This window comes from Myripristis murdjan, chromosome 3 (genome assembly GCF_902150065.1).
Source record: "Myripristis murdjan chromosome 3, fMyrMur1.1, whole genome shotgun sequence".
Classification (NCBI taxonomy): domain Eukaryota; kingdom Metazoa; phylum Chordata; class Actinopteri; order Holocentriformes; family Holocentridae; genus Myripristis; species Myripristis murdjan.
The window spans coordinates 5,922,564-6,033,207 of record NC_043982.1 but is presented as its reverse complement, the minus strand read 5'-3'; the positions used below and the strand labels follow the sequence as shown (position 1 = coordinate 6,033,207).

General features: G+C 40.9%; 6 protein-coding genes across 11 annotated transcripts; 5 read left to right on the top strand and 1 right to left on the bottom strand.

Annotated features, from left to right (window-relative positions):
- Window positions 1–24,271: 24,271 nt before the first annotated feature.
- LOC115354448 (calretinin) lies at window positions 24,272–39,665 on the top strand. Its single transcript, XM_030044845.1, has 11 exons — window positions 24,272–24,452; window positions 32,107–32,183; window positions 32,501–32,590; window positions 32,938–33,018; window positions 34,403–34,459; window positions 35,518–35,595; window positions 36,558–36,613; window positions 36,720–36,759; window positions 37,471–37,524; window positions 37,813–37,884; window positions 39,129–39,665. Exons 1-11 carry the CDS (start codon window positions 24,359–24,361, stop codon window positions 39,243–39,245), a joined length of 816 nt encoding a protein of 271 aa, XP_029900705.1. The 5' UTR covers window positions 24,272–24,358; the 3' UTR covers window positions 39,246–39,665.
- An 8,239-nt stretch (window positions 39,666–47,904) lies between these two features.
- On the top strand, window positions 47,905–60,749 carry got2b (glutamic-oxaloacetic transaminase 2b, mitochondrial). Its single transcript, XM_030081720.1, has 10 exons — window positions 47,905–48,098; window positions 52,534–52,690; window positions 53,855–53,983; window positions 54,071–54,130; window positions 54,216–54,377; window positions 55,727–55,831; window positions 56,056–56,206; window positions 57,168–57,333; window positions 57,518–57,668; window positions 59,292–60,749. The coding sequence occupies exons 1-10, from the start codon at window positions 48,016–48,018 to the stop codon at window positions 59,412–59,414; spliced, it is 1,287 nt and encodes a 428-aa protein (XP_029937580.1). The 5' UTR covers window positions 47,905–48,015; the 3' UTR covers window positions 59,415–60,749.
- Window positions 60,750–61,493: 744 nt separating this feature from the next.
- On the top strand, window positions 61,494–74,878 carry slc38a7 (solute carrier family 38 member 7). Of its 3 annotated transcripts, XM_030044551.1 has the most exons (14): window positions 61,563–61,603; window positions 61,897–61,988; window positions 62,142–62,214; window positions 64,339–64,816; window positions 65,703–65,756; window positions 68,553–68,697; window positions 69,841–69,982; window positions 70,123–70,221; window positions 70,926–70,983; window positions 71,119–71,233; window positions 71,714–71,861; window positions 72,793–72,992; window positions 73,096–73,147; window positions 73,481–74,878. In XM_030044551.1, the coding sequence occupies exons 4-14, from the start codon at window positions 64,562–64,564 to the stop codon at window positions 73,581–73,583; spliced, it is 1,371 nt and encodes a 456-aa protein (XP_029900411.1). In that variant the 5' UTR covers window positions 61,563–61,603; window positions 61,897–61,988; window positions 62,142–62,214; window positions 64,339–64,561; the 3' UTR covers window positions 73,584–74,878. The 3 variants fall into 3 exon arrangements, with proteins under 3 accessions (XP_029900402.1, XP_029900420.1, XP_029900411.1); XM_030044542.1 differs by lacking the exons at window positions 61,897–61,988; window positions 62,142–62,214 and having other exon boundaries at window positions 61,494–61,603; XM_030044560.1 differs by lacking the exons at window positions 61,897–61,988; window positions 62,142–62,214 and having other exon boundaries at window positions 61,533–61,603; window positions 64,463–64,816.
- A 738-nt stretch (window positions 74,879–75,616) lies between these two features.
- Window positions 75,617–85,736, bottom strand: LOC115354243 (lysosomal protective protein). The gene is made up of 11 exons (XM_030044530.1): window positions 85,443–85,736; window positions 80,467–80,578; window positions 80,239–80,376; window positions 79,370–79,528; window positions 78,542–78,633; window positions 77,773–77,857; window positions 77,524–77,676; window positions 77,261–77,400; window positions 76,366–76,528; window positions 76,164–76,253; window positions 75,617–75,994 (listed from the first exon to the last, which is right to left on the bottom strand). Exons 1-11 carry the CDS (start codon window positions 85,610–85,612, stop codon window positions 75,911–75,913), a joined length of 1,386 nt encoding a protein of 461 aa, XP_029900390.1. The 5' UTR covers window positions 85,613–85,736; the 3' UTR covers window positions 75,617–75,910.
- A 1,097-nt stretch (window positions 85,737–86,833) lies between these two features.
- Window positions 86,834–95,451, top strand: LOC115376605 (transcription factor E2F4-like). Of its 4 annotated transcripts, none has more exons than XM_030076316.1 (12): window positions 86,834–86,900; window positions 87,011–87,106; window positions 89,617–89,773; window positions 90,540–90,649; window positions 90,761–90,922; window positions 91,030–91,073; window positions 92,182–92,246; window positions 92,344–92,674; window positions 92,945–92,992; window positions 93,095–93,139; window positions 93,236–93,376; window positions 95,279–95,451. In XM_030076316.1, exons 3-11 carry the CDS (start codon window positions 89,621–89,623, stop codon window positions 93,349–93,351), a joined length of 1,074 nt encoding a protein of 357 aa, XP_029932176.1. In that variant the 5' UTR covers window positions 86,834–86,900; window positions 87,011–87,106; window positions 89,617–89,620; the 3' UTR covers window positions 93,352–93,376; window positions 95,279–95,451. The 4 variants fall into 4 exon arrangements, with proteins under 4 accessions (XP_029932176.1, XP_029932181.1, XP_029932168.1 ...); XM_030076330.1 differs by having other exon boundaries at window positions 86,884–86,900; window positions 89,620–89,773; XM_030076321.1 differs by having other exon boundaries at window positions 86,858–87,106; window positions 89,620–89,773.
- A 3,600-nt stretch (window positions 95,452–99,051) lies between these two features.
- LOC115380651 (homeodomain-interacting protein kinase 2-like) lies at window positions 99,052–102,785 on the top strand. Its single transcript, XM_030081779.1, has 11 exons — window positions 99,052–99,170; window positions 99,430–99,670; window positions 99,802–99,993; window positions 100,091–100,272; window positions 100,776–100,899; window positions 100,993–101,115; window positions 101,485–101,550; window positions 101,691–101,899; window positions 102,172–102,343; window positions 102,447–102,570; window positions 102,679–102,785. The coding sequence occupies exons 1-11, from the start codon at window positions 99,118–99,120 to the stop codon at window positions 102,783–102,785; spliced, it is 1,593 nt and encodes a 530-aa protein (XP_029937639.1). The 5' UTR covers window positions 99,052–99,117.
- Window positions 102,786–110,644: the final 7,859 nt, after the last annotated feature.

Sequence of the window (110,644 nt, the reverse complement as noted above, 5' to 3'; positions counted from 1 at the left end):
ATAATGCTGAATTGATGTGGTAACTTTAGAGGGATTGAAAAAACATTTAAAATCTCAATATCATAGATTTGTACAGGTTGCAGTGCCTCTTTAATTACATGTGAGTTGATTAGAGGATACCAGTTGGCTTTGAGCCGTGTAGCCTGTAGCCAACTTGCTATTGCCAATTAATAAATAATTATCTTGCCTCCTTGAATGTGGAACACCTTTTCTTTGCATATGAAAGTAGTGTCTTGATGCTCTAAAGTTTTTCATACTGCATTATCTGTACAGAAATGCCTCTATTTCTTGAACCTAGAACATACCATGTGTTTGTATACTTTTGTATTTTTCTGTTTTTATTTTTTTACATTTGTAATATGAATTTATTAAAACTGAGGTGTTTATTTTTATTGAAAAAATAAAATAAAATAAAATAAAAATGTCCACTGACAGATGTCTTAAAGCATTTAGTTTTTTATTCCCTGATGTAGGCAGGATTCCTGTTTGTTTTCTTTTCATTACTTACATATGCAGTCCAAAACAGAGGCTTGTGTGAAAGATAAAGTTCTCGTTAGTCAAAATTATTAAAGAAAACCTCCTAATCATAAAGATGTAAAGTCTTTGAGCTTTTAAACTTCAGGGTTTTGTGAAACTGCTGAAATCAAACTAAAAACTAATATGCAATGTTTCATTTTGGCTCCATACTGGACTGTGTGTGTGTAAGACCACCGAGTATCATCAGAAAACATGCACTATGCTGCAACTTGTTATACTGCTGATGTTTTTCATATATATATAATTTTATTTTTCATCATATATCAGCACTTTTTTTTCTTCCTCTGCTTGTGCCCATTTCAGAATGAGTGGAAACATCATAAACTCTTAGTGCATGTATGAATTATAGCAGAAAGGATTTGTGCAGCGATAAATTACATCAGCAGAGGTTTGACCAACAGGGGTCACTTGTTCATGGTGGAACATCACAGCCTTCTACTGGAAGAACTGTGATCCTAGGATTGCCATCATTTTTATTAAATGGTCCATCATTTATTAATTTGAAGGTATGCTTATTTAATGTGCGAGTGGGTGGACTAAAAGGCAAAATCTCTGGTGATGGAGATCACCAGATCAGGTTTTTGCTGTGGCTTGCAGCTACTTATATGTGCTAAAGTGAAATATGGCTGTAGGATGCAGCACTACAATCCACATCCTGCGTATGACCCTGTGTGTTAATGAAAAAGAGATGGTAGTAGATGGATTAGGATTAGGTGAAGGGAGATGATGTCCCTGTACGACTGTTACTTTTAGTCCAGCGATATTGCTTCCAACTAGACTGTGTGTGTGTGTGTGTGTGTGTGTGTGTGTGTGTGTGTGTGTGATTGAAAAAAAAGTATGCTTTAGTATATGTGTGGATACTGGGGATATGTTCATTTTGAGTAGGTCTGTGTGGGATTGTCTGTTAAGGGTAAAATAGTGAAGAGGTTTTATTTCACCCTCTGAATAAAATTCCACTCCTTTATTTTAATTTAGGTTTTTAGGTTTTTTGGGTGACATTTTTTGTTGTTGTACGTTTCCTGTAATTTAAATTTATAAAGAGTTTATTTTTGTTTTTACTTTTATTCTATCATCATTATTACTATTTTTCTAATATTCCAGTGTTTCACTTTTTTAAAAATTTATTATTATTTTTTAATGTTTTCACTCACATTTTGGTAATTGTTCAGGTCATTTGTTGCTAATTTGCTCATTACCTTTTCCCTCGTGTTTTTGAGAGAAACCCAGTGAATCAGCTCAGCTTCCAAAGGGCTTTAGATGACATTGCCCCTGCTTTCCCTCTCCTCTTTGTGCCATGATCTTCCAAACATTTGTTTTTCTGAACCTGTCTTCTGCCATCTCATCTGCTTTCCATACTTGTATAATACAGGCTTTTGTTGGGCCTGATTTAATGGATTGTTAGTGCTGAAAGATTTTGGGGAGAAGCCTGCAGACAGAGCTGAGGCTTTCACTTCGATTACCCAGAATTTCTCACTGTCTGGTTAAGGAGGGGGAGACAAAACTGTGGGCTTTGCTGAAGCATCACAATGGAGAAGTTGGTTGATTTATGTAATCTCTGTTCACATAGCATCTCCTGCGGCAAACCTTTGACTGTAACACCTATTAATGAAGAGGAAGAGCTCACCAGATGGCTGCATGGAAAAAGAATGAAACAATCTTGCCTGCAGCAGGTTCACTCAGATGTCACAGACAGCACTATCTGTAATTAACTATAATTACCATGAAATGATCACACTGTGAAATGAGAGAAATTACAATATTTATGAATATATATTCAATAAATAATAATAAAACAAAATCTCTAATCTAGCTCCAAAACTGATGTAAGGACTGCAGCACTTTGTGTTTAGGCTGTGACCATATTAAGTATGAGAGGTCGCGCATAGGACGATTGTGTTGAAATTAATATAATCTGTCAAAACATGAATAATTTTCCAACAATGTGCACTTAAGCCTTCCCTCTCCTCTCAGGTCAGAAATTAAGAGTAAAGAAAAATCAATTCAGATTTATTTGGAGGCCACGGGACACATCCATCAGCCTCCAAGAATGACCTTTTTTTTTTCTTCCTGTCTGACCTTTTCTCCTTCAACCTGTCTTGTAACACGAGGAAGTCTTGCTTTTCCTGTCATGACACAAACACCTCAAACTAAAAACTGGCAAACTTCTAAACTTCTAAAGACAGTTTATAAGATTTTCACTCTAGCAGTCTTCTCAGTAGGTCTAAAGATGTTGAGGGATGAACCTCTGATCTCTTCATTCCTCATTTGGTTCATTGTTATCCCGTGTTTAGCCCATTGTCAAGTTTTATGGGACAATCCTGATGTGCAACACTAAAACTGGGCTGGCCAGCACCTAAATAAAATGAAACTAAAATGGCAAAATGCAAACTGAATGTGGCAAACTTGGAAATTCAGTTCACAAAAATCCAAGCTGTGGGTGTGAGTTGCATTCAATGTCAGGAGGTCCAGTGAGACGTCTGACTCTGTGGTTAAGGTCAGTGATGTGGCTTCATACCACACTAACATTAACACACACGTGTCACACACACAACCTGCACAGGGTTACTCATCTCTCCCTGGGGGGAGTTTCTCTTCTTTTAATTTCATACATTAGCCTTCAAAATTTCACATCAACATTGTATTTTGAAACAAGACATGAAAGAGCTGATTTATTTACTGTAGATAAGTAATCACTTTCTCTCTCTCTCTCTCTCTCTTTCTCTCTCTCTCTCAGCATTGCTTGCACCCCCACCCACAACAACAATTTCTTTTTTTTTTTTTTTATCAGAGAGATTACCAGTGTGTGTGTGTGTGTGTGTGTGTGTGTGTGTGTGTGTGTGTGTGTGAGATTGGGTCAAATGATTGGGTTGTATAGTGTAGCCGGAATGTAATCCCTCTTCAGTGTAATCCATTCTACTGTCACCATTCTTATCTATTGTAAATCTGTTGTAACGCACTCACACTCACACACACACACACACACACACACACGCAAAGCTATGATTCAGTGCACGCACACAAGCAATATACGCAGCCTCTTCTTCTCTGCTATCTATTTTGTGCGCAGGGACTAGTGCAACCGATAACCGTGTTCCCATTTCTGTGGATGAACTGACTGTAAGATGCTCTGGGTGCACTATCAATATATTTAAAGGGGAACAAAGCCGCTTTTCCAAAATTAATGTAACGGCTGAAAACAGTCCCCAGGGAAGTGTTTGTTTTACACAGCCAGTTATCAGTTCTGTGGTTTATGAATGCTGACAACTTTGTCAGCCACAGAGGCAAGACATTATAAAGTGACTGTTTCAAATTCATATAGGAAAGTTTAGGGATTTTGATCATATGTTTCTTATATAATCACATATATATGTGATTGTATGTGAAATCTTTAGCATCCTTGCGTAATTTGTAAAACGGTAATGTTCATCGTTCAGTAACATTCTTACATCACTCACATCACTGGGATGATCCTGTAACTTTGCTGCTGTAGAATTCCTCATGTTATCACAGCATATGAGCAAACTAGAGGTTTCCAATCACTGATGCAACATGAACAGTGAATATGCAACAATGAAACCATGGCAAAAACCGATTGATTGATCATTGTTGATGCTGTTGTTCTGACTGACTGTTTGGAATAAAAATCAATAAATGATATGTATCCTACAATAGGTTGTGCAGATTTAATTTATGACATGCAGCTATTCCCAGCTAATTTGTGCTTGTTGCTTTCATAAATCCACACACATTTTGGCTCCACTGAAACAAACAGGTTCAGATGTTACTCATGAGGGGAACATAATAATGAAACAGAGGCATGTTTGCATTGACTAGCCCTCAGGGACACTGACACATTATAAAACTGAGAGCCTGTGTGTTTCCTGTAAGAGGCTCAGTGGTACTGTAGCAGCATCTTGGATGATATGAATGCCAAAATTAAGGAAGCTGAAAATCTGGATTTGATTAAAGCTGCCACCAGTAGAATGTGCAGCCTGATGACTGTGACCCTCTTAGTCCCTTAGTGGCAGTGTTTCTCGCCACTTTTGCAGAAAGAAGACAAAGACTGCAATGTGAAGCTGGCACAGTGCAAACTGAATCGTGCTCTGGAATCAACTTGGCTTAGGATGTTTCCCACACTGAAGGACATGTTCATCAGGAGCCAAATTCAGGTCAGCCAATCGATCAGCCAGTCAAGACTTAACAGCAGGCTTTGGCAGAGCTGCTCTGTGCTGCTTGACAGTACATCAGTGAATCATGTGGTTTTCCCTATTCCAGGACCGCAATTACTTCAACTACAGCAACATTTGATGCTAGCTATGCAATCAGGAGTAAATTCTGAAGTAAATAATACCCAGGGGCTTTAAAAATTTGCAAACCAGATCATGATGACACGATGGAGTGTGCAAAAGGCTGGCTCGTGTGCACACCTAACCCAAGTTGAGTAAAGATGCAGGACAAAATAATTCTGCAATGAGAAAAATGTCTGCAAGTTCGGGTCTGACCCTGGTCGTGGTCAAAAGTTGCGTTAATGTCGCATTTTGCAGCATAAATTTAGCATGCCTGCAATTTTTCCTTTTCTCATGATGGAGTGCGAAGCCTTTGTCGAGGATGAGGCTTGAGTTGCGTTTCAGCTCTGCTCCTCGGCCAGCTCGACAAGGAACATAATCAAGATGAACACACCACCGAGCAATCGCAGTGAACATCTGCTCCCCATCAGAGCGACACGGCAGCGCCATGTAAACGAGCCGCTCGCTCTCCTCCTGCAGCTGTTGTCTGACAGCGAGCCCTCTTTGTCCCTTCACAGAGATGAGAGGACAGCGAAGAAGAGACAGAAATATGTGGCTTGCTTCCTCCGCTCCGGCAGGGTAGACTGAAAAACAGCACTTTTATAGCATAATCAGGCAAAATCTATCTCGATATGAACCTTGTTTTTAATTGGTAATAATAGACATATAAAGGGTTGGTGAAATCAGGTTACTCATGCAGCCTGCAGAGGCTCGGGGCTATTATAATTTACTCTCCATATGCTAACAGCGAAGCCTTCTGAGCCCTGGAAGTGCATAAACTCCACTAGTTTCTGCAGTAATTATGGAGATCAGAAAATAGCAAAGACTAACTAGACTATGTATAGATAAGAAAAAAATACATCTAATTTAACCACACTGGGATGGGCTGCAGTGGAATGATAATGGAAGTCATTCTGGGGGATAATATCAGTCTTGTTGTTTGGTGGTGTGTGTTTTTTCCACATTAAGGCATCAGCTCATTCTAAAAGAATAAGCACAGCTGGAAATGCTGGTAGAAATGACTTGAAACAAGATTTCTCTGTATTGATGGGATTTCACTTCCCTGTTGGATAGAGTCTTAGCTGTAAACATGGAGAGGCTGCTATGAGGAAAACAGTTAAAAACTCACCAAAGGAGAAAAGAGGGATTGGAGGTCACAAATCTTCCTCCATGGCAGGTATTTTCCGTTCATGAACAACAACAACCAATTAACCTCTGACACCCACGGGGGTGAATTGGGGTGTCAGTCTTGTCACTTCTTGGAAATATTGCATTTTGTGTTCCTGATGGTTGGTTTTTATGGCTTGAGTATGTAAATCATGTTGGATAGTCTCAGATTTACTGAGGAATAATGATGGGTATATACTTCGGCTTTGTCTTCTTAAAATGCTAATCAGTTTTACTCCCTGCTCAGGCGTTCTTGCTTTTTCTGTTATCAGTGGAAAGAAGCAGAATAACAAGTGTGGCCTGTGTAACATTTGGAAAATCAGAAGCTTGGATGTAAGAATGTAAAAAAAAAAACCCTGTTTGCTGCTTAAATAAATAGGAAGCTGGGATTGATGGTCGTCTTTAATTTTCAGATTTTTGACAGAAATTTTACCTATACATGGCTAACATCTTATTATTCACATTATTACACGAGCAGCAGAAATTTGGAATATTTCAGGCTATCAGCCCATTCACTGAAATATTTCCCAGCATGCATTGCTTTGATAAAATTTAGAGCAAAGTAGAAGCTATCTTGTGCTATCTTGTGTTTTTGAGGATATAGCGTAGCAAACCAATATCCTCAAGCTTTCTAGACCAATGATCGGTCCCTTCATCTCTAGTTGGGGTTAAAAGAAAATGATGACCCCTGAAGTCAGCATTAAGCCGCACTTCCTTGAAACGTTAATCTGATGGAATTCAAAAAGGTGAAAAGAGAAACCGGATAATGAAAAATGATTACTTGACGTGATCTTTCCAGATAATACCGGCCTGCCCTGAAATTTAAGTTGACAGTTTGCTCTTTAAGCTCACATGCATTGTGCCATTTCTTGTCCCAAGTAACGAGATCACGGAGTCAGAAATTCATATTTGATCAGTAGTAATTGTATGAAGCTCAGTAAAAACAGACAAGCCCTGCTCAAGGTCCTCTTGACATTTATGATAGTTTAAGTTCACTTTAAATCATTTATTTCAAGAGTTGATCATTGGGATTGATTTCACCATCTGTTGTTCCTCACTTTAGCTACTGTTTTAACACATAAACACTGATAATCATTTGCCTGCAGCCTTTTCCTGCTGTCTCTCTCTCCTTGTTTCTCTCTCTCTCTCTGCGCGTGTCTCTTTGTCTTTGCTTGAAGGCACATCAATAGACCTCTGTTCACCCAGAGAACTGAATTGATTCAATATAATAAATTGCTTGGAGTCGGTGTTGAGGGGTTGGAGTCAGAGGTGGGAGCACAAATCAGACCACGGTGCAACTTGTAGGTTGAATATATATAAGCATGCACCACATACACATGTCTAAGAATATATTTGTTCAGACGTGTGTATTGCACTTTTATATGTGGATGTGGGAACGCTCGCTGTGCTTCACTGCATTTGTTTATGGGAGCTTGTCAGCCCATTATGATTCATCACAGCTGCACCAAGTTCCTGGGCTTAAAAAATCTTCTCCCTGCATCTGCGTTATCCACGATTGTCAATGCACATTCATATTTCTCTCCCAAAAGCGCTGTGGTGATGGTGAAGAATTGTTGTGGGTGTGTGTTGTGTCCAAGGCCAAACACTAAATCACCAAATCTGGAAAGAAAGTGCCAATTCAAGGACACCAGGGTCTCTTTGATGCCTCTTAACAGTTTCTCTCTCTCTCTCTCTCTCTCTCTCTCTCTCTCTCTCTCTCTCTCTCTCTCTCTCTGTGTGTGTGTTTGCATGAAGCAAGTATATCTGGTTTTGTTTTTGTTGCTGGGATATGTATAGGTTTGTAGTGCTTAGTCTCGTTCACCTGGGCCGGTGGCCACTCTCTGCTTTCTGAAATTGGAAAGATAAAACCTCAATGAGCCACAATTTAAAAATTTCAAACACAGAGTCCTGGTTGACCTATTTAGTACAGAAATGCTTTGTTTTTCCATAATGTTTTGATGAACCAGTGAGAAACCTAACTTGTTGGCTAAAGCAAGCCTTCTTGTCATTGTCTTATTAAGCTGTACGACTGTAAAACACTGCTTAAACACAGAAATGTCTGTTATACCCTGTGGTTGTGGTGCTTTTTTGTTGTTTTCTAGTTAATTTCATTACATCATAAGTTCCTGCCAGAATTACACTGGCGATGCTTTGTGGGGGATCTTGGGTCTTATACTGTTTCTATTGCTGAAATATTGTTTCCTCACTGTCGTCTTATTAAATGGTCAGATTATGCACTTTTCAAATTCTGTGGATGCTAACTGAAATCTCTCTCAAAATTGCTTTGCACATGAATTCAATGCTGTTTTTTCCACAAACCTGGAAGTGTGAGCTTCCAAATTATCCCATGAATCCAGTGAGGACATGAATGCAGCAGAGCCAAACTGTGCTCTGTACACCACAGCAGCCTCATCTGGACAGCTGAGCACAGCCACATTATGTGGGTCGCAGCACCACCAAAAGCTATGTTTGATGGAGGGCACTTTGAATGTAATTTTGGTCCTCAGCCCGACTTGAACATCAAACCCATGACCTAACCTGCATTATGTTACTATGACTGCCTTGTCTGATCCACTGGAGAAGACCCAGTACAAACAGTGCACCCAGAACGTTTCAACTCAGGAGAGATTTTTGTTGGAGATCCAGTAAGATATTGTTTTACGTCTCACTTCCAGTGCTTGAAGTGGGCTGGTACTCACTGGTACACAGCACTGGCACTTCTACATTTTACCCAGGGAAGCCTAATGCTTGCATGTAATTGTGACTAAGAGAGAGCAGTGGAAACAGCTTTCATCACATCTGTTTTGGTGAACATTTCAGCACCATGGACAGAGAGCGAAGGGCTAATTATCATTATCCATTTTTTAAAAACTTGAAATAAATAAAAACAAAGAAATTGAATTACAAGCTAATTTCGAGTTGTAACCAAGGGATGTTCAAAAAAACACAACACAATAGAAAGCAACTTTGGAAGCAACCATGCAGGCTGATTTCAGTCTTCAATAACATGTAACATGTTTCACTTCATTTGTTACTGGGAAAAAAAACAAACAAACTACAATTACAGACATTATTTGTATAGTGTGTTGGGCTCTTATCTAAAAATCTGGGAAAATAATTCTTCCATAGCACACTGTTGAAAATCATAGAGGAATAAACAAGTTCCCTCACATTCATATTTTCAATGACAGGCATATCATCAGAGGTCTAGTTTCTTCTCATAGACAAACCTGAATGAGTGCATATTTTGTGCATAAACCGGATTCCAAACCTAACTCTCCTTCTCAGAAGCTCCCGGTGCTCTTTATGCCACTAGGGAGGTCTGACATAGTAGCTGATCAAATTCTTTATTTAAGGCTCAGTTAAAAAAGAAGCCCAACATGACTGCTGAATCACCAGTGGAATTATGTAATGAAAGCCCTCTTAGAGGTTGGTCAGTCAGCCAATCAGGGGGCACCTCAAAATGTCAGTGGTCATGTCACCTGTCTGTCAAACATCGTTTCAAATCGGCAGCAAAATGTGTAGACAGATGTATCCATCTGGTGCGGATAAGGTTAAAAGAAAAAGAAAAAAGGCAAGGAGTTGGATCGGGCTAGAGATAAAAGAATTTTGTCAGCTGCGGCATGTGCTTTTTTGGGCTTTTCCTTGATGTTTTTTTTAGCATGGCCCTCACACACAGGATAATCTGGAGAACGCTAGCCAACTGGACCCATAGGTTGTGTGGTGGCATTTATTGACACTATTTCAATAAGGCAGAAAGATGCTCTGGTTCAACCTTGTCTAAGCCAAAGATTAAAGATTCCTTTATTTGTCATTGTGCAACAGGGCACAATGAAATTTAGACTAAGTTAGGGTAATGGGTAATGGGTTAATGTAAGCACAAATGAGGGGCCCCCTTCCTGACCCCTTGCTAACAAGTAAATCAGGGGAGTAGCTGCACTTCATGCTCTTCATGTTTTTCCACTTCAAGCTCTGCTCACCTCAGGACATGCTGTTGCATCATGAAGACAAATCATCGCTGCTTCTCTCAGGTGACATTATTACTCTGGGGGACAGGGGAGGGGTGGGGGTTGTTTTTGCATTCAGAACTGAGGTCTTAGAGGATTTTTAATTGTTCTCCAAGGAGAGTGAGAACTCGTCGTTCAGCAGGCATGCACTGAAAAGCCTATCTGCTGAGTGTTCATCAAAGCCGTAACACAGCTCTCTCATGTGAAAGTGGCTTTCAACCTGAACGTTCACGTCCTCTCTGAAATGCCTTGTGGTTACGTTTGAGTTATTGTGTGTGAGTTTGTTTTCATGCTCCATCTCTCTCTAGCAGTAGAAGGCATGTAAATGATAAGAAAACCAACTGCCTTGAAGAAATAAGAGCAATGATGCGCAATATTATTGTATGCAATTCTCTATATGGGACGCATTGCACATTTGTTACATATTTCTCGCTCTCTCAACAGAAGTGCAAATGACATAAATAACAATGATGCAGTTGTTTTCACCCTTGGTTATGGTGTTACTTATTCCAGCATTCTGCAAAATAAACATCACAGCATAATCTGGCATACAAGCCTGAAATTTTGACCCTGCTGTGTCTGCATGTAGCATAAGTTACCTCGCCTCTGGCCATCTGAATACTTAGTATCAGTGAAAATGGCCTTACAGTTAAGTCCACATTTGTGCTGCTGATAAGGTGGCTGATTACTGCGATGAGGCACCCTGTCACTCTAATTTACACAAATTGTACACTCCCACTCTGACTGCTGCTCAACCGCATTAACGAGAGGGCGAATATCTCCGGCAGCGAAGCCCATAGTGCCTAATTTAATCTACGTGCACACTCCCACACAAATAAACCCACACTGATATTCATTCATACTAACAATATGCACATATAGCACTTATTGTTCATTTGAGCATGTAATTATGCATTGTTAGATGCACGTTTTCTAAATGGCATCACATCAGCGAGATGGCATATGTGATATATTACTTAAATGATGTAAACTAGTTGAAGCGCCTGGTTGATATATGTGGCTGCTTTGGGGTTCAGCAGAGGATGGCAGGGAAACATGCCTGTCCTGACTGGCTGTATTGCTGCCTATAGAGCTAACAATGACAGGTAGGAGAAATTAATGCCATTCTGTTGGCTGCATTTAACCTATTTGATATGTTGTCCTATGATCTACTAGCCTTATTCCAAATGAAGGGTGGCAGTCTTACTGTGATTTTATACTAAAGACACTGTGATGTCCAAGGCAAATTTCCCGCTGGGACAATAAAGTCTATCGTATCTATCTTATCTTAACTTTATGAGATTTGTTCATTTAAAGATGGAGTAAAATGAAAAAGAAGGACTTCAGGAGTGAGATCTTTTATTTTGATTTAGGTGGGAGAGACAATCAACAAGAAGGGTCAGTGCACTGTTACAGAGAGGCCTATCTGGACAAATCCACTCGGGTCATTTTACGAATGACTCAAGGGATGGAGGGCTCCCACTGCAAGACCGTGGCAGAACGCACAGCGCCATCATGCTTAGGAAGTACTGACTCACATGCTGTCACTCATCTGCCGGGACCTGGCTCATCATAGAAAATTAACTGATCTACCAGCCCAACAAGTTCAAGTTCAACTTTATTGTGATCCTGGAGGGCGAGTAGTTGAAAAGCAGACATACTCACACTCACATCGCAATGGGCTCTAGTCTGGAGGCAAATGCATTACAGTTAAGCATTACTAGTGTGAGTGCCTCTCTCTTTAACAATCTAATAGCTGCTGGAACAAATGAGTGCCTGTGTCTGTTTGTTTTAACCTTCAGCACCTTGAAACGGGTACCAGAGGGGGAGAGTCTGTAACTCCGAGTGCAGTGGGTGGTCAGCATCAAGAAGGCTGGCATGGCCTTTCTGCAGGGCTTGTCTCTCGAATCATTCGGGCAGACCAGACTGTCCAACTTCTGTTATCTTGCTGCAGTGATTAACAATACAGCTACGAGCATTTCAGTTTTACACACTTTTCCCAACCAAAGAATCATGGGAAAATGAAATGACTGACTGAATGAAAGATTGTAAAACACGGTCTCGTCAAGATTGAAAGACCTCGGTCTCCTCAAACAAAACAAGCGTTGTTGACCCCTCTTGCATATGACAGTACTTGTGTCAAAGCACAAGCTAATCAGTGACAGTTCCCGGGCACCTCTATGTCATGATAGTCTCCCCCTGTGTGGCCCTTGACTGTGGGGTGTATAGGAGCCAGAGGTTTTCGTCTACAATCAGTGAACATGTCCTTGGTTTTGGTTACACGAAACTTTAAATTGTACATTTTTTCAAGGTACAGTTTTGAAATCCCCTTTAATTATATAAGGGAAATCAGGGGAAACAGACTGTAACCTGGGTGGATATACACCACTGTAATGCAGAGTTGGGGAGACTCTCAGGGCAGGCACTGGGGGCATAGTGACACAGGTAACAGTTCAATGTCCTCAGTGCAAAGCCTCTCCCTCGCACCATGGATCGCACCACTGACTGATTGGCACCAGAACTCCTATGTCCTGCACTAGTCCAGTAATTTTAGGCCAAAATTGGGGTCAACCTAGGACAAATTGCAAGAGAAGCAAACTCAACTGATTTTGTATCCTCAGTATGTCCTGAGTGAAGGAAAAAAGAAATCCCATTGGTGGAAAGTTTTGAAAATCACCTATTTATGACCACATATTACCAAAAAACACTGTTTTTAACACACAGGGGAAAGGGTTCAAAATTTTACTTTCAGATATCACTATAAAAAATCACAAGATGATTACACACACAAAGACAAGAAAAAAAGTCAATTACAAGTTCTTTGAATTATTCTGTTTACACATGCATATCACACATTATCTGATTTGATATGCGCTAATAAGGAATATAAGGAATAAATGCCAGAAGAGACATTTAAACAGTGAATTAAAAAGTTACTATATATAAAGTAACCTTGAATTAAAAGGTTACTATATAACAGTGAATTAAAAGGTTACTATATATATAGTAACCTTTTAATTCACTGTTTAAATATCTGTGATTATCTGTGATTTTCAAAACTTTCCACCAATGGGATTTCTTGGGACTTTTTTTTCCCTCACTCAGGACAAACTGAGGATACAAAATCAGTGGAGTTTGTTTCTCTTGCAATTTGTCCTAGGTTTTTTCATAAAATGACTGGACTACACACCAAAGCCATCAGTGGTAAAGTCACTGTCAGTGTCTCTGCCTGTCAGCCAAGTCTCCAACAGAGCCATAATACAGACGTCTCTCACACTGTAGGGTTTACACCATTGGAGAAAGGACCCTCTGCTGTTCTGGATTCTCATTGTTTGTCTGTATGGTGATTCTCAGAGACACACGGTGAAGTGAAATATAATCCACATAATGAAAAAGACTGACGCATCCATTGCACATTCATTCCCTCCGTTATTCCGTTGTGCTGTGAGATCAGTGGGATTAGTCGCAGATCACTCATAACAACATAAATCTTGCAAATATACACACAAACACGGAGGCAGCTAACTAAATTATGCTTACTTTTCCCTGTCTTGCAAAAAAAGTTTTCAGCTTTTAAGTCACCCTTGAAACTCAAATCCCTAGTTTTTAATTTTACATTTTTGTATCTTTTTTTTTTTTTTTTTTTTTTACTGTGCATTGGTGAAAATGACCAGAATGAAATGTAGAAACAGTTAGGAAAAAAATTGCTTTTATCCCCTTGGCTATGCAATCAGTCAAAAGAACCTAACACTCAGTTTTATTTTCCAATGACAGTAATAGTGCAGTTACTGGTAAATATTTGAAGTCAAATGTAGTGATCATTTTTTAGCATTTAGCCCCATTGACATCCATATATTCCTCTCTGTTTAGCATATGCTCAGCACTGCCCCCAATGAAAAAAAGGCTGTACTGCACTTTTTTCTTGTCTCACAGCAGTCAATGGCTGGGGTTTGGCTTCCTCTCTCGATAGGATTTGGTAAAGCGCTAAAACCAAATGAAACTGACCATACTCTGCTACAAGATGTGCCCAAACTATCAAACACCCCTGGTTGAAGTCTGTTCAAAGCAAAACTGTTACTATGAGCTAGATTAACCAACCCCATACGCTCCAGTTCCATTCTCAGATACACACAGATACAGACAGATCAGCTACATGCAAAATAATCTTTGGACAATCTGGGTGATGTACACAAGTTACTGTTAACCTACTGTCACCACCCATATCAGCATTTTACATCATCCCATGCTCGTTTGCCTTCAAATTTCAGCACTTCAGTAAATAATATATTTGTGTTTCTGATACCACTCTGCCATGGAACAACGTGTGGAAAATGAAGGGTTTCAGCTGTAAGAGGCTACAAATCTGAAATGTAATGTTATCTCTAACATAATACAACCAAGTGAAAAAAACAAGCCCAAGCCCAAGCTATAAAAAACAAATGAGCTACATCTCTATGCCAACAAATACGGTCAGCTGTGGGGGTCAAGGTTCATCTGGCACAATTGATCAATTGATCTGAGCAGTGAGTGGTGACCAATGAGGTTTTACAATAGTGGTGTCGATGACTATTTCGCGAAGATAAATGCCAAATAAGAGGCAGGTGTTTTATATTGAGCCCCTTTTCGTTGCATTTCTAATTTTCTGTTTGGTCACCACCTCCTCCTCCCGTTTCACCCACCCTCTCCTCTCTGATCTCCCTTTTGTACAATGTGTCGTCGTTGACTTTCCTACTCGCTCCATGCCATGTCAGGTGTAAGCACAGTGCCAGATGGTTCATTGCGCTGGCTTGCGTGCCGTTGGTTGATCTGCCACCAGAATGTGGTGCAGCCATGGCTGTGTGCTGGAGATAATTCAGTTTGCCCAAAATCTCCAGGGACTAATCAGGCTGCTCAGGCATCTGTTATGCTGTGGGTAGATTCAAACATATCCGCCTCACACACACACATACACACACACACACACACACACACACACACAGACGCACACGCACACACAGACACACACAGACACACACACACACACACACACACACACACACACACACAAACACACATGCTGTGATGTGCTGTGATTTGGTGAAGAGATAGTGGATTTATTTATTTATCAGAATCCCCATTAGTTATTACAACTATTCTTGTTGTGGTCCACAGAGAAAAACAACAGAAACATGAAAACATCACACTATTCTCATTATGCATTGCTTAAAAGATTACATTTGTAAGACATGCCAGATTAAACCCCACATATTTTTCGCTACTTATTCCAGTGATTCTGCTTGTTTTGTGTAATACCTGCAAAATGTATAAACTGACGGGACCGAGCAAAAACGTGAACCCAATTGCACGACTCCAGACAGAGGTTCTAAATGAAAACAGTCTTTATTGGGCAAAAGTAACAACACAAATACTCACTCGCAAGGAGGACAAAACAAAACCAAAATCACTCAACTAGGAGGAATAAAACACTCTACTAGGAGGAAATAAAATGCAAAAGTAACAACTAAAATACTATACAAAAGTAACAACTGAAATACTCACTTTAGCGTGGTCAAGGAGAACAAAGGAAACTAGCAAGACAAAGTATCAAATAAAACTGAGGCAATAAGGCAAAACAACAAGAGTGAACTGTGGCAAACGAGACAAGAATGGCGTGGTTTACTTGGCAAGACGGCACAAGACAAACTGGCACAGGACAAGTGAAAACGCTGACTATATATACACACACAAGGTAATGGGGAACAGGTGGAAACAATCAGGGCGGGGAAAGACAATCAACTGGGGAAACACAACAGGAAGGGCAAGTTACCTGACACAGAAGGGAAGTGGGACTTCAAAATAAAACAGGAAATCACGAGACAAGACATAACACTTAACATTTTTTCCTTTTCATGACAGTACCCCCCCCTTTAGGGACGGCTCCTGACGGACCAGGCAATTCAGGGTTACGTTCATAAAAGTCTTTGATGAGATCTGGACACACAATGAAGCTGGCAGGAACCCAAGACCGTTCCTCAGGGCCGTAGCCCTCCCAGTCGACCAGGAACTGCCTGCCCCGGCCCCTGTTGCGCACAGCAAGTAGGGACTTGACGGAGTAGACCGGGCCTCCGTCCACCATCTGGGGGGGTGGAGGGGGTTTGGTGGCAGGGACCATGGGACTCTCCTTGACGGGCTTCACCCGACTGACGTGGAATGTGGGATGGACTCTCAGGGACCGGGGCAGCCGTAAACGGATCGACGATGAGTTGATGACCTTGGTAACAGGAAACGGACCCACGAAGCGCGGAGCCAACTTCCTGGAGGAAACATGGAGAGGTAAGTCTTTGGTGGATAACCATACCTTTTGTCCAGGCTGGTAATCCGGAGCAGGACGGCGCCTCCTATCTGCAGCTCTTTTCATGTGAGCCGCGCTGCGAAGGAGGATCTTGCGGGCGGCCGCCCAGACGCGCCGACACCGACGAACCATGGCATGGGCTGAAGGAACCGTGACTTCCTTTTCCGTCTCCGAGAACACTGGAGGCTGATACCCAAAAACACACTGGAATGGAGTCAGGCCCGTAGCTGAAGTGGGAAGGGAGTTGCGGGCATATTCCACCCACACCAGATGCTTGCTCCAGGAGGATGGGTTCTGTGACACCAGGCACCGGAGGCATGTCTCTAACTCCTGGTTGAGACGTTCCGTCTGGCCATTGGACTCTGGGTGGTATCCTGAAGTGAGGCTGACAGTGGCTCCGATAAGCTTGCAAAACTCCTTCCAGAACCTAGAGACAAACTGGGGCCCTCTGTCTGAAACAATATCTTTAGGAAATCCATGAATGCGGAATACATGGTTCATCATAACCTCTGCTGTTTCTTTGGCAGAGGGAAGCTTAGGCAAGGCTATGAAATGTGCCATTTTAGAGAATCTGTCCACCACGGTTAGGACCGTGGTGTTACCTTCTGAAGGCGGGAGGCCTGTGACAAAGTCCATCGAGATGTCAGCCCAGGGGCGGGAGGGAATGGGGAGTGGCTGCAAGAGCCCCATTTTGGCTCTGGATGAGTTTTTGTTGCAGGCACAGACTGTGCAAGCCTCCACGTACTCCCGTACTTCCTTCTCCATGGAGGGCCACCAGAACCTCTGGGAGATGACGTACATGGTCCTCTTGATGCCAGGATGACAAGTGAGCAGCGAGGTGTGAGCCCAATGAATCACCTGTGGACGCATATTGACAGGGACAAACAAACGATTTTCTGGACAACCACTAGGTGTGGGGCTCTCACCGTTCGCTTGCTTCACCTCAGATTCTATTTGCCATGACACCGCTCCTACCACACGGTTCAGTGGTAGGATGGATTCTGGTTCCTTGGCATTAGGCTCAGGGTCGAACAGGCGTGACAAGGCGTCTGGCTTAGTATTCTGGGACCCCGGCCTGTAAGACAACACAAAATTAAAACGATTAAAGAACAGTGTCCATCTGGCCTGACGTGAGTTCAGTCTCTTGGCTTTTCTGATGTACTCAAGGTTTTTGTGGTCAGTCCACACAATGAAGGGATGCTGCGCGCCTTCCAGCCAGTGTCTCCACTCCTCCAGTGCAACTTTGACAGCCAGCAGCTCACGGTTTCCCACATCATAGTTGCGCTCCGCTGGCGACAACTTCCTGGAAAGGAAAGCACATGGGTGTAGTTTGTTGTCCTTCTCGGACCTTTGGGACAAAACCGCGCCCACTCCGTTATTGGAGGCATCCACCTCCACCACAAACTGCCGGCTCGGATCAGGAACCGTCAGAATGGGAGCAGAGGTGAATCGGGCTTTGAGCTGCTGGAATGCTTGCTCAGCCTGAGGAGACCACTGGAATGGGATCTGTGAGGAGGTCAGAGCATGGAGAGGGGCAGCAATGGCGCTGAAATTCCTGATGAATCTCCTGTAGAAGTTAGCAAAACCCAGGAATTGCTGTACCTTTTTGCGGCTGTCAGGCGTGGGCCACTGGGCTACAGCGCTCACTTTCTCTGGATCCATCTGAACCTTACCTGGGGCTATGATAAAACCCAGGAAAGAAACTGTGTCAGCATGGAACTCACTTTTTTCAGCTTTCACATATAAGTGATTCTCCAGCAGCCGCTGGAGCACTTGGCGAACATGGCCCACATGAGAGTCCATATCTGGGGAGAAGATCAGAATGTCATCCAGATATACATAAACAAAGTGGTTAAGGAAGTCTCTGAGAACATCATTGATCATGGCCTGAAAAACCGCAGGTGCATTAGTCAAACCAAAAGGCATGACCAGGTACTCATAGTGTCCCCTGGGTGTGTTGAATCCAGTTTTCCACTCATCTCCCTCACGGATGCGGACCAGATGATAAGCGTTCCTAAGATCAAGCTTAGTAAACACCTTTGCCTGTTGAAGCTGGTCAAAAGCAGAAGACATGAGTGGCAGAGGGTAACGATTCTTAACAGTTATTTCATTAAGGGGGCTATAGTCTATGCATGGTCTGAGAGTTCCATCTTTCTTGCCCACAAAAAAGAAACCTGCCCCCGCAGGGGATGAGGAAGGTCGAATAAGACCTGCTTTTAGAGATGTCTCTATGTATTCTGTCATGGCTTGACGTTCAGGGCCTGATAGAGAGTATAACCTGCCTTTAGGAATGGAAGACCCAGGAATCAAGTCTATGGGGCAGTCATAGGGTCTGTGCGGAGGAAGAGAAGTTGCTTTAGCCTTACTGAACACATTTCCCAGGTCATGATAACAGCTAGGCACAGAAGACAGATCAGGGGGTTCACAGTCTGTGGTAAGAGAGGCAGGATTATCATTAGCAACAGGGTTCCTTTTCAAACATTTATTTTGACAATATTCAGTCCAGTTAATCACTCTCCCCGTGGTCCAATTGATGTGGGGATTGTGTTCCTGCAACCAGGGAAATCCCAGAATGAGGGAGTGCTGGGAGGAGTGAAACAGGTAAAAGTTCATGATTTCATGATGATCACCCACTATTATCTCCACAGGTTCAGTCTGATGTGTAACTTTGAAAATCTGGCTCCCATCAAGAGCATTAGCCTTTAAAGGTTGGGATAGCATATCAGTTTTTAAGTTCAGTTTTTGTGCTAATCCCCAATCCATGAGGCTTTCATCAGCCCCAGAGTCAATGAGAACCTTGATGGGAACAGTGGTGTCATGGTGCTTTACCTGAATTTCTGTTAAGGTTCTGGGAGGGGGGTCGGAAGAAGAGAAACGGCTCACCAGTACCCTCCCGTTTACTGGCGCCTGCCCTTTTACTGGACACGCTGCGACGAGATGACCAGCCTGGCCACAGTAGAAGCATCTGCCTTCCTGTAGTCGCCGACGTCGCTCCTCTGTGCATAGTGTGGCTCGACCCAGCTGCATAGGTTCCTCCTTCTCCACAGGAGGGTTGCGGTGCTGTGGATTTAGTGAAACCGGACGGCCGGAGAAGACCCGCTCTCCGGGTCGGGAGACGACATTGCGGCTCCGCTGATGATCAGAGTTAAATCCGGTTTGGTTGTGGAGCCGTTTGCGCTCCTGCAAACGGTGCGCAGTCCTGATGGCTAAGTTTATTAGAGAGTCTAGGTCAGGTGGCAAGTCTATGGGGACCAGTAGGTCCTGAATCTGAGCAGACAGTCCCTTGAGAAAAACATCATATAATGCAGTGGAATTCCATCCACTGTCTGTGGCCAGAGTGCGAAAACGAATGGCGTAATCAATAACAGAGTCCCCACCTTGTTCAATATAGCTGAGCTCTCGTGCCTTTTCCCGGTCAGCTCCGAGTGGTTCGAATACCCTCTTCAGAGCCCGGGTGAAGTCGTCGACTGATCCGCAGATAGCAGTATCCTGGGACCACTCAGCCGTAGCCCACGCCTTCGCCCTCCCGGTGAGAAGGGATAGCATATACACCACTTTGGACCGTTCTGTGGGAAAGTCTGATGGCGAATGTTCAAATTGCAACTGACAATCCACAATAAACGAGCGGCATTCCCCAGACTCACCAGAAAACTTCTCAGGCGAGGCGAGGCGGCGAGCTACAGCATGCGGTGCGGGGACTGGTGAAGCGGCCACTACCGCCGGAGGGTGGGGTTCGCTGGGTGCCGGTGGTTCTGCCTTCAAGCACGAAACCACTTGCTGAACTTGATCGCCCAGGAGGTTGACTTGACTAGCCATGGTAGCTTTGAGGTTTTCCTGCGCCGTCACCAGCTCCTTTACACACTGGTGCAGTCCGACCAGGCTCTCCCCCTGTTGATTCAAACGGACGCCCTGGGAGTGCATGGCAGTCATTACTTGGTCTGAGTCGGCTGGGTTCATGCTGGCCAGTTTGTACTGACGGGACCGAGCAAAAACGTGAACCCAATTGCACGACTCCAGACAGAGGTTCTAAATGAAAACAGTCTTTATTGGGCAAAAGTAACAACACAAATACTCACTCGCAAGGAGGACAAAACAAAACCAAAATCACTCAACTAGGAGGAATAAAACACTCTACTAGGAGGAAATAAAATGCAAAAGTAACAACTAAAATACTATACAAAAGTAACAACTGAAATACTCACTTTAGCGTGGTCAAGGAGAACAAAGGAAACTAGCAAGACAAAGTATCAAATAAAACTGAGGCAATAAGGCAAAACAACAAGAGTGAACTGTGGCAAACGAGACAAGAATGGCGTGGTTTACTTGGCAAGACGGCACAAGACAAACTGGCACAGGACAAGTGAAAACGCTGACTATATATACACACACAAGGTAATGGGGAACAGGTGGAAACAATCAGGGCGGGGAAAGACAATCAACTGGGGAAACACAACAGGAAGGGCAAGTTACCTGACACAGAAGGGAAGTGGGACTTCAAAATAAAACAGGAAATCACGAGACAAGACATAACACTTAACATTTTTTCCTTTTCATGACATAAACTTCATGCCTCTGCTAATCTTCCCCAAAGCAAGCAGCTGCATTTTAGAACTCCGATATCATTTTTCCTCCCTTTTAGCAAGTTCCGGTCCAAGTTTAACTTTATTTAGAGACATTGATGTTTACAGTTCCTAAGGGTTTTACAGGCCCACAAGTTTACAGCCTTGGATTTCCAGCCATTGGTTTCCTTTCATCCCACTGCAATATGAAAATGAACTTTCACAGACTTCAAACTTTCTTCACACCAGTATTTCATCACTGTAATAAAGTCTTCCATATTAGTTTTCTTGAAAGCAGCAGCACTGTTGTGTTTTGATGACTTGAAATTGAACATTTGCCTTTTACGGACAATTATCAGTTCTTTGTTAGCTGCAGAAGAAGAAGATATGGCTGTTTCAACCAAAAATTCAAAAAAGTTTAAAAATTGAGGCATTTTTAAATTTATGTTGTGAAATCTTTGGTACCCCTGTATGATTTGCAAAGTGGTTTATTGGCTAAATTGTAGTGAATGGGCCAAACATTCGAAATCAGTGGTATGGTCCTTTAATTGAAAATAATCGGCTGGTCAGACACTGTCTCATCAAAATATGCTGCGGCTCGAACTGCTCGGGTTAATCAGCTGGCTTCAGTTGCGTACAGTGGAAAATGAGTAAGAGCCTGGTTAAAACAACTGGTGAGTCAGATTGAGCTGAGGTTAGGCAAAGAAATGATTTGTTTGGTTAGGTAATGAAAGAAAGAGCTAAATTTAGGCCACAACGACCAATTAATTGAACAACTGAGTCCTGTGTAGGCTTTGTATTCTTTGTTTTTCATGATGATGTGCACACCAGATGGTATCTTACGTGTACATTAATTATGCCTTTATTTGTTATTGTACTCATGTGGTGCAAAAGGAATCAATGAGCAATTTGTGGCTTTGGTTTTTTCAAAGGGATAGGAGAAACCACAGAGGTGACCAACCATCAGCTTTACTGGGACATAGATGATAACATTAATCTGCTGATGTGGGAAAGTTAGGCACTCGGCAAAATGGCCCAGTGTTGTGGCAGGTTTTTTTTTTAAATGGATAACAATGGTGTTGCTTTGTTCAAGTTGCTTTCTTTGATTTTACATCAGTCTATAGGAAAAGGAACAAGGGGCTCAACCTTGCAGATTGCATCACAGCAACATAACATTACCCTTTGCTCTATGGCAGTGTTCAGTCATTTCCAAATGGATATCTAAATGGATGCCTATGACCTTAATATTCATACAGGGCAGGCCAATCCATTATTTAAACTCTGGAGTATGAGACCTATGACTCATGTTACAACACAACCGGAAGAAGGAGTGAATAAATGAGAGATGTTAGACCAGTGGCGCTCATTGATTTCAGCAGCAGAGGTTGTAGTAAAACTACAGGGGAGAATGAAGATAATAATAATCAATAACAAGAATCATTAGCTCAAAGAGAGCTCAAAGATGCACCATGGAGCCCTGCTGTTTCAAATGTTAGGTATTTACATCAGAAGAGTTGTGTCAGGTTAATTTATCAAGAAAATTTTAATCAGATCACCATTTTATTTCTTTTTCAGCTCAGTTTTTGATCAAGTTTGTATAAAAACACAAGCAGGAAATACAGCATGTACAGTGTCCTGCACAGTGTCCTGCATGGTCCTATACAGAGAACTGAAAAGCCTCTTAAACACCTGCCCAGCATGTACACACACACCCCATCCTGCTGCTCGTTTCATGTTAAATGAAGGTTTAGCCATTTAATGTAATCTATGATTTATAGTGTGAGTTTTACGCGATGCTTTTTACGTGGCATTAATAAGAATGAAACATTATCCATGATCTATCATGCATGCAGAGTGTAATAATTGGCAAGCTAAACTAATACCCTGACCTTCGTATCAGCTAATGTCCTATTTTATATTCACACGGTATGAGTATGTGTGTGTGTGTGTGTGTGTGTGTGTGCGCACATGCCTGCATGACAGCATGTGTACATGTGTGCGTGTGCACGTGTTCTAATTCATATGACAGTTTTCCATTTGAAAGATGATCAGTAGTCCATTTGCTCAAACACCTTTCGCCCCTTTCCTTTTACACATCATCATCACTGTCGTTTTCCTCTGCCTCCAGCTCTCATATCCAAGAGTGCCTCGAGCTTTGGGAACAACTCCTATAAATACACTGCTTGCAATTATTATTCATACAGAATTGCTTTTACAATGGGGATTCCTATAAATATCTCTGCCTAATACTCTCCTTTTCTCTCTTTCCCACATACATAAATATGCACAAATGAATATATATAGTACATGCACAAACATACAGGCACGTGCACATACACACGCACACATGCAGGCGCATATATATATGCACACGCAAACACATCATACTTAGCTGTCATCTGCAACTCTTTTTTTTTCTTTCATTTCTCTCTGATCAACTCACAACACTGCTGGGAGGAGATGAAACACCCCCCCGCATCCCCCCACTCCCCTCCTCCCTTCCCCTCAGCAGCTTACCCTTCATAGAAGCTTTTGGGGAATCAACTAAAGGAAAGGGAGATGCACAGTAGCAGGGGAGGGGGGGGTGAACATAAAAGATAGGTATAAATGTATGAATAACTGGTGATTTATTAGCCATACATAGGATTTATAACACCGAAATCAGGGATGAGCTCGAGTGGCCAAGGAGGCTGAGAGCTCCTCTGACCTCCGTCACAAACACCGGGTGAAAGATGAGGGAGGGAGGGAAGTAAGCCAAGAATGCAGAGAGGTTGGTGTGGTCTCATCTTTGAAAGTGACACCTGATACTTGAGATCAATAGTGAGAGATGTGGTGCAGTAAATGAAGGGGTGATGTGGAGGAAAACCCATCCCTTACTGGAACATGCACGCAAATTCACACACACACACACACACACACACACACACACACACACACACAGCACCAAACCACACACTCCTGAGGCGAGGATGGATTCTTAACATTTCCAACCTTTGCTTAATCATTTGTGGTGCAGAGAGACAAACGAGACAGGGGAGGGCAATGCAAGGGGTCACATTTGCACCCGGGACGTCACAGTTGCATAGTCAGTGGTGAAGTGAGCCACCAGGACGCCCCTAGCAGATTCCTTCTCTGATGTGATTTCCTACCCACGAGAGCAGAACGTGTGGATGATATATGGGGATCAGGTTATCAAACCAGCAGCCTGCAGAGCGGTTAATGGTGGCTCATCTCCTAAGCCTATGAGAGCAGCATCCCTCCGCCTCCTCCTGCCAGCACTGACTGGTCTCTTGCGGCTGTATGGGCGCTCACCATTAAAGCGCCCTCCTCCGGCGAGGATGGGAAGTGCAGGCGCCGCGGGGGTTTTAAAAGCCCCGACTCAGGAGGCGGCGCTGACAGTACCAAGAGGCTCTGGACTGGGAAAAGTTTATCCGTGATTAGTATCCATCGAAAAGGAGGGAGAAAGCAGGCATGGCAACCCAGGCACAGCAGCCCCCACATCTGCACCTGGCTGAGCTCACCGCGGCGCAGTTCCTCGACATTTGGAAACATTTCGACTCAGACGGTCAGTGAGCTGCACAGGCAATTAAAACATCAGCAATAACATCTGGAGTGACTATCATTTTATTATATGCGGGGTCAGTTGATAAATTAAGGCACTGTCTAGAGAAGGCACAGAGAAGAATGAAAAGGAGAAGAATTTTTTTTTTTTTTTTGAAAAGCATGTTATTGTTATGGTCACGATAAAATAATAATAATAATAAAAAAAACTTTAGCATTTTTATGGTTCTAAGCACGAAAAGTGCACCAAGATGTTCATGTTATGAACACTTTATGTAATATATTCACAGAATATCACTAACTGCTTTAAGAGGATAAGTCGCTCATAAGTGCTATAAAAGTTGAAAATAATTTCAAGGATATGGAAACCATCATAAAAATGATATTCCTCTCAAAGTCATTAATTTTACTTGAATTTCTGAAATGAATTCCCGACGTGTGGCCGTGTATGTCTGTTCTAGATATGAATTAATGAGTGCATAATGGCTTTAACCCTTTTAAGTGGTACTTTTTTTTTGCTGCAATATTCCTATAATTCCGGGAATTGAAAGGTTCGCTGTGATACATGTATGTGTGTGTATCTCTCTCTCTCTCTCTCTCTCTACATATACAAGTATGTGTGTGTGTGTGTGTGTGTATGTGTGTGTATGTGTATACACACATACGTACACACACACACACACACACACATATGTATATATATACACACACGCACATATATATATATACATATATATATATATATATATATATATATATATATATATATATATGTGCGTGTGCGTGTGTGTGTATATATATATATATATATATATATATATGTGTGTGTGTGTGTGTGTGTGTGTGTGTGTGTGTGTATAATGTATAATGTGTTCTATAGGATATGGGTTTTAAAGCTAAACCACAAAAGTGCAGACTGAAAATCCTGAAAGTCGTCGTGAGAATTAAGGAGGAACGAGAGAGGAGTGGTGGGGTGGTGTGTGTGTGTGTGTGTGTGTGTGTGTTGGGGGGGGGCCCTGAATGAAGCGTATTGACAGGCAGCACTTGGGATGGACGGACATGAAAAACAAGCTGCCGTTCAGGGATGGGGCGGGGGCTGGGTGGTCCCATGTCCCACCCAGAGTCCCACTTAGCCCCAGTGAGGTCCCCATCAGGGAAACGGAATAAAGTCACATTTGTTTCATCTTGGGCTGTTAATTTTTATTCTCTAATTGAAGAAAGCAAAGTGGCAGTCTTTCACCACGTCCTCGCTCACAAAGCTCTCCAGCACATGCCTTCACTGGCTTTGTCGCCTGGACAGTATTTAGTGATAGTGAATTGTAGTCATTTGTAACCTTGACATTAATCATGTAGCCTGTTCATATTAAAAGACCTAAAGCAGCAGCCCAGTCTCACAGCAGTTTGAACCATGTACATGGACCCGAACTGTCCAGTTTTTTAGTGACAGCATGACTTTCAAAGTAAGGTGTTTCAGCTGAAAGTGTGTTTTGTGCCTGTATCACTTGAGGTAGTATAAAGCGAGAAAAAGTCCAGGATAGGAGGAAGATGGCGTGGCACATGTGTCAATCAACACAGCTTTCCCTTGGGAGATCCAAATTCGCTTCCCTTTACCTTATGTAGGGTTAATGTTTCGTAATGTTAACCATGATCTATATTCCTACCCTTAAAGGAATATTCTAACATTTTGGGGAAAATACCCTTTTTCCAACTTTTGAAAACTGAGACAACCACCATTTTCAGCTCTGTACGTCCACTGGTTCAGCTCCTATGGGCAGCATTTCATAAAGGCTTGAACTCTTTAGGAGTCATTAGTCTTGGCTCCATCAAAGAGAAAAATAAACCTTACAGCATCTCTGAAGCTGTTTTATTTACACAGTGTATTATTTGGAACTGAAATACATGTCTTGGAATTAAAAAAAAAAAAAAAAAAATGAATTGTGTAAATAAGTCAGCTTTGGAGTTGCTGTAGGTTTGCTTTTTTACCTTGATGGAGCCAGGCTGATGACTCCCACTGACTTCAAGTCTTTATGCTAAGCCACTTGAAATGCTATCCAATGGAAGCAAAGCACTATGCATACAGAGGTGAAAATGGTATCAAACATCTTGTCTCAGTCTGAATAATCAGAAAAAGGTTATTTTGCCCAAAATGTTTGAGTTTTCCTTTAAACAGGTTGTTTTGTTGGCTAAGGCCAGACCTCCTGGAATTTAGCCATCATTGATATGCAGTTGATTTGCTTAGTGGCAAATTGCACTTTGGTTGCATTCTTGCACATTTGCATTTAATAAGAATTTCTTTGCACGAGGTCTGTGATTAATTGTCATTGGTGTTGTACTTTTGTATTCTATTTTTAGATAAAGCCTAGTTTCAAAACAAATTTCCCCTAGTGAGACAATGAGGATAACCTTGAACCTTGAACGTCTGGTAAAGGCAAAGTGTTGCTCATGGACACAAATTAAATTTGTCTGCATGTGTATGAGAAAAGGACTTTTCGTTACCACGGACACAAATCTGTAGATCCTATTTTGTAACTACTGCATTGACTGCTGTGAGACTGTGTTGAAAGGGTACAGCTCACTGGGTATATATATATATATATATATATATATATATATATATATATGGTCTAATTCATGCAAAAGCATTGGAATGTACATTAATTCATCTGTTCATTGTCCTTCATCATGTGTCTTGTAACATGTAGCTTGCCTCATAAGCCCAAATATCACACATTAGAGGCTATGTGTGATATTTAATTAAGAAATGAAGATAATGACTATTTTAGAGAACAAATGATTGCTTGACCTGAGTCTGTGGACTCTTTCCCAATTTTAAAAAAGGTGCTTGTCAGTCAAGCTTGTCAGAAATTGTTGGATGATTTGTTTAGTTCGCAACAGAGACTGTTTATTCACCTGTGCTGAAAATTGTGGCATTTTGCGCAGGGCAACAGGACTTTTGCCCCAAGAGATTCCAACTTTGTGTTGCTGCGCATCACTTCACTGAGCTGTGTATAGCACCGTCCTGATGTGCCATCAACATCAGCTGCAAAATGCTGTGTGTATGTATACCAACCTTAGGAAAATAGTTTTTCACTGAAGATTAAGCCTTCAGAGGAACGCTCCCAGTGCATTTGGTTGACCCACAAACGTTGTTTTGTTGGCTCTCGCTGCAGTGTGCATATTCATGATTGCCTGCCGTCTGAGAGTCGGTGTGATGAGATGCTCTCATGTGTCCTTCAGAAAAGACAAGTCGCATAATCAGCTTCCAAACTTGGCAACACGTTTATCCTTTGGTGGCTGTGGAACTTGAAATTTCCCTCTGCATCTTGTAGAAACAGTCTTCCAGCTCACCTCTGTGTGCAGTCTAAAGCACAGGAGATATGCCAGCTTTTTTCACATTTGGTGAGGAACTCGCTCTGATCTGTTTGCAGCATCAGACTTGATTAGTCATTTTCAGCTGGCCTGCCCACTTGCTTGCCAGCTGCCATTGAACAATGAGCAGTTGGACTGTGTTTGCAAATATTTGGCAGCGGGACAGGATTTCATCTAATGATAATGCCCTCCATGTGGCTACTAGGATTTGTATTCCAATTAACTTTAGCTGCAAAAACATGGACCTTATGACCTGACAGTAGAGGTTTTTACATGGGCTGCATGAAAATTCATATTATATTTCATTCTTTCTTCATTATTGCCAACACCTCTAATACACTTTATTATATTTGACCACCTGCTTCCATTGAGTATTTGTCTAGAATTGCCTCCAAATCATAGTTTTTGGAATGAGATAACATGGTTTTTAGGGCAGGTAGGCATATAAGAAATAACTGGAAAAGGTAGATTTTTGTGGTAGTGCTCCTGAGCCTCCTCTGTTTTGTTTGTGCATTCAGATGTGAAAGAAATGCAAGATTACTGTAGTGCTCTCAGTCAACTGGGCTGACCCTGTATGGAGAACGTGGGGTTAGAGTCCATGGTACCTTGGATTTGAATGCGGACATAAAGGCCACTGGGGAAAATATCTCTGCTGTAGTTGTTGCTGGCCACTCCTGTTAGTTGGTTTCTCTTTCTGTCTATCAGCAGAATGTCTCAAAAACTTATGAACAGATTTACATGGACAGATAAAGCTTGGTCAAAGGAACAAATTACTAGATTTTGGTGGCCATCTGGATCAGGGATTTATGCCATTAGATGATTATCCTTTTACATCTATAACTATGATACTAATGGAGATAGAGACTTGGTTCAGGGTATGTTTGCAGGGTCAAGAAGTCAATTTAACTTAAAATTTAAGGGACATGAATGATATCTTTGGGCACAACAGCAACTTGAAGAATAGTTAAACTGTCAAAGATGTTGACTGTCACTACACCAAAGTGGAAAGCGCCGAGATTTAGGGCAAAGTATTAAGAGTTGTACACTTTGGATCTATGTATGATATAATTTGGTCGAAACACCCAAGTCCCATTGCTAGCCTCTTGCTGCAAACAAGCAGTCCAAATTGGTATGTCAGCATAACTAACAAAAAAAGCCATTTGTTGATTCCACAGGTGAGCTGAGTATAAAAGGAAAACTTTTAAAGTACAAAAGTTTAAATCAGTGGTAGCTCTGATCTCATGACAGTTCAAGTGGTCCGGCCGAATTGTTAACAGTTGCAGGAGGAGCCAGACGGTTTAGGCGAAGACTGCCCGATGAGTGAAACTGGAGTGGTGCTGCTGTGAAAATAACGATGCCGGCTGATCTGCTCATTGTTGCCTTTTTGGAGTTATTTTGACATACCTCGTTTGGACATATTGTCAGCAATAAGAGGCTAGCAGCATGAGCTCAGCGTTTTAATAGGCCTCAGAAGTCATGTTGTGTGTTTCTGATTGGTTAGCGCTGCCAAGACTCCCAGATCAAAAAAACTGATTGTCCTTGGGAGAAATGAATGGGCTTTTTCCAACTCCCTCAAAATAATTGACATGTGGAGGTTTGTTTGTATATGAGGAAAGAGCAATTTAGATTTTTTATAATAACATGAACATGTTTAGTGTAATTATAAAACACAAATTCTTAAAGGCTCTGTGGTTAGCCACCCATGATGTAATAATTCTCTTCCTCTTATTTTGTTGTCACCTGTGAAGAAACATAACAGATTAGCCAAAGGAACAGACATAGTAGCTAGATAACCAGCTATTTTTTTGTGGCTCAGCAGCAAGCTAGAATGATTCTAGTCATATCATAAATCATAAATCATGAATATATTATGATAAAGTTGAAATTATGCATATCGACAATAATAATAAGATTCAAATATTCTTATAAATACTTATACTAATACAAAATATTTCTAATTTTTAAATGGTGCAGCAAACAGCACGGAAGAGACGGGAAGTGTGCATTTGCAACTTGAGCTTGAAGGCTGGAGAGCAATGACTGTGGTAAAAGATGGAGAGGTGGCTCTTAAAACGACCCAGAGGAACCAGTTCAAAAGAAAAACCCACACCACTAACTTATTGAAATGCTGGGGCCACAGTGTTAAAATAGGTTTGCTCAGGAGGCACCAATTGCAACTCTCATTTCTTATTTGTAATGTTATATTCTTCAGAGGGTGGGTTATCATTCAGTCACTGCATGATAGCTCTGGTTCTCTGTCTTCCTTTGGGCTGGCATTTTCATGTTCATGTCCCTCTTGCATAAGACTACCCAAACACCAGGAAACCCTCTCTGTGCAGAATGAAACGCAGCCAATTTTAGCTAAATGTCTTCACCGAGGAATATAGGTGACTCTGTGTTAGAATCAGAATCAGAATCAGAATCAGAATCAGAAATACATTACTGATCCCTGTGGGGGAAATTAGGTGACTCCCTCTTGCGGCACACTGTGCCACACCTGAGCAGTCACATCGATTGTCATGATCACTCTGCTATTGAAACGCTGGTTCCTGTTGACCAAGCCAATTCAAAGGCGTCCATGAGAATAATTGGTACTGCATAGGTAATACTGTGTGCAATGCACCACCAACCAGAGATGGATGGCAAAAAATCGAATTAAACGTGCTTGCATGCATGTGTGCATGCATGCAATTACATTTTGCACATACAAACACATATTTTAGAAGGTATTTTGGTTGTTTATTACATTATTGTCACTTTGAGGCTCAGGGTTTCTTTTGGCAAAGAAAGAGTTAATATTCATTCAACGTCTTTTCAAGTCCAACCCATTTTGAGATGTCTGGTTTGGGGTGAAGTTCAGCTTCTCTGGCAGGCAATTGTCTGAGTGAAAACAGGAACAGTGATGAACACTTTGACTTTATATCCATGCAGTGGCTGCTGACAGGCACATATCAGAATGGGTAATAATACACAATGGACACCCCCTGCACTGTATATCAAATAAATTCAATTTTATTAACATCCTACTCAGTGGTGGTTTTGCAGTGATGTAATATTCCATTATGAGACATTGTCGATGCAAATAATATTTATTTATAAAGTACTTTATTGTGATTCAACATTTGGCCTAACACACTGCTTAGGAGATTGTGGGACATCTAATTAGGTACTGGAGGTGATCATCTTAGAGCAAAGATTTTTGATTGACAGGGGATTGATTGTTATATTTGAATAGTGACCATTTTAAATAATATAATAATAATGAAAACTCACTTGGAGCGCTGCTGCAGTTTCCGGCTGAATATTGAACGCAGGTGAAATGTAGAATGTCAGAGTGTCAGATTATATTGACTTTAGACTGCCGCGTTGGCTTGGTTTGTTTCCACACCCAGAGCCTCGCGTTCCTGCAGTGATTTGTTTATATCTAAAACACCGGCTCAAGCAAAGCACAGATGGTGATATACCTATCAAATACAGTGTGCAAATGAAGCTGGGCAGGGAGAGGGGGGAGGGGGAGGTGAGGGAGAAAACGATCAGAAAGGAAGGGAGATGAGAGGATAAGAGATTATGAGAGGGGAAGATGAAGATTCTCTGTGTTTGCTTCCATGCATCTGTATTATTTTCTGAACTGAAATAACAATTTTATGAATGTCTATTATTTATTGCAGAATAAATTGTAGGATCCCAAATCCCTCTATAGATCAGAGACAGATTGGACTCATTCTTATGATTAAAAAGAGATGGGTCAGTGTTTCTATGTTAAATTGTGGCTCGTTGCCAAACCAGTGGAGGGAATTATTGTATTAAATCATCCTTGGTCACGTGACTGTCGTAAGAAGTACTAGAAGGACAAAATGCCCCAGTAAGCATCAATCTGACTGCCCACTTCCACCCTCTTAGGTAAAAAACCAGAGTCATTATGCTGCTTACGCTCTGCCTGCAGGGGATTCTTGTTTTTAGTATTGTTCTGCTGTAGCGCTTCAGACAGTCCCCACAGTTCCTGCTGCAGCTAAATGCCAGTCATCTCAACATAAGTGTGGGATAATCTATTGTACTGTGCTCACAGCAAAGCCCTCCACTGCACCAAAATGAAGACAATACGGCGTTTGATGATCTTGTTTCCTCAAGCACATTTTTCCAAACTTGAAAGACCCTCAGTGACATTTTGTCTGTGATTTTAAGTTCAGAACAGTTTAAAAAAAAAAAAGTGTCTTGAAGCTTAAACTTCACATAATGATTTCTGATATGTATCTGAGGCCAAACCAGTGTTTTCCTCTGGTGCTTCATAGGAAATGGTTACATTGAAGGGAAGGAGCTGGAGAACTTCTTCCATGAGTTGGAGATTGCACGGCGAGGAGCGGGCGTGGTGAGTGTCTTGTTTGAATGTTATAGGATATTGCTGAATGTTTTTATTGTGAAACCTGTGACATTTGCGAGAAAGACCAAATGCAGAGGACAAAAGAGCGCCATGTGTTGATGTGATGAGTCCTGAAGTTTTCACATGGCAGCATCTTTCCATCTACCTTCCATCCATCTTGAATGAAACCAAGCAAGAAATTAAAAATGATTAGTTAATCTGGTGAATTTGTTCTCCTCATGTTGATTCCATGTGATCCATGTTGGAATTAACAACAGCATTATCCCATGTATCTCTGATGTGTTTCATATGCACGTATGTCCCAGGATCCCTCACATGCAGCGTTCAAAGAGAAGATGAAGGAGTTCATGGCAAATTTTGACAAGAATGCTGATGGGAGAATTGAGATGTCAGAGGTGAGACAGAGTCAATAGAGAAAATGACAAAGTAAAGGAAAACCCAACATCAAGTGTCTTAGTAAGATGTTGAAGTGCGTCAGTCGATTCTCCACTTTTCTGGAACTCCAACCGGAGGGAGGGAATACCACTGTTCCAAAAAATATTTGCTCATCCACTGACCCCCATTCAGGTTTTTCCTTTGATTTGTCACCTGTCTGTACATAGTTCATTATATATTTCTGTGTACCTATATTCTCATATATCTATGGCTAATGGTTCCAATGCTTCCACTGCTATGAGACTAGCAATTGTTACATTAAGCAAGTATAAATTTAATATGTGCCTCTCCATCCTCCCCTCTGTAGTTAGCTCAGATTCTGCCCACAGAGGAGAACTTCCTGCTCTGCTTCAGACAGTTTGTGGGATCCAGTTCTGAATTCATGGCTGTAAGTATCTCCACATGAGTGTGTGTCAGTGTATGTGTGTGTGTGTGTGTGTGTGTTTGTGTGTGTGTGAGGAAGAAAGACCAAGACAGAGAGAGAGAAAGGAAGATAAATTTAGGTGTATCACTTTTGGCCTCCAGGTCTAAAGTGATGCACATGGGCTTCCAGTTGTACAGTCAGTATGCTCCCATCATGTGCAGCTAGTTATTAAATCTGATCTGTCAAGCTGCCACACTCATCAAAACGGATTCAGTCTGACCACTGTAAAGAATTTGGGTTTGAATGTATGTTTGGCTAAATACTAATTCTGTCTTTGCTGAGTTCCGTCGTATGGAGGGAATACAGCTGAGCAGCAGATGAACTTAAACACAACACTGAGCTGTGAACCAGCCCCCCACCCCCTAACCCCCCTACCTCCCACCCCCCCTTAAATGCCTTGAGGTGGAAGCACCATCATGGCTCATCCAATGGGGCACATGTTCAGCTGCCCTGGGACTCCCTGTACTCATTTCTTTGCCAGGTTAGGATGGCTCATTGGTGTGGGAACGCTCTAATGATGGTGGAATTGTCAACTCAAACATTGCAAAAAGTACCTATCAAACATGTTGGATGTTGTACAGGAAATCATGTTAGATTTTAAATTTTTTGCCAGAGTTATCCGTATCAGTATAAAATACAGTGGTATTGGATTGTTTGAATTGAAGATGCTGAATTGTTTCAGCGGGTATCGAGGTGAAGCAAATCCCCGTTGACCCTGTATCCATCCATCAGCATGACTCAGCATTAGTTGCGGCAAGTGTTGCTCATAAGGATTTCTCTAACATTAGCAAGGAAAACAGACAGCAAGAAAACAGCAGAATGTTTGATCCATTCTCCTTGATCAGTCATGAGGAATCCCCCCCTGGTTTCCTGGGTGCATGTGTAGAAATAATTAGAGAGAAAACAGTGAGGCGTTGAACATCTGCTCCTCCGAGATAAAAAAGAAAAAGTTACACAATGTACTGAGGCTGAGGAGGGTGTTCAGTGGTGCGATGTTCAGGATACCCTGTGTGCGTTATAATGGATGGGGTTAGCTATTCTCAGACAGCTATACATTATGAATGGGCCGCAGCTTTCTGCAGGGGAATGGTAGTGAGGGCAACGGAGGTTGAGAGATCCATCTTTGATAAGGGTCTGGGAAGATGGGTTACATGAAAATGCAAATTAGTGATGATATATTTACTGGACATTAAAAAATGTAAAAATAAAAATATTATCTACAAAATGTCTGTCTACCTTAAAGTTAGGAGGAATTTTGTTTTTAGTCAGTGGGGTTAATAATTTTGACCTATACTCATGCTGGCAGACAGATAACATGATGTACTTGGTGTAATTCTTTCTCCCACAGGCGTGGCGGCGGTATGACACTGACCGTAGTGGATACATCGAGTCTAACGAGCTGAAGGTAAAATACAGAACAATTTGTCAAACTCTGCCAGAGAGTGAGAGCTAAGATAGCATCACATCAAACAAATGAATAAAACATTGCTGCTAGGAACAGTGCTCCCTGTTCCTAGAAGCCAGGTGGTTTAGACACCTTCCTCTACAAACCCCCTCTGGTCTGGGACCTTCGCTCTCATCCTCCAGTATCCACGGGATAAGAATTCATGGGTACCAGTTTACAGCACTGGTAGCACTCGTTCTCAACCTGGGGTCTGGGGTCTTGAAGGGGTCCTTGAGGGGGTCCCCAGCAAAATGGGGAATATTTTAATTTCACTATAATTTCATTGACTAAGCTACTGATCTATAGGACCCAGAAATGTTCGACTTCACAAATATTTTTTTCGGACACTCTTACACTCATTCATCATCTCTGTGGAAACACATGGAGGTTGGGCTACCTGATGTGATAAAAGCTGCTGCTGTATAGCATTTTTAAACGTCAACATATCAAATTAATTTGATTCCTTGGGGTAATCACTGTAAAACACAAGAGATCACGGTGGAGATGACTGGTAGCTTCTGTTGCTCCATGTGCGTTTGTTAAAGAGAGACAAAGGCAATAACAGCTGATAAGAATAATAATAAATAATAAAAAGAGGAACATTATTAGCTTTTAAGCATTCGTAGTGTTTGCGTTGGAAAAACCTGAAGTCCTTGTCATTCCTTCCTGTTTTGTACTGTCAACTAATTTGGTGCAGTAAACCTGTCCAGCAGATTCCTCACAAAATCTGAAGAGGCACACAATGTGTTTCCTGCCTTAGCTGGCATTTGCAATGACTTATTTGGAATATTTTTCAAACTAGAAACCTAAATACAGTTAGAATTGCAATTAATGGTCACCTTCGGAGCTTACTATGAACCATAAATGATTACACATATATATATATATATATATATATATATATATATATATATATATTATATTATATATATTATATTACATAGTAATAGTCCAGTCATTGATGTAGTCCAGTCATTGATGGTTTGTTGAGATACATTATGATGAGGATCTCTCTTCAGGGCTTCCTGTCAGACCTGCTGAAGAAGGCCAACAGACACTATGATGACAAGAAGCTCAACGAATACACACAGACAATTGTGAGTATTAAGGCCGATGATCTTTGATCATTCACTTTTTCTTTGGAAAACTGACATAAAAATATGAATTCATGTTTAGGATTTGAAGAATCAAGAGATGCATGAGATGCTGCTGATACATTTAACCCCTTAATGGATTTGGCCCCTAATTTACCTCTGCATGACTTTATAGTATAGCATTATTTTTTTCCATATTGTATGGTCACTTCTATATTGTGTAAGTGCTGGTTGCAATGCTTCATTGAAGCTACATCACACTTATATTGAGTGAAATGTAAAATATTCAAACCCTAGTTGCATTTGTTTAATGGTTGCAGGCAGCATTACATCAAATAGAAAATACCTTGTTTTGTGCATCATTGTACACACATTTTCCTGTAATTCAACAGAACATGTTTGGTATCTTTGGAAACTATGGAGTTTCCAGGAGAACTTAAAATAAAGTTCTTGGGTTTGAATGAAGCTCAGTAGAGCAACAATGATGAACCCCACGATGGGACTGGCAGGTAGTAAGAGGTTCTAATATTGATCAGACCTGCAACCTGTCAAAACTCTAACAAATTCATCCACATTTGGCTACCCAGTGATAGAACAACCAGTGACCCATAAGCTACGATCCCTGCGCCACTTGAATCTCATGCCTACTGCAATATCTTACTTGTTCTATATGTTCAGCCATGACTTTGGACCCACTATAAGCCTCAAAGACACAAATCCTACAGTGGATTGACCCTTGTGCTGATTTGTTGAACATAATCCAATGTCTCTCCAAGGTTATCAATAATTCTAAGATTTACCACTTCAGTTTGGAACAGTTTTTGCCATTTCCACTTATCTCCACTTTCCACTTGTAATCTGTAATCTAAAGTAACCTAATGTAACATCATCCAAGAAAGTTTAATCCTCTCCGTTTTCCATATAGCTTCCCTGATAAATTCTCTGTTAATCTTCTTTCTGTCTAGTTAAAGATGTTTGATCTTAATGGCGATGGTAAGCTGGGGCTTTCGGAGATGGCAAGGTGAGCGTGTATTAAGTTAAATTTGCATTTTTTGATACATATTTTTAACCAATCTCGAATATACAAGTATAGAGGAGGAAACCTTTCTTTTTTTGTTTGCTTACAGACTTTTGCCTGTGGAGGAAAATTTTCTGCTGAAGTTTCAAGTAAGTCTTTACAGGCCAAAACATTTAGATCCCAACATATTATCCTGACTTGTGCCCAGGCTTCATTTTAGGTCAATGACAGTTTTGAGCTACTAAACTGAAGTCCTAACCCTTTAGCATATGGCATACTGTATACGCAGATTCAGTGTGGTACAACTCAACGTTATTGGATTCACTGCAAGAGGATTATGTATCATGCTGACAAAACTGAAAGTATATATAGGGCTTTCGTGCATATGATGTTTTTACTTCAGTCAAAAAGTCATATAAGAATTTCACATTATACAAGAATGTTTCCTCCAAATTGTGATCAAAAACCTGTTGAAATCAGCCATATTCAGAAACTGGGATCCTTTTCATGAAACTGACAGGGCTGTTGGAGTTGCATGATTCAGCTGGAAGTGTTTGACATTTGTTGCAGAGCGACGATGTCATTTCTCTTCGGTCTTCATCTTCTGCTCTCCACCGTCGTTATAAATCTCCAATATACATTCGGCACTGTTTGTGCCCATACCTTCGAGCTCGCAACCGGAGATCAACAATTCTTTTCTGACAGAGGATTAGTCTGTCTGATCAGGATTAACTCAACTCTAATCCCAGTTATCATAATCTGCGTGGATTTTTATCAGTTCTGGATCGAGCGGGGCTTTTACCACTCTCTAGAAATGTCCTCCAGTTTATAACAATTCAATGCTCTTTCTTTTTTTACAGAGCATCAAGCTCAAAGCCGAACAGTTCGATGCTCTCTTCACCCTCTACGATAAGGTGAAAACATCTTGAAAACAGTTTATAGTGAAGGAATTATGGCGCCAGATTGTATTGCAGTGTTAGTTTGTGCTATGGTTTATATTGCATTTGGGTTACATCTGTGTTGTATTACATCTTCTATTGCATTATATGTGTGTGTGCATATGGTAGCGGTGAGATATGTCTGTGGCATCTGATTCCAAAAATCCAGTTCCACATTCCACATAGCCAGTTGATCGATGCTGTTTTTCCTTTACAATGAAAGCTCTGCTAACAATCTCTTCTCTCTGTTGTCTCATTCGTCAGGATGGTAATGGCTACATTGATGAGCAGGAGCTGGATGCTTTGCTGACGGATCTCTGTGAGAAGAACAAAATGGTAATGAATAAAAAGCCTAAGGGTGCAAATGAAGGATTTGATTCCAAAACACCACATTTTCAAAAAATGAAAAACATAACAAAACAAAACAAAACAAAACAAAAAAACTAACCCTAACCCTAATCTGAAATTCATCAGGCAATTGTTGAAAAACTTGAATGATTCTAATCTCAGACAATGGGGTGTTTTAAAAACAGTTAACCTAAGAACTTCAAGACGAATCCATATTGTGCTGAGAGGTTAATTTGAGAAGCTGAGCCAAACTCCAAAAAACGTATTTTCTTATTCGCTCCTTGTGCAGTATATCCATCCAAACAGTTTCTGTGTGATTTGGTGAGGTTTCCATTCTGCTGTGACGTTCTGAAAATCTACATGTGAAAAATTCAGCAGAAACAGCTCCGTTCAAAAACAATGACACAGACATCCGGCATAATCCACTGCCCTCAAGGACAACGTGTTTCTTTCCAAGTAACTGAACTGTATCTTGCTGCCTCTGATTTGTATTTGTTGGGGATCTTTGCATGTTTTGGATGGTTTGGGCAGGTCAAACAAATACCCATCCAGCTCCACTGTACTGAGGTGCTGGGGGAAGAGGAAGCAGGCTGCAAGCTTCACCAAATCACATATAAACTGTCTGGATGGATAGTTTTTGCTAATGTGAAAGGGATGAGGGTGTGGGGGATGAAGGGATGGAGGGATGAATGGTTAGGGATAAAGGAATGAGTGGTGGGATGAGGGAATGAAGGGATGGAGGGATGAGGGTTAGGGATGACAGTGGAGGGATGGGGGTTGGGGGATGGAGGGATGTGTGATGCATGGAGGGAAGAGAGTCAAGGGATAGAGGCATGAAGGGTGAGGGAGGAAGGAGTGAGAGTTGAGGGATAAGGGATGGAGGGATGAGGAAAAAAATGGATAGATGTGTACAATGATGGACTTTTGTCATGTGGTGGTGGAAGACAGGGGAGAACCGGGAGGCATGTTTGAGGAATGGTCTTTGTTCCCAAATTTAGTCATAAAACTTCATCTAAAGTTTCATGCCAGCATTCAATATGGGACAGTGAGTGTAATATTTTTTCAAAAAATGTTGATTTTTTCATTTTGGAATGCAACTCTTAGTAGAAACATAGATCGAGACGAGGAATCTCCCTCTGCATGCTGTGTGTATCTGGACCAGAGCACAAATTCAGACTGACAGCAACATGACCGCTGACTGTGCGTGCCTGTGTCTTTTCTCCTCTTCTAAGGACGTGGGCACGTCTGGGTTAGTGGGCTACAAGAAGAGCATCATGGCCCTGTCCGATGGAGGGAAGCTCTACCGCACCGAGCTGGAGATCGTCCTCTGTCGGGACCCCACGCTGTAACCTCCTGCCGTTACCCCCTTTGCCTCTGTCCTACCTCTTGATGTAACCCGGTGCATGTATGACCCTTGCTTCTTGAAACCACTTAGAGTGAAAATTAACATGCTGTTGAAAGCACAAGCATACCACTGGCTCTGCTGTATTAGCCCTTTTTTCTTTTCTTTTTTTTACTTTACATACATATCCATAGTGAGGTAGTCATAAAAAAATGACCATAGGAATATATTGTGTAGAATTCCGTCCCATTTCTATAAGCACTGAATTTTTACATTTTTCTCATCTCAATGTTTGGTCTCTACTTCCCATGTACACACGTCTCACTTCAACATCATCTGACTTTTGTTTTTTTGATGAGGCTTGTACTGTTCTATTAAAGATACTATTGAAGGAATGAATAAATATATCATACATTTATGAAGACAACTGCTGTCGCAGTCATTAACTTGCATTAAAAGAATATGATATGACATGATAGCGAGGCTCCCAGTGTGATCACACCTTAGAGGGAGCACTTTAATCGTGCCTTAGCCTCTTCTATGTTCTGATTTTGTTCTGTCACAAATGGATTAAAGGACCTCACCAATGATTTTGCATGTTTAGCTTAATGACTGCAAAATATATATTTTTCATGTTTCTGCTAATCATTTCCGAAAGCAAGCTGTCATATTTTAGATTTGTGATATCTTTTTTCCCTCCCTTTTATCCAGAGGTTGGTTTCCATTCATTCCCCTACAAAATGAAAATGAGACTTCAAACTTTCTTCACACCAGTGTCCCATCACCATAATGAAGTCTCCACATTACTCTTCCTAAAAGCAGCAGCACTGTTGTGTTCTGATGACTTGAAATTGGGTGGAGTGATACGGTCTCTCCACCAGAAAATAGTCCTCAGGGAAACATTTACTTTCAACAGCCAATTATCCATTTTGTGGTTTATGAATGGTGACAGTTTTGTTAGCTGCAGAAACAGAACATTATAAGGTGGGTGTTTCGACTAAAAAATCAAATTTGAATTTTGATTAGATATTGTGAAATCTTTAGTACCCCTGCATGATTTGCAAAATGGCTCGTTGCAATGTAATGAGTATAATTTGTAGTAAACAGGCCAAACATTCAAAGTCACTGGTATGGTCCTTTAAGTAAAAGCATTTCCCTTTGGTGAGCATCATGCACTTCCACTGAAGTTAACAGTTCCAGTGTGATGTTCAAAGCAGCATGTTTTCTCCAGAGAGCCCCACTCTCACTTTCTAATCTCCTGGTAAAAGAAAGTGTGATGAGGAAAAGACTATTCCAAGGCTATTCCATTTTTCATACATGAGAGTTTCAGAGGTACTCATATGTCTCTGTGGCACATGGAGGTGAAGTGGCAGAGCAGGGAAGTGGAGAGATCAGGGACCCGCGTGAATACAGAAGGGCTACAATCTCCTTGCTGTTCCCTGCTGTGCATGAACAGAAACCTGAAACAGCACAAGAAACAGACAAAACAGAAGATTTGTCTGTATTCAAGCATTTTCAACCAGCGCAATACAGCTTATGTGTCTCATTCTGTCCAAATGGGAGAATATGAGCCTAAATAAGCAGATGTAAATAATATAAGTCAAATAATGTTCTCTGATGAATGCATTTGTAGACACATGCACAACAAAATAGATGTATAGCTAAATTAATGATTACTTTTTCCTGCAATTAAACATGCTTGTTATAGACGTGAAGACATTTTTCAAAAGATTATATCTTAGTTTATGTGGAAATAGAGGCATTTTCTGTCCCATTCTGTATTTCTGCTGCACAGAGGAGTCAGAACATCAGTCCGTCCCCTCCTTTTAGCATCATGGAACAGTCTACCTTCCATCAATTAATAAACAGCACTTTCATCTTTAATTAAACTCACATTCTTTAAAGCACACCCCTCAACACACACTGTCACCACTCACAAGCTGCACACACACACACACACACACACACACAAAGACAATGCACACGCCCCACACACTTACAGTGCACATTTAATGCTACAGTATGCGCATGTGGGTATGCAGCCACACACACGCTTGCATGCACGCACACACACTACATTAGCCCAAGCTGCTAACTGCTGACAACTGCAGAGAATCAGGAAAAAAAAAAAAACAAGAGTTATGTCCGCTCTGATTCCCTCACACACATCAGCCCCACTCGGTAAGAGAAATAAGACCAGCAAGTAAAACAGGCAGATGAGATTCACTCTGTTATTTAGCATCTTTGCAGCTTTAAGCGCAAACACACACACACACACACACACACACAAAGCTACAATTCAGCACACACAAAAAAGGTGAAGACATGCCTAAAATGAAGTAATAATTTGGAGGCATTAGTGCAGATATCATCACTTTTTAAGTTTCACCACTAACTGCTTGATTTCCATGAAGTTAAAAAAGACTTGTCATCATCATGAAATATTAAGAGTCAGGTCATGTTGTGTTTAGCATCTCACTGTTTTGATTTCTAGAGTAAAAATTATAATCTAGGTCGGTTTAGTTGTAATAGGCATTACTTTTGCCCACGACTTTGCATTTGTCCTTGCCATAATCCTAATATTAATCCTTCATCCCATCATTATTATCCTGTATCCAACACATCAGATACTTAAAGCCTGTGTACACATGGTGTATAGTTCGTGCGATGCTCGTGAAATTCACACTTATTTCCCCTCTAAATCCAAAATTATGTAAGTGCATTATGTGTGTTCGTGCCTGAGGCTTTAGCCGCTGCAGTTTGTGCGACACGGTCAGCCCTGTGGAGGTAACAGCTTGTTTTCAAGAGTTTCCCTGTCCTAGAAAATCTGTTCATATTTGTATTCTTTTTTTGGTGTAACATTGATGGCATTATGTGTCATCAGTGTCCTGTCTCATGTCCAGCTGAAATCATACAGCAGCATCCAGTCTGGGCTGTCAAATATGAAACAGAATGAAAACTTTGCTATTCACTATAAGAGAGATTTTTAGGTTATTGATTAAAAAGTATTGGCATTACCACCCCTTACTATTTGTTACACTAAATAATTTTGTCACACTTGCATGCATAGTCCAACCTGATACTCATTTTACAACCAAGTGACCATAATAAGACACTAAAATGTCTATTTAGCCTCAGGTGATACAATAGTAAAGTAGTCCACACATATTCAGCGTCTGGATTAGGTTTAATCTCAGGTTAATACCAGCTGCAGGGAAGTCCACCTCAGTGGCAGGAGGCTAACAGTTAGCATGTGGAGCATCCAGTCAGTAACAATGAGAGGAAGATTGCATCACTACTGTCCTACAGAACAGCTGCTGGTGGTGGGGGAGGTGGAGGGGGTGGGCAGTAGAATGATGAAACATTTTTCAAATGAGTGAACTATCTCTTTAAGCTTCTGGCGTGCCGCTCATGTTCACTAACATTGACTGAAGTGTCAAAAGGATGACTTGTGATGTCATTCATTATAGCATGGATTTTGCTTTCTTTCTTCCTTTTTTAACCAGTTTCTTTTTATCAGTATTGTAAATTGCTATGACGCTGTCCTGTTTCATTCATGGATTTCTGCACAGGCCATTCAGTGTCAACCACAACAAGCACACACACCACACAGTCGTTGGACTGCTCTGCAAGGCTGGATGAAGGAAGCCAAAGCCTCCTCAGGAGCCCACTGTATCAGGGATATAAACTGCAGCAAGGAGGGGAGAATAATGCGAGCAAATCCCTCATGGATTTTGGAACACAGGCCTCCTGCAAAATGGTGGCAAAAGGACAAATTCTCAGTGGATTTTCACTCCATTGTATCTTCCTGTAATCCATTCACGCTGTAGAGAAACAATTTTCATCAGTTCAAAAAAAAACAAAAAAAAAAAAACAGGTGAGGGGAAGACGTACAAATAACTGTCCTATGTGATGTTGTGGCACGGTGCCAAACCCATTTTTACTTGGTGAATAGTTTGATTTGGCAAAGGACTGGCAGTTCATCCACACTTTACCTAACAGAAGGGAGATTTTTTTTTTCTGTTCCACTTGTTGGCCTTACATAAACCTTTTTCTTTCATGCTACAGTTCCTCACAAAAAGCGAAGTATGGTAAAAACTTGCCCCAGCAGATGTTTGGAATCATAAAAAATGTATGAGTGGACGTGTTTGTGATATAACCATCCAAAAAGTAAATAAACAAAGAGCAGACAAAGAGAAACAGAACTCAGAAAGTGAGATGCAGCAAATGGGAAGTTGTTTTGGATTATGATATGTACCGTCCCATGCACTGTTCACACTGTTTCACACCAACTTATTGGTTTGTAATTAACCCACGAGGCTCCACAGAATCTGTTTGTAGGGCGTAATACGAAGATGTTGACAGACAAGTGGGATTTATGTGTGTGTGTGTGTGTGTGTGTGTGTGTGTGACTGTGCATTATTTCCTTCATCTATAGTTTTCAGTCCAAGTAAAACAAAACAAAGAAGTCCAAAAGGGTAAGCACACACAAACACTGGGTTTGAAACTCTGTGCAACGAAACCCTTAATCGGCTAAACCGTAAAGTGTCACTCAGCATTACAGTCAGCAACACGTTTCTCTTATCAATCCTTCCCTCATTCTTTTGCTGGCACTCTTTCATTTTTAAGGCTGCAACATTGCTTCCATCACTGCTGTGATAAACTGCTATGGCCAACTTTCTTTGTTAGTTTCTTTCAGCCAAAACTGTCGCATTTATTTGCTGATGATGATCTGATGAGAATTTTCAACCTCAGAAATGTCAGTGCCATGAAAATCACCACAGTTGAAGTGGTTTTACATGATAACGGTGACAAATAGCATGGTTCTAGTTATGTTTTGTTCTAAAGTGCTGTTAAAAATTTGCTTACATTTTCTAACCTTCACTTACCTAGTTTGAACATGGACAAGAATGTGCATAAAAAGTGGGGATGTACAAAATTGGATTTTTTTGCTGGCATCCATTATGCTGATATTTTTCACACATGCTGATATATGCACACATTTTCCCCCCTAATCGCTGAGAAGTCTCTCCTGCAGTGGGATTAACATTTGATTATGCCTGCTCTTATTGTGAAGGCCCATTGGCAGATGCAGACATTTAACATAATGCTTTTCAGAATGTACACGTTCACTGGTGCATCAGGCATTTAGGCGAAATTAAGGTGTTATCTTACTGGCTCGTCATATTGTCAGAAATTTTCATTTGGGGCTATTGCCAATATTTTATTTTAAAGCTTTTATCGGCTGACACTGATGATGTGCCAATATATGTTGTGTATCCCTAAAAGAAACCCATACACCTAGTTCCCATAAAAACATAGAAACAAAGGTGAAAACATTACACATATATATGTATTCTTGGGCAAACCATGGAGAGAATGAAACGTAAGCACTCCTCCATTCCCACAATGCATTGTGCTTTATCTCTGTTCCACAAGGGATTGTATGTGTGCATTGTCTGCATAGGGTTCTCTTTCTAATGTGATGGCATTGCTGGAAGTATCCATATCTACTCAACACACTCAGGCACTCATACATGTGCACACGCATGTTCTGTCACTTTGTGAGTGTGCCAGTGGAAGTTGCTGTCGTTCGGCTGCTGGAAAGCCTTTCATGGATTTCCAAGTCGTGCCCTGTGATGTTTTTCCATGCTCTTTCCTCAGCACAGCCGACACAGAGTGAGTGACAGCGAAGTTAGTTTTCAGGGAATCTGTATGACTCCTTACACACAACCAGAGCTTACACAATGGTGACTGGATCACATGAACTTTATTTATACTGGCGTGATGAGGGGATACTAACAAGTGCTTTTCCCTTGCTGGAAAATAATCAGGTTGAGGGACAGCTGATATCAAATGCAGAGCCTTTGTCAGTTGCAATATGTTTTCTGAAATGTTGCTTTACCACCCCAAGAATATCATTAGGTTTGAAAAAAATAAAAAAAATAAATACTTGTTCCTCTTGATATCTTACTGTAATGTAAGACATGGAAACTGCAGTCAGAGCCACAGATACGTTCTGTATTTAAACTGCAAATGTAAAGCAGGTGAAGTGCCAGCTTGGAATAAATAAATGCATTCATCATCGATACTAACATCTTCTTGCTAAGGAGCTGGAAAAGGACTAGCAGCACACATTAGCCATCCCACAGCTCTACACTCAGCTGCAGCTAAGAGGATGGTGCAGTGTCTATTGTGTAATCTTGCCCTCAAGTGGACAAATAAAGTAACTGCAACTCTTTGTAGGATCAGCCTCATTGGAGGATTCCCTTACTTAACAGTAATCAAGTTCCCTAACAAATCAGACAATAGTCACCATGTCTAAACTGAATATCATGAGAACACTGTTGGTGACTGCACCCTCCTCTTTAAGGTGGGGCTCATCAGTGCCTCAGCTCTGCTCATGTAACTATGTTGCATATGAAAAACCTGAACAATGACCATCCAGCAGCGGGCCCACTGGGCTCAGTGGAGTCTGGAATGGAGTCAGGAATGGAGTCAGTGTTGTGTTTTCATAATTGAACAGCAGCCAGATGGTTGTTGGTTCAAATCCCAGCTGGGGAAATCTAGGTTGTGTGAGGTTATGAAGGAAGAAAATTTTGGGTGCTTCTGCAAGCTTTGTCAAGGTGCTTATGAGGAAGAAAACAGATCATTATGAATGGACTGGGACCAATAAATGTCAGGAGTGAGTGTACTACTCTACTCTGAAGTCCAGGCCCGGCCGGCTTACTAAGACACCAAATGAAATATTGAAAACACCAGAAGTCCTTATGTCCCAGTTCTCCATAATGCTGTGCACTACCAGCTGATCAGTGAACATTTTACTTTATGGTTTTTGAAAATGTTCCAGGTTTTTTTTCCAGCATGGTGGTCCTATTACCACATCATGCCATGTAGTTTGAATGAGCACACACCAAAACTACCCAGCATGCAGTGTGACTAAAAGAAACCACTTATAAGGCTGTGAAGATCGACTGGTGAACAAGATACTTGCTGTGCATTGGCACTGGGAGTGTGCTTGGAGTATTATTTGAATTTAATTTGGTTAGGCTACTTACTGACACAATGGCTATTACAAAGAAAGGGTTACCTCTTTAGTCTCTGTTTGCTAAATCAGTGCTGTTCCTGAACTTATGAAAAGGGCTGCTATTAAACTGGTTGCTGAGGCTGATCATTTTAAATGTTAGCAAATTATGGGTATGTGTAAGTTGATTTATAGGCAATATCATGTAGTCAGTGTTAGTAAGTGTATTTTTTATTGGTGTTGGAAGCAGGTGAGTGACAAGAGCATCTGAATTACATACGTGCACTCTTAACAAGCTCCATTCCTTTAACTTCCAAGTTTCTATGTCCAAGCATTCACTCTGATCCATGACACAAAGTATTTCCCTGGTCAGTATCAATACAATGTCACATAAACTGAAACTATAATAATCATTAGCTGATAACAACAGGCAACAACAGTATTTTTATTGGGCAAAGCACAAACCGTGGTGTTTTCTTAACATACATTCACATGCTTCAGAGTAACATTTCCATTAAGCTGTTTTATTATTCTTAGCCTGCACCGTCCAGTGTTTTGGACACTGGAAATGGAGTGGACTGTCCCTAACTCTGTCACCTCGGAGCCTGAGAGCCCTCCTCTTCTTCTCCAAGTCCAGAGATGCTCAGCCCACCAACGCAAAGCCCAGACCTGAGCTAAAGACCAATGACTGTCCCTCTGGTTGTTGGTGAATCTTTAATGACCTTTATGGTTTCCTTAGTCACATCTGGTGACAATGTTGACATAAACTAGAAAAGTGCATTTTTTTTTATTCATTTATTTTTTGAAGTGCATAAATGATTGCTTGTTAATGTGTAAAACCTGAATTGGCAGAAGGAGTACAGATTTGTGGAAGAGTATGAATTGTATTTTCAGTACAACAAAGAGAAAGTTAGAGGTTTTTTTTTTTTCCTCTTCTTTATTTGATTAAATTCAGGTCAGATTCATACATTTTTGATTAGAAAAGATTCTGTAAATATACTTCAGTATAAAAGTAATATAAAAATAAATTACAATAAAAACAAATAACAAAATGTAGGAAAAATAAAGAAAGAACATAAGTCCTTCAAGGTCTGCTGACTAACTGGAGTAAATTTGCGATGTCTAAGTAATTTAATAGTTTTTTGCCAATTTATGATTTCTGAGTTTTACATTTTCAATAGTAGTCAATTATGTTTTAAAATCAAAATCTTTAAAAATATAAAAGGAGGGTAATTTTTTTTATGCCAAATCACTGTATAGATATTATATTTAGCCAAAATAACGATCAAATCAATACATTGATCAGATCAATCAAAAGGTACATCTGTTTTTACAGTAGGCAAGAATGTTCAAATATCATCTTTACCAGGATAACACCATTGTTCAATCTTAATCAGAAACTCCTTTATTTTATTTGGAATTATATATTTCCGAGGTAACAGAAACACAGTTTTCCACTGTTTTCTGTTTAAATGTACCCAACTGCACTTACATATAGGAGTAGTGAGGCTCGAGATGATTTCTAATTCTAATAATAAAGACCAGTTGGAGGTTAAAGGCAGACAGCATCACAGGGTTGTTGAACCCTGAACTCTCTCGAGTGACAGGGGTTTTTAGCATGCGCACTTCTCAGCAGGTTCTCTGGCCGTTCGCTGTGACGTAAGCGCGTATCCAGAGCGTAGCAACGTGGTGCTGCCTGCCCTTCACATCCCTCCACATCCTGCCCAGCTCTGCTCCCAAACGCTACACAGCCATGGCCCTCCTGAAGTCAAACAAGGTCCTCTACTGTCTCGGGAATGTTTCCCCATCCCTGGGAGTTCTCTCCAGCCGTAACAGGTAACATGCCGTGCTCAGTGCTGGTGGCCACCTCTGAAACAGTTCAGTTTCGACTCGTACAGGGCGAGCTAGGTCCTGCAGCTAGCTCTACTGGTGAATTAGCCCTCATATAGAGGTTAACGCCATCGTTTCCAGCAGCCGTGTCATGTCGGCAAGCAAACAAGCTTACCTTGAGCCTTCTCTGCTGTGGAAACATCTCTGCTCTACTAGCTGGCAAGCTAATATCGACACAGGGGTCAAATGGTCACACCAGGCCCGTTAATAGTTACTTTCTTACCCGTTAGCCCACTTGAGGAGCCCGCAGCTCCGGGCCACAGTTTGGCTGCAGTATCATGTTTTATGAGTCGGTCACGTCACGGCTCCACACCTCCTGTGTCAGGCATCGTCTCTGCTTTGAATTCAAGTGATGTTAACGTAGCTTAGCTTGGATGTTGCTAGCCATTAAGCTTGCTGTTGAAAGTCACGTTATTTTCCGTGCACCGATTTCCTGTTAAGCAGGCGGGGGTGTGCACCAGCTCGTGATGTGCGGGTTTGGTGTTTAGTGCGTCGCAGAGACGTGACTTCATTAACCACTCGTTTAGGCTCATGGCATTAAGCTGGTTGGTGTAGCAGGTTTAGTGGTCGGTAGCAAAGCAACCACAGTAATGACTTAATTTGTCGTGGTGGGTTAGCGATAGGTTTGCAGCACCACGCGTATTTCTTAGTTTGATCTGAGCGACTTCCCGTAGTTAATGAATCTGTGCGCGATGATTGGTTATCACATGCGCGCCCTTGGTTGATGATTGGCTATTTTTTTAATAGTGAAACGTAGACTCGATGTCCTCTGACGTTCTGGTTGGAGGACAAACTCATTCACCTCAACTTCCTAAGTTTGTTGCGGGATATCAGAGCCCGTCTGCATATCCCCAGAGATTCTCTGATTCTCTGGGGATATGTCTCTTTCTTTGACGCGTAGCGTGATGGCTTCTGGCGTTTCGAGCTCTTTGTCGTTTATCGACTTGAGCTGACTGCATCAGGTACCACAGGTGGAGGACAGGCTGTTTGCTAGCCGCTGCTATCAGGCTGCCGTGTGAGGGGTGTGTCTGTGTGACAGCTTCTGCTCCGGCTCCCTAACCTTGTATATCGCCCAGGCACAGTGGTCTGGTTGGTAAAAGCACCACAAGCCAGACGCACAAAGACGACACCCATACTTAGGGAAGAACGGCGTTACACGCAGTTCAGTTTCTATAAATAGTTATAAAGTTTCTATGAATAGGCCAGCAGTCTCTCACTGAAGCTTGACAATTATAACAAGTAGCTATATTGAAGCCTGATATTGGAAACTGTTGTCAGTCACCGCGGTGTTTGCGTAAACCTCAGTTCAGATGTTCAAAGGTTTTGTGTGCGTCTAGACTGTATGCAATAAAGAGCATGTTGCACAACTTCATGTTTTTGAACTCAGATGACATCGAATACAGTCTGCATTCCAAATGTGGATGAAAATATAGCTTATCTAGCAAAAACTAATTCATTATAGAGTTGTTTCAGGGTACAAAGGTATGCAGCAGTAATGTAAGAAATATAATTATATTATGATTCATTGAAAATTATGGATCTGGCCTTATATGAATGAAGTTAAATGAACCAAAGCTCTGTTTTTTCGTTCAAAGAAATCATGAGCATATGACAGGCCATAACTTAGATAGATTTTTTTTTATCAAGTCTGGCATTAGCCTTGTGAACAAGTTCAACACAGATCACCAATTAGCCTTTACATTTCTCAGATGCATCTCATAAGATAAACAAATGTCACACAAGTAAATAAAACAAAATGAAGTTAAGTGAGCCTTAGTAGATGCTTTTCAAGGCTGCTTGTTTGTTTTCTATCAGTTTCTTTTATTATGAGTTTGGGTGATTGGAAACTCCTGCCCTTTGCAAAGCCTTGCTATGATCAGTCCTAAGATTAGCTTCAAGCCTTAGAGTGTTTGAAAGCAGATGAAACTTGAGCAGCAGTGCAGTGCCGCCCACAACACATAGTGATCCTCATTTATCAAGCCAATGTGTGATGCAATTTGATCCAACTCAAAATCCTGCAGTGACATGAGAACTGAACTGTTGCATGAGCCACAATGCAGCATGAAATTACCAAATACTCATTAACACAATAGCCAGCAGTATACTGCCATTAGAGGCTTTGCACACATGCACATTATAGCAGAATTTGCCATCTTTGCACTGTAGCTCTTTGCAGTTTGATTTCATCATTCTCTTTATAATGTAAGTTTGGAAGTTGGAAGTTAACCTCAATTTTGACCAGTAGCTACATATCATTGAAATTAGGAATGGTAAAATAACCTGCCACTTGAGTGCATTTGGTCTTAAAACACATTGTTTAAAGGTCAAAACAATGATAGAGAATTTAATAGCTGAGACATTTCATTGGTATGAAAATCTGCTATGATCAGTTTGCTATTGATCATTTTAACATGGAGCACCTGGTACTTACACTAGCATGTAGGCATTCAAGAGTTACTTTTTATTGTAGTCATTGGGAATGAGTGAAATTAAAATGCCACATTCTGTCAGACCTGATGTTGCACTCACCAAACTTCAAGTGGCTCTGATCAGCTTGTGCAGCTCGGACCGCTGTGCTGTGAAAGGTCAGCCTTTTGGCTCATTGATGCCTCTGAGGTCAAGAAGTCAGTGTGTAAGCCAAGCCCTCTCTACATTTGATATGCCAGTTAGGCTCGCTGCTTTTAATGCTCTTTTTTTATTCCCTTTTGTTTTTGGTCAAGTGTTATTCTCATTCCTGTTAGCCTGTATAAATTTCCTACACTTGTCAGTGATCCAACCCTTGCACTGTGTCCCCAAACAATCTGTTTCAACAGCAAGTACAGTAAATTAATAAAGTAAGAGTCCATTTAATGGCGTCCATAAATGCAGATAATGATTCCATAGGGGCCATGTATGTTATGGAAAACACAGTCAGCTACATGCCTTAAATGTACACCGTGTGCTGTTATAAAAAGACTGTTGAAGTTTCCTTGGATTTTGCTAGAACGAGGAAAGCAAAACTACTCTTTGAAGTGCCATGAATGTAAAAGAAACAGCATGACCAAGCAGGCGTACTTCCTTCAATTCTTTGCATGTGGCTATTGATTACATTACCACAAAAAGGTCATGCAGCATCTAGTTAAGGACATCCAGCATTTTATTTTGTTGCTACAGGTTGTGGGAAGTTTATAGTCGTTTTCTGTTTTGAGACTACATGCTGATGCTTCACCTTTGCCTAATGATTTCATCCTTTAGCCTGTTTATCCTCCCATGTGTGCCACATTGTTCCACTACATTTTTCAGAGAGCGTGTCCTGTATCATCTCAGCTAATTACTAGTCAATCAAAGGTACCAAATGAATGGAAGTCGGAGAAAGGAGTTGCATAGTTTTGAAATATTAACAAATATGCAAATGCAAATCAACACACAGCAGCTCTGTTTTGTGGTGCGCTGCTTTTCAAAGATTACCTTCAACCTCCTTGAGTCATAGCAGAAGAGTGTTAAACAAAGGAGAAATACTTTGGAAATGTTGTGCCATGTAGCATTACAAATATGGCCTTTATTCTTCATAGATGTCATTTTTTATAAGATTTAGTGTAATTGTTTTTCTAAGGAGTCTAAAATGGTTTTTAATGTTTTATGTTGTATTTTTTCAGCACTGAATATTTAGATTTAGATTTACAAAATATTGATCTGGCTTTAATAGTAGGAATATAGATGATTTTTCTGAGATATGCACATTTCAAACTGCTCTGTCTTGTCACTTCATGCTTATCCCAGCTTAGCCTATATTCTGATGTGCAACATTCCTTACTCTTTTGAATATAAAAATATCATCAGCAAAAATAGCACAGCTCGTAACTGGCCCGCAAGATTTCAAATTATTACCTGATCTGCCAAACTGAAGGGATTTACTCAGTGTGTGTGCTGAAACAGAAAGGGCCTATACCACACTGTCCCATGCTCTCTTGCGTATGAATATCCTTTACACCCCGATTAGCTGCTGTACTTGTTTTTGGACTCTGGACTCTCTGAATGGATTATAATGTTTGTTTCATGAAATGTGTGCCCACTCCACGTGCACCACCATTCATGCGTCTCTACGTCAGTGTGATAGCCTTGGCTCACATGAGTAGTTAAGCTGAAGTATTAGTGTGTAAGAGGAGTATGGCTAATAAGACCTTTTGGCCTCAAGTGTCACATAAGGACATGAATTAACTTGCTAGTGCATATTTTTAAGCCCCTGTCTTTCTTAAGTGTTATTGTCCATTTAGGGAATATGTTTGTTTTTGTAGGGCAGTGCACTTTAGATCAACTTTTCCCCCTGCTGCTCACCTCTCACCTCACTTAAATGTTAACCGTCTCTTCAGCAACACTGTTCACCTGCTTGGTGTCTTTGCAGCTCATGGTGGGGTGGTGTGCAGATGGGCCCCCCTGATCCCATCCTGGGGGTGACCGAGGCCTTCAAGAGGGACACCAACCCCAAGAAGATGAACCTTGGGGTGGGGGCCTACAGGGACGACCAGGGCAAGCCCTATGTGCTCAACTGCGTCCGTAAGGTACAGTTGTCTCCATGCACTCTAATAAAACCATGACCACTAAGCTCTTCATACACACACCCTCTCACATAGGTGTTCATTTTTTCTACAGTGTTATATTTTTTTACAGTGCTGAACTCAAAAAGAACCAAAGTAATCCACCGGTTATAGTGCCTCTGCTGCTTTGTAAAAATTGTGAGAATAGAGGGGGACATCCAGGAAATATGAGGTAGATGGTTTAAATTTTCACAGAGTTTTGCGCTGGTCAAAGGGGTGTTGCAGGTCTGTGTGATTCTGATTGGTCCATTCTTGCCCAGTCATCCTGAGCTCAGCTTCTTTAGCCTTGTGGAGCATCAGGATTTCCAAACAGTTCATCTTGTGGGTTAGAGATGCACAGATATGGAGTGTCGTGGCTGATAACCAGTAATTATTTGTTTGTTGTGGCCAATGTGATATGGTAACTGCTAATGTTACTGTTGCATTTGCAAAAAAATGTGAAATGGACAATCAACGCTAACATTGTAGATTGACCAGTTTATTTCAAATACAATTTTTGTGAACAAATTGTAGTTAATACACACACACCACACACAAAAAAAACAAATTTTTACTGATATTCTTCATCAAATATTTTCTTTGTCCCTCTTAAAATGCTAACAGGTGTATGGCAAGAGAGCCCCCACATTAAACAACGATGCGCTACAACACTCAACATGCCGTGCAGGTTTAAAATAACTGGGTCTAATAATGACAGCCTATCAAAACAGAAACTTTAATTAAAAGGGTCTTGAGTGTTTTTCCCTGTTGGAAATGACCTAAATATAATGGCAAAGAGCCAAAGAAGAAACACAGCTATTGTTTATTAAACAAAAAAAATCTCCATTATCAGATGCAGTTGTCGACTGAAATTCAGTTGTCGGAACAATACCACTAATTAAATTTTCTCATTTATTTGCAGATAATAGGCCAACCACTGATATATTGTGCATCACTAATGTGGGTTGATTTTTGAATAAAACATTTAAATCAGAAGGATTTCTGTCTTGTTACTATGAGAATGTGTGTGTGTGCAAGTGTTTTTGTTTTCAAACCAGAAAAGCCAAATAAAATTAGTGCACTTAAAGTTTGCAAGGGATTTAATTTTGTTCTGTCCAGTCACTCTTGCATTTTACATGCCCTCCATAGGCAGAGGCTGTGATTGCAGAGAAGAAGCTGGATAAGGAGTACCTTCCCATTGGTGGGCTGGGGGAGTTTGCCAAGGCCTGTGCCCAGCTCGCTCTGGGTGCCGATAATGAGGTCTTGAAGAGCGGCAGGGTAAGTGACACGTCCTGGCTACTCCAAGCCGTCTGTTGTATCAGCTGTGAACGTCAAGTTATTACAGCATTTCTCCTCTCTCAACAGAATATTACTGTCCAGACCATCTCAGGAACTGGATCTCTGCGCATTGGAGCCAACTTCCTGGTAAGGACATTTTTGAATCATTAATTTGCATGAATACAGAGTGGTGCCTGGTCGGCTGTCTCATCAGATGTTTCCCTTGCCGCAGTCTCGTTTCCATGGTGGTCCCCGTGATGTGTACCTGCCCAAGCCCTCCTGGGGTAACCACACCCCCATCTTCAGAGACGCTGGCATGCAGCTCAAAGCGTACCGATACTACGACCCCTCCACCTGCGGCTTTGACTTCAAAGGAGCTCTTGAAGACATTTCTGTAAGTGAAGTGGGGTGGGGACAAACGTCCTAAGTGGTGTGTTTTTTTTTTTTTTTTTTTTAAACAGAAACATTGGGTAGCCAGCCAGTGAGAAAAGGCAGCCAGCTACAGGGGGCTAGAGATATAATCTGGCATGTTTTCGTACATTGGTGGACAGCTCTTGCTGAAACAATTGGTAGTGATTTGGGATTTATGGCATTACATGGTTTTTGTTTCTTACATATAACTATTAATCTGCGTTTGTGTACTGGTGGGAAAGTTCGACATCTGGAGCTTCCATGTTGGCTGCTAAACAGCACGGTATTCACATATGCTATGTAGTCAGAAACTTGAATCCATAAGGCAAATGGTTAATAAATAGTTGTGGAGGCTGCAGCTCTGCAAGTTGGAGAATTGTGCAGGGTACTGAGATGTTTGTGCTCTACTAAGCTGACTAATGGTATCATATTAGAAAAAGAAGAACAGTTACTTGAGAATATAAACTCACTGACTTTGAATACAAGATGAGTTGACGCCTCACATAACTAAAAAGGCAGTCTGCTTGAGACTCTGGCAGACCAAATACAACAAATAAAAGTGCATGCGAATAAATAGTGGGACATTAATGCAAAAATGTATGGGTTTTTTTTGTGTGTGCTGTCAAACCAGAACCACAACTTCAAGCTAGCATCACAGAAAACCCAAGTAAAGTGTGAAATGGAAAACATATAGAGCCATTTTAACAATAAATAACAGGTAAACACAGGTGTTATACCTGGCATTAATTAAGATTTCCTTCCATTTAAGTGTACCAGAGTCTTTCCATTGAGCCAGCCCTGGCTCTGTTAGACCTAAATGGAACTGAACCTTCATTAATGTCATTAGTAACACCGGGGTTTACTCTGATATTTATGTTAGAATGGTTGCTGGGAAAAAGGTCTGTTAATTCATCATCCTTGACAGATGTCAGTCATATCACAAAGTTGAGTAAGTTCAATGTGTCTGTCACTGCACCTGCTGTTTAACAAATTTAAACATCTCACACCAATCTGCAGTGTTCCTGCCTACCATAATGAATTTTACTGAAAAATATTTGGAATCAAATGAATCATGATCATTTTATAGAGTCTACTCCCATTGACGACCTTTATATTCTACTCTGGTGCTGCTTGGTAAGTGTTCAGCACTGCCCCTGATGGCAAAAACTGTACTGCACTCTTTTTTTCTGTCCTCACAGTCAGTGGCTGTGATTTGGCTTCCTCTCTCTATAGGCTTTGGTCTTTCTCTGTTTGACTAACTGCAGCTTGAGAACAAATGTTGAAAGTATTTTTTACTTTTTTGGTCATTCATGGATTTATTTTATGTCACAGAAAATCCCAGAGCAGAGTGTGATTGTGCTGCACGCCTGTGCTCACAACCCCACTGGTGTGGACCCCAGACCTGAACAGTGGAAGGAGATCTCTGACCTTGTGAAGGTGAATACACACCAACTCTGTAAAGGGCTTTTGAAATCTTTGGGGCTTCTTTGCAATCTTTCATAAAATGGCAGTGTGCCTTTACACTGTAGGGATGAGCCTTTGGAACTTTCAGAAGTCACAAATATACACTTTAACAGTAACCATGAGTTTTCATTAATCAGTTGTCCCTCTTCACTCTTTCCTTCCTTCTTTCTTTTCTTCCTTCCATTATTTCCCATAAGAAACGGAACCTGCTTGTGTTCTTTGACATGGCGTACCAAGGCTTTGCCAGCGGAGACATTGATCGTGATGCCTGGGCCGTGCGTCACTTCATTGAACAGGGTCACAACATCGTCCTGTCCCAGTCCTTTGCCAAGAACATGGGTCTCTATGGTCAGTCAATACGTGCTACAAGCTTTTCATGAAAAACTGAATTTTTGATGAAGATTACACATTTACAGCAGCACTGAAATAGATTGCTTCCTCTAGTTCACCAAAGTTGATTGCCCAAACTTTTGTAATGCTGTTGCTCAAATTAAATTCTGTGGACACAATTCACACAGTTTATAAGGACAGACTTGGTGTTGGACTGTTTATCCAGAAACAGGAAGGAAACAAATGTCAAGCAAATATATTCACCAAAAAAAAAAACAAAAAACAAACAAACAAAAAAAAAAAACAACGAAGTGCTTGTTTGAGTATTTGTTTATTTGTGACTGAGAATTGCCAAATTTTTGGCCATAGTGCAAAATCTATCCATAAAAATGATTTGAAAATGATTATAAATTATTCTACATACTGTACATGCATGGTGAGTGGAGATAAATTCCTGGGGACCAGAATTGAAATGCAGTCAGTCATTTGATTAGAAAGGAGCAGTTCAGGAATGGTAATTGGTGTTTTGCTGCCACACAGTGGTAAAAATTATTTAGTGAAATATATGTTACCCCATATGCTCATCTGATATGATGATGGCACAAGAGTTTCTTCCCAGTGTTAATCAACATTTTTTCACTACTTGATGATTTAAAATCAAAGCAGGAATAATCACTATATCAGAGTTATTCAGATAAATATTCAGACATTCCAGTGGTTTTACTCAAAATGCAAAAAATACTTCCAGTTAATTACTTTAACAACATTGCTACATGTTTCACCTGACACAAAGCTTATAAAAAACTTAAATCAGTAGCCTCTTTTTCATGTGTAGTGCCTCATAATCAGATCCTTGATTTCACTGGCAAAATAATAACAAGTCACAATAACTTTTGATCAGACTGATAAACAGCTTTGGTATATTTCTGTGTAGATGGATTTTATTTCACACTGGGTTTATGTGTATTCATATCCACAGGTGAGCGTGTAGGAGGGTTCACCGTGGTGTGTAAAGATGCAGAGGAGGCCAAGAGGGTGGAGTCTCAACTTAAGATTCTCATTAGGCCCATTTATTCCAACCCACCAATGAATGGCGCCAGAATTGCCACAACCATTCTGAACACACCAGAGCTGCGTGCAATGTGGTACGTGCAGCACAACACACACTCCCTCAGCTACCTAAACAAAAGTCTTTTCTAACTCACATTTTTCCCCCTCCAATAAGATGCTGCCTTTAAAATCTCCTACATTCACCAACCTGTTCAAAACTCCCACAAGTTATTCCTCAGTCTGTTTTCCTTTGCCTTGATTTCTGTCTTTCACTCCCAGGTTGGAGGAGGTCCACGGCATGGCCAATCGCATCATCAAGATGAGGGAGCAGCTGGTGGCTGGCCTGAAAAAGGAGGGCTCCAGCCACAACTGGCAGCATGTCATCGACCAGATTGGCATGTTTTGCTTCACAGGCCTCAAACCTGAACAGGTACACATACTTTTATTCTGTATTTATAAGGATTCATGCAGAAACCTCTCTTTTATCTTTCTTTTATCAGATTTCCATAAGATTATATTGATTTGGAAGAGTCAAGAAAAAGAAAGCATTTTCTCTTACAGCCTTTCTTTGCGGCAAATTCAGAGATTAATTGGCATTTACAGTTTTATTAACAGTAGGCGTAAATGCAAATGCATTACAACTCTCCTCATGGTTCATGTAATGATAAAGTTATTTGTCCCAACATTATTAGATGATTATCAAAACCAAGAATTCCTAATCAATACTTTTGTGCTTTCCTAAGTTGCACAAGGGAAAACAAACCTCTCAGGAATGTGAACACAGAACTTATCTCAACAGTTTGGTACGGGCTGTGTGTCCACTTGTATCAAACTGTAAAGATAAGTTATCAGTTAAGACACAAGGCTTTGTTCAGACTGCAGGCAAATCCGATATGTCTCAACTCAGACCCTGAAGGCAGACTGTCCACACTGTTATTTTCAACTGATCAGATCAGATTTGTGTGTCCAGACATCACCAGCCTATCTGCAGGGGTGCTTTGGTAACCATGTAGGCGTAACTATGTACACTAGAGACAGGGTTTTCCAACGTGGAAGCATGAGAAATGGAGATCCATCATCTTGCTCTCCAAATGCTGTCAGGTTCACTGTCCACTACCTACCACTCTGCTAATAGCAGTGTGGATTATGCTCAGCTGCTCTGTCGCACGTCTTTCACTCTAGATTTGATGTTGTTGTTGTGTGTCATGTTGGGAGTGATACAAAAGACAGTTTGAAATCCAATTTGAGCGTCCAGAGAGTCTGGACTGAGATGCATCTCTTGAGATCCAGTTGGAATTGACTTCAAACCACCCCCGAATGTGGCTTGGAGCTGGTTTCCAAAACTCGTATATCATGTAGTTTTTACTATCCAGACTTTCTAAAATCAGTCTGAATACAATCTGATTGGGCTGACAGTGTAAACAAGGCCTAAGGTGTTTGTTTCCCCAGACGTCTCCACTGGCTCTGTACTAAAGAGTACAGCGCTGTTCATTTGCACCAATTGATTTGGAAGTGATTCTCACAGTGAATCTTGGGGCTTTCAGTTCATTTATTCATCCAAGTCAGTGTCTGATGCAACCTCAATATTTTGTGAAGCCAAGTGAACTTTTGTAATCTCGTTGCATTATTCTCTTTGATTTGGTTTGAGGTCGTATTTTGGCTGTTACACCAACAACTTGATGAAAAATGGTCCAGAATGCATATTAAGAAATAGACTGACCAGGCATATGACCTTTTTGGCAACACTCTGCTCTACAACACACATTCTGGAGCTAGCAATTTCAGGGGCGGTCTGCTGGGAATAAAAGTTTCTCTTATTCAGTTTTCCCTTCCAGAATATTCCGGTTAGTCTTTGATTTAAGCTGGCAAAATTCCCAGTGACCAACACAGTTTTTTTTACCCTCAAGTCTGTCGCTGCCGAGTTCTTTAACCTGATTTTTACTGTGAACTGAGCCTTGCATTTTTCTCTCACATTAAAGCAAGAGAGCTCTTAAACAAGTTGCTGCCACATGCTGGTAATGAGCCGTGCATGCTCTTTTATTTTCCCTTGCAGGTTGAGCGCCTGACAAAGGAGTTCTCAGTGTACATGACCAAGGATGGCCGAATTTCCATGGCAGGTGTGAGCTCAGGCAATGTGGGATACCTGGCACACGGAATCCACGCAGTCACCAAGTAGAGCGGATCCCGAAAGAGGAGGACAAAATCAAAGCAGCAATGTTAAAAGAGGAGCTTCATGTATCATTTCTCTCTCCCTTTTCCCTCCCATTCCATCTTTAGAAAAAGAGCTGTATAATAAGGTAGACATTTTATCGATTGGATTTCATCAGTGAGCTCAATTTCAACTTATAAATCTCTATTTTCACGATTGTTGAACAGTTTGATTTCCAGTTGGTCCCTCCCCTGTTTTTTTTTTTTTCTTTCACGGGACAGCCAGCCATGACAGGTTGTAAAAGACACGTTTCCCCCCACTACTGACTGAGCTGATGTCTTCATTGTCTTGTCTGTGCTTATTTATTGTGTGAAATTAAGTGTTGGCTGTATGCTGATGTTAGTGCTTTGTGTGTCTGCTGTGGGCCCGCTCGTTAGAAGACAAAAAGCAACCAACTCTGCACGCTGTGACCTGTTGCTACATGAACGACTGTAGTTGAAAGTCTCTAAGTTCTGTTTTTCCCCCCTCTGATGCTGACACTGTTGTAGTAGTGAGGTTTTGTAGCACTTTATGAGTGATAAGGCACTGTTTTATTTGTGAGATTAGACTGGCACTCTGTATTATCATTGAGCTATACTGTAGTAACAAGCAAATATTTGTCAGTCAGCCAATCAATCCGCTATCGGTCTAATCTACAGTTCATCTGAAGTAATCAGTCATTCAGTAATTTGGTCTCCTCACTGTCTGTCTCTTTGGAATTGCCCTGTCTTATCTCCCTTTTATTCAATTTACTCTCCCTGTATGAACTGTTAATCTTATTTTTTGGCATCTCAGTCTAGTTGGTTGCAAGGCACCAGGGTTCTCAGTCAGTCTTTTTAATGCTCTTACTAGGAGAGTCATGAGAGGTAAACACGGTACAGAGAGGGGTCGAGTTGTATAATTTCCCTGAATTCAGTTTTCCACCCTATTTCTCCATCATGGCTCTGCATCCAATGTTGCATTTGTTTTTGTTATGTTTGTATGTAACACCTGTACAAATGTATCAGTGTGGTGAGAGGATAAAAATGGGTGGGGTACGTAATTGGGTTAACACCACCCATAACCTAGTGGTCAGTTTGTGAAGAAACAAGCACACTTTGCTGCAGGAATTAGACTCTGGACTTCTATGTCTGAATCTGTCCATTATCAAGACTGGGGGGATAGAGGGTGTTTAAGGAATGTGGGGGATTTTTCCTCCGTCTCTACTCATGTTTCATAAACTGGGCACTTAGCCTCCGTGTTTTGCATTCTGTCATAGAGTAATGGACCATTGGTCATGTACCTCTCTCTGAACAAACAATAAATACTAGAAGAAATATTTGACCTCCTACTTTTCTTTTTTTATCATCATGTGAGCAGGGATGGAATGAAGGGTAAGATGGGCTTTCATGTAAAATTGTTTTTTATAAAGTATTTTGTAGAGTTTAATGAGTACAGTCTTAAGCTGTTCTGAAAGTATTTAATCTTAGATTGATGGTTTTCTGAGTTATCCATATTTTCAAATCTAACCATCAAACCACAAACAGCAGTGGTACTGTAATTATAGTCTAATTGTTTACTGTGGAATTAAAGTTTTGCATTTTCAATTAGATTTTATTTTTATTTTGGTTGCCAGGGCAGTTAAGTTTCAAATAGTTTCCAGAGTGGGTTTGATTGTCTCCGTTTAGTTTTTATTTTTTCAGAAAAGATTTTAAAGTCCAAACACCAGACTTCATGAAGGCAGCAGTCATGACTCATGCTGGTTGTGTTGATGCATTTGACCAAAAGGACAAGAAAAAAAACAAAGACGTTTTCTGTATATCTTCATTTTAGTTTCATTAGTTTTTTAGGACACAATATCATTTCAGTTGATTTTCGTTTTTTAAAAGTCTAGAGTTTATTTTCATTTCGGTTTACCAAAATGCTTTTCACACCAATTTTTTTTTTAAACTTTAGATTTAGTTGACTCTAGTAGCCTTGGTAATTAATGTTCTCTTGATGTGTTAGGCAGTAATACATCTTGAGCAGCAGCGGCAGCACCGGCATCACAGAAATAGAACTACAATCCCCATCAGCACAGTCACGTGACGGGGAGTCACATGCCTCGCGGCTTTTTACCGTGTGTGCTATCGCTCCGCCTGGCACTCAGACGACTGTGTCAGTCCCGGCGGAGGAGGCTGCTGCACTAACACTACAAGGTAATAATGGGCTATTCATGATAATGGCTTTTTATCCTCTTGGCACCAGTAAACGACAAACAGTTCACAGTTAAAATGAACGATAACAGTTTGTAAAGGTGTGGTCTGGTGGCGTATCAGTAATTTTTTTGTTATGTTTAGCTAACGTCAGCTAGCTAATTAGAGGACACTGACTGGAACAATGGGCTTGACAACATCAGTAACTGTAACTATATCGGAAACAAAACCAAAAATAAAACAGGTTAAGCAACTTTGGCCTGTCATAAGAAGTGTGTGTTGGTGTGTTTGCACAGCATTGCAGTGACTGTTCAGTCGAGGACAGGTGGGCTAGCAGTCAGGACGTCTCTCCTGCTGGTTCAGCTTTGCTTGCTGGGTAATGTTACAGGTAGGTTAGGTAGCTAGCTTTTGGCGGAGACACTTCACCAGAGTCACGCAGTGATTTTAAACCCTTCTTCAGCTCAGTACCAGTTCATTATCAAATCAGCCTAGTTAGTCACTCCTGACCCGGATATGCCTCTGTTCGGGGTCCCTGGAGCAGCTGTAGGTGGTGCGGATGTCAGGCTGAGGTGAAGAGGCAGACCCCAAGCCCTTATGGCTCATCTTGACTAAAGGTATGATCTTTACATAGAGGGAAAATGTACCTACCTTTAGATACCACACACATTGTGATATTGTGTAACCATCAGAAACTGCGCCTGCCCTGTCAAGCTCAGTGAGAAAGGCTTTACTTATCTATGAAGACTCGAATAAAATTATATCAGAGAGAGGGGTAATTGTTATACCTCACAGCTGCTCCATTTAAATGTAAATCAGGGATGGGAAGCATGTGGTCAGCAGTGCTGGTTCTCTTTAACTACAGTCATACTTTTCACTAGCCTGCGTGGTTTCACTGAGCAGCACGCCCAGACTGTAGAATTAAACACCTGAGGGTTCTCCAAGAAAGAGAGCTTACTGCTTAAATAAGGGTTCATTTCAAGAAATACATGCAGTCACAACACTTGCCAAATTAAATATTTATCCAGCAAGTGGTGTAGTCAGGGTACCGGTCTAATTGTTGCAGGTGCCAGGACTGACTCACCTGAAATCAACCTTTGACCTGAGGTTTAAAGACTTATTTGCATCTGTCAGTTAAGATACTTTGGGCAGAGCAAAGTAAACACTGTATTATAAGTACTAGTTAGTATAAATTTGTTAAAATGTCTTGACTGGGACCATATACACCCCATAGACATAGTCAGTAGGTCTCAATAGCAAAATGTCTATACGGTCTTTATGCTGCTGTGTCTGTAATCACTATGTAAAATAAGAACTGTGCTCCTGAGGTGAAATGTGCATTTAGCACAGCAAAGTACAGTAGTGAATAACTTAAAGTATATTTGTTTAAGCTGCCATGGCTGACTTGCCTCCAGTCAGTCATTTTACTTCACCATGGCCCTCAGTTTTGTATACTTTTTGAGGTGGTTTAGGGGGCAATCCACTTTGTCTACATGCAGAAAATTCAATGCCTGCCCCTGCCATTGGCTTTTGTAATTTGTTCCACCTCTATTACACTTTAGGGGACATCTTTCTATACACTATAGGTTTAGTTCTAATATAGCTGAAACTATTTCTATCATCTGACCCCTGAAATGTGCTGTTCTCTCCATAGTTTTAGTCCAGTCCCTTGTTACACCTGCTGAACACTGTGTCCTTATTTTGAAGTGAAATACAATGGAGCTATGATATTGTTTGATGATTTAGCATAATTTGACCAAGGCTGAAGCCACGGACGGATTATTTTACTGCCTCTTTTAGTGCCTCTGGACAATTAAATGAGAGAAATGACTTGCGTATGACTCCTGTTACTTTCCCATCTGACCACGTTTCAATCCTGGATGTGTTACTTGTTCAGCTCTTTAACCACCTCAGCATACATTGCAGTGCCGTTTTGGCAGTTTTGTTCCCATTTCTGTCAGTCTGCACACTACTAAATGTTCCTTCTGACTTTGTTAGTGGCAATAGTTTTGCCTGATTTTGCTAGATTATTTTTATTCGTTATTCTGCTATCTCAGTATCCATAGCTCTGTTGCACACAGAAGCTCTGTCTGCATATCTCATGCTTTTCGGTTGTGAAATGATATGATGCATGTCTCTGTTTGAAAGTTGTGAACACTCTAGTTTTGATTTTTTAAAACCAGTCTTGAATTGGGTTGATTACATTAGTTAGTGGTTGACTTTGTGGAACCACTCCTGTTAGGCTCATATTAAACACAGCTGTTCTTAGGCCTCCTTTTGCAGAACAGCATCCTGGTGTAGTCTTTGATCTTAATGAAAATCTTTATACTCTTGGCACTCTGAGGCACATGGTTCCTCATCCATGATGTACAGTGTTCTTTAATGACTATATCTTGGTGGGCTGTGTTATTGCACTGTTATTGCACTGAAGTTTGTTTGTTTTTTCATGACTCATTTAAAGGTTCCTGAAAATGTTGTGAAGTTAAAGAAATTATTTTGGATTTGTCCATGGCAAAAAAAATGGAGATTTGCTCAAGAATGAACCACTCAGCAGAGACTGTTTGTCACTGAAAACTGTGTGGGATTGAAAAGGACGATTTCATCCTTTTCCACAAATACTAATTAATCACTTAATATCATTTTACCTTGTGTGTTGATGTAAGACTGAATTTTGCTTGTGCTGATCTGTTTCAGTTGGTTTCCTTTAAGTATTTTTAAATGTAAATAATTTGTCATTGCAGATCATAAAATGAGTGGCTGCAGCATCGACTCCAGTTTGACTTTATCTCCCTCCTGAATCTTCTTGAACTTGGACAGCAGGCTCAAAGTTTGAACTGCACCAAGACCCTTTGTCCCTCCACCCAGGTGGTGTGTTCTGCCCTCTTCACTTGGATCCAGTGAGTTGGAGGCTAACTTCGTGGAGCATTTGAGCCCATCACACGATTAACTGTAGCCTGTTTACTCATGGCAATCAACGCTGATGTAGAAGACTGGGGTGGAGTTGGGAGCAATGACTCGGGAGAGAGGGCGAGGCTCTTGCAGAGCCCTAGCGTGGATTCTGTCCGGCATTTGGAGTCGGAAAGGAAGAGCAGCGGAGGCGTTTCATCCATCGGAGCTGTCTTCATTGTAGTGAATGCAGCACTTGGAGCAGGTCTACTCAATTTCCCAGCAGCCTTCTACATGGCGGGAGGGATAACTGCAGGAGTGATGCTTCAATTGGTGAGTAGATTCCAAGATTCCACTGCATTAAAAAACATTCCCATTGTATGACTCTTGTGTTAGGACCTAAAAGAATTTGGTTTAAGATAGAAGGTATCTTTAAAATAATGGACCAGAATATCAGCAGGTAATCTATTATAGGCTAATGTCAGTTTTAGTAAGCAATATCAGGACTGGTCCAGCATTAAGTTCATTGTCAATATCTGTCTGATTGTGAAATTGGCACTTGTGAGTGTTTTTCTTGGACTGTATTAGGTGCCACCTGGGTGCCCGACCTGTATCAAGTATCAAATATCAAAATACCTTTGACTGAATACTTTGATTTCACTATTGTGGAGATATTGATGGGATGACTGTTGGTGCTTTCATATGATATTTACACACAATAGATTAAACAATCTTTAGCGGTGTGGATATGATGACATAGCAAGTAGCGGTAATAATAAAACAGCGAAAACAGTCTTGTTATTTCAGAATATTGTGTGTCTTTACTGTAATGCAGCCTTTAGAAAACAATAAAAACAATAATAATAAAAAAAAACAATAATCAAAATCCCATCTGATAACTAATTTCACAATATCAATGTTTTGTTTATTGCCCAGCCCTGTCAGTACTGTTATCAGCTGTTATGGCTGGGAAGCTATTGGATTTTGGTATCGGACTAATAAAACCATTCATGTTAAGACTGAAAAAGGCTTCACCATACTTGCAGGAAGAAGCTAATTGTGAACTAGAACAAGAGCTAGAGATGGAAACTGGTATTAGTTACAAATGGCAAATGCACGCATTGCCAATTGTGTGACCAACACAAAACTTCTTTCAGACAATATAGGCTTGTTGAAGAGAAGACAAACTATAATGTAATACTTTCTGTTTCTTTTTCAGTTCATGTTGATCTTCATCATCAGTGGGCTGGTGATCCTGGGCTACTGCTCTCAGGTTGGTGTGTGCTGAGGAGCCTCACATTCTTTATTTGCATTTTTCATTTTTAATTAGTCTTTTTGTCATTGTTTCCTGCATCTCTAGACTCTAGTCTTTTTTTATTATTATTTGTTTTGGTATTTTTTAAAATATTGGTCAAATCTTGTGTAATAAGTTCTTTTTGCTGAAGTTATATTTCAGATCAAAAGATAAAAAGAACATAAAGGCTGACTTTGACTTCCTGAAACGCAGTACATTTGCTTAAGCTCATATTTCTTTATGCCTGCAATACAGGACTTTAGGACTGCAATACAGTTTGACCCAGAAACATCAGCAGAACAGTCTTTCTTTGAAAGACAAAATGCAGCCTCATGAGTAATGATCTTAATGGGACTTCTGCTGGAGGATGGACTGCAGAAAAGAATAAATGGATCATTATTGATTGACTAAATATTTTCACATCCTTGGCTTGTTTTGCAGCTGAAAGCAGTTCAACTAGTATATATACATGTGTCATAGTGTTTATTGTTCAATATGGTTCCCCATTAGTCAATGCTTGCGCATCAACTACTTTTCCTGGGGTCCATTTAAAACATCCCAAAAAAATTAGAAAAATATTGCAATACAAAACCACAATCAAAACTTTAAAATGCTGTAAAAAAACTGTAAAATACAATCAAACCAAACATGCCTAAATTATAACAGCCAAAATTATACAAGGATACAAGGTAGTTTATTGGTCATTGTACAACAAGTTGTATAATGAAATTATAATAACCAAATTTAACAAGACAATTGCTGTTACCACAAGTCACAAAAAAGACAGTATCAGAGAATCATTACTGAAAGAGGACATTCCAAAATATCATGAAACCATAAAATCTCATATCATACTTTCCAAAACACAGCAAATGACTACAATATAATGGCAGGACCCAGTCACCTAACCAAGCTGCAGTACAATGACAGTTGAGGTGCAGACTGAAAAATTATTTAATCTGGCGGCTAAACCCTTACCCTGGAATCCCCCGAAGATCAACAAGCATTGAGTTCCACAGAGAAAAAGCCCTATATCATAGTGGTTTTCATTGCATTAGTTGTTGGGCACAATAATGAAAGTAGTCCTTCAGCAACTCCTTTAGTTCTGTATTGATGAACATCAGAACAGTATGCAGTTTGATCGAATAGAATCATAGGGTAAAGGGAATAAATGACACTCCCAGTAAATAGCAAAAATCTCATGGATAGCTTTGATCAACAGTTGCTCTAGACAAACCAGAAAGAGCAAATCTTGCAGCCCTGTTTTGTACAATTTGCAGTTTCATCAGATCAGTCTTTGAAGCAGTAGCCCAAACTATGGAACAATAATTAAGATGAGATAATGCTAAACTTTGATTAGCCCGTTTATGTTAGATAGGTGGCACATTTCCTAGTAGTTGCAATACTTGTACCCGTCTTTGCAGCTCTCTGGTCAATATGTTCAGTCCAAGAAAGTGCGGTACTAAAAGTCACTCCTGAAAGCTTTACCTTATTTAATTGTTTAACTGGTTGACCTGAAATGCTTAAATCAAACATAGGTTCCACAGATAGACTATGTTGTGATCCAAAGATTATTCTCCTAGTTTTTGATCTATTTAAAACAAATGTATTAAGTATAGTCCATGTCCATGAATAACAGTTTGTTCTTAACCTGCTCAAATGAAAGATGGGTGGAGCTTGCCACAGGACAATACAGTGCTAGCCCAGAAGCTTAGATTAGTTGAATGTCACTTAACATCACAGTCCTATCGTTGAACAGTCTTGTCTGAAGCCAGACAAAAAGGAAAGATGGTGATCTAATACACAGGCTCTGTCTTCATTCACTAGTCACTGAATCAAACATGGTCAAGCATGTGTTCTGTTCTAAGATAGAGCTGTGTAATCTGACAGACATCCCTCACAAAACATTTTCCTGATGGAAAAGGTCAGAGGAGAGTGGCAGGACTCATTTAAGCCCCAAGTATGTAACAGCTCAGCACGATGGTGATGTGTAGAAGGATATTTCAGAATGCAGAACCTGTCAAAACGTGAGATGCATTGACCACATCAGCAGAAGACCATGTCAAATTCCACTCCTGTCTGTTAGAAACCAGATGAGTCACCACAAAATGGGACAACTGAGGAACCGAAACCTATCAGTGTCTAATGAATCACAATGTCTGTTACAAGATGGGAGATCTGAATTTATGTTGTAACAAGCGAGTTCAGAATTTGGCCTAAATTGCATGAATCCATGGATCCGTCCTACTTGGTGTCAACAGTAGTGGCTGCTCTTGGTGGTATATGCTATAGTGTGCCTAAACATCGTCACTGGCCAGACAGATCTCCCCATGGCTATAATATACCCATTTTCACATACATGTATTATCTGAACAATGGCCTACATCATGAAGCTTGCATTGCCTCAAGATGGTTCCTCGAATATAACAGTGACTTACCTGCACAAACCTTAGCTTTCATCCCAATAGGGCACCTTTTTGCATGAGATCAATGGGGTCTTTGCATCATGAAAATCTGCAGGGAAGACTTGACCGTATTGTGTCAACATGGATCAAGATCCCTTTGGAAATTTAACAGAACCTTTTTAAAAAAAACATGCCTTGGAGATGCTGTCACTCAATCATATTTTTCTTAGAATTGCAAACTTATATTCACAGCAGAAAGAGTGCATCTGTCACGACTGTTCCAGTATATTTGCCATTAATTTCATGCTCAGTTACAACAACGTAGGTTTTACAGTGTTATTACCTTTTTTGTTCTTTTCATTATTACCAGGTCAGTAATGAAAGCACCTACCAGGAGGTTGTTCGGGCTTCTTGTGGGAAGGTCACAGGAGTCCTTTGTGAGATTGCCATTGCTGTCTACACCTTCGGCACTTGCATTGCATTCTTCATTGTCATTGGAGACCAGCTGGATCACTGTGAGTGTATTTGCAGTTATGTAGTAAGTGACGAACCAACCTCCCTCTTTGTCTCACTTGACAAAATTGATTTATTGGTTTGGTGATCTTAGATATTAAACTCAGAGGTAGTTCATGCATCTCTGGTTCATCCTCCCAACAGTTTTAAATGCTATTTTCCAGAACTTAGCTTTGTATGAAGGTAATTTTTTTTGTTTTCTTTACATGTAATTTGGTCATTTTGGCCAATGTTTAGCCCATCTTTGTATGTTAGAACAAAGGGAGATGTCTAGTAGTGTTGGTATGCTGTCAGAAAGGCTGTGATGTCTCTTTGGACAAGGACAAAGCTTAGTAAGGAAGACACAACTCTGCTGTTTAGCTCATGAAATGTGGCAATCATGTGACCCGCTCATGCCTTTCCAGGCCCCTAGGTGCTGACAGTGTAGAAACACTACCGCTTTCTGCTACGCAAAACGGACTGTGACCCAGCTGTTCTTTGATCTGCTCAGATGAGTGGAGAAATTATGGCGTTCTGTTTTGCTAAAACTCTGCTCTCTGCACAGCAGCCTACTGTCCTGAATGTCCCAGTGTGGCACTCTGTCCTCCCATTCTGCATATATACACTATAGCTCCATAAAAATTCTTAAAATGATGTGAAACTTAATCTTATTAATTTTAAAAGTCATTAAATAGTTTGAAATTTTTATCTAAATAATTTTTTGTCAAATTGGGCCAAATACCTCTGCATTAGAGTCAACACTCTCAGCCTACTGAACCCAATGCTGCCTTTATACTGACCCCCTACACAAAAACAACAACAACAAAAAAACCTTGTACTTACCTGTCCCAAGTTTTCTGGAAAAAAAGTCATGGTCAGGTTTATATCATTGACTATCTAACCTAAAGGAAGTTGTAAAATAACAGGTTATAGAGTCGTCTCCACATTCCTACCCAGTACTTACAAAGTAGTTACCTTGAAACTTAACCTACAATGCTTATTTGAATAAGAAAGATTATTTTTTCCAACAAATATTCTTAAATTGTGTTAAAATTAAATTAAAAGGTTTTAAAAAGCATTCAGAGCAACTCTCTGATACTTGTAGACACACTGTTCTCAGTCTTTGACATTTCTCAAAGGTTTTTGAAATTCCTTTTTTATTGTAGTGATAACTGCGGTGGATCACACAGAGGGTGTGGTCACTCAGCATTGGTACACTGACCGCAGATTTACCATCGTTGTCACCGCAGTCCTGGTTATTCTTCCTCTCTCCATCCCCAAAGAGATCGGCTTTCAGAAATATGCCAGGTACACATCTCTGATGATTTAAAATACACTCAGCAGTTTGAACTGTTCATCGTTACATGCAAGACTCAAAGTTAGTTTTGCTGGACTATGCCTGGCGTGATGATACATTAATCTGTGTCGCTACTCTGTTTCTGTTGCAGTGCATTGAGTGTCATGGGTACCTGGTACGTGACCATAGTGGTCATTGTCAGGTACATCTGGCCTGATAAAAATATGACTCCAGGTTATATTCCTACTAGGTGAGTTTACAGTTCATGCTGTTAAACCTCTCATTCAGATGTCAGCTTTTTTGTTTGACCAGAGGTAATATTCAAATCACAGGTTTAAGGAACAGTTTTCCCAGAATACAAAAAACAGATTTTTTTGCCACTTAACCTTAGTGTATTTTATCCATTCAGATAGTTTCTGTGAGATTTGGTGATTTTCCCTGTCTCCCAGCACCCCAATGAAACTGGGCTCGATAGGTATACTTTGGTAGAGATCCAAAATATACATGTGAAAGACTCAACAGCAACACCTTTTTCAAATAACAGTGACAGATACCCAGCGTAATCTTGAGGCCGTAGGGCGACAAGCTTTGTTGGGAATTATTTGCTGCCGAAGAACACCAGCAGACTGTATCTATGCGCCTCCAGTTACTTGTTTAGAGTGGATAGATACAGTTGGCTTGGGCTCTTCAGCAGGAAATAGTTCCCAACAAAACTTTTGGTGCTTGAGGGTAGTGGAGAAATCACACAGACTGTCTGGACGGATACTGAACCAGGGGTAAGTGGAAAAATATCTGTTTATGTATTTTCTGTTTCTGTATTTCTGTATCTGTGTTGTATTTTGGGTGAACTGTTCCTTTTAAACAGCATTTCAGTTTATTCACCACTCATTCAAGCAAGACCTTAAGCGATCATCATGCTTTGCTTTTGTTGCTAAATTGGTGTGTTTGTTACAGTGCACCTTCCTGGACTGCAGTGTTTAATGCAATGCCCACCATATGCTTTGGTTTCCAGGTATTCTTCTTCATTTGGATTCATTTGAGGTGTTGAACATTTTTAAAAACGTTTGATTGTCACTTTGTTGTTACTTGAGTTTACAACTGAGAGAAACGTTCTCTGTCTGTCTTGTCCTCTCATAATGTCTCATAGTGCCATGTCAGCAGTGTGCCAGTGTTCAACAGCATGAGGAGGAGTGAGCTCAAGCCTTGGGGACTTGTTGTCACTCTTAGCATGATTATCTGTCTCTTCGTGTACACAGGAACAGGTATGTTTTATTGTATGCTGGTATGGGTGCCCCCTCCTAAATACACAACCTAATAAACTGCCCACGGTGCACTTCTTGCATGTGAGGTGGTTTGATTCCTAAGTATTTGTACTTAGTAGTTTGATTTTTAAAATGCATATTGTCACAAAGCAATTAAATATAGCCTGTTTATCACTGCAGATAATTTTGGCTCTCTGTGCTCATCCTGCTTGTCTCGTTACTGGTTTCCTTTTCTGGGTAAATTGATAGGAGTCTGCTACTCTCTCATTAGCAGGCTCCTGCAAATATGAATGCTTTCATAATTGGCAAGATATGACCTGTCTACAATTTTGAAGTGTTTCTGAATACTACAGTGTATGCTGAGATTATGCAGCTACCAAAAGACTAATTGTGCAGTGCTGCTGCAGCTCAGGTGGCTGTAATATTTGAAAAAATGTGACTGGCTGTGTGACCTAAATTCTTGTCATTCTGTTTGACCAGGTGTCTGTGGCTTCCTGTCATTTGGCTCCAAAGTTAATCAGGATGTGTTGATATCATACCCCTCTGATGACATTGCAGTGGCCATTGCAAGAGCTTTCATCGTCATCTGCGTCGTCACCTCTTATCCTATTTTGCACTTCTGTGGCAGGTAAAGTGCAGTGAAAATGAAATGTGTACGGATACTCAAACAATAGTCGACCACAGTTCCTTTTTCATAGGCATGCTGAGGATACAAAGACAGAAACATGTACTTGTTTCTCTCCCACTTATGGTTTGCCTTATGGTTTGGGGGCCATTGTCGTACTCTCAATGGCCAGAACAGAAATTTTTGGTCCAGGCTTTGTTCCTTTTCAGCACAGTGTATCTAATATGGTACCTATAGAACTTGGATAGTTGTATTTACAGAATTGTCAATCAAGTTTGAGAGTAATGGCTTCTTCAAAGTGTTAAACTTTGACATTTAACTATTACATTTGCACAGCATTTCTGTAGAGTTGTAAAATGACTCATTATCACACAGAATCTAAAAGGAGTTTGAGATACATCAGAAAAACAATAGTAATCTAATCTAAAATCACATGTAATACTACAACTCCACTGAAAATACTGAATGAAACCTCAGCTGACACAAGTATTACCAAAGTCTATGTGATTATCAAAGCCTCCCAGCACTTCTCAGTCTAAATGAGCACAATGTTATGACCTACGGGTTGGCATGCCATAAGAGTGCCCTGTTAATTGTTTTATTTCCCTGTCTGAGTGTAATGACAATAAAAGTAATAGAGCAGCAGCTGTTTTGATATGAAATAGCAGGTAAACAACAGGTGTTACCAATGACATTAATTGGTTCAGATCCATTTAGGTCTAACAGTCTTTCCAGTGAACCAGCATGAACAATGGCAGAACTCTGGCTCTGTTGGACCTGAATGGAGCTGAGCCTTAATTAGTGACGTTAGTAACAGCTTTGTTTACCCCGACATTCATGTCAGAATGGCTGCTGTGAAAAGGGTCTGTTATTTCACAGTATTTTAATGCAGTATTTCCTCTCTGCACACTGGTATTGTCTTGCGTCTTTGCAGGGCTGTCATAGAGGGACTCTGGCTGCGTTTCCGTGGCGAGCAGGTGGAGGTGTGCGTGCGACGTGAGCAGAGGCGCAGGGTCTTGCAGACGCTGGTGTGGTTCTCACTCACCCTCATCCTCGCACTCTTCATCCCAGATATTGGCCGGGTAATCTCACTTATTGGAGGACTGGCAGCCTGTTTCATCTTTGTCTTCCCAGGTACCGTGGCCCTCGTCGTTGGCACTGTGCAGTACGTCTTATGTCCAGCCAAATATTAGACCGTACCTTAACTTCTGTGTCCAATGTGTCTTCAACTCAATAGGTCTGTGTTTGATTCAAGCCAAGCTCTCAGAGACGGAGAGACGATCTGCCAGGTAGGGCCGTGTAAAACAATGGCACATCAGTCTGGGAGAGAGGAAATTTTATTTGAAGGGAGGGGCAAGATCGCACAAAAATCTATGTTATGTTTTTATGGTAATTTTTTTGTACACTTCCTGGTACACAAAAACGTCACGGATAAGGAAGTACAAGTAAAGAGACTTTTTTTTTTTTGTATTAAAGAAGTAAAGTCGATTTATGTGGCACACATTATTATACCTTATACTTACTCCTAAATGTCCTCTTGGATCAATAACGTATCTGTCACTTAAAATTTGCTAAAAAATTATATTTCATTTCACTCTGACTTTTGGTCTTCTTCCCTGCAGCTGGCATGGGCTGGTGGTCTATGGTGTTGTCATGGTTACCACCGGAGCTTTCATCTTTGGCCTCACCACCACCAACTCCATCTACCGAGATGTCGTCAGCTAAAAAACTAGTAGTTTTTGGACCTAGCAAAGTTCTCACTATTGGAGACAGAGGAGGTGCTCAGTTTGGTGCTGCCGTATTAAACTACCGAATCCCATCGAGAAGCATCTCAAGACACACTCATTTAAATCCTCAAGAGCTCCACTGCATGTCCCGTCTCCTCTCCATGCTGAGTAAACGCCCCAGAGCCCTTTACTCAGGCATGGAGCGCTGCTGTCTGACTGAACAGACTGAAAAGACCCGTCCATGTCAACTGACCCGAAACATTTTGCCTTTTACATTTTTAATGTGAGTTTTAAGTTGCATGTTTTGCTTTTATGTTTTTACAATGGCTCTAACTTGCTGTGACAGCAGCTTCCGGTGTTGTAGACGTGCCACATGGGCGCAAAGGCCCCTCTGTCATCCCAGAGCCTGCATGGACAACACATTCCTGTTATGTTTACAAAACCTGAGGGGCCTCATGTATGGAAAGATCTCATGGTCAGATTGGATCGAACTGATGTGTGTTTCCTGAAACGCACGTCATCAGTGAACATTCATGTATCACGCGGTCGGTCAAAGCGCTCGGCCACATCCACACTTGATGTTAGGGGAACTTTTCACAGCACCAGTGCTGCAGGACTGGTGGGAGTATGGGAGTTGCTGAAATTTAGTGATGATGCCAGTTCTCCTGCTTAATGGAAATTTGAATTGATTGGCTGAAAGTGGAGGAACAATCTTTTATGGGTGATGTAATAACTGTAGACTTCTTCCATTTTTGACCTTATTGTCAACTAGACTCTGTATGGCATTGACACTAACTGAAGATGTTGATACCGTAGCATAATTATATGAATTCAAGTTGGACTGCGATTTATGTACGACAAGTACATATGGCTGAGGTACGCACCTTAACTGCAATTCATTTTATGAAGTTGTTTTATAATCAAGCTGAAATTGGGATTAGAGTTCATAAAGAGGAGGCGCCAGATTTTAATAAGTGATTATTTCAAAGCCACTCCGAACTGGCTGAGGGCAGGACAGCTAACACCCCGGGTTCCAGTACAATGATAATCTTCCTTTGGATAAGGCAGCAAAGCCAAACCATATCAGACCAAAGAGACCAGAGCTCAAGATTATCATCAGCTGCCATGTTCAAAGGCTTAACTGTGGCACCTGTATGCTGTTCAGGACAAACTTTTACAATTTAGTGGTGGCTAGAAGTTTAACAATTCCTAAATGTGTGTTGCAGTCACTACTACTAAACCTCTGTGGCAGTAGGTTTAGAGTCAAAATCCAAATGAAATCCCAAGAGGTTTTTTTAAAAAACGAATTTAGCATCATTAAGATGCTCTGTGCATATAAGCAGATATGAGAAGATGGACAGGATAATAGTGGTAAAAAGGGATCGTGCTTGATGATTTCTTACTGACTCTACTGGACTGTTGACATTTTGCCAAATTTATCCCATAATTAGGATACAAGGAAATGAACTTGCAGGAAACCGTAATGTTGACTGGCGTACCACCTTGTGATCTGCACAAAGTTTCATGTACATGACAGCACTCCAACACTAAAGAAGATTTTCTTCCAGCCATGCTTGGATTATAACATTATGCCTCATTTTCAGACTCAGATTGTTGGATTATTCACATTATTATCTTTTCATGGAATGTGAAGCTTTGTATGTCAACATTGTTGGCCTGTGATTTTTTTTTCTCCTTTTCACTTGATACTACTCTGGTCTCATAAGTGAACGTCTGTAATGCAATACCAGTTGCATATCTACTTGCTGTCATCGCACTTTTTTGATTTAAACTAGAGTTAAATGCAGAGCTCAGGACTTGTTTGTTTACCTGTGTTTTTGAAGCAAAAGGGATACATTTTGCCAAGGCATTTGTACATTGTGATTCATATTTACTGTTGTCTTATACCGGTGACTTTGAATCATGAAATTTCATGGATGTTCTACTGGAAATAATTGATTACAGCACTGCCTGTGATATTCCAATAAATTAAATGCAGGCACAGCATGTGAATAAATCTGATAACCCATGACAGTGGCAGTTCTGTTTATTTAAAAAAAAAAAAAGTACAATGCACTTCACATCTGAAATTTCAGATGGATCGAGTGTGAGCAAGATCAGTAAGAGCACACATCTTAAAGTTCTTCAAACTAAAAGCATGATAATTGAAAACAAAAACCACACCACACCAACGTTACAGAAGATATCCATTAGATCACATCTCTATTAAGAGTACAGTTTAGTGATTTCCGTAAGATCTGTTTTCCCAAAAAGATTTTTCCCTGAGAAAAATAAATGGTCTGAGTACCGAGCAGTGCAGGACGCTCAGTAGGGGCCATTTGTTATGAAAGACTGGAACATGTGGAAAGCCGGGCCAGGAGCCCACTGAGGAACCATGTGTCCTGCACCCTGAAACAGAGAGGACAGTGGTTCAGTGTTTCACATCACTTTTTGTCTTTTGACCTTTAGCAGTTCAACAACAAAGTGCTCTCATCCTGTACCATCACATCTTTCACATTCACAACAGAAAGCAGCACCATCTTGGGACTACTATGCCAACAGTTACATCAGTGCTAACCTTCACTGTCAGAAAGGTCATGTTTCCAAATTGTTGGTAGAAGCCGGCAATCTGGTCATCATCGATCCAGGCCTTGTACTTAGTGGTTGGCTAGGAGCAAAAAGTAACATTGAAATTTTGGCTCAGTTCATTTATTCTTCTGGATATGTTGGGGGGTAAAAAATGCACTTTGGATACTTTCTCCTGAAATCGGAGCCCCTACCGTCAGGCCGAGGTCCTCCACAAACCACTGGTCTCCCAGGAAGTTGCAGGCCATGTCCGTGTCTCCGTTGTAGACCAGGACCCGCAGACCCAGAGAGAGCAGCTTCAGATGAGCCTCCTTCATTGTCTGGTACAGGGTGGTGTACTGCGCGCCGACAACTTCACTGCAGGGAAGGAAACACTCCATTATGGGTGTGATCAGCATGTCTGTGTTCTCCATTACACACTGCTGGATAGAGTGAGCTGCAGAAACTGCTGCACTCCTCACACCAGTGACCTTGTGTGCAATTTAAATTATCACTGCTCTGACGACATCAAATATGAAGCGAAGTGAACTATTCACTTTACATATTCAGCAATTATCTATCTGTTCATTCAAGTCGGGTATACCACCAGTTTCACCCTAAAGGCTTGGGGGATGGATTGACATGTTCACCTGTTTGGCATCATCCAATCAATGTTCACCTATTTCTTGTTTTATTCAACTGAATAAAATAGGCTTGTCAATGCAGATGCAATATATTCTGAAAGTGCAGATTCTAGCCTCTAATCTATGTCTTGTAAAACAAACGTCAAATTTTTGTATTAAACTAGTTTGATGTTTTTCTGATGTTTCTATAATTGGAAAAATAGATACTAAGATATTTGGATGACACCATACTTTCTAAGTATTTTCAAAAGGAAATAAAGGGAATAAAGAGGGTTCGCAAAAACATGCCAAACTAAAAGCCCGTCCTTGGGCTCCTGGCTTCCAGGGAGTAAATTAAATCCTGACACGTTTATTTAATGACAACAATGCATGAAGCATTGCATCTATAATTTGAACTTCACCTCTCTACAGAGTGCTCCTAATGAGTGTGGTTGGAGCACAGAGCCTAGCTGGCAGTGTCATCTACCTGCAAATGTCCCATGGCGGTAGTGTGTCTGGAATGTGCAAAGCCTTCCTCACGTCGCCTCTGTTCAGCCAGTTCATCTGCGCTGTGCTGTTGATGCAGGGAGGGACTTCACCCAGAGGTACAGAGGGAGCACCTGCAACCTGCACTCAAAAAAACAATCTTGATGCCCAACACATCCAATATCAAAGATAAATGTTCAAACCATGATAATAATCTCTGTGCACGGTCCTGCACCACTTATCCTTGAAAGAGAAAACACTCACCTTGGTGGTGCTCCAGTATTTCCTGAGGTTCTTAAACAGATGACTCATGCTCCTCTCGTAGCCTTGGTGGGATTTTATTCCACCCTCGCAATCCAAGTAAAGTGCATACTCATTCAGTCCGCTCTCATACACGATACGAAAGGCCACATTTAACTGAGAGAAAAAAGAGTGCGGACAAAAGACTGAGCAGGAGTTGCATCATTGATCCAGAAATCTAGAAATGCCCCCGTGAATAAAAGTATGACATACCAGCGTCTTGCAGGTCTCTGAGCTGGTATTGTAGAAGTTACAGCTCTCTTTGTCGCAGCAATTTATGTTCAGATCTCGCCATAAACTGCATATAAAAACAATAAATAAAATGATAATCATTGCTGCATCAGCCATGCGTGTGATACTTCTTGGCTCAACATTAACATCACTGGTAGAAACATCAGAAAACTCGAGGTGTTTCACAAAAATAAATAAATAAATAAATAAAAATCAATTTCTTTTGGCTGTCTAGCATGCAGGCAAGGAAACTACAGCCTGTGTTAGCTAGAATGCACTGTAAGACCAGATCTGTGCAGGAAAAACAGCGCACAAAGATATCACTGAATATTTAAAATCTGTAAAACTGAGTTTAAACTTAAAAAGCTTTAACTGTGTTCAGGACCTTTAAGGTCTTGAGGTTTGATAATGTAATTTAAGACATTTTAAGGTTTTTTTCCAGGATGTGCAGAACCCTTGTCTCTCCAGCTTGACTTGACACTGGAATGTGTCACGTTAGAACTACAGAGCAAATTAAATTCAGTCAAGAGGACACTTTCAATGTCTCTCTGTTGGTGCTGCAGCAGTCAGGACGGCAGGACTCATGACTAGGTACAGGGATCATACTGCAAAGAAACTACAGTGCCTGCTGCCAACACGCCCAGCAAGACTGAACAGGGACAGGGGAGTAAACTAACATCTGCTGGCGTGAGCTCCTTATGGACATGTGCCACTACTGTAAAGCAAGTTGGCTAAGAGATGTGCTACTTACTCTTCTCCAAAGAGGCCGTGGTAGTAACCAAAGTAGATCAAAGCTTGGTCATTGAAAGCAAAGCTACTGAGACCGTTGCCTACTGCAAAACCCTAAAAAAAAAAAAAAAATTAAAAAAAAAACATACCAAGTTAGACAGTTTGAAAGTGTCCACAAAAGTGTGCATGTAAACAGCTTTTCAATCAAGGTGAGTGACACCACTCGCATCATTAAAAAAAGGACCATACCAGTGATTTTGCATGTTTAGTGCAATATCACAAAATGTATGTTTCTGCTAATCTTCTCCCAAAGCAAGCAGTCGTTTTTTAGAACCCTCCTATCATTTTCCTCCCTCTTATCCAGCCACTGGTTTCATTCCACTATGATATGAAAATGAACTTTCAGAGACTTCAATCTTTCGTCACAGCAGTATTCATCACTGTAATAAAGCTGTCCACATCAGTTTTCCTAAAAGCAGCAGCACTGTTGTGTTTTGATGACTTGAAATTGGGTGGAGTGATACAGTTTCCCTGCCAGGAAATAGTCCCTGGGGAAATGCTTGCTTTACACAGCAAATCAGCAGTTCTTTGGTTTATGCATTTTGTCAACTTTGTTAGCCACAGAGGGAGAACATTTTAAGATGGGTGTTTCAAATTTGGAAATGGAGGGATTTTGATTACATGTTGTGAAATCTTTAGTAGTCCTGCACGATTTTGCAAAATGGTTTGCTGCGATGTAAAATGCATGTAAATTGTCGTAAATGACCTATTCGAAATCACTGGTGTGGTCCGTTAAGCTGCTTTCTAGTGGGGTTGATGATAGTAGGCTTTAAACCATGAGGCGTTTCACCTTGAAGTTGATCTTGGCAGTTCCTGTAGCCACACGCAGGCTGAGGGTTGGGGCATAAATCCCACCATAACTTTCGCCAAAAATGAAGAACTCATTCTCAGTGAAGTTTGGAAACTTGTTAAAAAAACTCTGCAGGGCTAGGTAATTATCATCGGCGACCTAAGAGAAGGACACATGAAAGTTCAACAAAAATCAGCATGTTGAGAGCAAGGCTGTTTCCAAACTACAGACGGGTAACAAATTGGACAAATTGGGAAAATGAAAGGTGTTCCATCTTTCCAGCAGAGTTCCAGATGCCATGGAGAAGTGAAGCTGTCCTGGCAGCTTGTGATGGCCCGATACCTTATGAAGACACTTCAGGGCTTTTCTCAGTGCACTCAACCTGGGGCTAAGAGAGCTTTCACACTGGCACAATCCTGGCACGTTCAAGTGAGCTCACCCCGACTCTAGCCTAGGTCCTAGGGCTTGCCAGCCCTGCTCCGGAGCAGGATTACGAAAGTTGGGGCTAAGGTCTATAGTGTGGATTGAGCTTAGAAACAACAGCAACAGAATGCTTTTGAAAAGCAGCAGAATGTTTGCTGTCCAGTCAAAACCCTATTAGTGTTCTGAAGACATTAACCCTCGACTGATCATCATGTGTGAATCTTTAACCTAGGGCTAACTGTTAATCCTGGGTTAATGAGTACCAGTGTAAATCGAGGCTAATCCTTGCCCTGCTCTACAGTTTAGCCCTGGCCTTAGTTAATCTGGGGCTAAGGAGCCCAGTAGTAAAAAGGGCTCTTGTTAGTTTTTCCTTTAATTTGTCACCCGTCTGTATGTCTTCTTTGTGTTTTGAGATCTCTTGCAGTCATTCACCCTGCAGAACTCACCTGGTCATCATTAGTTTCGTACTTCTGGTCATCAGAGTAAGAGTAGCCCACTCCTGCAGGAGCTTCCAGATACAAAATGTTGGCAATCTTGTTCCAGCTGAATTTGTTCTCATACAGCGTTGCCCCGTCATCATTTACCTGAAAAGGAAACAAAACAATGCCTATTTAGAGTTGCTTTTATACAGTGCAAATCAGGGCAAAGCTGTAGTTACACATGTTCATGCTCACATGAAAGGGACCATTTTCTGACAGGAATCCATCCAGCGAGCTGCAGCCGGGGCCTCCATTCAGCCAGAGCACCAAGGGGTCTTTGACCGGGTCCCTCTGCGAGCTCACAAACCTGGTCACCAGTTAGATTAGATTTACATATACACACGCATATACTCAGATGCATTTCATGAAGTACACCAGCCGGTTGGATCCGTTCAACACAGAGTAGACTGTAAGGCAGAGACAGGTAACCAGGTGCTATGGAGGCTTTCACTCCAACCAAAAACTCCACCAGGGGCTGCTTTTTCAAAATTTATCTTCTAAGACAAACCAACTGGATTAAACCTGAAAACTGGGTTTTTCAAAACTCAAGGAAAGAATCTGGATATATTATATATCTGGATATATATCTGGATTCAGAGTGGACTAATAAAATGGTTTTACACAGCTTTACAGAAATGACTTTACTACCCCTGTATCAGGGTTATAAACCTGTGATCACTGAAACTGATTTAAAACACTCGAGATTTTCATAATATATTTGAACTAAAATAATTAGCCGTTTTCTCTATTTTCACTTATTGCATGTTGCTTTAAACTAATAAACAGTTCAGCACATCACCTCAGAGTAAGGGCCTGCCACACTGCAGCCTGTTGGAGCAGCTGGATTCAGTGAGAGGTGTTTAGTAAACCTTTATTTCTCAAATCACTAAAAAATGGTCTCTTATCAAAAAAGAAAAAAAGCACTTGTTATTATGACGTCCAAAAATGACTTGTATTTCATAAGTTTACAGATGGAGAAATGTTAGATCAATGATCTCTTCCTTGCCAAATTAGCTCTTATTTGTCCAGCAGATGGCCATGTAGAGGGGTACTAAAAGCCTTCCAAATCCAGATTTGGAAATCCTGATCCTGTGGTCTCTGGATCATAACTATCCAATCAGACAATGTTTTGAAAAACTGGGACAAGATTGATGAGCTTTTGATCCTGGATTGGAGGCATCTGGTTGTCCAGAGCATTCCGCTCCACATAAAAAGTTTTGAAAACCTGAGCCCTGGTGAGTACTTTCTCCTCTGTGCTTGAAGGCGAGGTGATCAGTGAAATCACCTGGTGGAGGTTTTGGTTGGAATGAAAACCTGCAGCCTCTTGGCCCTCCATGGCACATGGTTGCCTGCCCCTGCTGTACTGCATTTAAAATGCAAGCGGAGAAAATAACTTTCCTTTGCAACAAGACTTTACTCACTTAAAAGCTTTGCATAAGAGGAAATGTAAGCTTCTCTTTTCAAAATTACTCTGTGCGAACAGTCTTCTATTAAGTCCTCATGGGGTGTTTACTGTGGTTATACCTACTGACTGCAGCTCATGCCAAATTTATCACACACCAACAATAGAATATGACTATCCCTGAAACAAAACGGTCATAATATCACATGCTGACCATAAACGGTTCAAACATATACTGGGTTTTGACCAAGTCTTGTTACATCACAAGTGTTACTGGAGGAGTTCAGGGGTAAGAGAAGCTTGTCTGTCAGCTTTATAACATGGACTTGGTGTTTTCCATGGGTGTACTTTGTGCCTTACAGTCACAGAAATATGCTGGGATTCTGAATACACACATTTGATAGGGAAAAAAACTGTCTGCTTAGAAACAGTGAAGTGCGATTTGTACTTTGAGTCACTGAAACTAGAAGAAAATTATTTCCATGCAGCCCCTGTTCAATTACCCACGTCTCACAATGTCTGAGAGGACAAAGGTCCTTCTCTAACTCGTCTGCTTCAGCCCCGTTGCTTCATGAAAACAACTGTTCCTAATAGCATACAAACACTCAAAAAAAAAAAAAAACTAGGAGTGAAACAGAAAGTGTCTGCCTTTTTTCCACCACACTGTCAGACACATGAGTTTTCATCTCCTCTCTCTAGTTCTTGCCCATCCTAAAGAGCACCTGACTGAGCTAATCAACTGTCCCTAATATTCTGCATATTCAGAGTGTATATACAGTACAGGCCAAAAGTTTGGACACACCTTCTCATTCAATGCGTTTTCTTTATTTTCATGACTATTTACATTGTAGATTCTAACTGAAGGAATCAAAACTATGAATGAACACGTGGAGTTATGTACTTAACAAAAAAAGGTGAAATAACTGAAAACATGTTTTATATTCTAGTTTCTTCAAAATAGCCACCCTTTGCTCTGATTACTGCTTTGCACACTCTTGGCATTCTCTCGATGAGCTTCAAGAGGTAGTCACCTGAAATGGTTTTCCAACAGTCTTGAAGGAGTTCCCAGAGGTGTTTAGCACTTGTTGGCTCCTTTGCCTTCACTCTGCGGTCCAGCTCATCCCAAACCTTCTCGATTGGGTTCAGGTCCGGTGACTGTGGAGGCCAGGTCATCTGCCGCAGCACTCCATCACTCTCCTTCTTGGTCAAATAGCCCTTACACAGCCTGGAGGTGTGTTTGGGGTCATTGTCCTGTTGAAAAATAAATGATCGTCCAACTAAACGCAAACCGGATGGGATGGCATGTCGCTGCAGGATGCTGTGGTAGCCATGCTGGTTCAGTGTGCCTTCAATTTTGAATAAATCCCCAACAGTGTCACCAGCAAAACAGCCCCACACCATCACACCTCCTCCTCCATGCTTCACAGTGGGAACCAGGCATGTGGAATCCATCCGTTCACCTTTTCTGCATCTCACAAAGACACGGCGGTTGGAACCAAAGATCTCAAATTTGGCCTCATCAGACCAAAGCACAGATTTCCACTGGTCTAATGTCCATTCCTTGTGTTTCTTGGCCCAAACAAATCTCTTCTGCTTGTTGCATCTCCTTAGCAGTGGTTTCCTAGCAGCTATTTGACCATGAAGGCCTGATTGGCGCAGTCTCCTCTTAACAGTTGTTCTAGAGATGGGTCTGCTGCTAGAACTCTGTGTGGCATTTATCTGGTCTCTGATCTGAGCTGCTGTTAACTTGCGATTTCTGAGGCTGGTGACTCGGATGAACTTGTCCTCAGAAGCAGAGGTGACTCTTGGTCTTCCTTTCCTGGGTCGATCCTCATGTGTGCCAGTTTCGTTGTAGCGCTTGATGGTTTTTGCGACTCCACTTGGGGACACATTTAAAGTTTTTGCAATTTTCCGGACTGACTGACCTTCATTTCTTAAAGTAATGATGGCCACTCGTTTTTCTTTAGTTAGCTGATTGGTTCTTGCCATAATATGAATTTTAACAGTTGTCCAATAGGGCTGTCGGCTGTGCAGTAACCTGACTTCTGCACAAATCAAATCAAATCAAATCAAATTTTATTTATATAGCACCTTTCATACATAAAACAAATGCAACACAAAGTGCTTTACATTAAAATACATACAACCCTAATCCCCCACCCCCTCATACTCACCCACACACGCACACACACACAAGTACAACATATTTCACACATGCATACACTCCAGGCATACACCCCACCACGCCCCAGCCCAACCCAACCCAACCCAAAGATAGAATAAAATATGGCTGAGCACTGAGGGACCAGATGAGGAAACACCATTCATTCTTTGGGAGCCATCCACACCGGGAGGCATCCCAGCCCACGACTACAGGGGGCACCACCACAGAGACCACCCCGACCCAGACAGATAGGAGCCCACACCACGGCCATAAGGCCCTGGAGCAGGGCCCCCAACCATCCCGGCCAGGACAACCCCTAGGACGGCACCCCCCGCAGGCAGGCCAGATACAGCTCCCGGTGTGGAGGGCCCCCATGAGGAAAACACTGGAGCTAAAAACTAAAGGATAACAGAGTAAAATACAATCAATACTAAACGGAATAGAGAAGAAATAAGTAAATAAATAATATATATATATATATATATATAAACATATAAAAAATGAAGTGTAATAAATGATAATAAATTAAAAACAATAAAATTAAAACAATAAAACAATGCAGGCAACATAAATATGTATTAAAAAGTAAAGAAAGAAATTATTAATCAGCAACTAAAAGCAGTAAAACAATAGAAGCAGCAGAAAAGAGTGGAAATAGAATCAGATAAAAGCCAGATTAAAAAGGTGGGTCTTGAGCCTGCGTTTAAAAACATCAACAGTCTGAGCAGCCCTGAGGTTCTCCGGCAGGCTGTTCCACAGACGTGGGCCATAATAATAAAATGAAGATTCACCATGGGTTTTTGTTCTAACGTTGGGAACAGTTAAAAGACCGGTACCGGAGGACCTCAGGGTGCGCGAGGGCTGGTAGGGTAAAAGCAGGTCAGACAGATAAGAAGGCCCAAGGCCGTTAAGACACTTAAAAACTAATAAAAGAACCTTAAAATCAATCCTGAAACGCACAGGGAGCCAATGCAGTGATTTTAAAACTGGTGTAATATATATACAACACAACTGATGGTCCCAACCCCATTGATAAAGCAAGAAATTCCACTAATTAACCCTGATAAGGCACACCTGTGAAGTGAAAACCATTTCAGGTGACTACCTCTTGAAGCTCACCGAGAGAATGCCAAGAGTGTGCAAAGCAGTAATCAGAGCAAAGGGTGGCTATTTTGAAGAAACTAGAATATAAAACATGTTTTCAGTTATTTCACCTTTTTTTGTTAAGTACATAACTCCACATGTGTTCATTCATAGTTTTAATTCCTTCAGTTAGAATCTACAATGTAAATAGTCATGAAAATAAAGAAAACGCATTGAATGAGAAGGTGTGTCCAAACTTTTGGCCTGTACTGTATATAAAACCAGGTGAGTTTAGGATTTGACTGTATAAACCATCCAACAGTCTACATAGTTTCCCTTAAAGCCATGATGTCTCTTACACAGGGCTACAGGAAGCACAGATGAATATTTCATTTGCAGTTCATACTTGACCGATTCTTAAAGCCAAAGCAACAAACAAGCCCATGAACCAACAAACCAACCAACATAATGAAACTCTTTCACACACTCATGGCCATCAGAAGTCATAATGCGGACGCTTACCAGTAATGGAGGAACTTGCCGGGCCCTGCCTGAAGGTACCCGGACCACTGCTGGTAGTTGGGTTTGAACATCATCCCGGGCAGCTGCCTCACCTCGTCCGGAGCGTACTGAGCCCAGCTGGTCGAGGCCAGCCCGGCCAGGCAGCAGAGCAGCAGGCCGCCCGCACACATGTTCACTCCTCACACGGTGGTCCGGCCGGGGGCAACACAACGCTGGGACACCGACAAGACACCGAGGCACTTCCTAGAAGGTCCAAAACAGCGAGTGACAGAGCTGTTCAACTCGTTTAACACCACGAATCATATGACTTGACACCGTGTCACGTGACCCGCGAGCTGCACTTCTGTTTTTCAAACAACGATAACATGGGAAACCACAGACACACACACACACACACACACACACACACACACACACACACACACACACACACACACACACACACACACACACACACACACACACACACACACACACACACAGCATTAGCGCTGCAGCGGAGCTCAGCAAATGGCCAAAGGCAAAGCAAGACAACTTCTTATAAAGAGTAGCCTACACAAACATACTGGGAATTACACAAACATACACTGTTTGTACACAGATAAATGTAAATACAAAGTAGCCAAAAGCCAAAATTTAGTTATAGAGTCTACCACCCTAGTTTCTTCCTTTCATGTCTATCTCTCTATATATCTGTATTTACATATCTATATCCACACACACACACGCACAGAGAGAGAGAGAGAGAGAGAGAGAGAGAGAGAGAGAGAGAGAGAGAGAGAGAGAGAGAGAGAGAGAGAGAGAGAGGGAGAGGGAGAGGGAGAGAAATAGAGGTAGATATTTTTTCTCCCAGTACTATTGCCTAGAATTTATATGATAAAAGACAGCTGAAAAATAAATTGTTGAGACTGATTTTTTTCCTGTATGATTTTAACAAATATGCAATATGAGATATTCACTGCATAAATGGATAAAAGCTATGGCAGCACTTTCATCCAAACTTTATGGACCTTTTTTTAAGTAGTTGTTGCTCTTATCGAGCACAACTGCATGTAGGCTACATACATACATAAATACATACATCAAATAAAGGCCCCCACGGCTCGTTTGTTCAACCCGCAAAAATATCTACAATAAAATGAAGACATCAAAACATTTTATGAAACCTCCTCCCCCAAGAGCGTAGACCCTAATTTCAATCCTGATTTCAGGATTGAAATTAGGGAAAATTTATAGTTTATTTAGCTGCATAAATAAATATTGTGGCACAATTTATGGTTAAAAATCAGACTCTGTCGTTTTCTGAGCGTTCTTTTTTTCCAATTACATTGTATGCCATTTTTTGTGAGAAAGAATTTTGTTGCGGTAAATGGTCTGCTAAGGATTTTGTGCTTTTATTGTGAAGTCCGGCCGCGGGAACGCCTTTTACCGGAAATCAACGAGGCGCCTGCCAGCCCCGTGAGTGATGTTGTTGCTGTTCACAGGAGTTACTACACTGACTAAAAACTACCCCCAGTTCAAACTGTGCGCAGGTTTATCCGTCAACAAGCTGTAAACTCCTCTCGCAGGTGAAAATGCTGTGGACAGTCGACATGTTGGACTAGCTGCCCCCCAGACCCCCCTGGGCAGCAGCTCGGAGCCGTCTGGTCGTGGCAACGAGCGAGGTAAAACAACAGCACTCCTGTTCAACATGTCACTCTCTGTTGCTCTGAGCTGCATGCACTTGTTCTCACACGTCTCCGTGAACAGCACTTTACCTCTGCTTCAGCCGAAACACAGCATTTTAGTCTCGCAGACTTTCAATTAATTAACACTGAGGCCCGACAAAATATGAAATGTTATTTCCGGTGACAAATTTCAAAATAAAACATTGTAGGATTCTTGGCGCTTATTCCCTTGGCGGCCATTGAGAAACTCGGGCTGTGTCCCAAAGGCATGTATGAAGCAAGTATGAAAATGTAGTGTACTCAAGAATGATAACACACACATTCATATGGTTCAGTATGTGGAGTGTGCAGTTACTAAACGGTGTGGAAACGGGAGAGTTCAGAAGTTCATAAAAAACAAAATTAACATGAAAAATACATGTCTTTTTGTGTTGGTGGGCACCGCGAGCCCTCTGGTCAACCAGACAAAGGTCACATGACACCAAAGTCAGGTCAAGTGTTGTATCACATCCTGTTTGTAAAAACAGTGCAAGATGCTGAGTTTCTATCATCAATGAATATGAAGAATCCAAAGTAATATCTCTTCAAATTTTAATGTATCTGGCCATTAAGCACTTTTTTATGAGAGTGTAGTCAAGTGAGGTAGCAAGCCCGTTAACCTCCCTGCCAAATTAAGTGTCGCTGCAGTTGTTCTTAAGATTGCATAGTAACAGAATAAATATACACATTAACTGACCTTAAAACTTAGCTATTAATGTGTTAATGTGTGATTTTGTGGGCTAAAGCTTCTAGAGCGTGTCTCCCAGCATGAGCGTGCATAACGGCTGCTGTGTGAATTAAGTGTGAAGCGAGAGAATGACTTTACAATTTAAAAAAAATAAAATAAAAATGTATTATTGTTTCTTAAAAAATGTGTGTTTTAACACAAGGTCAGATGGGATGTGGGGAGACATTTCCCACATGTTGGAGGGTCACAAAATTCACTCCACGCTGGTCTAGTGGTAGACTGTACGTGCCCGCCCTGCAGTCACACACACACACACACACACACACACACACACACACACACACTCTTGTGGCTTTCTAATCTGCAAAGAGGGCCTAGCTCTCCACAAATTGTACTGCTTTGAGCAGATTGAAACAACTGGAGAAAATCATCAAAGTCAGGACTTCTTGATTATTTTCTCCAACAATTAGTTTAACAGTTTAACCTCTGCCTCACCCTCACACCCCCTTTTTTTTTTTTAAGATTAATTTTTGTGGGGGACAGTGGATCTTGAGGGGAAGACAAAAGGTCAGCTGCAGATGCCACATAGAAACAGTATTCATCATCTGAAAGCTGGGAACCTGAAAATGAATTTCAGATGCAGCTCAGCACTTTGTGTCAGTGTATTATAGTCATAAATTTGTAATAAATACTATGTTTTAAAAATGTTCAGATTCATTGTTATTTGGAGTGTTTAAAGGTTAGAACTTTATGCTTGAGGAACACTAGAAAAATCCATGCTGTGATTTGGTGTCAAAAACTTTTGAGATTTCTGTATGAACTGTATTTGTCAGCAGTTGGATGGCAAGCATTCTGTTGTGGAAATTGCTCAAAAACTCCCCCTTATTGTCAGTACCCCTAGAAACCCAGACATCCTCTGAATGCCTTCAGTGCTTAGTTTGTAGTTGTGAAGTTTCATGAGGCTGTGATTATCCTAGAGGTCACAATAGGTCATTTTATACACTGGTGTCAAGTTTGAAAAAATGGTCTCACTACAATGAAATGGCTCCTATGGGGGCTAACATCATCACACATGAATCGAATGTGTCTCATTGAATCCACAATCCACGAGTCTCAGATCACAGTCAAACTTAATATATGCAACTCCAAGACTGTATAGAACTGGCAAAATAACACATTCACGCTGCATGCAAAAACCTGCATAGTTCTATGGGTGCTCCAAGAGAACCCATTTACATTCAGATATCTTGAGGTGAGAGGTGAAGGAAAATGACCATGCCAGTTTTTCCCTCGTCAAAACTTAGTCTAATTTTGGAGCAGTATTTAGCCTCCTTGTCAATAGCCTAGAATGACATGCATGGTACCACTGGATTCCTTTGGTCACTTTGTGGATGTGCTACAGCTTCTGACAGACAGTATGTTGGCCAGGCTTGCAGGTGACTTCAAAGGAGTTGAAGAGGTTAAAGCCAAATTTTGAATTTCTTTTTCTATGGCAGAGCATGATGCCTCTCCACTATCAAAATCACTCTACCCTAGAGCATACATTTATTCTCTGGGGCTATACAACAGGTTACAAGTTTTTAATTTAATGTGTTGTGGTCTTGTTAGGGCTCTCTATGGTGGGCTTGTCACAGCCTCCTATCCAGCTTTGTTTTATCCAATCCCTGCAGCTCTGCCACCACTGAGGTCTGCTGGTGCTGGCCAGCGACCAGTGGCATCCACAGCTGCACAGCGAGGCTCAGGCACCACATAAATCTGTTGTTGTTTTTCTCCTTTCCAGCAGTATGGAGTACAGAGGGAGTCCGGTTGGACTGGAAGCCCGTCCCAACACTGTGCAGCACCACACACTGAGACACGAGAGGAGCCTCTGGATGCTCACCACCAAGTTTGTTAGTTTACTACAGGAAGCCCAGGATGGTGTACTGGATCTGAAAGAAGTGAGTAAGCCTGTCCTCGAGGATGTGAAATCAGTTAAGGCCATTTCTGTTCCTCTTTTTCAAGATTTGCATCTAGGTCATCCTCTTTAGTTGGTGCCTTTTGAGTCCTTAAGAGAATATCACTTCATATTGTATCAAAACAAGACTAGCATCTCTTCTTACTGGTTTATATGCATGTGTTATAAGAATTGACCATTAATAAAGTTATTCAATTACGATTAAAGGTTATTGCTCGTGTAGAAATTTGTCTTTGGTGCCAGTGAGAACAGAGTTAGGGTCACCTGTCGAGGCTATCAAGGGGATGCCTACCATTACATTTTGTCATGAAAACTGTTGTCGTAAAATGACTGGATTTGACCAGCAAGGACTATTGCAATCTGTACTTACAGCATGAAATGAAAGGTAATTTAATTGCTATAGTGCAATAAAAACTACAAAAAATTGCAAGGGTATGCTGACTATTGATATGCATATGGAAACTATTACTAGTGGTTTACATTGTGACAGAATACCTCTCAGTTTAAGATATGTATAACTACGGACAGGGCACTTGTATTTTGAAACATGAACAACATGCTTATTTGAGTCCTCGAGGTGATCAAAGCAAGAGTGAAAGGCTGTCTTGACTTTTGATATCCACTGTAAATGATCCCTGAATGTTGCCGTACCACTGCTAGCTGATCCCCAGCTGAGACAGACAGGTCACTGCTGGAGGACATTTGACACGAAGTAGATAAAAAAAAAAAAAACCTTTTTGTGATTCCAGGCTGTCAGCGTCCTGGCTGTCAGACAGAAAAGGCGCATCTATGACATCACCAATGTGTTGGAGGGCATTGGCCTGATTGAGAAAAAATCCAAAAACAGTGTACAGTGGAAGTAAGTTTTTACATTTTCTATGGAAGGAATGTGCAAATATACATGCAAATATCTGTTTGTACTAAATATGCGGTTGTTAACAATATCTTGTGGGTACTTTCTCTGAATAAGGGGTGTAGGGCCAGGAAGTAACACACAAGAGATTGCCAAGAAGCTGACAGGCTTGAAGTCTGAGCTGGAGGAACTAGAGCAGAAGGAAAGCGTGTTGGACCTGCAGAAAGTTTGGATTGAACAGAGCATCAAGAACACAACTGAAGACTTCAAAAATAGCCCATATCCTTCTTAAGTCTCTTGAAGCACAGACGTATTGACATTATTGAATCCTTTAAGTTATTCTCTGTCTGCACAAACTAATGCGGTGAACCTTAACTCAGATCAACTTTTGTATATGTGAACCACGAGGATATCTGCAACTGCTTCAATGGTATTTTATAATCTCTTGCTTCCATCTGAATCTACTCTAATTTAAATTGTTGTTATGTTGGCAACATGTAGTGGAAAGCACAACAACTAGACTTTTTGTACAATTAATTTTTTCTCACTTCAAAAGAGGACTATGAGTCAAAACCACTAATTGAAGTTTTTTGATTATGGGTCATCATTGGCATCCACACCTTGGATGGCAAAAAAAACACCTGAGCCGCTTTCGTTGCCAAATATAAAAGTAGAACCCTCTCTGCTCCTTGTTAAGCTGTTGAATTTTGTATTTCAGCATGCTCGAATCAACTTTTGATCAATAGGTCCACTGCAGGGTTGGCAGAGGAAATCTAAGTGCCATCTGAAAAGAGAAAAAAAGGGCTAAAGTGCAAGAAAAGTTGTTGGTGCAGGTCTGAACTTGTAATTCATCTGTTTTCCTGCTCGGGAAGTGAAAATTGGAGATCACTGGGCTGGAGCCTTCTGCCTTATTGACCAATGTGTCCACAGGAGAGCCCAGAGATTCAGGATTCAAAGCCAACAAATATTCACACCCCTGAAATAGATCACGCATTAAATTTACAAAATATTACAATTTCTCTTTTCTAGAAGTACAGTGACAAGGTGGATCTAGGTAAAAGCCATCACCTCTCTTTGATTTCCTATAGTAAATCTGTACTAATGACAAAGGAAGAGATGTAGATAAAGAGAAGCAGAGGGTTAGATTAGGAATGAACTAGATTAGGAGACAACTGAGATGGTGTTTGGGATTTGTATATCCTAATACTGTGATATGGCACAAATCACGTATTTCCTGTTTCTAAAAGCTGCATTATAGTAAGAGATACCATTTTATGAACATATACTAGACTGTTCTAGTTGTTTATCAGAAATCTTGTGTGTCCGTATCTTATAAAACCACTAGTATTCATCCCTAAAATATCATCACATTATCAATATCAAGGTATCCAGTCAAAGTTATTGTGGTATTTGATTTTGTTCATATCATCCAGCCCTACAACAAACACAACTCTACCATTGTTTTAATATAGAGATATTTTTTAAAGTACACAAAGATCAAATTAGCTCAAGGTTTTTATTGTGTCTGTTCTGTGCAGGTAACACCCTCTTGGCAGTACGGGCGCCATTTGGTACACAGTTAGATGTCCCCATACAAAAAGCTGTGAGTCCTGCATTATTAAAATGTGTTTTCCATCTTCTCCTTTGTTTACCATAACTTGAGTAGGGTGATTTTAGTGCATGCGCACATCTCCACTCAGGTGCAGCACGGTGAAGCGAAGTATCAGATCCATCTGAAAAGCACCAACGGGCCCATTGACGTTCTGCTTATCAACAGAGACCCTGTTAGCTCTGCTCCTGTGGTGCTGCCGGTCCCACCACCTGAGGAGATTCTGCAGAGCGCCAGATCAGCCGCGTCCTCTGCAAAGCAAACAGAGCACAGCGCCACCGCTAATGTGGCGTCGGTCAATACCAACCAGACTGCTGACCAACCTAGCACTAAGTCGAAGCGAACAGCTTCAGTGGACAGCCATCCTCTTCAGGCACCACCGTGTATCAGTGCTGAATCTAACAGAAGTGATGTGTCTGAATGTGAGTAGCTTTGTGGTTCTTTTAGCTGAGGAGAAGAAAAATGACAAAATTCAAAATGTCAGGGTGTTCCTTTTTGATTTACCAGTTATAACTGCTTGATGGAAGGAGATCAACCACATGCACACACACACACACACACACACACACACACACACACACACACACACACACCTTAAATACCAACCAGCACCATCCGATCTAATGATGTTTTTTCCTATGGTGCTCAATGTTCTCACCGTGATTTTCCTTTTTTTTTTTTTTTTTTTCCAGTGCTGAGTTTATCAAAAGACCTGGCAGACATTCTTGACCCAACCAAAGGTACTAAGCAGGATTCATGTTGTGTCTGACAATTATTTTTTGTTCTTTGAATTCTATTCTGAATAACTGGTAATATAATTTTGTCTTTCCTCTTTTCTGTAGAAATTATGAATGCAGACCTGATAACAGAGCTTATGGCTTCTGAGGGTAAGCATTTGAATGCACTGTATTTTCACTCTGACTAAACTATATTGGGTTTAAATCTGTCTTTGTTTTAAATTTGTCCACTTTATTTTTTCTCAGTTTTCTCTCCACTCCTACGGCTGTCTCCTCCTACAACTGAATGTGACTACATGTATAATCTGGATGACAGCGAGGGCCTCTGTGACCTATTTGACATCCCTGTCCTCAATATTTGATGTTGGACTCCTGCCTGGTGACAAGGCAAGTGTATTTTTGTTCAAGAACATGTGCAAAGGAATCCTTTTTTTTTTTTTTTTTGAATAGTTAATAGTTGATATCGTCTCTTATTCATGTGGAGATATCCTGTAGATATCCTTCACTAAATTACAAATCCTTTGCCAGATACGATGTGGTTCCAGGCAGAGGGGGCTGACTTTGACCTCCTGCACTGCACATAGCACAGTGCCTTCATAGGAAGTAGAGCCATAATTTCCCACAAATTGCTCACTGTGCTATAAAACAGTGCTTTTATTTTCAAGGAGCTTACAGTATGGTTTACATCTGATAACCTTAACGACCAAATAGACCAGTCATGCATATTCAGAGTTGGTTCTACGATTTTACTTAAGTGGTCCTTTGATTCAAGCCCTCATGTTTGGGAAGTGTCTGCCCCGCTGAAGTATCTTTGAACAAGACAATGAATGCCCGCCAACCCCAGCAGAGGTGTCCTGTAGCTCACTGTGCACTCTAAGCCCAATACATAAAAAAAAAATCCCTTCAGGAATCATTAAAGTTTCTTATTTCATGTCTGTTCTCAAGGCTGTAGTTCATCAGAACCTCCTGTAGAGGTAGCACTTCACCAGCACAGAGTTTATTATGCACATGTTGGAAGAGAGGAGGGACATGGTGACTTTGCAGGGCATTCCAAGTTATGAGAATGAATAGAGAGTCAAAGATTCAATACTTTATAGACAAGTCAACATACTTGAGTGGAATTCACCACAGTGCAGCTCTTAAAAGGGACAGAAACAACCATTAAAACCTAAAGACAACAGTGAACCCAAGAACAAGGACTGTATGATCGACACCTGACTTATCTTACCACTAAGGGGGCTTTCACACTTACTCTGTTTGGGCTGATCCAGTCAGACCGTTTAGTGTCATCACTGACCGTTCACCAATCAGTGCATTCACCAATCAGTGAGATCGGTTCTGAGAGTTCGATGCCTTTAGAGAGGTGAGAACATGCATTCAAACTCTGGTTTGGACTAAACAAGCAAACGGTGGTCCGCCTGATAAGACGGGACTTGGTCGGGTTCCAAGTGAGCCACAGTCATTTCAAGCCAGAACGCAATCCACGCTGGACTATAGGAAGTGAGCTACAACCTTGCATGTCTTCAGCTGAAATACACGGGCAGATGGCCTATATAAAAACACTAAATCCATACCTAGCCACCGAATACAGACCTCACTGTGTAGTAAGTGAGAGGTATTCATGTTATAGACATTTGCCTTCTCCTTTTGTGCAGCACACTTTCTGAATTAATGTGAAGCAATACTGCACTGTTGGCTCACTGTCACACTGAACAGCAAAATAAACAATATGATACAATTTACATTCTTTCATGACATCATATATAGTTACACCATAACTACTGAATCGTATCGATAATCCTACTAAGTGATTAAAACTCGTGAAAGAAATAGTTGGGATGACCGTGAGTGCCAGATAATGTCATATTGTGAATTATATTGCGTATTATTTATCTGTGGCAAGTTTGTAAACATTTGAATTTCAAGCAAAGAGAATCAAGAGAATGTTTCTGAACAAAAATTAGAGAAAACACTTTCAAATTATTAAAGTAGAATTGACTGTAAGCTGCTACTAGAAAGTTCAGACAAACCTGATAAAGATTTTAGGTCATGGCTCCCTAGAGACAAGAGTGTCCATCAGGGAACACACAAAGTGCAAGAGGATCATGCTGTTTGGACTCACTGGAATAATAAATCATTTATAAATGTTGTATTTAATAAGCTCCATAGCAGCTGATTTCAACAGTACTCAGTATTTCAGTACATTTATTGAATGTACTGAAAACCAGAGGAAGGCAAGAGAGGCCTGTGAAATACCTTGGAGTCATGAGTTTGTGCTCTCCTTTCTAGGTGGAGAGAAAATGGAGGAGGGAATCTGGAAAGCTCAAGAAGACTAGTGAATGAACGTGTTACTGCCTTTGGTGGAATGAATGAAGCAAACTGACATTTTCTTTCTTTATTCTTTTTTATTTTTTTTGTGTATGGCTTATTTGTGTTCTAGAATAAAGTCTTTTTTAAATCTCTGATGGGTCAGTCTGCTGTTACTATTAGGTATAAATGTGTCATGAGAATGCTTTTTTTCCCCCCACAATGAGGAATACATGTTTCCCAGCCAGGGTGTTTAGCTTGAGCTGCAAAGTCAGTAGCCCTTGATGGCGAGATTCTCCCGTTCCTTTTTCAGCTCTTATGTCCCCCTGTTGGAGAATATGCTTTAAAAACTTCATGCTTATTATTGTTGATGCTGCTTAACTGCTTATTTGCTGTTCAGATGCAAAATAAAAGCACCTTAGGTCCACTGTGAGAGCACAGCTGTGGGTCTACAGGTTATTCACCACAGGAATAGCTGTTTTATGAAAACCAAAAAAAAAAAAAAAAAGGCCAGAGGATGCTCTTACAAACTGTGTGTTCGGCAGTGTTTTTGGTGAGGGAAATCTGTATTTCCAGAGGTCTGGTCATACGTAGGTCTGGCCAAATATGTAGCCATACTGCTTTGATGCACTGCCATTGTGTACCCTTACTGTCATAAACCAATTCACAGATTAATCATGTCCACACGCAGGAGACATAAATACCTGCATCCTTGTTTTCCATGTGCTTGTAACTGGAGATGAGTCACATTGAGGACCATGCCACTGGCAAGGGTAAACGGTGAGATGATTCAACAAACGTCTCACTTCACCTGAAATTAGAGAAATGGGTTTTAAAAAAAAAATAGTAGTACTATAAAAGTCAAACTGTGCATATTCAGACTAATCAGAGAATGTCCAAAATATATATGGGCTTGATGGTTTATACACTCACGCGATAAAAATATTGGACAAAATTCACATCACTGTCACATCCTGGGAAACTAAGTTGCATTTGTGAACACAAATCTTATCCTCAAGTGTTTACTGTGACATACACTACTCACAAAAAGTTAGGGATATTTGGCTTTTGGGTGAAATTTATGGAAAATGTAAAAAGTTCACGCTACAGTGATATTATATCATGAAAGTAGGGCATTTAAGTAGAAGCATACACTGGTGATTTCCCCATCTCAAACAATTTCTTGAAACAAAAGCCAACAACAGTGGTGGATATACCACAACAAAAAATGTCAGTGTTTCAATAACTTGTCATGTTCCCTTGAGCATCAATTACAGCTTGACAACGACGTCTCATGCTGTTCACAAGTCGACTTATTGTCTGCTGAGGCATGGCATCCCACTCTTCTTGAAGGGCGGCCCTCAGGACATTGAGGTTCTGGGGTACAGAGCTCCGAGCCTCTACATGGCGACTCAGCTGATCCCATAGGTTTTCTATGGGATTCAGGTCTGAGAAAGTGCAGGCCACTCCATTTGAGGTACCCCAGTCTCCAGCAGCTGTTCCCTAATGATACAACCTTGATGAGCTGGAGCATCAAACACCTGATGTGAATTTTGCTGTTAAACTCCTTGTTAGAGAACAGCAACTTGTGCAAAAAGTACTGAAACACTGAACAGTTGGACATGTGCATTCAAAAGTTTACAGAAGGTCACATTAACTTCACCTGTAAAGGTTATAATGCATTTTAGGTTCATCCTGAAATTTCACCCGAAAGCCGAATATCCCTAACTTTTTGTGAGTAGTGTATCATACTGGAATACCTCCCTTGGCCAGACATGTAAAGTTGTTAACCCTTTAATTGTGTTCATCAGCAAGTCATCAGCACATCTTTAACACACCACCAGTTCACTAGTTTTTGTAGATGATACTTGTGTGTTCTGCCAGTGCTCCTCTAACCCTTTCTTTACATGGTCATCTTGAAAGAGAAAAAAAACAAAAAACAAAAACATGATGAGACTTGTCCCAACAGCAAGATATTCTCCCATGGCTGTATGAAAAGGATCCCAAGGTTGAGGATTGATTCTGGTTTGTAGATTCTCATTTACAAGAGAAGGGAAGAATCAATAAAGAGAAGGGAAGGATTAAAAAAAAACATTTGCGAGAAAATTTCATGTTTCATGTTCCTCACAAGAGGATATTGACATATAAAAAGTACAACAACACCCATACCCACCCACCCTTCCTGTTGTTGGCACACAATACCCCCACCTCGCCTATGTCTGCAGGCTACAGGTGCAGTAATGGCCTTCTACCTGCAGGAGTGCTGTTTTTCATCAGAGACAAGTTGGTTGTTGTGTGGGAGGTGAGTTATTTCCCCCCCAGCAGTTTTTTTTATTGACTTGCATTCATTTTCCACAACCCTTCCGTAACTCTAACCCTAACCTTAACCAATAAGGCAAAATGACCACTCAAAATGTGAAAAATAGCCTCACTTTGATGGGAAAAACAAAATGAATGTATGGGAGTTTAGCCACAAAGATTTCTAAAAGTTATGTACACATTTGCATGACCCTTTGTGGACAGGCTGATCTTCGGCAAAGAATGAACTGATTAACTTTTTACACCAGTTGGTCAGAAGGGGGCGTGACAGTGGGTGTCCAGCATGAGGAAGCTGACAGTTCCAGTGCTAGCACTGGTGTGTGTTCTAGTCACAAATTGAATGTGTCTCTCTACCCTTTCTACCTTTCCCTCTCTCATTTTTTGGTCGAATTGTTTCAGTGGCAACCTGCATTAGTCTATAATGACCAGTATTTTTTTTTTTTTTTGCCAAAATGTAGTTTTATCAGACATGGCGCATCATAGCTGTTTGCGTGCTGCTGGGACCACCTGTCCTGCAGCAGGTGCTCTTTTGATTTTTTCACCCCTGCCCCTCAAACAGCCTGAGGCCACCACTGGGTAGGAATATGGTTAGTTACGCAGAACAATAATACTTTGTCAGTCATAATGACACAAAAAACACTAACTACTTGTAGCGTTACTGCAGTGATATCCAGTTCCCCACAGCATTTAACAATATAATGCAATAATATTCTCAAAAACAGTTGTTAAGTATTTTCTTAGCTTTCGTCTTGTGTTTCTTCCTAAGAGAAAACCTACAGCAGGAGGAACAGGAGGAGAAGTGAACTTCTTGTTTACCATGTATTCCATGGAGGATTTGTTTCAGCAGAGAAACCTGAGAGGAAAATGGGAAGAGTAAATAAGTTTCAATCCCTTTAAAAGGCTGGACTGAAAGACCAAAAAATATTTGGCACTGACTAAAATTTAGTTCTCTTGCTGTGGCCTTCATTGACTGTCATGTATACTGTATTATAACTTATAAACCATACATGTCATCAATATGAGTCTGTAGGTTTGAGTGTTTAGAAATTTAAATCAAGTTTGTACCCTTCACACAAGCAGACTTATAACTACAATGGAAGTCTGTAATTGGATTTAAAGTTTTTTTGTTTTTGTTTTGTTTTGTTTTGTTTGTTTTTTGAACTTTTTCTCCGTGTCCTACAATTTTGATTGTGATTATGGGGGTAGCTACCTTGTGTTTTATATTAAAATCAAATCCACAAAGGACTCATTTATGGACATTGTGCAATATTCTGAACATTTGTCATGAATAATTTAGACATTTGATTGGTCTCATCATACTTCCATACATCAAGTATAATTGCACAGTGCCATGTGCATTTTTTTCCTCAATTTTGTTCCAGTGAAAACTAGTTTGTGTGTAATTTGGCTGATCCATTGTTGAGTGTGACCTAGGTGTGAGGATTCAGTCTTGGCCCACTGTGCACTGTTGCATCATAAAGGTGCTCTGGAAGTTCTGTCACATGAAGTGGGCAAGATGTGGACTTGCTCTTCATTCTACCACATGCAGATTGAGGTAAGCAGCTGTTTCTCCTCTCTGATGTAGCAAAATATCTGAGGTCCAGTAATGCTGTAGGTTACCAGAGGTCCAAAGAGCCATGAAATATACGACCTGTTATACATATTTTTAGTCAGGTACGATCTGAACTTGAGTAATTTTCCAGACAAGTGTGTTTTCACAGCTATGAGGTTGTTTTTATTTTTTTTAACTTTCAGAGAAAACAACTTGAACACAGCAACTTATTTACTCTAATTGCTTCCTACTTTCCTCTCAGGATTCTGTGCCAGAAAGATTTCAACATGAAAAAAAAGAAACTGAGTTTTCCTGCTCACCCCCTGACAACCCTTCAGCTCTCGGTCTCCACTGAAGACTCCCTCAAGTCCAGCAACTATGTGGAGCTGAGCAGACTGGGTGAGGGAGGTTTTGGAACTGTGAGCCGATGCCTCAAACAGGACACCAACAAAATCGTGGCTGTCAAACGGCTCAAAGACAGACAGACAAACGCTGAAAAGGAGGTGGGCTACTTTACTGTCTTTGATCCATGCACTTGCTGGCTTGTTGCTTTAGCCATTTCAAAGATCTGCTACATAACACAAGGACTATCTTTTGATAACATGAGCATGTCAAACTCGTCATATATCCACAGATATCCATGTTAGAAAGGCTGCGATCTTTTGTCGCCCACAAGTACAACATGGTCCGCTTTTATGAGAGCTTCCAGAAGGATGGGTACACTTTTCTGGTGTTCGAGGCCTTGGACATCAGCCTCTATGATTACATGAGGCAGAGGGACTTTGCCCCTCTGTCTCTGTATGACATCAAATGGATCATCAAACAGGTACAGACACAGTCATTTCCAAATCAAATTTCAAAGCTTCCTCAGTTGTCAGTTGGGACGCATGCTTCATATTTTTGAACTGACTTTGTGCTTTCAGCTGGCCAGAGCGTTTGCCGTCCTGAGGCTCATGGAGGTGATCCACACAGATGTTAAACCAGATAACATCATGCTGGTGGATCACCGCAGGAAGCCCCTGAGGGTCAAACTGATTGATTTTGGGTTGGCCATCCCAGTCTCTGAGGCCAAGCAGGGCTCCTGTCTTCAACCCATTTACTGGAGGTGAGATCTGGAGGAACATGGAGCACTGCTCTAGAGCAGAGTGTGTCCACTTCCTCACTGCTACTGGAATTATGTAGCAGAGTGTGTGTTGAATTATTTTTATGTTAATTTTTTGAGGTAACTTGCAACTTGTGATACTGTTTTCATAACTGTCAGGTTAATTTCTTGTTATGTTTAATCATTTTTATTTTCACAAACATGTAAAAATAAGAATTCTGACACCGAGCTGACCTGTAAAATTCCGTAATCCTTAATTTAATTTTCTTGTAATTTTTTATTGGTTTGTACTTTTTGTGTTAATTTTCTTGGGGGATTTGTTTTTATTTTTATTTTTTTCCTTGAATTTGCTTATTGCCTCTTTTTCCCCACTTAAAAAAAAAAGATGATGTTGATGCTGTCCATTCCTGTCTGTGAGGGACTTCTGCTGTGTCTCATGTTGTATTCATTTGTCCTCGAAGCAGGACGTTTTCTCATTTGGTGAGTTGTTCTTCTTTCACTCTCAGGTCTCCAGAAATCCTTTTGGGCCTCCAGTTTTCCGAGGCCATCGACATGTGGTCCCTTGGCTGTGTGATGGCTCAGATGCTGCTGGGCTATTTACTCTTCCCTGGAGACAGTGAATATGACGTGGTGAGTACTTTACTATTTGGACTGCCTGATTTCTGTCCACAGGATTTCAAATAGCCGAGAACAGAATCATGTGATGCTGCCTTTTGTCTCCAGATGAGATTCATCGTCGAGCTGCTGGGTCGACCAGATGATTACCTTTTGAAAGCTGGACTAAGAACAAAGCTGTTCTTCGAACTAACGCCGTTCTACCACTGGCGGCGATGCTGGAGACTCAAGGTAATGTCGTATGTTTACTGTAACGTGCAGGTAAAGAGTTTGCTGCAACAGAGTGGGCTGTGAAGGTCAAGGTGGGTCAGCTGTTACAACAAGTCATAGCTAATTCTCAACAGCACACTGACTGTATATGGCTCTGTTGTGAACAGAAACATAGGTCTGTCCTCCCTGTTGTGGTTTGTCTGCTTTAACCCTGAACAATATGGGAAAAAAACAGTAGAATATCAACAGACTGCTTGGCTGCGTGGCTTTTCATGAACTGTCTCAATACTTTGAGAAATAGTGATGTAAGGTAATGAATGGCTCCTTTGAGCATGTAGCTGTGAATCAAATGATTAAGGGTTTGCTCAAATAGACTTGACTTTCTTTTAGAGCCCAGTGAAGTACAGCAGAGATGCCAGGAGGTACAGCTTCAGGTCTCTAGTTCAGCTCAAGGAGGTAGGTGCTCAAGCCACTGCTGATCCAGGAAAATGAAGACACACAACTGGCTCAAGTCATTTCAGCCTTTCACTGAACACCAAGGAGAACTTGACTGATTTTCTGTTTGACTTTGCCTGTTTGTCTGTTTTCAAATGTAGATTCTGGCTGACCAGAACAAGGCTGAGGCAGATGACATCAGGGACTGTGTTGACCTGATAAAGGCACTTCTCGAGGTGAATCCCGCATGGAGGATTACCCCACCTGAACTCCTCGGGCACCCATTCCTGTTAAGGCGCATCTTTGACCGCCCCTGCCGCCAGACCAGGCCTCGGCCACTGAAGTTGGAAAGTGCTGAGGGCAGGAGCAGGTAAACACCCCTCTGACTCTGAGGGACTTGTTGAATGTACCTGAAAGGCAAAGTTGAGGGATCAGTGTGTGTGTTAACTGTGTGTGTTAACTGTGTGTACTGATCAATAGTATACTAGTAGTGCAGATGTTTTGCTAACGAGCACAGGGACAAGCATATCCACTTCCAACAAATATTGGTTTCTACCAAATGATTTTAAAAAATATGGCAATAAGTAGTGGCTGACATGAGAAGATCATCTCTGCTGCTCTTAAAAACCTGTGTGTGTTCAGCCCCCAGCTCCTTGTGATCAAGGACTCCAGCCCTCAGAAGACTGAGGAGGCCCTCAGAGAAGTCACTGATGCCATGACTGAGGGTCACACTGACATGTCATTGGAGGCCCTCGGTACAAATGAAGAGACTGCTGTCATAACTGAGGAGACGATGCCACTCAACACCACAGAGGTAGGAAGCACTACTTGCTGAGTGTGTGTTTACTTATTAGCAGTACTGAATCAACCAATGCAGAATGTGAGTGTTGCTGATGCTGACAAAAACTTTCTCTCAGGTCGGAGCTGCCACTTCTCCAGCCGTGGACTTGGGTGTGGTGAGCGTTTGTGCTCCACAGAGCAGAGCAGCTGCAGCTCCTGCCACTGCCACCAACAGGGCCAACAGCACTCACACCACACCTGGTAGGACTCACTCACCTCCACTGCTTTCTCTCTTCTCACCTCCTTCAACACTCCAGCTAACTCCTCCAAGGCTGCTTGTGCCATTGATCGTCCTCTTGTGATTTTCAGACATCACCCAGCCTGAGAAGAAGAGGAGAGGGGGCAGAGTGAGGCGCTTCTTCTCCAGGTTGCTGAGGGTAATTCAAGGTGTGAACAACCGTGTCAGTGTGGTGTGAGGCCCTCTGCATGTGTGCCTGGCGTTGTATGGCTGCAAATCAATAACAATAAATCAATCACATGTATATAGTAGTAGCCGTGTGGTAATCCTTAAGGCCTGCACTCTGCTACTGTCTGGTCAGTGTTAGCTGCAGTTTGCTCCTAGTATTTTGTGCAGGAGTGCCGCCAGGGATTTCGGGCTCCATGAAAAGACAGAGCATCAGGCCCCAACATCCCAGGCCTCGCCAGCCCTGCACCGTTTGCTGCCTTGGAATTGTAAACTTGCATGTGTGTTTTGAGCAGTTTGAGATATTGAGCTTCAAAGTTTTTACATTCTAAATAGCAAAGCTGATATGTAGAACAAATCTCTTTCATACATGCATATAGCAGGCACATCTAAATGTATTCTAAATGCACAACATCAAAATCCTATCAAATTAGCAAATTTTATTTTATTTTATTTGGAAAAGGTCAAATGCAGATAACGCCTTCTCATCCTAAGACTTCTTGCATGTATCAGTGCTAAATATTTTGTCCAGCTCAGAGGTAAAATTTTGGTCGGTAGACTGGTGGACTCGAGGTGGGCAAAATAAAACACACAATTGAAATTGCAGTGAGAACAGTTAGGACAACCCATTAATTATATCTGGAGGCATGTGATACCCAAAGTAAACTATGGTGATAGAGCCTTGATGCTCTCTTGTCTCTTCCTGTTTGCAGGAACACAAACTCAGTGTTTAGCAGGGGTAACCTCTTCAGTCTCCAGACTTGAAATCTGTGGTCTGAATTGAAGAGCTAATGTGCAAACGTAAGAATATCAAAATCCTGAAATTTTCTGCATGGAGGAACGGTCAAAGATCCATCAAAACGTATTCTGCAACCATGTCACTAATTTTGAAGCCTATCTTTTGCAGGAAAAAAAAAAGTGCTACCCGATATTTTTTTAGTTTGAAAATTTTTTATATTTGAGCCCAAAATATGACTCATTTTATGTGTTGTTTAAAAATAATTACAACAATTTTGATTATTTTCACAACAGGTGCCAGTGATTCTCAATTTCACTGTATGTGCCCTTTACTGTGTAACATTAAACTGCTACACTTTTCAGTTCAGACCTTCACAGGTCAACCAGTGAACCAAAATCAGTGGCTGCAAACAGACCCAGCTCCCATGGCACCAGATAAAATCAATGAACAGAATGACCACCAGAATTGTGAATGACACATCTCACCCTCTTCATCCTCTGCTCTGACATGATGGCCTCTGGCTGTGGGCTATTAGTCGCTTGTGCTCTAAGATCATGTATCCCTGCCACTGCCCATTTCTCAACTACCAATAATCATCAGTGGGATTTTCAATGAAACTTGGACTTTATACCCCTCTCTTTCTACCATGATCCTGATACATTTATTACATGTCCTGTGTTTATGTGAGCTATATGTAGGTGTCCTCTTAGTGATATTTCTTGTGTTCACAGACAATAAAGTGTTATAGTTGCATGAAGACATGTCTTGGCACAACTACAGTATAACACCTCAAAGAAGAAATCAATCCTTTTCAGTAGGTGCCAGTGTGAGTACAGTAGGGCTGGGCGATATATCATTATAAAAATTATATCGATATACAGTACAGGCCAAAAGTTTGGACACACCTTCTCATTCAATGCGTTTTCTTTATTTTCATGACTATTTACATTGTAGATTCTCACTGAAGGCATCAAAACTATGAATGAACACATGTGGAGTTATGTACTTAACAAAAAAAGGTGAAATAACTGAAAACATGTTTTATATTCTAGTTTCTTCAAAATAGCCACCCTTTGCTCTGATTACTGCTTTGCACACTCTTGGCATTCTCTCCATGAGCTTCAAGAGGTAGTCACCTGAAATGGTTTTCACTTCACAGGTGTGCCTTATCAGGGTTAATTAGTGGAATTTCTTGCTTTATCAATGGGGTTGGGACCATCAGTTGTGTTGTGCAGAAGTCAGGTTACTACACAGCCGACAGCCCTATTGGACAACTGTTAAAATTCATATTATGGCAAGAACCAATCAGCTAACTAAAGAAAAACGAGTGGCCATCATTACTTTAAGAAATGAAGGTCAGTCAGTCCGGAAAATTGTAAAAACTTTAAATGTGTCCCCAAGTGGAGTCGCAAAAACCATCAAGCGCTACAACAAAACTGGCACACATAAGGACCGACCCAGGAAAGGAAGACCAAGAGTCACCTCTGCTTCTGAGGACAAGTTCATCCGAGTCACCAGCCTCAGAAATGGCAAGTTAACAGCAGCTCAGATCAGAGACCAGATAAATGCCACACAGAGTTCTAGCAGCAGACCCATCTCTAGAACAACTGTTAAGAGTTCACATTACACAGTTCACATTAATCTCTAGTTATGTTTTCATTAACAAACACACTTTTATAAGGTAAGGTAAGATAATGTTTGAAGATGGATGGGACTGCAATACAACTTTTTGACGTCTTGATATCCTCATTAGCTGCTGCCTGTTTTTTGAATGATTTCATGGTGTGCTCTCTTATTACAGGGACTAATGATCTGCCTATTTCTCTGATGGATCAAGCCACAGCTTTCATATTATTAATTCTGACTTGTGTGTAAAAGTGTCACTATTGCCTGTGATGATGCCTGTTCTGACACAAAGGAATACGCACTGCTGACAGTAGATGTGGGACTGAGTGCTATGTCTTGGTGGTCCAGTGAACATAGAGGGTGAGAAAGACTATACCTCTATAGGTGCTAACTTCAAAAAAAAAGTGCTGATCAGGGTCCCTGCAGTGCTTTCAGCATCACATGGTGTCTTGTAGTCAGGGCAACAGCCAACCAGACTAACATAGTGGTAGGTACATGTATGTGTACGGCATATGGCATATTTGATCCCTCTGAACAAGATGGAAATCAGTAGTTTGGAGTTAGCCTTTGCACAACAGGGTTTGTAACACTTGATGCCTTATGGCAAGAGAACAGATAATAACCAGGAAAAAATTAATCAGAAATAAGACGTTCTCATTAATAAGGACAGTGTCTTCACAAAGATCAGATGCTTTCACAGCCATCCTCCATTTGGTATTAATTGTAAACTAGCATTTGTACCTATAAACAGAAATTCAGATTAATTTCGATAGATTCATGAAGGTGTTGATCAGTAATAACACCGCATTTTCAGACAGCGCAGTCATGGCGGCTCCATTTAAAATAAACTAATTTCCCCCTTGAAGTGTTATATCATAATTGGACCAACACATGTGACTTAAGGTACCCTGGCTCTACACAGAGCTGGCACTACATACACTCACATAGGCACTAAGGTTTCTTATTTATGACTGAAAAAGGCAACATTGCTTTAGAAGAAAGCAATTTTTAATGACAGAAAAAGCGATTTAATCAGGATCCACACTGTCAGTGCTATCAAGTTTTAGCAAAATGACTCACCATTCCACATGCCTTACAAAGCTCAAACCACTGAGTCTGAAAATAAAATCCTAAATGTTGACCATGACTTTGGCTCAGTGCATCTTTCATTACTGGCAAATCCATTATACAAACACTTGTATAACTCCACTATTTGTATAATTTGTGTAATTCCACCATTTTCAACATCTAGGGCTGATGAAATTATTGCCTTGCCATGGGTTTGTATTTGCAATGGTTTTGCAACGCAGACAGCTAGAAAATTGTACAGTCACCATCTTTAATGATACTAGCATCCCAGAGTTATTGTGCCACATGGTGGGACTAAGATTATTGCTTTACTTAATTACTGCTCACAATCAGTATGTTGTCAACTAACTCATGTTACAAACATTACAGTTTTACAGTATCAAAAAGCTTCCTGTTACATCCCCAGGTGGAGTCAAGGCAATTAAAGGGGAGACAGCACCAATGTTTCAACCAAATGTATCTATAACCACAGAGTGAACTGAGAAAGTGACCACATACTTTATGTGCAATGGTCTAACCCAATATGCATGAGGCATGCAGATCAAAATAGGTAATACTGTAATATAAAGACTGGAAGTTGGATATAGGTCTGCACTGAAAAGAAAATGTACTAAAACCACTGACTGATCTTCTGTTTAGTACACAAAGACATCCACAAATGGACTCGCCTTTACTCACGTACAGTTCAATATGTGCAATGGAATAAATGCTATGAGTATGAGGTCCAGATAAGAACCAGACTGATTTAACAGTATGTTGCCAGGGTTCGCTATTTTTTCTCAAGCCTGTATAAATTTACACCAACAGCAGTAATATAATCACAGAGATGAACACCTCATTCTCACAGGTCTCAGTTCATTGGACCTGTTGTTCATTACAAAATATCTATATCATAGATACAAATAACTTGAGTAAATGCCATGAGGAAAATGGTGTAACTGTGGGAATGTATTTGGGTGATAAACATATCATCTCACTTTCTGAGCCTCAGTAATTATGGAGACATATTTTCATCCACACAAGGCAAATGCAACCTGTTTCAATTTGATGGTCTAATAAGTGACTGAGAGAAAAAATGAGAGACCATTAAAGAGACGACATGCAAAACTCCATCTGGCCATGAACGCCTATAAATAGATCCAGTGTCCACATTTCACTCTTTCTCGGATGAGACACATTTAAAGTGTGGCTAGTCTGTAGAACAAGCGTTGCTCTTGGAACTTGGTTTGTTACAGAGCCCCTACAGTGACATTACGTATTACAATATATACCCCCTTAAATACTTGTGAAAACCCTTCGCAAGCATAACACAAGAATTCTGAGGTTGATCATTACGAACCTGAGGTTTAAATATAGCATTTCAATAATTATAAATAGTTTAGTTTTCTTGTAATTTTTTTCCAGTGTTTTTGAACAAATTAAACTGAATTTGTCTGACATCAACCCAGCATCACTGATTTGACATGTAACTCGTCTAAAGTCTGCAAATTGAGGATCTGTCTTCCACTTTTGTGGTAGCCAGATATGAACAAACAGGAAAAGTTGACGCTTTCCATAACACAAGTCCAGGGACAAATCCAAATCCAGGGACATTTCTGGGGACACCTCCAGCCAGGGACAAATCGTCAAATCAAGGGACTGTCCCTTGAAAACAGGGACATCTGGTAACACTAGAACTATCTTGTGCTAACAAGAATCTATCTAGTGCGCACAAGAAACTATGTGGTGCTCATGACCCCTCTATGGTCAAATGTATAGACCTCTTACAGACAAACAAACAAAAACTATTGTATAAACTTGGCTCTTTTCTCTGTAATGTATTTCCATTGTTCAAATGAAAATGCCCATTGCTGATTAACCCTTTTTTTTGTCTTTACCATTAGGTTGTTGAGACATAATGTAATTTGTACTCCACACCACAACTGTGGTCTTTGAGTAATAAATCTGAATCTGAATCTGAATCTGAAACTATGTAGTGCTCACAAGAAACTATGTGGTGCTAGAAAGAAGCTGTTTGCGGCACAAAGGAAGCAACCTAGTGCGTAGGAGAAATGATCTCATATTATTGAGAAACTATCTAGTACACATGAGAAACTATGTCAGCGTGACACTGTCTCATGCTAACAAGAAACTATTTCATATTCATGAGAAACTATCTTGTGCTGACGAGAAACTATCTGGTGCACATTCTAAATGATCTGGTCTAATGAGAAGCTTATCTGGTGTGAGCAAGAAATAATTTCAGGTAGTTTTGCTGTGGTGGTTGTGCATGTGGGTGTGAGGTCTATAAGGTCTCCTCCACTATTTAACTTAACTGCAAGTGTTTCAACCTTGGAATGCTTAGTGGAGTTATATTTTCAGCTTGGAATTCAGAATAAGGAAATTTCAGAATTACTCACAAGTCATCACAATTATATAACTTATATGCAACCTTACTTACATAGAAAATATTTTGGCTACATTGGAATTTGATTTGATAAATCCACTCAGCACTTTTATTATGCAACCAGCCAGATTGAATATTGGAATAGGAATAGAGTGTGGTCATTAACCTGCCAGTGCCAAGTGGAGTAAGCAAACCTTCTAGCCACAGACAGCATATGGATGGTGGCTGGTGCTAATTTGCCACCCTGACTGGGTTCAATGTCACTTTATTATGTTTCAAAAATTCAGCATGGAGAAAGCATTATGTCAGTGCTCATTAGACAAGGCAGGCTGCTACACCGACATTCACATGTGGAATACATGAAGTCGAGTAGTTAAGAATTTTACTTGTAGTTTACAAGCTGTGCATATAAAAAGGAGGATAACATTTGGAGTTGAGTTGCTAACAAAATTAAAGGTCCCAACTAGTCTACCACTGAAAATGAAACACACAATGAGCGACTAAGACAAAGCAAAGGATGAATTTTGATTATAGGCTACAATCTGGCAACAACCCCCACAGTTCAGCAGAATTAGATTGCCTTAGGCCTATACTATAGAGTCCCCGCATCACACTTTAAACACCCCCCACCCACCCCGACACACATACACACACCCTCCACTCTTGTAGCTGTTGCGGCGCCTGTGGGGTTGCTATAAAGGGCACAATAGTAGGCTGCTCGAACATATGACAGAGAGCTGCCTGCCTTCTCGAGGCGACTCGTACCGATACAGACAGAAGAACAAGACAAGTGAGAGAGAGCTCCGTGAGCCAGATAGCCATGGCTAAGCAACTAAGCAATCAGACTAAAAAAAGATCTTTTGAAACCCAGTGATATCTACTTGACTGCAGAGGGGGACGACTGCAAGATAACAATGTTGCTGTGATGTGCGCTGAAAAAGAAAAAGAGGTAAGGGGAAATAATAAAGAGGTTTGTGTGTATGTGTGCATTCCTGAGAGAGAAAGACATAGAAAAAAAGATCAACAGGTGAAGGCGGAATTTATGAGCATATATTTTTCTTATTAAGTCTACCCCTTCTTATTTGGTATACGGTTACCAAAGGTGAAAGATGAAAGTCTTCAGTCCCGTTGATGGGTTGGTGGGCTGTGGGAACTAGTAGTTGATGTTTTTTGATAGTCTTTCTCAAATATTAAATCCTGTTGAAGCAGAGCTGCACCTATTACTCTCTCATTTGCAAGTTATTGTGCTTATTGATGTTTTGAAGTATTCCCAGTCATGCAAGGACAGCAGCCGGCAGATAGTGTCAGTTCACTTTGACCTCACTTTCAGCACCACTGTCATGAACAGCAGCATCTCCAGGGTCAAGCGGCGGGCTGACTCCTGCGTACGATATGTTTTGAGAGCAGTAGGCTGGGAGGGTGTTTCACAAAGCAGGATTACTAAGTTAGCCAGATAACTATATCATATAATAGTGGTGTGAATCTATAAAGCAAAACTTTAATATAAGGTATAGGGATATATTCCAGTCATCCATGTTGATGACTGCTAATAACATGATAATAATAATGATAAACAAAGTGTAAGATATTTTGTAACATGTTTTAAAATTGTGGCAAAATCTTGTTGTTTTTAATCACTGTTGCTATTGTGAGCTGCAGCACTTAAGCAATGAATACCATGGTCAATACAGGAAAAAAAATGCTATCACTATATTTATTATTTAACAAATCCACTTACAAGGTTATTCACTCCAGGAGCAGAGAATGACACTCAGCACTATGCATGAATGGGGCATCATCGCCTTTGAAGCATCAGTGAGTACAGAGGTAAAGTAGAACACACACTCATACACACACACACACACACACACACGCCCAAACACAAACACTGCCTCTATAATACTTTCTTCAAAAATTATGTCCAGTAGCCCTAGGACTATATTTAAAAAATGCTTTATACATTTTTACAAATTTGAATCTTTTCATCACACTGTGTAATTTAGCATAGTGTAAACAATAATATAAATAGTCT

Bases quoted from the DNA above. Each gene is read 5' to 3' on its own strand.
- LOC115354448 (XM_030044845.1), top strand. From the start codon at position 24,359: ATGGCAACCCAGGCACAGCAGCCCCCACATCTGCACCTGGCTGAGCTC. The intron at 36,760-37,470 runs GTAAGTCTTTAC...CTTTTTTTACAG, and splicing joins ATTTTCTGCTGAAGTTTCAA to AGCATCAAGCTCAAAGCCGA. The intron at 37,525-37,812 runs GTGAAAACATCT...CTCATTCGTCAG, and splicing joins TCTTCACCCTCTACGATAAG to GATGGTAATGGCTACATTGA.
- got2b (XM_030081720.1), top strand. From the start codon at position 48,016: ATGGCCCTCCTGAAGTCAAACAAGGTCCTCTACTGTCTCGGGAATGTT. The intron at 54,378-55,726 runs GTAAGTGAAGTG...TTTATGTCACAG, and splicing joins GAGCTCTTGAAGACATTTCT to AAAATCCCAGAGCAGAGTGT. The intron at 55,832-56,055 runs GTGAATACACAC...ATTTCCCATAAG, and splicing joins AGATCTCTGACCTTGTGAAG to AAACGGAACCTGCTTGTGTT.
- slc38a7 (XM_030044542.1), top strand. From the start codon at position 64,562: ATGGCAATCAACGCTGATGTAGAAGACTGGGGTGGAGTTGGGAGCAAT. The intron at 68,698-69,840 runs GTGAGTGTATTT...TTTTTATTGTAG, and splicing joins TGGAGACCAGCTGGATCACT to TGATAACTGCGGTGGATCAC. The intron at 70,222-70,925 runs GTGAGTTTACAG...TGTTTGTTACAG, and splicing joins CCAGGTTATATTCCTACTAG to TGCACCTTCCTGGACTGCAG.
- LOC115354243 (XM_030044530.1), bottom strand. From the start codon at position 85,612: ATGTGTGCGGGCGGCCTGCTGCTCTGCTGCCTGGCCGGGCTGGCCTCG. The intron at 77,677-77,772 runs GTATGTCATACT...TTTTTCTCTCAG, and splicing joins CAGAGACCTGCAAGACGCTG to TTAAATGTGGCCTTTCGTAT. The intron at 77,401-77,523 runs GTGAGTGTTTTC...TTTTGAGTGCAG, and splicing joins AATACTGGAGCACCACCAAG to GTTGCAGGTGCTCCCTCTGT.
- LOC115376605 (XM_030076316.1), top strand. From the start codon at position 89,621: ATGGAGTACAGAGGGAGTCCGGTTGGACTGGAAGCCCGTCCCAACACT. The intron at 89,774-90,539 runs GTGAGTAAGCCT...TTGTGATTCCAG, and splicing joins GTGTACTGGATCTGAAAGAA to GCTGTCAGCGTCCTGGCTGT. The intron at 91,074-92,181 runs GTATTTTATAAT...TGTTCTGTGCAG, and splicing joins TATCTGCAACTGCTTCAATG to GTAACACCCTCTTGGCAGTA.
- LOC115380651 (XM_030081779.1), top strand. From the start codon at position 99,118: ATGAAGTGGGCAAGATGTGGACTTGCTCTTCATTCTACCACATGCAGA. The intron at 99,171-99,429 runs GTAAGCAGCTGT...CTTTCCTCTCAG, and splicing joins TCTACCACATGCAGATTGAG to GATTCTGTGCCAGAAAGATT. The intron at 99,671-99,801 runs GTGGGCTACTTT...ATATATCCACAG, and splicing joins AGACAAACGCTGAAAAGGAG to ATATCCATGTTAGAAAGGCT.